The sequence below is a fragment of the Eptesicus fuscus genome, chromosome 11, assembly GCF_027574615.1.
Source record: "Eptesicus fuscus isolate TK198812 chromosome 11, DD_ASM_mEF_20220401, whole genome shotgun sequence".
Lineage (NCBI taxonomy): Eukaryota > Metazoa > Chordata > Mammalia > Chiroptera > Vespertilionidae > Eptesicus > Eptesicus fuscus.
In genome coordinates this window covers 48,953,101-49,074,741 of record NC_072483.1, presented here as the reverse complement: position 1 = coordinate 49,074,741, position 121,641 = coordinate 48,953,101, and the positions used below count along the sequence as shown (strand labels likewise).

The 121,641-nt window shown below is 44.7% G+C and overlaps 1 protein-coding gene and 1 long non-coding RNA gene across 5 annotated transcripts; both read right to left on the bottom strand.

Annotated features, from left to right (window-relative positions):
- Positions 1-15,708: 15,708 nt before the first annotated feature.
- Positions 15,709-83,389, bottom strand: ITGA6 (integrin subunit alpha 6). Of its 3 annotated transcripts, none has more exons than XM_028140961.2 (26): positions 83,005-83,389; positions 53,071-53,195; positions 51,348-51,427; positions 49,953-50,208; positions 48,311-48,442; positions 46,179-46,295; positions 44,864-45,074; positions 43,983-44,176; positions 43,757-43,845; positions 42,941-43,059; positions 40,041-40,139; positions 39,722-39,783; positions 34,082-34,242; positions 33,757-33,900; positions 32,024-32,139; positions 31,717-31,906; positions 31,547-31,630; positions 31,369-31,448; positions 31,137-31,214; positions 30,947-31,049; positions 27,722-27,895; positions 26,255-26,353; positions 26,048-26,158; positions 25,855-25,953; positions 22,151-22,276; positions 15,709-17,901 (listed from the first exon to the last, which is right to left on the bottom strand). In XM_028140961.2, the coding sequence occupies exons 1-26, from the start codon at positions 83,184-83,186 to the stop codon at positions 17,740-17,742; spliced, it is 3,393 nt and encodes a 1,130-aa protein (XP_027996762.2). In that variant the 5' UTR covers positions 83,187-83,389; the 3' UTR covers positions 15,709-17,739. The 3 variants fall into 3 exon arrangements, with proteins under 3 accessions (XP_027996762.2, XP_008136779.2, XP_008136780.1); XM_008138558.3 differs by lacking the exon at positions 46,179-46,295 and adding an exon at positions 20,016-20,145 and having other exon boundaries at positions 17,838-17,901; XM_008138557.3 differs by lacking the exon at positions 46,179-46,295.
- A 5,457-nt stretch (positions 83,390-88,846) lies between these two features.
- Positions 88,847-96,490, bottom strand: LOC129150736 (uncharacterized). 2 transcript variants are annotated; one of them, XR_008557486.1, is made up of 3 exons: positions 96,452-96,490; positions 89,414-89,503; positions 88,847-89,025 (listed from the first exon to the last, which is right to left on the bottom strand). It is a non-coding gene; the product is annotated as an uncharacterized LOC129150736 (long non-coding RNA). The 2 variants fall into 2 exon arrangements; XR_008557487.1 differs by lacking the exon at positions 96,452-96,490 and adding an exon at positions 96,276-96,350.
- Positions 96,491-121,641: the final 25,151 nt, after the last annotated feature.

The window sequence follows — 121,641 nt, the reverse complement described above, 5'->3', positions numbered from 1 at the left end:
GCGAGTGTGGCCCTAAATAGATCAGTGACGGCGGCCCCAAGAGAAGAGCATTGGCAGGCAACCTGAGGCGTTATCTGCAGGCGTTCCCGCAACAGTCAGCAGTGTGTTTCCAGGGTCCCTGCACTCAACTGCCCATCTCTGCACCTGTCATCTTAGGGTCACCGTGGGGCTGCTCCGCCTGTCCCAGATTTCTAAATAGTGAATATGAGACTGGACAGTTCCTCGTGTTGGTGTAATCGCATAGACCGAGCTGCAAAGGATGCAGTGAAAAACACCGCTGTCCCTTCTCTCCACTGCCGCTTCCCCCTTTATCCACCTCCAGTGCTTTATGGTGTGTCCTAGATGCAACAAAATTACTTTCCCATGGGTGTGAAATGTATCGATTTGTATACCTGTGAAAATAAAAATCCAAAGTAAGAGGCAAACAAGCGTTTGAGATCACACAAAAAATAAATATTCTGGAATCATTCTGATTCCGGCAGAAATCCAAACAGCGTTCCGATTATGGAGTGAAGGCAGAGGGTTTTAGGAGAAGAAGAAGAAGGGGTAATACATGAGTAAAAGGAATTTCTATTGGTACTACTAAAGCTAAGTCATTTTTCAGATATGCGTGGCTCTTTACTGATTATGAAGAATGGCTTTAATTATCAGTCCTTGTCGTCGGAAGCCTGTTTTCCTGTTAGCTTTACAAACAGTTGTTTGGAGAACAGAGCTACTCTGGCCCACTTTAAAGGGTCTTTTGCCGAGTTCAAACATTCCAAAGGTTCGAGGAGTAAGACAAAGCAGTTGTTATATTTATGGCATAGAATAGCAGCAGTGTGTATTTATGGCATAGAATAGCAATTCATTTCTCTATGGTGGTCATGGTGCCTCTAACCATTTTTTCTTTTTCAGATTTCTGTTAACATGGTAGTTGTTAAGACTTTGATAAAAATACCTCAGAGGAAGCAGGATGAACATTGAGACTATGATATGTAGAGAAAGTAATGAGGGAGGAGGAATTATCTCATTTATATGTTTGCTGCCTCACTAACCATATTCTGTACCTCCCCACTCTGGCCGGCTTTCATCCATTCTATGAATATTTGTTGAATGCCTACTAACGTGCTAAGTAATTACTAAGTAATGTTCTGTCTACATAGTTGGGAATAAAGCCGCATGCAATTCAGATAGGATCCCTTTCGGATATGCCTGCTCTTACAAACATATACGATAGGGACCAACCTGGTAGAATTTTATACCATATCTTCCAATATTTGAGAGCCTTCTCTGTGAAAGAATGATTTTGTTCTTAGTGGTTCAGACAGCAGATGGCGAACTTGTGGGTGGAAACTTAGATAGATAGATCTGACTCACATGAAAAAACGTTCAATGGTTACAATCAATGGACTGTGAAATGGGCAGCTTCAGAGAAAGAAGGGGTTCTTGTCAATGACCATTAGCCTCTAGACAACAGTTTTATAAGGACAGTGCAGAGAGGATTATGGGGAAGCAATACAGTACAATGAAAAGAACTTGGGCTCTGATTTTAGGTCCTGGCTCTGGCATGTAATGGCTGTGTGACCTTGGATGTGTCACTTAGCTTCTGTGAACCTTAGTCTCCTTACCTAAAAAGGCAGAATAGCCCTGGCCGGTGGTCTCAGTGGTTAGAGCATCAGCCTGCTCACCAAAGGGTCACAGGTTCTATCCCTGGCCCCAGATGGGATGCCTGCAGGAGTCAACCAATCTCTCTCTCTCTCTCTCTCTCTCTGTCTCTCTCTCTCTTTCTCCCATCTCCCTCCCCCTTCCACTCTCTCTAAAAATCAGTGGGGAAAAAAAATTCTTGGATGAGGGTTAACAAAATAAAGGGAGGACACTACCTGTCTCACTGGGTGACTGTGACCTAGATGGTAGAGCTATGTGTGTTAGCACAATGCCCAGGCCATTCTAGAGCTACTCGATAAAGGGCATCTATTTTTTATTATTGCTGTGTGTTTTTTAAAGTATGTTTTTATTGATTTTTAGAGAGAGGCAGGGAGATGGAGAGAGAGAAACATTGATTGGCTACCTCCTTTATGCCTCCTACTGGGGATCGAGCCCATAACCTCGTCATGTGCCCCGACTGGGAATCACACTAGCCACATGGGATGATGCTCAACCAACTGAGTCACACTAGCCAGGATGCTGTATGTTTTTAAAATTATTTCCTTGTTAGGATTTCCTTGTCAGAACCACTCACACATGTTTGGCCAGAAGCCAACTTTACCAAAGGTTTGGGAGAAAACAGTGTGAAATTGAATATTAGACATCCTTAAATTCGTCCCTCAGCCATTTCCACCACTCTATTCCAGCCTTCCTTCATGTTGCCTTCCTCTTTTCTTCTTTTCTTCCTTCCAGACCACTCCCTGAGCTCCACAGGCTTCTCACACCATGATGCATAGTATTATTCAACTCCCTCAACCTCTGTTTACAACTCTGAGCAACCCTATTTGCTTTCCACCCGAACATGTCCAGGTGCTCAGCTAAACATTAACTTGTGTGGAAGCACAAAAGCCCAACAGAAACCTTGAAATTTATTTTAGCAAGGTTATTCTCCTAGAAGCCAGTCCAACTGTTTTATAACATGTATTTCTTTTTCTCCAGAGTATATTCACAAACTCCCACCCAACATACAGAGAATGGGTATATGAGAACATATATAATATGGCATCAATTTTTTTTTTTTTTTATCAAAGCCTTAGGGCCCAGAAACTGGAGAGAACATTGGATTTTTTTCAGATATCTGTTAACATGGCGGCCGTTAAGACTTCTGTAAAAGTATCTTACAGGGAGCACTATGGGCATAACACCCTAAGAGACGTAGAGAAAGTAATCCAAGGGTGGTATCTCCTTTTTGGGGAGGGTATCTCTTTTATATTATCTTTACTAAAGATAAAGAGCTGTGTTACATCTGTATTTAATTATTTAATCTCTTATATTATCTTTACTAAAGATAAAGAGCTGTGTTACATCTGTATTTAATTATGTAGCTATAAAGTATATGTTAAGACAATAAAAAAATCTTTATATGTAACACTAGAGGCCCAGTGCAAGAAATTTGTGCACGGGTAGGGTCCCTAGCAGCTGCCGGCTGCCAGCCAGGGCCTCCAGAGCCTCCCTTCCCACCGTTGGCCAGCCGGCCCCGCCCCCTGGTCTAACTCCTGGTGGAACTCCCAGTTGAGGGGACAATTTGTATATTAGGCTTTTATTATATAGGATAATTCGGACAGATCCTCCTAATTCAGTGAGAATTTATCATCCTTGTTGGGCTGATTTGACTGAAGAGTGGAAAAAACAATGGAAAACAAGCTAGCTGTGTCACCCTGACTCCATTACCTTCTGGCTGCACAGAGCTAAGAGTGAAACCAAGGGTCCTTATAACTTTGATTAAATTTAGTTTTAAATCATAGCTCTAGAAATCCTCTCTCTCTCTCTCTCTCTCTCTCTCTCTCTCTCTCTCTCTCTCTCTCCTTTGATACCATTGTAATTAGCTAGTTATTAATAATAAGGAATGGGAGGCCAGACATTATAGGCATTGCCATTTGGGCAGCTTGACCAGAAAGCTGCAATTTCACACTCCCCGGGGAACCACGGGCTCATTTCCACAGATAACTGGGGGAGGAGACCCAACAAAGAGGAGACAGATGCACGTCCAGTAAAGTTGTAGGACAGGGAAGATGCCTGTCAATCTAGCCTGAGAACCGTGGATTGCCTAGCGGGGATGAGCCACCACAAGCCTGTGAAAACGTGGGGATACATAACCCACACACAGACAGAAACAATGCACCGTATTCCACTGAAGCAACATTTTCCCCTGCAAGCATTTGCCTTCTTTCTTTAAGGAGCCCTGCCATTTGAGGCCATCCTATTCACCAGGATTTGTTTTAGGGAAAACCGTATTTATGTGGAGTAAGTACTGCACTTCGATAGGCTGCTGGGGATGAGAGACCCAATCCCCTGGGAAAGCTCAAGGAGCAGCTCTGCAGGAAGCCGGGGAGGGACTCCCTTTTCAGAGCAAAGGGGAAGGGGAGGTGGCGGAAGAGTGCCAGGGCTGTTTCACAACGAGACACTCCCTGAAACCTTCAGTAAAGTTTACCAAAAAGAAGGAAAAGACTGTTGAAACTGGATCCTCTATGCCTTTGTGCAAGTTGGTGAAAAGAATGAATTTTGCATTCTTTTGGAGAATGGTAGCCCGTGGGGACAGCAGTTGCAGGAGAAGAGCCTAGGTCAGTGCTGAAGGTGCAAACCCCTCAGTATATAGACTGGGGCAGGAAGAACTCAGACTTAGACAGGAATTAGTGATTTGAGCCTAGGTCTCTGAGGATCCAGAAGTCTCCTGCTGATTCTGAATTGTACAGTCCAGCAGCAGAGTTCAAGTCCCCTTTTTAAAAGTTTGTTGGGTGGGGAGGTGCACATGCTTATTTCATCATCAATTTCCCTTTATTTCTTCCATGTCGTTTGTTCTGGAGTTCCTAGCTGCCACTTCTGGGGTTCACTCATTCGTTAAGTGTCTCTTCAGAAATGCTATGTGCTGGACATAGCGTTTGGAGATACAACAGTGAGCAAGATTTTCAGGTCCCCGCTCTCCTGGTGCTTCTAAGGGGAGAAACAAGTAATAAATAAATATATAGATTATGTCAGAGAGTGCTAGGCTATAAAGATGATAAGACAGAGCAATAGCTTGTGTGTGTGTGTGTGTGTGTGTGTGTGTGTGTGTGTGTGTGTGTGTGTGTGGTATGGAAGCTACTTTACTGAGGAGGTCAGCAAAGGCCCCTCAGATTAGCACCTTCAGAGGCCCTAAGAGAAAAAGTGTTAATGTGACCCTTCCCACCATGATCCTCAAAAAACCAACCATCTCTCTTCTAAAGAACAAAACAAAACAAAACAAAAATCCCTAAACTTGTTGGCCTTCATTCATTCATAATTCAGCATGTTAAAGAACAAAATTCAACTGAGTAAATGTGAAGATCTAATTAGCTTCGTTAAGTGATTCCAGAATCAGGCAACATCCTGCCTAGCACAAGAAAAAGTGCTCCAAAGTGTTATAAATGAAGTTTCCCATAGGAAGACTAATGTGTGGCAAGGGAGTTAGCAAAAGAAAGGATTACAGTCATGCACTGCAGAAGGATGTTTCAGTCAACAGCCAGCATATACAGCAATGGTCCCATAAGACTATAATAGAGCTGAAAAATTCCTATTGCCTAGTACCTAGTAACGTCATAGAACAATAAACTACTCACGTACCTGTGTGATGCTGGTATAAGCAAATCTACTGCACTTCCAGTCATATAAAAGTATAACACATACAATTATGGATAGTACCTAATACTCGATGATAATAAATGACTGTTACTGGTTTATATATTTATTATACTAAACTTCTTAAAAATATATATTTTTATTGATTTCAGAGAAGAAGGAAGAGGGATAGAGAGACAGAAACATCAATGATGAGGGAGAATCATTGATTGGCTATCTCCTGCACGCCCCATACTGGGGATTGAGCCCACAACCTGGGCATGTGCTCGACCGGGAATCGAACCGCGACCTCCTGATTCATAGGTCGCCACTCAACCACTGAGCCACACCGGCTGGGCTATACTAAACTTTTTATCATTAGAGTCCACTCTTCTACTTATGAAAAAAAGTTTGCTGTAAAACAGTATGCCATGTTATACCTACAGCAACCTCATACAGCTCGTGTTTACTAGTACTGCATGTCTTGATGGCATCATTTTATCTTGGGCTTGATGTAATCTCACGTTGTTTTGTACAGTAACATGCTATACAGCTTTTGTAGCCTAAAAGCAATAGGCTATACCATCTAGGTTTGTGTAAGTGCATCCTATGACATTTGCACAGAGATGAAATCACTTGATGACACATTTCTCAGAATTATCTCTTTAAGCTGACTACTTTTAGACCAGGACATCTTCTACTGGAGGAAGGGAATGGCAAGGGTTTTTTGGGTTTTTTTTGTGTGTGTTTTTATCATGCATATTGCCTCTTCTTTCTATGGGGAATAGAGACAGCCCACATGATAGATTATCTCGTTGGTGTTGACCAGAAAACTCCAGACTGGCTGATTAAGATTCCATTTCTGGTAAAGGTTGAAACTGCAGTTCAGTCAGGTATTAAATCTAGGTTTGGTATCATGGGCTCTAGCACCAGGGATGCCATTTGGGGCTTGTGGTTTTTCCTTTAACAAAAGTAGTCAATATGCCATTGTGGGATATTTTGGAGGGCCTGTCTTGGGGCCCAGCAATATGCACAAGGAATCATATCATTAAAATCAGTGTAAACATATCTGTGAGCTCTTAACAAAATAAAATTCTAAGGAATAAGAAAGCATTCTGTCATTGGAAATCTTTATTTCTTACTAGTTCATAAAAAATGCTGCATCTTAGAATTGATGTGTATTAGATGTCATGAATATGGTTTCACTGTTCCTATCTGGAGTATAGAGGCTCCATGCCCTTTTGTTGTTGTTAATCCCCACCCAAGGATATATTTTCCATTGTGTTGTGTGTGTGTTTTTATGAGAGTGGAGGTGGGGGGAGAGAGAGATTGATGTGAGAGACACACATGGTTCGGTTGCCTCCCACACGGGCCCTGAACCTACTACATGCCCTTGACTGGGAATTGAAACCGAGACCCTTGGGTGGGCGGCCTGATGCTCTAACCACTGAGGACCCCGGCCAGGGCTGGGCTCCATGGCTTTGTTTAACTCTATAAGATCCACGGTAGGTTGTTGGGTTGATTAAGATTTTTGGTAGCAAGTAGAAAACATCCCCCTTTTCAGAGCTCTGTTCCCTTCCATCTTTGCCTCCAAATGGATACCTCCTGCCTGAGCTCATCGCTCTCATGGGACTGTGCTAAAAGAAGCTGTCAACATACATAGTACTGAGTCCTTTTCTACCTTTTATCCTCGGCCGGATGATAGTCACCTTCCAAGATATCATAGATGATGGTGTTATCAGATGTTTTGCATAGCCTAACAAGGAACACAGCACTGCAGCCTGTGACATCTGCCTTCCCTTTGTCTGTTGCCAAACATTTCCATGGAACTAATGCCACATGGCTATGCCGAGGTGCAACAAAAGTAGAAAGAGGGTTTTTATACTGAGTGGTTTGTTTGTCCAGCTAACATTTGTATTATCATGGTAAAAAGAGAAAACGTTCAACAATAAAGAGTTTTAAAAGAGAGAGAGAGAAAGAGAAAATGGACATTGGGAGACAGCTCACTGTCTCTAATGCAAATGGCAATTGGAGTTGGGATCACCTGTGGAGGGTAAGAAGCCAGAGATAAGCCCCCACAGCAACAACATTTAAGGAATGACAATAGTAGAAGCCAATGAAGGAGGGCTTTCAAAAATGAGGGGCATTTGATACTGTTACATATTCTTCAGCAGTGACGTAAAATGAATCCGGAAAAGAAAGCTTTAGACTTAACAATCCAACGGTTGTTGGTGGCTTTGGAATAAGTGATTTCATGAGCACAGTGATGAGGAAGTAAAGATAATAACTGTAAATAGTCATCGGGAAGGGTTATAGAGCTGAATTTATGGATTTTACAATGGAAAAGTCTGAGTAGTCTAAATGTGGGAAGTGCAGGATCCACGAAGCCAACTGGATGTAATGAAGAGGGAGAGGTTAAATGCCCGAGGAAGGTCTTGAGGGACTGGAAGGGTTGCCTTAGATGGGAGGAGAGGCATATATCTGATTAGGAGGCTTTATCAGTGTGTTTAAGAAATGGGTGGAATTGGTGTGGGCAGAGTTGAGCTGGAATTAAGGCTCCTCCACTTTCTAACTATGTAATCTTCACTAAGTCGCTCAGTCTCTCCAATGATTAGGGCTATATCTCTTATTGAACACCTTCTGTGGGACAGGCACTAACCAGTGAAATTGTTTTTACAGAAGAGAATGCTGGGGCTGTGTAGCCTAGTGGAGAGAACATGTGTATTAAAGTAAATGAGACCAGGGCCCAAATCTAGGCAGGAAATTAGGAAAATCCTTACATAATTTGCAATATTTGTTTAGCAGGAGGCAGCATACAGCTGAAACTAAGAGGAAGGTGGGGAAACCCATAGGTAAACCATCTAACAAAAGGAAATTCAAAAAGCCAAATATGTATCTTCTTTTGACAATCCTTTCAGAGATGAGATGGGGTTGACAGATTTTACTTTATATTAGGCAGGACTCTTGCAGACTCAAGTAGAGAAAACCCATTTCAAACGTCCTTAAATAAAGAGAGACTATTTTGTCTCGTGTCCCTGAAAAATTCTTCAGGTACAGTGTGGATGCAAAGCATCAGAGTGCCTCTTGTCCTCCTCCTCCTCATCTCTCTTCCTCCCCATATATCAGTTCTGCTGTCCTTAGCGTTGGCTTCACAACGCTGACTCTTCCCTCAAATGACAGAGATAGCAGAGTAGAAGCCGACTTCAGTAGTCTAGGTGGGCAAAATCTTAGGAATGAGACCTCTCTCCCTTATCGTTCTAGAAAAGCACCAGGTTGACTTTGATTGGCCAGGTTTGAGCGATGTTTACATTCCTGGAAACATGTGAGGAGATGTGGTACACACACACACACACACACACACACACACACACACACTCATGGATTGAGTTAGGAAAGCTTCCCCAAAGTGTGCAGCAGATACTTTCACCCAAAGAAGGGATGCTGGGCAGGTAAAAACAACACACATTCATTGTCCATTTTCATGTTCTGCAGACTGTTAATATATTTTCTTATATTGTTGTACATTTACAAATTTCTAACAGATTTTTTTCATTTTTGCAAAGTCATTACTGGGATTTAATTAACACATTCAGTCTATGAAATATGATATTTTCCCAAACTTAATGACTTTTCACATTTCCCTCTATTTTTATTTCCTGACTGTTTCCTTTTTGAGTCAGGTAATGTACTTACATGTTTCCACACTCTCTTGGAGATTTAGAAAAAAGAAGAAACAAGATTCACCTTTATGTGTATTTATTGGACATGTATCTTGGAGAGTCAAGTTGATCTTAAAAGCAGTAAAAGTGTTCTGGATGCAGCATTAGCTGGAATAAGACAGCTACCTCCTCTCTACCTGTTTTCTCTTTTAATTCCCTAGATCTTTTAGCATTTTCTTTGAGTAAGTGGCTATATTGGTCAGGTTTCAATGCTCAAAATAGAAACCACTCTAGATATTATTGGCATCAAGGGATTTAATTCAGGGGACTACAAGTATACAAAATAGACTGAAGTGTGCTCTAACTTCTAGAATAATGACCCACCCAGGGAGCTCTGAGGCGGTCACTAGAAATTGAGGTGAAGGAAAATACTTGTTAGCTGCAATCCAAAGGAATCAAGAGGCCACCACCAGTTAACTCTTCTCTGATAATCAGAAGACACTCGCACTGTACACAAAAGAAGTGAAAAATAATGACAAAAACATAAATGTGGAGAGTGTAAGTTAAAAATAATAGTGATTTTAGAATATGTTCAAACTTAAAATAGACTGCAATAAACATAGCTTGGTATATATGAAGCACATGGTAACCACATACCAAAATCTATAAGAGACATATAAGAAATAAAGAGAAAGGAATACAAACATAACAGTATAGAAAGTCATCAACATACAAGAGAAGATAGCAGGAGAATAAGAAAGGAACAGAGAAGAACTACAAAAACAATAAAAATATCATATCAATAATTATCTTAAATGTAAATGGATTAAATGCTCTAATCAAAAGACGAATGGATAAAGTTGTGGTACATACATACAATGGAATATTGACCATAAAAAAGAAATTTTACCATTTGTGACAACATGGATGAACCTAGAGAGTATTATGCTAAGTGAAATAAGTCAGATAGAAAAAGACAAATACCATATGATTTCACTTATACATGGAATGTAAAAAATAAATAAATAAATGAACAAATTCAGATACAGAGAACAAACTGATGATTGCCAGATAGGAGGGGGGTTGGATGAAAAAGATGAAGGGATTAAAAAATATAAATTGGCAGTTACAAAATAGTCACAGAGATGTAAAGTACAGTTCAGAGAACTATGTATGGAGTCAGGTGGGTGCAAGATTTATTGGGCCAGGGAGGAGCCTGCAACTGATGTGCACATGCCCTTGACCGGAATTGAACCTAGAGCCCTTCAGTCTGCAGGCCAACACGCTATCCACTGAGCCACACCAGCTAGGGCTGGGAGGAGTATCTGGATTGTTTGTGGTGGGAACTGGCAAAGAAAAGCTGAATAGTTAATACCTGAGAAATGCCAGATTGCAAACACATCACTCTTAAAGTAAGCCTGAACCTTATTTCAATCTTTTTGTTTTGTTGCTGATTTAGAGACGTGACTATGACCAAACCAACATCTGTGAGTCAATTACCAGAACTGGCATATGGCTCCCCATTCCATTGTGATGGTGTTCACTGTAATGGGATGTTTGCTTTTAGCAGGGCAGGTATCTTGAAAGCATGGCCCACAACAGTAGTCTAAGACTATGCTGCCAAGACAGTGAAAGCTATATGCTCAGATATAACAAAGACTAAAATGTGCCCTGATTGCTCTTTATTACGTTTGAGGATGTTAGGGGATTGGAAGTTCTAGAGAAAGGAGAAGATGGTATCTTTTGGCTGGAAACCTAGGTTATAATCCTAGTTATCCCTATACCACTTTACAGATGAGGACGTTAAACAATGAAGGGTTAGTAAATTTGCCTAAGGTCACACAAGTTGAAAGCGACAGAGCGGTGACTTGAACAAAGACGGACTCCAAAGATCCTTGCTACCTAAAATGTAATCCCTGGACCAGCCTCCTCACAGCACCTGGAGCTTGTTGGAAATGTAGACTCTCGGGCTGTATCCCAGGCTTCCTGAATCAAAACCTGCATCTTAGCAAGATCCCAGGTGACTCATAGGCATGTTGAAGTGTGAGGAGGCCTGCTCTCAACCACTCTGTTGATTCTGACTTCCTGGCCAGCGGTGGCTTCCTCGGTTAGGTCAACGCTCTAGAACTGCAGCTCCATCAGCAATGTGAGGACACCTGGAATCAGACAGCTCACCAATCTTTGGGGGGAACGTTTTCTTTTTTTTGCCTTTAACAAAAAAGGGAGTTTTGTTAAAGAGAAATGGGAGGTTTTATACTCTGTTCTTCCAATGACAGCGTTGGTCTAATACACATGATGCAACGCAAGCACAAGATGGCTCTGTGAGCAGCATTCCCTCTTCTGCAGAGCAGTAAAGGTAGTGACAAAACTGCAGGCTGCCCTCCCACTGAAGGAAACTGAAGACTTTATTGTGTGTGAAGAACTGAGAAAGGGTTCAAAAAAAGAATCTGCTTTACTTACTTACATTTCTTTTCCTTTTTTAAAAAAAATATTTTTATTGATCTCAGAGAGGAAGGAGAGGGAGAGGGAGAGAGAGAAATATCAATGATAAGAGAGAATCACTGATCGGCTGCCTACCGCATGAGCCATACTGGAGATTGAGCCTGCAACCCAGGCATGTGCCCTTGACCGGAATCGAACCCTGGACCCTTCAGTCCTCAGGCCAATGCTCTATCCACTGAGCCAAACCTACTAGGGCTCTTTTCCTTTTTAATCAAGAATCAGTACATAGCAACCTCAAGGTGCCTATACACTGACTTTGTGTGTGCTCCGACCCCAACCCAAACCTGCAGATGGTCCCTGTAGTAAGTACTGAGATAGAGCTTAAACACAGAAAAAAGGTCAGTCTTGTACAAAATTACCTATATTGATAAGAAGTTTAAATTTAAGAGTTAGGATCTTTTCTTTTTTTTTCTTTCTTTTTTTTTTTTTTAGTTAGTTAAGGGTAGTTAGTCTTGCAGATTGTAGCTCTCACACCCTCTGGTAAGTCATGATAGACTTTGAAGAGTGAGGAGACAGAAGATTCCAGTGACAACTTAAACTGTGTTTTCCCCATCTGTGAAATTAGGAAGTAAAACTAGACTATAAAAATAGCTAACCTTTAGTCTGACTGGTGTGGCTTAGTGGTTGAGCATCAACCTGTGAACCAGGAGGTTATGGTTCAATTCCCGGTCAAGGCACATGCCTGGGATGAGAGCATGCAGGAGGCAGCCAATCAATGATTCTCTCATCATTCATGTTTCTTTCTCTCACTCCCTCTCCCTTCCTCTCTAAAATCAATAAAAACGTTATTTTTTAAAAATAGCTAACATTTAATGGACACTTCCAGATCTTCTCATTTACTCCTTAAAAGGACCTATGAGATGGGTACTATTATCAATCCTATTTTATAGAGGAAACTGGGGTACGATGTGTCAGTCACTCACCGGGATTATATTCTAAGAGGGGAAGCTAATTCATATCCATGTAGCATGACTTGAGCCTTATGGTAAATATACCTCAACCTTCTCAGCTCCTTACTAGTGTAGAGGCACTGCAAGTAGAAATGGGGCGCTCCCACACCGTGGGCGGAGCCCTTTCGATAAATATTCAGGCCATCTGACACCGCTGCAGCAGTTCTCAAACTTGGCGGTACTTTAACAGTCACTTGGGGAGCCTTAAACAGCACTGATACTGGAGTCACACCCTCAAGGGTTCTGATCGAGTCAGTCAGACATGTAGTCTGGGCACTGGCATTTTAAGAAATGTCCTTTAGGTATTCAAGTGTGCAGCCCAGGTTCAGAATGACGACGCCAATTTTTCTGGGATTGGTGTTGGTTCCAAAGACAAGTTCCACCCACGTAAGATCAGGTACTGACCTTATATGACAACAATAGACATCATGGTGCATGATTTTGAATTCTGCTACTTACAGAAATTGCATCCACCTGTTTGTCAGTATCATCTGTTGTTTTAAATATAAGCTTCCTCTACAAGGTCAGAGCCAGTGTCTTATTTGTATGTGTAGCCCCTGAGCCTAATAACATCCTTGGACATTGGAGGGAAAATGATTGAACCATGTCTACCTCCATCTCACAATGACAGGATCTTCACAGAAAACTCCAATCTACTGGTTATTGAGGAATTAAATATTTATCTGCTGGGCCATGAGAAAATGAGAGCAGCACTCCCTGTCCCTGGAATTTCAGATTTTCTGTGGATGTTCCAGAACAGCGTGCGAGAAGTTTTATCCGACCTCCAACAGGTCTGTCTCTGCCCATTTCAGTGACCCTGGCACAGGCAGCCTGACTGAGGAATGGCTCCAGGGCAAGGGCTAAGAGAAGACTGAGGCATTTAAACTTTGCTGACTGCTGCAAAAATTGCATTTGACTCCTTCACTCCAGTGTGATCAACCATTACCTGGTTAGCTTGCCCTTTGTGGGCACCTGCCCACCCTGCACTGTGCTGGACCAGCTTTCTTACTCAGATTTGTGTTTACAATTCACTTATCCTTCATCAGAGGATGTAATCTTGAATTCCCTTTATAACTTTCCTCCTAGATGGGTCTGTTGGCAACACCTCTGCAGACTGGCTCCAGCCACTAGTACACACCACCCCCACATATCCTAACAGCTGGATAGGATGCCTTTCTGAGTCAGCAAAACCTGTTTTTTTAGGAACAAGAAATACTCACTTGCCCTTTAACCATAATCAGTAACTCCCAGAACAGATGCCTACTAGCTTCTTTGCAATAGCCACTCCTTTGAAATCATTCTCAAGTTCACTTTCTTCATCTCACTGAACCTTGCCTTCCCCTCCGTTGGACCCTCTCCTTTGATTCAAGGAACTGCCTTTAATCATTTACTTTATGCTACAAGCCGATCAAATAACTCTCCCACATTCAGTTTTCTCAGCCCCGAGGACGTACATAAGTGGCACCCAGCCACCTACAGCATTTCCTCCTTTTCCTCCCTTCAAACAAAACAGCCTAACAACCCTAGTCTATCTTCCCACGTTGTCTTTTTGTGGGTTGTGCACTAGAGATCAGTTTCTCATTAAGGTGTTTTCATTTAGGATACAATTTTCAATCTTATGCTTATTTCCCAAGTCTGGACAATTAAAAGCATTCCCCATCGACTCTACCCTACATTCTAGACTATTCTCAACCACAAGGACACAACATACTAGTAAGCCATGGCCGTGCATGACTCATATATGAGATAATAGCAAGTGCTCTGCAACCAACAAAGTGCCGGTGTTGGTTAGCCCGATGCTAATAACACCGCTACCACGGCTAGGCATTCCTGTACGCTCCCATCCAATAGAGAGAAAGGGGTGGAGTCACAGGAGCCACATACAGCACTGCCATGACCTCCAGCCCAGGTCATTCATGCCAGAGCCCTAGCCAGACCACAGCTACGGACATCCTTAATGGTTATGGTGATTACACATTATTACAGAGATTTAATCTGGCTATATCCATGGGACTGTGGCTAAAAAAAGGTTCACAGCCTCTGGCCCTTCATTAAAAAGTACAAATCATGCCGAAACCGGTTTGGCTCAGTGGATAGAGCATCGGCCTGCAGACTCAAGGGTCCCAGGTTCAATTCCGGTCAAGGGCATGTACCTTGGTTGTGGGCACATCCCCAGTAGGGGGTGTGCAAGAGGCAGCTGATCGATGTTTCTAACTCTCTATCCCTCTCTCTTACTCTCTGTAAAAAATCAATAAAATATATTTTTTAAAAAAGTACAAATCACACATTTCTTTGGGTGGTAACACCTGTTTGATCTTCTACGAATTAAGAAGGCTAAAATTTAGTATGTAATACTAAGTCTAATAGGAAACTATTACCTAATATACTGGACAGATAACACATTTTAGATTGGAAATGTGTTCAGGATAGGTAGGGCATGCTGTATTGTCTGGGCACTATTACATGCTTTATTTTTTTTTAATGATTTCTTAATTGTGTAAATCAGCATTGTTTTCAGGCTCCTTTTAAAAAAAATTTAATTGATTTTAGAGAGAGGAAGGGAGAGGGAGAGAAACATGGATGTGAGAGCATCCCTGTACACCTCCTATCAGGGACCGAGCCCACAACCCATGCATGGATCAGACCCACCACCTGGGCATGTGCCCTGACTGGGAATCAAACTGGCAAACCTTTCAGTGCACAGGATGATGCCCAACCAACTGGGCCACACCAGCCACTGGCCAGGGCTATATGCTTTATTTTCATTTATTAAATTGTGATAACCCAGCTAGAGAAGTTTCATAAAACCACTTCAATCTAAATAAAATCCTTTGGTACGTTTTTTTTTATTTTTCCTGACCATTCAATTCTGCTATATCAGTCCTTGGTGGTCAATTTAATGATACATGTCACAGCTGGACTGCTCTCACATCCAAAATGTGTTCTAAGAAAGCCACTTAGCCATAAGAACGCTGATTTTTCATGCGCTGGCATCATTGCTAAATAATACCTTTTCCTTCACAGGCATAACCTTTGAAGCAGATGAATCAATGCAAACAGACATCTCCCAATGTGCGGATGTCTTGAATAAGCCATCTTTAGCATCATTTTCTTTTGAGTATCAACTGAACAGTGAAGCCAAGGCGGGGGGCAACCCTCATTCACATTTGTGGGGGCACACTATTACCTTTTGCTGATCTGAGACTATATGGGACACTCAGAATACACAACAACATCAAAAACTTCAGTTTGGCTTAACGAAACAAGAAAGGAAAGCCATTCAGGTTACTTATTATTTTAGAGTTTGTTTCACATATACAATGCTGTGTTACTAAGTAATGAACACTTTCATAAAAAACTTTATTTCACACTTTTATACAAACATCCACAGGTATTTTCTAATCATGAATAATTTTACAATGCTAGTTAGTATAAAAATGTATCAAATGCGAATAGACCAGTGACTTGACTTGAGATGACATTTTTCACAACTATAGACGTAAAGACCACTAACTACATTCTTGTTTCTCTGTTGTTGAGCTCACCCTTGCACCCACCTCCCCACCCCTTTCCAAGGACATTCGTCTTTATAACAAGGGCCTATAAACGCGTTCAAAACATCAGCTTCTTAGCAACCTATGAAGCCAGTACATTGGGTTCCAAGTTACCTAAGCAAGAAACTGAGATTTTAAACGCTGTTATGACCTGTTCTCAATCAATTTTTGTAAACAAAATATCATTTGGAAAAAAGTATTTGTGAATGAAATTTCTAAAGTACAACTAGAGTAATGTTCTTAGTATCTTAAGGGTATAAGATTTCCAAAAAAGAAAAGAAGATTAAAACTCCAAAGCAACAATGGTACATAGCTGTATTTTGTTTTTAAAAGAATGAGACACAGCTTACATTACACCCAAACAAATTAGCACCAGGTTTGCTGTTGCTCCCCATATAACTTAACATTTTGAAGCAGAGTCATTTTTTTAAAATCCGGCTTTCATATCTATTCAATCTCTATTGAATGTATAGAATAATGTCTTCCTCCCCTCCTCCACTTTTATAATTAAAAAACAAGTTAAAGTTCTTGTTAGAGTAGTCCTAAAGTAATTTGGGGAATATAGATAAGGGAGGAAACACAGCAAAAAAATAGAACACTGACTCACATGACGTGATTCCAACAATATTTAAAACATAAAAGCCATGATGTTCTAATCTGACTTTTGGTATCGGGTATTCAGTAGTCTTCCACTGGATCGGATTGGATCCACCATAGGCACTCACCATTTCTTTCAAGTCCTGTATATACAGCAGTGAAAGGTCAAGAAACAAACCCCTTATTTCCAAGAGTTCCTGAAAGTTATAGCATAAAATTCAGAATTGTCACACAGGGCTCCAAACTCAAAAATATCCATTGTCTGTTCAGAATTAAACTTCTAACGGTTAATCCTATTTCTTAAACAAACCTTTTGGGTTTGGAGGGAGGGGGTAAAGGTAAGGGTTGTCACGAAGGAAGATGTTTTAATAACTTATCTGTAAATTATAACAACTCTCTGGTACATTTATAAAGCATTATTTTCTTTTTGCAGTAAATACTTTAGATCAAACCAATGACCTCCCACGTTCTAATTCTGATTGCTTACTCCAACCTGAAGGACAAACTGGAGAATCTTTGGCCTGTTAGTCAATAACAAAATGATTTGTAAAAAAGAAAAAATAAATACCATATACAAATAAGGATAACTAGCATTCAAGTCAGTTGCACCTGTGTGTTTTAGTGAAAAGGGAGAAGGAAACCTGGATGTCTTTGGTGTGAACAGGTATTCACACATCTAGGAAATGGAAAAAGATGGCAGGATGGCAACATCACCTTCTATTGCACATTTAATTTAAGATAGCACTTTAAATGGAAACACAGCTACCCCTACGGCATCGTCTTGCGATGGGGGACCGTTAACTTGCAGGTTCTCCAGTCCTACTGGGAAGAATGCTTGTGGAGGCAGCACCGACGGTCACTCTGCTGACACGGTGACCACGGGTGCCTTCTTCCAGTTACACTAGCAGGAGGATGTCAGATGAGCGCAACTGGGCGGGGCCTTCCCCGGCACGTGTGAGTCGGCCACACCAAAAACAAAGGCAACCCGGAAAGTTAAATTAAGGCAGTTAAAGAAAAATCCACTCCAACAGTCTTACATTTGGGCTGTGCAAAACAGGAGCCGTAGGCTACGTAACAATGTCCACAGCAGTTAAAACTGTCGGTTCGTACTATGGTGTAGTCTGTCTGAACTCAATAGTCAGGTGTCAGGCTTTTAAACCGTTTGGATTTCTGAGTTGGGGAATAAAAAAGCAGTTGGGGACTGTGACGCTCCTCTGGCCCCTAGGAGTAGCTTTCATTTTCATTCCACCTTGTGATCCACTGCTTTTTCTCCAGGTGATCGTTGTATTTTTCATCTTTGATCTCTCGCTCTTCTTTCGGGATCTTTACAGCTTGGTATCGGGGAATGCTTTCATCGTACCTAGAGCGTTTGAAGAATCCACACTGGAGAAGAGGGAAAGATAAACAGAAGCACATTTAGAAATCCCGAGGAAAGCAAGTGCACTAGCTGGGAATATCTAAGCTTTCTGTTCAGATAGGCCTACCTCTGGAAAGGAAAAAAGACATGGTTTTCTTTTCAGAAATAACTAATAGGTTGAAGATGTTAACAGCCAGTGGGGATAAATGGAAGAGGAAAATAGCTGTAAAACTGCAAGACAAGACCCTTTTGCCATATTGTCTTTACATTTGGAAACAATGTAAGCTATCTCCTCACTGAAATTTAAGTTTATGAAACAGTGCTTCCATTTTTTATAATCCCAATACTACCTGTAAAAGAGCTAACTTTTAGATCATTTTGAAGAACAATTTCTTTAGAGGCCATAAACCAAAGGTTATTTCATGCCCCTCTTCCACTAACGAAATGAAACTCAGGTCACAGATATTTTACAAGTGACAGTTTGGACATGTCAGTGTTCAAATGGGTCAGTGTCAGAGTCTTCTCTCCTCCGAGGCTCCGGGACGCACCCCCAGCTAGAAGGAGAATCCCACAGCCTGGGCGTGGTGCTGTGCTTCCCAAGCAAAGCCGTTTCGTTAACAAATCGGGGAGTAACTATCCTGCAATAAAATCAACGAGGTACCAACAGAGAGCTTAAGGGAAGTATCACCAGATTGAAATTCAGAGCGCTGCCTAACTTTTCCTTTTTAATGAATGTATATTTTATTCAATTAAAAAAATATTCAATATGATTCCAAGTAGATTTTTATTGAGAACATATCTAGGTATTTAAAAATCAAATTGAATATTTTAAATGAGTAAAATATATATGCCTTTTTTTATTTAAAAAAAGGATGTTTTCAATTTAAAAAATGCAGATTAATAGGATGAGGAAGCTACTTGGAATGGTTGATTAATTTGTTTATTACATGAACCCAACAGGAACAGAATGTTAATATTGAATTAATTTATGTTCTAAGAATGTCATGGGGCAAAATAAAATTACAGGTATAGTTATCACTGAATAAACAGGAATAACGGGCCAAGAAGTTTTGTTCTAAAGCCATTTCAACATGGACTCCTTTATTATTCTGTTCAAAAAAGCCAAAAGATCTACCTATTACAAAATGTGCTCTTGCCCCATTTAAACAAAGAAGGAAATTGAGGGTGATATGCAACAATTAAATGGAGATGTTGGGATCCACTGTGACAGTGCCACGGGAAGGGGCTGTCGGAGTAATTCTATCCTCTCACGCCCACAGAAATGGAAAAAGGAATCACCACCAATTCCTGTTTCCGTGGGTTTATAAATAAGACATGAACTTAAAATCAATTGAGACCCAAGGTGGAATCGAATCTCAAGAATATGAAACAAGGTCAAAGTCCATTGAAATAAAAACTGTCCGGAGCATTTTATACTAAATTTTGAATATTGAAGGTAACACTTTGGTAAAGAACTACCTTCTGAAACTGGCCGTAATGTCTACCATGCCAATAGTCACAGTTTGTTGCAATGGTCTTTGACCTGAGGTAGGTATGCAGGAAAGGAAGGTGCATGCTTAGCTAGCACAGAACAATTTCCGAGCAACAATAAACGCATTCCAAACCTTCCCCCATCTTTATAGCAAGGAGATACGAAGATGACAGTGAGAAAGTCCTCTCACCCAGAGAAACACTATGTTTCCAACATGCAAAGGGTTAATTGGGCAGTCAACGCAAGCATCCATCTGTAGGAAATTCCGAAATGGACAAGAAACCGGGAATGATTTCTCATGCACCTTTGAAATTCCATGGGATGCTGCATACTGTTAACACTATGTGGCAAACTGGGCTACTGAGCCTCCTCTTGTGTGTGTATAGATTTCAGTTTCTTCATTGCTATGGGTGATGTTTAACCACAACACAAAGTAACTCACCTGCAACAAATGACTCTGTGCATTTAAAACAAAACAAAATAGCTCTCAAGTGAAATAAATAAAACAATTCCAAGCAGGGCCAGCCAGTGTGGACATTTGGAAACATCTGTTAATGGGACACACATAGCAAGCTGTCGCTCTTAAGGTTAGCCACCACAACCATAGCAGGTCCCACAGCTAGCAATTGAAAAACATTGATCAATTACCAATTACAGAAGTAGGTCACTACTAGGCATCAGAAGTAAGCCTTTCTTTATCAGACGGCTGAGCATGGATCTCAGCCTTGTGATAGGTGGCATCATAATGATCTTTCTTATTTCTCTTGAAGAAACCACACTACAAGGAAGCAAGGTATTTAGTCAGTTTCACAGGAGAACTAAACAAAAGAAAATCTCAGATTGTCACCTGATTTCTATTCACAGCTCGTTTACGAAGAGACCACTAATGGGTCAACCGAAAGCGAACAGCCACTGCACTGTGTTACTTTCGGGCAGCAATCAACCCAGCTCTACTACCATGGGTCTCTGGTCAAACATTTATACGGATGATATTAGTCAGCTAATCGACTTTTCTATTTGTAACAGAAATCACGAAGACAAAAATCATCCTAAAAGGGAAAATACATGCACATCTGATTATAGGTTTGGGTGGGTTTTTTCTCTTCCAGAAAAATATGGACCCTAAAATAGGTAGGTAGCACAAATCCAAATAAAACAGAGAGACACTGTATTTTTTCAGCTTTTCACAGTAAAAATGCCATCTATTTGAGGCCTTTGAATTTGTGGGGTGAATCAGAATATAAATTCAAATAAACCATCATGAAAGAATGATGACAGTCGGTTTCCCAAACTCTGGGCCACCGTGTAAGGTTAGGTACTCCAAATGAGCATTAAAATGTAATTCCACTTTCTACTATAATTTCCTCCATCCAACAATGAGAATTTTCTCTATTTACTTTAGTTCACAAGGCCATGGAACTGCCCTCCAAAATATAACTTGGTCGAATAAATCTCTGCCCTCCCGAAAAATTCTGCTTCCAAGTCTGGCAACTCATGAAGGTAAAACTCCAGATCTGCTTTGTACAATATGGTAGCTACCAACTGACTACATGTTGCTACTCAGATTTAAATTAAATTTAATTTAAAAGTCAATACCGCCATTGCACTAGCCGTATTTCAAGAGCTCAACAGCCACATGTGACTAGTGACTGCCATATTGGATAGTGCAGCCTCGGAATATGTCCACCATTACAGAAAGTTTTACTGGGCAGTGCTGATGTAGACTATGTATCCTGATGTTTATTTGTGACTCTCAATTTAATACACAGTGAACACTCCTTACAAACTTAGGGAACCAAGAGCTCCAGTCCTGTCTCCAACTTGGCAACCTACATAATATCCATGGACATGAGCATCTTAATTTGCAAAATGAAGGCGACTGGACCAGCCCGGAGGACTTTTCTCTCTTACCTCCAAAAAAAATCCTATGTAGAACCCCAATATTTAAAGCAGATACAATTCGGGGGGATGTTGGTCTTAGCCTCACCTACTTAGTCATGGCACCTATGTGGATGTGCAAAATCCAACTTAAAGGACACTGAACTCAAGTCCTTTCTGGCCCTAAAATTCTATGACTTTAACACATAAAAACAAACAGTTCAGTTTCAAAAAGAAGAGTATCTGCAAGGGTTGTAGATATTTCGAGTTCACTTGTAAGTTGGAATACTTTAGAACTTACAAAAAAAAAGAACCGATGAGATCATCTAATCTAACCCACTTATTAACAGCTAAGGCAACCCAGTATCCCAAGGAGGTGAAATGATTTGCCCAAGATTATACAGCTTGGATTTCTTAACTCTCAACCAATTGCTCAGTGGTTGAGTGTCGACTTATGAACCAGGAGGTTATGGTTTGATTCCCGGTCAGAGCACAGACCCGGGGATGCAGGTTCGATCCCCAGTGTGGAGCATGTAGGAGAAAGCTGATCAATGATTCTCTCTCATTGATGTTTCTATCTCTCTCTCCCTCTTCCTCTCTGAAATCAATAAAAAATATATTAAAATAAATATGCTAACTTATATGTGAAAAACACCAAAATTTATACCTCTAAGAAACTTTACTTTAAACACAAAGTATTAGATAGATGTGCAGGTATTTGTTGTAAAATTTCAAGTTTGCTGTTAAAGTTTCATAATAAAATGTTGGGAAGGGAAGAGGAATCAATGAAAAGAAATAATATATATATATACCTATATTCACACACACTATCAGTGTGAATTCACTTTTTAAAAACATGAAGTGAAGTTTATAATCACGAAATTCAAATGCCAGGTATCACTTACCTTCCATAATAAAAGAACTAATAGAGCAAGCATCAAAATCCCCGCAAGAATGGCCACGAGGATGATCCACCAAGGAACCCCCGAGTGCTGAGCTGCCGTCTTGGAGGGAAACACAGTCACACGGACCTAGGGCCACACAAGGGGACACACAATCACAAAACGGAAGACAGTCGACACCAGGAATGTGTCCGGACACACCTCGGACAATGCAGCCCGTGGAAGGATGAGACGCCTTTTTGGTGCAAGATCCTCTCCTTTAATAATGGACTATCGCTTCTTTTCCTAGAACCTGGAAGATGCTGGCTTATGTTTTGACAACATGTGTATTTCTTTGCCAACAAAAGTAGATAAATTGTATAATCATCATTCAACATCAAGCTACAGGTTATCAATACACAGCCAAGTCTGTTCCACCTTCATAACCTGCTATCTTTTTGAGAACGATCATGCTTTTTAAAAATTCGTTTTCAGCGATGAAAACAATAGGGCCAGTTTATGCACAATTAGCCTACATTTGTCACTCAGATTTTGAAGATGTTGTGAAATATAAACACGGGTGGAGCTGCATGACTGATCCTGTTACTGGAGAACTGGATGGGTGGAATTTCTCTGTTGGTAGTAGAAGAGAGGTTCTTACGAGATCTTGAGAAAAAAGAACTTTCTAAGACTCGCATGGAGACTTATTTGTGTGAAGTTATATCCCTTGGTTTCAAAAGTCCCATTTCCCTTAAACCAGTCCTGGTAAAGGTGTAGCTGGTCAGCAGGGCTGGAAGCAAAGCCAGTGTCCAGTTTCCTTTCCATGGTGGAGTTAAGTCTGGCATAGCATCAGGCTAATCACCGTCCATTAGTCCATTGTGTGCGGGGTCGACATGGCTGTGGGCCGTGTGGGTGAGTGCAGAGCGTGAGAGCACACCCCTACTACAAGAGTCCCAAGAGAGCCAGAGGGCCAAGAGCGGGAATCCCTTTGTGCAGGAGCTTATGTTGCTCAGATATCACATCCTCGCAGTGGCCACGCCTACTCTGGCCAGTGACCTACTCCCAGACCTTACTGGACATGGGTCTATTCTTCCTTTGCCCAGTCCCTTCCCCAGGATCTGCAGGGAGCAGACCTGGAGAGTGTAAAACTGCAGCTTTCTGGCACGAATGGCTTGCCTATATTATCTGGCCTTCCCTTTGCTCCTTTCCCGTTAATTAATTAAAAACTTGGTTAATTACAACAGTATCATTACCATTTTAACTTTTCCTTAGGATAGCAAACGCAGGACTCTAGAGAGCAATAAAATATCCTAAAATGGCTTGGTGCCATCTTCTACAACAATATGTATGGATAGTTTAGACCCTGGATTCATTGGTAGTTGGCAAATACCAATTAAAGAGAAATGGTGTTCATTTAGAAATCTAAGAAGTTGCTTATGGAAATTCACAACAACTTGGTTAATGTGAGTTTAGAATTCAAGTGAATTTTTGTGATGCCAGGAGAAGACCTGGTGATTGCTACACCTATGGTTTTGTAAACTATACTGATTGGAATTTGATCACTTTATAATTTCTGCTATTTTGGAGGTAAGAGAATAAAGAGTACACAAAACTTAGAGGGGCCATTTAACTTCTGAGAAGTATTTGAGTCAAATAGTCTACATGCGCATGGAACACTAAGTGTTGGCTAAAAATGTTTCTATACTGTGCTTCAATATTTCTAAGTTATCATTATTTTTTAATGTCTTCATTAATGTACTTCCCTTTCTACTTACACCTGAAAACACCTATCAGTCCCTTCTGACTCAGACAATACTTAAAAAAGCAAGAGAACTGCTTTTCTTTAAACATTCAGTGGGAAGGATCACATTCAGAGTTCCCAGCCAGCTATACCGACTGTAACGGGCAGGCGTAAACACCTTATCAGCGCCCCGGTTTCCTGTTTTGCTTTCAGTGAGGTTTCACTCTAGCTCCCAGCCCCAGAGGGGACCTCAGAGCTCACTTCCCCTCACCGCCCTTCCTCCCACTGGTGTCCCAGCTGTTAGGAAAAAAACAACCCTTCCTTAAGACTACTGGTTCTAACACAGATTAGCCATAAAGAAGGGGAGAAAGAATGAGGAGAGACCAGTGAAGGATAATATGGTTAATGTGACTTGTAAACTGACTAGTCTAAACAAGACAGAAAGAGCATTTCAGCTAGCCTGTGCTGAAGCCCATTGGCCTTCGATTCCCTTGTATCCAGCACAGCGAAGGCGCACCGTGTGTCCTTGGGGGCCAGGTGACAATCTGGAAGAGCCATTCTCATTTGAAGAGTAAGTTCTGATAAAACTGGAGGTGGAGAGTGGAGACTGGTCTATGCCCGGGAGAATCAACCTTATTACGACCACACTGTATATTTACCAAAGCCTCTTAAACAGCCGGTAATAGGGGGAAATCACTCCCACAAAAGGCAGCAACCCAACAGCATCCTGGCTGAACAAGGTAGCTTCTGACTTTGCAGCCTAGGGTGGCAGGATGGACAGGTGGGAATCCAGGTGAGAGTGCTAAGCCCCCCGAGTCTGGCTAACATGGTATCCAGAACTTGGAGCCTTATAGAAACTGCAAAACAACTCACTGGACAAAGACTGCGTGCGAGGACCAGGACCGAAGGCAGGGGCTGGGCTCCCCATTTCAAGGGCAAACTAGCTCTACAAACCCCGTCTGTGCAAGGCCTCGCTGGGGACCAGGGAGGTGAGAGGCCAGTGAGCAAGACTTTGTTTGTTTGCTTCCATTGTCAATGGAAGGGTTTTTGGTTTCTGTATGAGGACAGGCACCCGCCAGCTGGGATTAGGAGGAAGGAAGAGCTGGCCTTAGAATCAGGTAAGGGGAGACCATCCCGGGGCTGCCATTCCCGGGGCTCCGGGGAGCCTTTCTCATCTCGCCACAGCAGCTTGTACTGATGGACAGCAACAGGTTCAGGTGAGCAGAAATTATTCCAACTCCAAAACCAGTATTCTTTTCGGTTTCATTAAAACCGAGGCATTTCCCTGGGGATGATGACCTCATCCCCATGTGCCTGTAAAAGGAAAGGGCTTAAGCTCCGCTGACACGTTGAATTCCCCCACCAGCGAGCAGTGCTTCGACCCCAGCAGCCTGCCCACTGCGAAATGCCTCCCTCCATCACGCTGCAAGCGAATGCCCTCCAGTCCTGCTGAGCATCAGTATGAATCACCTGAGGAAGGAATTTTCGTACCTTTTATAAAACTCTCTATTAAAGACACATCCCCCTTAGAGAATGTTGCTCCGATCAGAAATCCACCTTACAAAAGGATCCACCTCAAGTTCTTCTCTGAATTCAGAGCCCAAAAATAGAAAATCACATTCCCCTGAAACATGATGTGTCCGCCTTTTTACCTATCGTATTTCCTTCTCTCCTTGGCAGCTCCGATCCTCTCTTCCTACTTCCTTAGGAATGAAGTGCGGAATGTAAGTAAACCAATAAACAACTCCCCCGCTCCTGTGGCTTACTTCATCAGCTTCCCCTTCTCCCAGACCACAGATCCTGAGCAGCGGTGATTCTATTAAAATACAGCGTGCGGGGCAGCACCTTAAGGCACTATCGGATTTCTCCTTAACAGGGTAGCAGTGCTGTGAAATGAGCGCCAAGGCCCCGTCCTGGGCCCGGGGCCCGGGGCAGCGGGGAGAGGCCAGGGGGTTTTGCCCCGAGTGCCGACGGGGGCCCGTCTCACCTGAGTGCCTGCGTGCGGCAGCTTGATGTTCTCGGTGGCAGCAGTGACGTCAATGGAGGCCCGCACGAGAATGTCCAGGTAGTTCATCTTAGAGTACTCCTGTGTGGAGACAGTTAGCGAATGCGTTAGGGAAGTGAGGGATGTCCTAGGAGGTGGCAGAGGGCGTCCGGAGGCAGCCTCCCAGCGGCCACACCTCTAGAAACGTGCTGTTCCACAACCTGGAGCGCAGGAGCACCGAGGCCTTGCTGTCCAGCCCCCGCAGCGGGCACCTGATGTTCACGCAGTTCACGTTGACGCTGCAGTTCTGGGAGGGGAGGGAGGCAGGGGTTAGAACCCAAGGGCTCGGGGGGAGACCTCCCCCCCATCCTCCGTCAGATCGCAGCTCTTGAGAAATACTTACAAGGGTCTGGTATTTCCTTTCAGCAAACAATGAAAATTTCCTGCTATCGTCAATCTGTTTTTCGGCAATTTCCCGTTTCCTTCTGGAGTTGTGCGACTCCTGAAAGGAATTACATCCCAAATCATTCCACTTAACATACTTCTCTGTCATGAGTTGCAACCTCCTGAGTACTCCCTCCCAAATGACGACAAATTCGCGGAGTCCACAGTATTTGCCCTTCTCCTGTCACCAAAGGTGCAGAGTTCATTTAAGTGTAAAAATCTGCAGGTGTTATTACCTCACTTCAAGTTTACTGATTTGGGTCATTAATTCCCACTCTGACCTTAAAACCCAGGGAGAGAAAGAGGCTTTCTTGGTTCCGTCTCCCCACCGAACTGTGAGCATCCTAAGACAGGGGTCAAATCTCATTCCTGTATCCCTACCACCAGGTGGGTACCTAACACAGGGTGAAAAGTCAGCAGGTCTTGAATGAGAATAAACAGAGAAAGAAGCAAAAAGAACTAGCATGTGACTTAGTCAACGTAGAGTACTGAAAACTAAGCCTTGTAGGAAGTTTTAAAATTGCCCTTTCCTTACAATAAGGATTAGGAATCCTGGATCATCTTATTTCTCAAAATCAATGAATAAAGGATCATTCTTTTTATATATATATATATATATTTTTTTTTTTATTGATTTTTTACAAAGAGGAAGAGAGAGGGATAGAGAGTTAGAAACATCGATGAGAGAGAAACATCAATCAGCTGCCTCATGCACACCCCCTACTGGGGATGTGCCCGCAACCAAGGTACATGCCCTTGACCGGAATCGAACCTGGGACCCTTGAGTCCGCAGGCCGACGCTCTATCCACTGAGCCAAACCGGTTTCAGCAAGGATCATTCTATAAACCAGCAGCCATGAACACCGATCACACCCAGTCACCTTAGAACTTAAGGTAGAAGAAACAGACATTCACGAACACGAACACAGTAAATCTTCACCACCCTGGAGTGTAAGTGATAAACCGGGGACGTGAGTGTGGGGCAGGAGAGGAAAGAGCTACATGCGACGGCTCTGAAAGCAAGCAGAGCTGAATGCTGAATCTGCCTCTTAAAGGCGGAGAGACTGAGGAAGTTATTGTTCTCTCTGAGTCTCCATCTCCTCAGCCATGAACTGAAGGGAAGAAGGCTGTTCTCGCGGGACTAGCAGGAGATGAAATGAGAAAGTGCAAACAAAATGCCCAGCACAGTGCCCAAGACTCAACAAGCACTCAACACACATTTACTGTTTTAAGAAACAAGAATGAAAGGCTTTTGCGGTCACTTGCTAAGGTGCCAGTACCTTTAGGAATGAGTTTTATTCTGCCGGGAGGTAACCCTGTCGACACGCCAGCACATGGGTTTCCTCAGGAAAGTAGTGGGTTTCCCCTCAGAAGTCAGCGTCTCCCTTCTTATCTACGGAGACGTGAGGTAAACCCACCAACATACCTTTAGGTTCAGAAGGTTTATTTCACTCCGAGGCTCACAAGCTATCTTTTCCAATCCTTTGGATTCTACTTTCACCAAATAGAGCAACCATTTGCCGTTGCTGATTTCTTTCGGCCACTGGATGTTCAAGGTTGCTGTGCCCAGGTTTTTAAGAGGCTTGCCCAAGTTAATAACCTGTTAGGAAACAATGCGTGTTATCTCCATGCAACTGTTGTGACAGAATTAAGTAGCAGCTATTTTCAAAAGAAAACAAACAGAATACGTGGCATAATCACACAACAAAAGCAAAAGCTCCAAAATTAGACTATAGATAGGGTATTCAAAATAGAGATTTGTGCTTAAAAGATTCTAGTCACTAAAAATTGGAGAGAGAAAAAAAAAAAAGTCAAAGAGAAATGATGGTTCATTCAATCCAGGAACAGCTGCAGTGTGCGACAGGTTATTGGGTACAAATACACCCTGCTCTCCACGTGTCCGGGGACAGTCACGTGTGACTGGCTCTGTAACCACCCTGTTTGGCAGGTGACAAGGTCCGTGCCGTGGCAGTGCACCAACCACCTGCTTCTGGGAAACCCCACCTACTGAAAAAATGAAGCTGCCTCTGTCCTGGACCACCCTCGGGAGGTGTGGGATAGCACATGGGAGACTGAGTAAAACCCTGATGGCAGCCACAAATCTATGAGGCCACGCTGCAGGCGGAGCAACTTCCTGCAGCAGAAGCTAGAAGAGGGACGAGCCCTCTCCTCTGCCTGTGTGGGGGATGAGCCCTCTCCTCTGCCTGTGTGGGGGACGAGCCCTCTCCTCTGCCTGTGTGGGGACGAGCCCTCTCCTCTGCCTGTGTGGGGGACGAGCCCTCTGCCTGTTTGGAGGACGAGCCCTCTGCCTGTGTGGGGACGAGCCTTCTGCCTGTGTGGGGGACGAGCCCTCTGCCTGTTTGGAGGACGAGCCCTCTGCCTGTGTGGGGACGAGCCCTCTCCTCTGCCTGTGTGGAGGATGAGCCCTCTCCTCTGCCTGTGTGGGGGATGAGCCCTCTCCTCTGCCTGTGTGGGGGACCAGCCTTCTCCTCTGCCTGTGTGGGGGACGAGCCCTCTCCTCTGCCTGTGTGGAGGATGAGCCCTCTCCTCTGCCTGTGTGGAGGATGAGCCCTCTCCTCTGCCTGTGTGGAGGATGAGCCCTCTCCTCTGCCTGTGTGGAGGATGAGCCCTCTCCTCTGCCTGTGTGGAGGATGAGCTCTCTCCTCTGCCTGTGTGGGGACCAGCCTTCTCCTCTGCCTGTGTGGGGGATGAGCCCTCTCCTCTGCCTGTGTGGGGACGAGCCCTCTCCTCTGCCTGTGTGGGGGACGAGCCCTCTCCTCTGCCTGTGTGGGGGACGAGCCCTCTCCTCTGCCTGTGTGGGGGACGAGCCCTCTCCTCTGCCTGTGTGGGGGATGAGCCCTCTCCTCTGCCTGTGTGGGGGACGAGCCCTCTCCTCTGCCTGTGTGGGGGACGAGCCCTCCCCTCTGCCTGTGTGGGGAACGAGCCCTCTCCTCTGCCTGTGTGGGGGACGAGCCCTCTCCTCTGCCTGTGTGGGGGACGAGCCCTCTCCTCTGCCTGTGTGGGGGACGAGCCCTCTCCTCTGCCTGTGTGGGGGACGAGCCCTCTCCTCTGCCTGTGTGGGGGACAGCCCTCTGCCTGTGTGGGGGATGAGCCCTCTCCTCTGCCTGTGTGGGGGATGAGCCCTCTCCTCTGCCTGTGTGGAGGATGAGCCCTCTCCTCTGCCTGTGTGGGGGACGAGCCCTCTCCTCTGCCTGTGTGGAGGATGAGCCTCTGCCTGTGTGGGGGACGAGCCCTCTGCCTGTGTGGAGGACGAGCCCTCTGCCTGTGTGGGGGACGAGCCCTCTCCTCTGCCTGTGTGGAGGATGAGCCCTCTCCTCTGCCTGTGTGGAGGATGAGCCCTCTCCTCTGCCTGTGTGGAGGATGAGCCCTCTCCTCTGCCTGTTTGGAGGACGAGCCCTCTGCCTGTGTGGGGACGAGCCCTCTCCTCTGCCTGTGTGGGGGACGAGCCCTCTGCCTGTGTGGGGGATGAGCCCTCTCCTCTGCCTGTGTGGGGGACGAGCCCTCTCCTCTGCCTGTGTGGGGGACAGCCCTCTGCCTGTGTGGGGGATGAGCCCTCTCCTCTGCCTGTGTGGGGGATGAGCCCTCTCCTCTGCCTGTGTGGGGGACGAGCCCTCTCCTCTGCCTGTGTGGGGGACGAGCCCTCTCCTCTGCCTGTGTGGGGGACGAGCCCTCTCCTCTGCCTGTGTGGGGGACGAGCCCTCTCCTCTGCCTGTGTGGGGGAAGAGCCCTCTCCTCTGCCTGTGTGGGGGACGAGCCCTCTCCTCTGCCTGTGTGGGGGATGAGCCCTCTCCTCTGCCTGTGTGGGGGACAGCCCTCTGCCTGTGTGGGGGATGAGCCCTCTCCTCTGCCTGTGTGGGGGACGAGCCCTCTCCTCTGCCTGTGTGGGGGACTGCTCCGGAACCCAGACCTCTCTCAGCCACACCTGCAGAAGCCTCTCAGCCACCACCGCCTGTCACAGCCATGTCTGTCGGGCTGAGAGCCGCACAGAGAATTCAGCCTGGACCTGCTGGAGCAGGGGTGAGCTCATTCCTGCCATTTCTGTCATTCACCTCAACAGTGGTCACTATACTTTCAGGAACATGATTTCAGCCACAAAGATCCGAAACCCGCATGTCTTATGAGCCAGCTCTGTACCGTGCGCTCATGTGCATCCACCTGGGCTGCGAGCCGCTGTGCGTGCTGACCTGGGCTTGGGAAAGGGGAGTGGGCATGAACCACAGCAGTAAGAGAGATGGCCTTAAACAGAGGAGGGATCACAGCACATTCTAAAGCCAAATAAAAGTCACTTGGCGATTTTCCTGTGTTTTACAGGCAGACTGGGGCAGGGGGGTGGGGGGGCGGCGGGACGGGAGGATCAAGTGTCCCTCTGTCTCACCACACAGACATTCAAACTCTCTGATAAGAAACGCAAAGGGAACTGGATGCTGAACAAAGTCCTGTGCTGAATGACAGCTGTTGTTCTCCGTTCTGAAGGACAGGACTTTCCCTGTAAGCCAGTGTGTTATTTAATAGCTGAGCATTTATCAGGCTTATTTATTAATATGACTTATTAAAATTACATATTGGAGACCCTATTCAGCACGTGTTAGCTTCCGGTATCTGTAATAAAAGGACAGATGCTAGGACTCACCCTGAACTCATACTCTATCAAACTTCCCACTTCATCTTCAGATTTCATAGCTTGCTCACCAAGGACGGCCCCTCCAAAATACACCTGGGAAGGTTTGGCAACTCTGTTAAATTAAAAAACACCCGTTTTGGTGAGGATTGTAAGTGGTTCTTTCAAACACTGATTTGTTATGCTAAACACAAACACTTACCCAGAGACCGATAAAAGCAGTTCAATAACCACTTTTGCAGAAGCTGTAATTGGAGCCAAATTATCTTGATTGCTTGTTCTGAAAATGAAAAGGAAACAATAGGGTTTTATTTTAAACAGTCAGTTTTCTCATTACAATTACACTTCCTTTATGAGGTAGATCAGGGCCAATCCACTGACTGGCTGTGTTTTCACGAAATAATTCTGAATGGAAAGGCTGAAGTGACTCTTACGTTTCCAACTTCAGATTAATATCCAGATCTGTGGTGTCAAAGGTGACCTCAGTTGTACTTAAAATCAAATAAAAAGTAACCTAAAAAAATAAAAATAGCCATGAGCACGGGTCAAACATATCAACATTGTAATGGCATTTAAAATTAGTAAAATTCAACATGGGAAGGCATCACCTACACTGGAATTTCTTTTAAAAGGATTTCCGAGCTCACAGTCCGCCTGTGAGCCGTTCTGGTTGGCAACACAACTCAGCTGTTTCTCCTACAACAGAAGAGCACACCAGATCACAACGGGCTCACTAGCCACAGCGTGGCGCCCCCTCCCCGCTGGTCTCGAACCGCACGTACCGGGAAGGCCTTCAGCTCTCTGTACGCGGAGTACGTCAGCGTGTCCGGGAAAGTCGCAATGAGTTTAGCTTCGTGCGCGTCATCGCCATCTCGGGTGGGGTTCCTTGGGTCGGAAGGGCTGTTTGTCACTGTTATTTCTAAAGCAATGTCCTTCTGGTCTTTTAGAACTAGTTCTGGAACACCCTTTTGACTATAAGAGAAGAGAAACATGACAACGTCCTCAGTATGTGTTCAGTAAGGCCCCCTTTTAACCAAAGTCCCTGCAAAGCCAGAGTCAGACTGGCTGGGGCCACAGAGCAATTCTTACATCGGCAGGTAAGAAAACTTGTCCTGGTTTCCTTCCCGGGTACAAAATTTGTATTCTAGTTTAAGGTTGCTGTTGCACACATTGTCGTCTCCACATCCCTCTTTTAGGAAGTGCACCTGGAGGAAAACAAAACCGTGGTCAGAAATGTCTGCCCTTTTGGGCTCACAGAGGCGGGTGACTGGCTTCCTCCTCACGGTTCATTTCCGCGTGTGACCGTTACCAGAGCAGAAGTCAAGCTTCAGACATACTTAGGCATGCAGGCGATGCCCCCTGGGTCTAACAGAACTGTGTTTGAAGGCACTTTGAGCCCAGCCAATGTGGCTCGGTGGCTGAGCATCAGGTGCAGTGCTAATAGTGCTCGATAATCGCCCTGATAAATAATTAGGAAACTGTCTCCTTGTCTGTTATGTTGAACATGACTTCAGAGCTGGGGATATACACAAGAAATATTAATGTGATCATCAACATGAAAAATACATGAAAATATACAAAAGTATAAGGAACTGTGTTTGGTGACAATAAAAACTAACAATGCGGCCCTGGCCAGTTTTTCTCAGTGGTTAGAGTGTTGGCCTGCAGACCAAAGGGTCTTGGGTTCGATTCCCAGTCAAGGGAATGTACCTCGGTTGCAGGTTAGACCCACAGCCCTGGTTGGGCGCATGCAGGAGACATGCAATCGATGTGTCTCTCTCACGTCAATGTTTCTCTCTCTCTCTCTCTCCCCCTTCCACTCTCTCTAGGAATTATCCTCAGGTGAGGATAAAAAAGAAAAGACAGACAATGTCTAGATTTAGGCATCCACTCCTACCCTAACACAGTGAGTCCTCACTTCTAAAAAGCTTCAGCGTGGACCACCAGACCCAGGTGCCTCAGAGCGGGCACTGTGGTACGGACGGGATTCTGACAGCAAGTGCATAATGCGCAATTAGGATGTCACAGCTCCCAGCCTAATCTTGCATCTCAACCAGCTTAAGACCTAACATACCCACCTCATAGGCATGCAGCAAGCCATGTAATATAAATTGTTCTCCTAAGATTGTAGGGTACACTCAGCACTAAATGACTATTTCACAGCTGCTACTTTTTTGGCTTGCTGAATTTTTATATTCCTTGATTTTAATGTTCATACTAACAACAGTTGTTTTTCTACATGTTAATGTTCTTACTGGAAAAAATGCAATGTATTTTTCTTTCTTCATACAGCTGTAGGAGAAACTTGATGTGAGAATAAGAAGTTCTGCCAATTACGGTCTCAATAAGTTGAAGTAGCCAAAAAAAAAATTTTTCTTTTTAAATATATTTTATTGATATTTTACAGAGAGGAAGGGAGAGGGAGAGAGAGTCAGAAACATTGATGAGAGAGAAACATCGATCAGCTGCCTCCTGCACACCCCCCACTGGGGATGTGCCCACAACCAAGGCACATGCCCTTGACTGGAATTGAACCTGAGACCCTTCAGTCCACAGGCTGACGCTCCATCCACTGAGCCAAACCAGCCAGGGCAAAAAAAAAAAAAAATCTTTTAAGAAAAATACTTTCTGGCTCCAAATTCTATTCTGTATGCCTCTACATTCATGGCTAATCAGAGAAACAGATCTTCAAACTTTGCAAATATTTTTAAAAGCTTATTTAATACAAAGAAATGACCTTTAAAGCACATCACTAATTCTTGTGCCTTTAAAGACATTTGACTTAACATAATAATATGGCAAAACGAGTCAGAAAGACTTACATCTGTATGGACTGTCTTGGGCTCGTTGGAATTCAGAATTGGAAAAACCTCTGGAAGTGAATTCACTCGCCGCCGAGTGTTCGGGTCTTGGATCTCCACTGAAGCAGTTATGGGGATGGGACGCAGCTTATCTCTGATATTTTCCTGAAAAGGATGCAGAGATACAGGTAAACATGTGATAAATGCTACTGGGAAACCAAAACAATGCTTTATTTCATACTGAATAATGGGTTTCTAGTATAAATTTCAAAATCTATATATGCCACCATAAAAAGCAACCCTTGTCCCCGTTAAGAAAACTGTTTTGACTGCCCGCCGGCCTCACCTGCAGCCAGAGCGTTTCCTCCATGCACGCCTTCTGCTTCTGCCTGTTCAGCGTTATCGCTTTCGTGTACTTGGGCTCAGAACCTTGGTTTCGAAACTGAACTCTCGATGAGAGCCCGGATTTTCTTCTCTCCTTTTCAGCCTCAAGTGTGCCCACAATGGCTAGATAAAAGGGACAGAAATCATATGATCTTAAAGTGCATTCATGCACATTCAGCTATAAGCATGCTGAGCTCCTTTTAAAAATATTTGAATTCCTTTTAGAAGGACACTTTTCCCACTGCCATTGTTTCTCTTCATATTTCTTGATAATGGACATTTTGATTGACTTACGGTGTTCAAGTCAAGCTGTCCTTTCCTGCCCATTGCTGTTGACAGTCTTAAAGTTAATTTTTCATGGAGCCACCAGGGGGAGCTCAATAATAAGTCAAAAGCTCTGAGCAGTGTCTAAGAATCAGTTTCTGGCTGAATCTCAGCAGCTCAGGGCACTCAAGATAACAGGAGAGGATCCAACACTCCCTAAGGGGCTAAACTGACTCTCCCTTCAACAGGCCAGTGCTTAAATGTCCTAGCACTTTGATACTCAAAAAGGGATTAAGAAGTACAAATTGCCAGTTATAAAAACAGTCATGGGGATGTAAAGTACCACGTAGAAAACATCCTCCTATATAATAAAAGCCTAATATGCTAAGTGTCCGGTCATCCGATAGTCTGGTTCAACCAATCAAAGCGTAATATGCTAATGATATGCTAAGGCTGTTCAACCGCTCACTATGATGTGCACTGACCACCAAGGAGCAGATGCTCCCACTGGTAGGTTAGCTTGCTACTGGGATCCAGCTGATCGGGACTGAGTGAGATGGGCCAGACATGCCCTGGAGCCCTCCTGTGGTCCCTCCTCAGCTGGCCAACTTCCTGCATCCTTTCCTGACCCCGATTGTGCACCGGTGGGGTCCCTCGGCCTGGCCTGCGCCCTCTTGCAATCCAGGACCCCTTGGGGGATATCGGAGAGCCGGTTTCAGCCCGATCCCGCAGGCCAGGCCAAGGGACCCCACTGGTGCACAAAATTCATGCACTGGGCCTCTAGTAGTAAATGATACAGTAATAACTCTGTATAGTGTCAGATGGGTACTGGACTTACTAGGGTGACCACTTCATATCCCATCTAATAAAGAGGGAATATGCTAATTGACCATCACACCCTCACAAAGATGGTGGCACCCACAGCCAATAAGGAGGGAATATGCTAATTGGCTATCACGCCCTCAAAGATGGCAGCGCCCACAGCCACAAGATGGTGGCGCCCAGTCCCCTCAGCCCCACCAGGGCAGAAAGCGTGCGGCATGGCTGGGCCTGACCCCAGGCGGATCCAGCGGCTCCGTGCACCTGCCTCCAGAGTCCCTCAGTTCCCTCAGCCCCCCAGGGCCGTCCTGAGGCACAGGCAAGCCTCAGATGGCGGCTGCCCAGCCACCCAGGGCTGCTGGAGGCTCAGGTAACCAGGGCCGGCCAAGGCTTGCGCTGCCATCAGTGGCAGCAGCAGAGGTGTGATGGAGGCATCGCCTTCCCCTGATCGCCGGGTCACCTCCCGCCCCTGAGGGCTCCTGGACTGTGAGAGGGGGCAGGCCGGGCTGAGGGACCCCACTCCAGTGCATGAATTTTCATGCACCGGGCCTCTAGTGGTATATAAATGTCTAATAACTATGTTGTGTGCCTGAAACGAGTATATTCTATGTCAACTGTGATTGGAAAAGAAATTAATTTTTTTAAAAATTAAAAAGAAAAGGAAAACAATCCCTTTCAAAAGGGTCTCTAGACCAGTAGTGCAGCATCTCCTGAGGTCTGCTAGGGATGCAGACACAGGCCCCGGCCAGACCCACTGAGCCAGCTCTGCATCATAACAGGACCACCAAGTGGTTCTTTACAAGCTAAAGTTTAATAAGCACTGATAAAGGACAGCTGTCTAAAGAGGAATAATATATATATATATTAGGGACATAAAAGTCTTTTGACAATAGGATGAGACTTTTCAAGTTAAAACAAAAAAGAATTAAAAGATAAAACATGTTCCTTTTAGTGGCTAGAGGGCCTGTGTGTCAGCTAATCTAGCTTCCACAAGCCACGCTTCCAGCCTGCAGAGCTCTAGAAGGCAGAGCTGCTCTTGACTACCTAGACCAGCGGTCACCAACCGGTGGCCTGTGAGGTCCGAAAGGTTGGCCACCACTGACCTAGACCAGTGGTCGGCAAACTCATTAGTCAACAGAGCCAAATATCAACAGGACAACGATGGAAATTTCTTTTGAGAGCCAAATTTTTTAAACTTAAACTTCTTCTAACGCCACTTCTTCAAAATAGACTCACCCAGGCTGTGGTATTTTGTGGAAGAGCCACACTCAAGGGGCCAAAGAGCCGCATGTGGCTCGCGAGCCGCGGTTTGCCGACCACTGACCTAGACTAATGGAGCTGAGGCCAGCCAGGACCTGGATAATCAAAGTCTCCATCCTTGACTTCAGAATGCATTCTTTGCCAGTTCTCTGGATACAGCTGCTCTTTCGTTATGGGAGAACCCTGAAGTTACTTACATTCATTAATCACTAACCATCAGAAGGGAAGAAACCCAAGGGTGTACAGTGCCAGAGAAGGCAGCCCCAAGGGAAAAAAATCTGCTCCAAAAAATGCAGAAAGTTCAATCAACGACCCTTGGTCTATCATTCAAGGCAGAGTTTGCCCTTTTGAGAGCATCTATGGTAATACCCTCTTCCTGCAGATGAAGAAATGGAGGCCCACAGAGGTGGGGCTGGCTGAGAGCCACACAGTGAGCGACGGAGGCAGAGCCAGCTTCTAAGCCTGTGTCACAAACACAAAAGACAATGGCTTGATTTTGAAGTTTCTTAAATACCCAGGTTCCCACTTGCCTCTAGACCTCTGCGTGAGTCTCTCTCTCTCTCTCTGCCAGCCGGACCCCCTGTTTCCTCCCCTCCCCGTGACTGCCCACGAACCCTCCTCCTTCAGGTCTCAGCATGGACATCACTTCCTCTGGGAGGCCTTCTCTGCCCGCGCCCCCCCCCCCCCGGGGGGAGCTGACAGTATTCTACCCTTAGCCCATTGCACTGTAACCACCTGACCACCTTCCCCGGCAGAGCTATGGACAGGGACCACCTCAGTCTGCTCACCACTGTACTGCCCGGCAAAGCACAATAACTGATACAAATACCACTTGTACAATAGATGAATGGAAGCGGGAGTGCCTAGCCCCACATCCACATCCACACCGGTACATCTGCCCACACAAGCACACAATGGGACGCTATTCTCGTGCTGAAATGACAGCGCTTCAGATGTGTTGGACCGAAATTCAGAAACACTGACAGTTTCAAAAGTAATTTCTGTGTCCATGTAAAGAATTTTTAAATGTCATGGCTGCCAAATGGAATGCGTCTCCATTGTAGGCCCTCGGTAGCCTTGACATCATCCATTTATCAGTGACCTGCTAACTTCACAGTGAACCAGCCGAGGGCTCCTGTGCTGAGTGCCCCCCCCCCCCCCCCCGGCAGCAAGAGGAGGGGAGGGTGTGGGTGCATTAAAACCGCTTATCTGCCCAAACCACTCCAACCTCCCCTAACCCTCCAGACAGTTCACATCATCTTAAAATCCTTGCAGGCCACCTTGGCCGACCTTTTGAGGGGCAAGCCACGGAGAACACTCATTAAGGCTCAATTATAAATACTGTCCGTACGGAGCGCCACATGCGAGGGCTGCCGAGTTAAAACGGCCTGGCCCGACAATAAGCCCGCGTTCTCAGACCGCAGATGTATTCCCTTACCCGGCTCGGTGGAAGTTCTGTTTGGTTTGATTTAGAATTCCCCAATACTGTGGCAATACAGGCAGCGAGAGCAGGTTTTCTCTAAATGTCCTCAGAGAGACGAGTTCTATCCGTAAGAGGCCCTCAATAAGCACTTGGTTAATGGAGTCGTTACACAATATGAAATTAATATTGACTTGGGGGGTGACAAGGAATGCCCTGATGAGATTTCACTTCTATCGTCAAACGGAGCGTGACCTGAGAAAATGACAGGCTGAGAGAATAGAAATGTTCCCCGTTCCTCTCCTGGCCTACTCAGAGTCCCCATTTCTCCCGGACTCTCTCGTCCACTTCCCAACACAACGTCAAGGGCCCGTGAGCCGAGCAGGCAGGTGTGAGGTGCTGCATTTGGGTAGAAATGACACAAGTGATCCTGGAAAGACGACAGATAGTGCGAAGTCATCGAAGACGTTTTCCTGTCATTCAAAGCTGCACAAAGAATTGTTTCTCTGCTCAATGAAATGCCAGCGGCATCAAAAGCAAAAGTGAGAAGCCACGCTCTGCCAGCACACAAAGCCATAATCCGGCGGCACTCCGTGCCTCGGCCCCGGTCACAGGTCCCAGGTCCCAGGGAGATGATCCAGCGGACGCCGCCCGGCACGTCGGGCAGACGCAGAAACCACCTGAGAGCTTAGCCTCTCGGAAGAGGAAGGCTAAGCGGCTTATGACAGCGTGGCCAGGTGGAAGCAGACTGATCTGCCAAACACTGGGAGGGGAAAGGGGGCATCTTTTAAACAGAGAAAACGGGAATACTTGAGATAACAAGGAGAAATCTTACGCAAACTCATGGAGGAAAAACAGAAAAACACGGAAAGAACAGGAACTACCTGTCCTGCTAGAAGCTTCCCTTGGTGGCATGGATCCCACAAAGCACAGCAGCCGAGACGCAGGCCCGACCCCGGAAGGAAAGCGCCCTCACTCTTTGCACTTCCTTTTGGGGAAAGATTTCCTGTAAATTTCCACACCCCCGTCGGGAGCTGGAGCAGGTGGCTTACACCTGAAGAGGCATGGCTGCTCTAAGACATACCAGAGAAGCTCATGATGGACCGTCACTCCGGCTGGCGGATGGTGAGCCCTGTCAGAATGTGGATTACAAAGGCAGGAGCAGGATGAGACCTTAGAAATGACTAACTGCTTTCATCACATCATCTCATCTGATCTCCACACAATGTTACATAGTAATTCCTATTCGAGGCATTTTTTTTTTTTTAACGAGTGGGAAAATAAAAACTCAAATGTGAAGAGACGTGCTCTGAGTTGCAGGGTCTGTCAGCATCAGAGCTGGAACCAGGAGCAGAGCCCAAGTCTCTGAATGGCTTTGGGGACACAGCTGAAGTGTTCCAGCCCCGGTGGGAGGAGGCCGGGAGCAAAGAGCACACACTGGCAATTACTCTGCAGCACTGGGCTCCTGCAGTCACTCTTCCCCACCCACCACCCACCACCCACCACCCACCACCTCGCAACCGCAAAACCAACTTTCCACACTGCCGTTCAAAGACAGAGACGGAGGAAACGGTTGTGGTGGCAAATGAATCCTTTTCCAAGACATTCTGCCCCAAACCATCTGCTCTGGAAAATTCAAATGGGGACCAAATGGCGAGTGTTTCCCTCGTGTGCGGCGCCCTCCTGAGTAAAGGGAAGACAGCAGATAAGACTTGATTCCGTAAACAAGAACGCACGGGCCCATGTTGGCCATCGCAGTTTTATTTTTCTGTTCTTTATGCAGAACTTCCAACCTGGCAGACGGAAAACACGTCATTTTTAAGGGTACTAGGTACTTACATATTGAAGGATTGTAACCAGCGGGCTTGGCAGTATATTCGAAGCAGGCCTTAACCTTGAGGCTGTATAAAATTGAACACATATTTCTTAAAAGATGCATTATTGCAGCAGAAAAAAAACCAACATGTTCCCCAGCTCTCAAATCCGCACACACACACCCCCGCCCCCGCCATGGCTCACTGATGAGTAAATTGGTACACATTCGCCTGGCAGATTCCTCTTCCCTCTGCCCATTTCTCAGACTCCCCTGCAGCTCTTCAGGCCTATAGGGTCAGCACAAAGCGGCCGTGTGATTCCAAGGGGTCTGTGGGAAACTCACCAGATCCCACTGGGCGCCCCGCAGGCGGTTTTCTGGCGGAGATCGATCCTGTTGGGTGTCACTGTGACGGTTTTCTGAATGTTAATCACAGGCCGGGACCTGAAGACAAAGGAGGAGGAAGCAAGCTCAGCCTTTGCTCCCTTGAAATGTAAGATGAATTCATCCTAGACGCTGGCACTCGGCTGCCCGATACGCCTTAACACCACAGGGGGGAATGTTCCCCCGTGTAATTTATCTCCTCTATGACTGAAGAAAGTAACTGTTAGAGTTTAAAACCCGACTCTATAATATTTACTTAAAATTTTTAAATAACATTGAAAATTCTAAAAAGTTCTAGTTTTAATAGGGTGTTTTTGTTTTTTTTTTTTTTTTTTCATTGAAAGAGTAATAGGTACAACATGTAAAAGTCCCAGGGTTTTCAAGCAAATAGCGTCTGTCCCCACCCAAGCTCCCAAGTAGCCTTGTGTATTCTCCCAAACACGTCATAGTCTACGTGTTGGTTTAAAATAAAAAGATACACGATTATTTAAATGGGAAATTCCATGCTTTCTGTCGCTTTTCCCCTTTATTAACATTTCGGGTCTCCTCGGGTCTGTTCACGTGAGTCTAGCCCCGGTTCCCACAGCTGGCGGGGCCGCACCGTGCCGAGGTGACAGCCGGGGTGTAACCAGTTCCTAGTCGGGGCCCATGTGTATTGTTTCCGGCTTTCAGCCCCGACAAACACCCTTGGCACATGCATCGCAGCACACATTTGAATTTATCTATGCGATTCAGCACAATGTGTCAAAGAATATGTATATTTTAATTATGAGTAATCCTGCCAAAATAGCCTTCACAAAGGTAACACCAACATACACCCCTATGAGCTGGGATGCTCACTATTAGGGGTTCTGCATGCACCCGAGTTTTAGTGACACAGGCGATCCTAAACCACGGGTCTCCATCTTACAAACATTCGCCCTACCTTGTCCTCCCCGGAACCACGATCCCCAACCCCGAGTCCTTGTCCTCCTGCTGCTGCAATGGACTAGGCTTTTCTGCCCCACAATATCTCTGTAGGCAAACACTCAAGTCCCTTAACCTCTACCCTCTACCTCACCCCAACCTCACAAACACTCAAGACGCTGGCATCCCGCACCAGGTCTCCTCACCGCATAAAAGCATCTTCTCTTCCCCTTCTATATTCTCCTCTTCTCCCACAGCCAAGGGGTCAGTGCTGGCCTGTGACCTGACCCCTGCCACAGGCACAGTCCTGCAAGTGTGCAGTGGCTGGGGGTGCGAGTGGGATGGGGAGATACCTCTCGCCTCTGTCTCTCTCCAGCCAGAACTCAGAGCGGGTTCCAGGGTTTCATTACCACACAGATTCCGCTAGGCTGACTGTAGTGGGCTTGTGGTGAACCCGGCCATCTGGAGAAGTATTCTGATAGGAAAACGCATTCCAATTCCAAAAAACTAGGTCGAGCTTCTGGAATGAATCTATCAGTAGCCCAGAGAGGGCACAAGTACACTCTCGGGGAAGGTGGGAGCCAATGAACGGCCAATGCTGCCCACAGTCTGTGTCTTCCTTTCTCCCTATTGTTAGTTTACATCGCGGCAGCTGCTAGTTCCTAAGATACTGACTAAGACACTCCAAGTTTTGAGAGCATATTTAAAAGGCAAAAATTCACACATCTTTTAAAACCAGTTGCTAGAGATGTTGAAGTGTTTTGAATATCATAGCATTAAGGCTTCCGTGTAGCATAAATTTCAAAAGAAAATATTTTAACACATTTTGGCCAAACTCTATTTTTACATGTTTTTTTAAACACACAACATCCACATGCAATTCTGAGTATACATTATATATGAATCATGAAAATTTTGCCTTTTAACACATAAAGCAAATCTTTTTGACCCAGCTGTCTTGTATTTAACTGGCATCTATTTATTAACTACCCTGAAGTTCTAGAATGATTTAATGGGGAAAATGCCCAGAGAAAGAGTTGGGAGGATCTAGGTGCTGTGCCCTGTTCCCGCAGGATCCAGCCTTAAAAGCTCAGGCAAGTCCTGGGCCTCCATTGCTTTGTGTGTAAAATAAGGGAGTTGGTTTTCCTTTCATTATCAAATGATTTTGAAATTTACTTTCCTACTATCTATGAGGAAAAAGGAACAAGTTTACAGGATTCACAACCAGTTTATGAGTAAGGGTGTTAAAACATCAGTTTATGAGTAAGGAAAAGTAAGGGTGTTAAAACATCAATGACAGACAGAAGCAAGTATTTAACTAAAGAAGGTTATCTGCTGGGAAAGACTTGGTAACCAAATTTTGGTACAGGAAGTCAAGTCTTCTTGATACCTGAGGGCTAGACCTCAAACTAGAACTAGAAGTTCGAACTGCTTTTTGATGGAAACTTTGCTGAAATAGTTGAATGTTATAGACTCTTCTACCTTTTAAAAATGTTGACTATTGCATGGTTAGTATCCATATGAACAGAGAGAAAAGGGTATAAAAGCAGAGTTAGAGAACCACCAGGTAAAACACGGGGTGGATGCTTTAACCTAAGAGGACACAAAGTACCTCCCACTCCCCACTGTGACAGCTGGGAAGGTCAAGTGTCCCGGACTGATGTATATTACCATGAACAAACCACAACTGAGAACTTTTCCCCCGAATTCTTTCTCTTCCCAATCACATACACATGTTCATTTAGTCACCAATTCTAACCTATTTTTTCTCAGTGAGTTCAAAATTAGCAAGATTTTACAAAATAGGTTTTTATCACATTGTTACACGACTTGCAAAAGGAAAACCTTCAAAATTCATACCAGCTTTTGTCTTTTGAAGTATAGGCATTACAAATTTCAATTCAAAAGGTCAAAATTTTAATGTAACCCAAATATTGAACATGCTTTTAACACACCTGAAAATAGTTACTGAATCTGACAGGGAGCCAACAGCAACATCAGGGTAGGAATTCCTATCAAGGTCCATATTTCCAGCAATTGAATATCCAAAAAAACGTGAATTACCCTCGAGAACCTAAAAAGAACAGGTCGTCAGAATGGACACGGGGCCACCAAAATGAGCTTCTTACCATCCATGCTTTGAAAAAGACACACAAGTTTAAGAGAAAGAACTGAAGTTTAAGAGTTCACTTATAAATAAATTATATTCAATTATAAATAAATCAGAAATAAACATACACACAATGCATAAAAGTCACCTGATTTACACTGTATCTCAAAGAATAAAAGAGCCAATTTTTTATGAACTTGTTTACTGTATTAAATCAATCAGGGTATTTCAAACCAAACCTTTCTAACTGCCCTTCCAAATGTCTTATTTTTCTCAAAAGCAATTTTTAAAATTTGGTGTCTGAATAATCCATTCAATAACAATCATCTCTTTCATTTGCCCAGTTTCATCTCTACTTAGTATGCTACTAAAGGAAATACATCACATTTCCACCTACTTATGCTGTCAGTGTAGAATAGTCCCTTCCTTGGATTACTTTGATTTCTCACTTATCAGAGACATTTTACAATTAAAACAAGCAAGTCATTGCAGTTACCTGTATATCTATTTCCAAGCTATCTTCAAATAATACATTTTTTAAAACATAAAATTCATACTATTGTAGATTTGTAAGCTAAAATGTGATTAGTGGAAAATTCACTTAAACTTAAATATTCTATCATCAGGCAAAAAGCTCAAACCCCCATTGTTATCTGGTTACCTGTGTTGGTTTGGTATTTATTCCGCTCGCCGAGCCATGATAGATAAAAACCTTGCCGTTATCATCATAGGGAGCTCCAACTGCAATATCTGTTGACAACATCACATTTTAACAAACATTACTTTTTTAAAACGTTTCAGTACAATGTTTTAAGTAAGACGCCATAAACTCATCAATCAAATAATCTATCTACAAATCATAATCATTTCATAATCTATTATTTTACCTGGGTAGCCATCTTGGTTAATATCGCCAATATTTTTGACGGCGATGCCGAACATAGAGTCTTTGGTTCCATTAAGACGAATTGGCTTGACATTTTTCCACCGGCCTTGCTGGTTCATGTAGACATACACTGCACCTCCAACTTCTCCATCTCTATCAAAATACTGTGGGGCTCCAATAACAATATCCTGCCACCTAAAAGCATAAGGAGGGGAAGAACTGTGAACTTATCAGCTCAACAGCGAGCTTGGGGAGAATACCAGCAGCCCAGGTACTAAGGACACAAAGAGGTATGATATGATAGAAAGGGCCCCAACTCTGGAACTTATATCTCATCAATTAAAATGTTTTTTTTAAACCAAAGAAAAATTATGGAGGGTAAGAACTTGAAGCCAGTTCCCCCAGTTAGATCTAAGCGCAGAGACTTCCAGTAAAGATTCCACTCCCCTCCTCCTTCCACTTCAGACCCAAACTGGCACCACCAGCCACAGACCTATGTACTGAGTTTGTTTCCAATCCCTACTTTCAATAGGACATTCTAGATGCTCCAACAGCCCCTTAAGAAACCAGAGAAAAGAACCATGTAGGTGTCCTTTTCCGAGTTAATTTTTCGCCCCAAATTTTAATGCTCACAGACCCATTCCCAAGACATGAGTAAAAACTAAAAACTGGAAAAGATGTAATAATCCTACATCCCGGGAAGGGTAACGATTGTCTACTGCCAAAATACAAGTGATAAAGGCATGAAAGGAGGCTAAAAATTTGGCAGCAAAAATATTCTTTGAATCAACTACCCTGAAAGGATGGCTCTTCTCAAGACCTACAGAAGCCGAAGAAGCCACGATTTCTTTACAAACGCGAAATGACCTAACATGCTCTCACCCATCTTTGTTGAGGTCCACCACTGCCACGTCGTAGCCAAAGGAAGAAGCCAGACCTTCTCCTTCAAATATGTGCTCGGGGAGAAGGTGTGCAGACTTCATGTCCCTTTTGAGCAAAACCACAGCCCCACTGTGATTGGCTCTCGGAGCACCAGATACAAAAGTGATGTCATCTTTAGAAACGATCCCTTTCCCCGAGTCCAAAGAAAAGCCTAGAAAAGCAAATTACAGCTCACATCAACTCTGTGTTTTAGAGGCATCGAACATAGGTAACTACATCACCACGTGCTCCTTTTGCTTCCCACCCCTCTCCTTCTGACCCTCCCCACCAGCTATCACACTTAGGATGTGAAAGAGTCGCAGAGATATGACACAAGTACAAAGCAGCAGGCTATTTCACTGCTTTCTATGGAATATATTAAGACTTAAAGTAAAGAACCTACGCTATTTAGCATCTGTCCAACTTGAATCATGAAGGATTCATTCATTGTAAGAATCAGTTTGAACCTTATTTTAATACTAGACCTGCGGTAAAAGGAGATCAAACCAGATACTAAATTATCATAGCAAACTGACATCAGATACACAGAGATACAACCTGATAGTATAACTGAGTGCATGTTGTGGGGTTCTGCCATAATAAATGATTAGTAATGTCCATACGCATCAATCCCCTTGGTAATCACAAATGCCAACTCCATCAATACACCACAAGCAGCATTTCATTATTTTGAACCCACTTAGTTCTCAGACACAAACATGCAAACAAAACCATGATTGATGAGCCATAGCATTTGAGAACACATGTAAACAATAGAGGTGAGCAACTTATCATCTATATCAATTTGTCAGGAGGGGGGGGGAAGCATTAGAACATCTCATCGTAAAGCGTCAGGTAGGACGTCAGATTACAAATACAAGATTTAATCGGGAGGCAAATATAAATGCCCATATCAAGACCATTCAAATTAAGCAAGTATTTCTATAGAGGCGAGGCGGGGGCAGAGTAGTGTAAGGCCACCCTTTTTCACTGGGTTTTATTTATGCAAAGTTTCACCACTACTGTTGCAGTTCTCAAACTGTGTGCAGTGAGTCGAGAAATAGGATGAGCCACCAGTTTAGAGCAGGGCGATCTAATCGAACCCAGCTCTGAAAACCATCTGGTGGCAGAGCCGCCACCGCAGCATGCTTCTCGGGCGGGCTTCACTTGAAATGAAATAGAAAATAAAAAGATTTATGCTCTGTATGGATAAAAAAAAAATGTTTTAAATGAGCATGACCAAGACAATTGATTTGTCATCTGGGAGATCACAAACCTAGGTAGCTATTCATCATCACGTCAGGGGACGTGTCGGGCTGCTCCCTGGGAGGCTGTGTTTTATAAACAAACTGATCGGGATCTGTGTAGGAAACGCTGGTCAAAAACAGCAGGCCTGCGCACGTGCGAGAAGTGGAAGAGATGGAAGGAAAAGCAATTATGCCGGGTAGGAGGCACCACGGCGACCACCGTTCTTGCTGGATGATGAGGCCACCGCAGCATCTGGCAAGCCACGCTGTCTGCCGGCTTCCCAAGCCTCAAGCAGACCGTTTCATTCCTAAAACCCACTGATTTCTTTAAATGACAGATGCACAGACAGCACGGGCAACTAAAATGTAACCGCACAAACTTGACTTTTTTCCCAGGCGTCCACTTTTGAGGAAACCCATTCTGAAAGCAGCAAATGTGTCAGACCCAAATGTCCTAACAGCAGCTAAGCTTGTAACATCCATGGGCCTCTACCCTAAAGACCAAAGAGCTGGTTTCTTGCCTAGAGCCATGAAAATTCAATGTTTCTCGCTATAAACTTATCCTTGAATAAGGCATTTGAAGAGCGGTAGTCTGTTAAAATATAATCAAATAAAGCATTGGTTTGTTGATAATATTGGCCTTGAAAAAACACATTTAGTAACTGAGGCTGAAAATTGCTTATTGCCCTATGTCCCCTTCATGTCCTGCAAAGCCATTCACACACCCAGCAAGAGGGGCAATAATGCTTATTTTACAATACTAGAGGCCCAATGCACAAAGATTCCTGCAAGAATGGGCTTTCCTTCCCCTGGCTGCCGGCACCGCCTTTGCTCTGGCCGGAGCCGCCTTTCCACCTTCCCATGCTGCCCAGAAGCCCTGAGCAGCTGGGATGGTGTGGAACATCCGGCCGCTAGGTGCCTGTGTATGCAAATTAACCTGCCATCTTTGTTGTGTTAATTTGCAAACTCACTCCTGATTGGCTGGTGGGCATTGCAAAGGTATGGTCAATTAGCATGTTACTCTTTTATTAGTATAGGTTGTTGAGATCAAATGAGACCTGTAAAACATTATGTAGGTGCTTGACAAGTAGTTAAGCATAACTTTTCTCTTCCCTCTTCTATGCCTTCATACCAAGTTTTTAATTTTTTATTTTGGGGGGGGAGGGGGTGTCTGAAAAATTTTCATGAACAGTTCTGTTCGGACATACCTATATAATTAGAACAACTTATTTTTTAATGTTATTTTTCAATTAAGTTGACATTTAGAACAATTTTTTTAAGAATATGTTTAATACATTATTTAGAATTAATCTTATATTTATTCCTATTTTTTCCTTTTCATTGTTCCAGTAATATCTTTAGCATATGGGTTCTTTTCTTTAAAAAAAAAAAAAATAGGTTACTCTTTGGGTTTAGGAGATTTTTTACATTTTTTTCCAAGAAATGCACAATAATTATTCTTTATGTCACCTCATACTAAGAATTAAAGCTTTTAAAAGCCTTTGTGTAATTACCATAATGCACATGAATAATTTAGGACCCCATTAGTAATGCAAACACGCCTTAGGAGTTAAGGAACGGGCACTTAGCCATAATCCGGGTGTCCCCACGCTCCTTCAGCAAGTCCTGCTCAGCCTCGGCTGGGAGGCCCCGTGCCAACCCGCCAGGGCCCGGTGACACGAGGCCCCAATCCAGAAGCAGGGCCAACCCCGGAGAAAGGCAATCACAGCGGACGGACCTGGGGTCTTGACCTGCCACTTAAGAGTAACTTCATAAATGCGGCTCTTAGGAGCAGCCTGGAGAGAGGCCCTGAAGGGAGAGGGGAGGCAGCTCAGCTGACATCCACGCGTTTATTCTCAGCTGCACGAACAGCCCTTTTCAGGTTACAGAGGCCAACGCTGGCTCAGGAAACAGACGACCGTGCAGAGGACAGGCGATTTTAGGAGGAAGTAGGGTTCGTCTCCACGTGAGGGAGCCTAGGCCCGAAGGGAAGAATCCCAAGCCTCAGAACCACCAAGGCCTAAACCAAATCCCAGTCAGTGCAGCCGCAGGCCCCTGGCTCCACCTGATCTGTTCTCAGCCCAAAGGCCAAGGTCCCGGGAGGGCAGTGTCCCCCAGAGGCCTCTGCAAAGGTAGGCGTGCCGTCTCCTCTCATTCCTACCTAAGTAACTGTTAGCAGGAACAGGAACTAGACTTTCATCATGGTCAGTCTCTCCACCAACTTCATAAGGCCCATCTTCAAAGATGTTCATGTCAAAAAAAGTGTTATTCTTTTGTTCTACGCGAACAATCCCTAAAGGAATGAGATGGTAAAAAACAACAACAAAAAAGTGAAGATGAAAGAAAATAAAACAGGTGGGTCCTAATAAAACATTCCTCATGTTATCACACTAAGTACAGCAAGAAAAGTGAGGAGGAAGAAAAGGCAGAAAAAAGAAATGACTTTTGAGGTTTTGAAGTTAAAAAGTCATGTTCATGTAAATTTTTATGTCAAAGAAAGTTGTTCTAGTAATAAAAAAAAATGCCCCATGCAGTCTCATGAATTATCTTTAAAATGCCATGAAAGTAGATGAAAATGAAAAGTTAACTAAATCTACAGAAAACAATATTTTAAAAATGATATGAACCTGATGATACTTTACATTTTCTATAATCCAAAATTGTTACCTTCTTTACTGTAGTGTAAAATGAAATTAATATTTTGATCTGTTCTTCACTTTAACCAATATTTAACCAATATTCCATTTTTTAAAATCCTTCATTAAAAAGATTTCCTATAAAAAAACCCACTATGTGACTTTTTAAAAAGAGTAACCTTCTAAGTCAGGGTTAATAAAACAACAAGACATGTTTCCCGTAAATTAAAGCATACATAATTCCTGGGTGTTTTTATTGTTTTGTCTTATTATGTACGGCATCTGTTCTTCCTAAAATAAAACTACTTCTAAATTAAATGTGTTGTTTTGATTAGGTCGAAATAACCTGACAAATACCGTTATGTGAAACAGTTGATTGGGGGTGGGGTGGGGGCAAAGGATACTGCTGCCCAAGGTCACATACAGAGTAAGTGTTCTCAAGGATTGTATCTAACAGGAATTTAAAAACGTGGAAGTGTTTTAATGGAAAGGAAAAGTTTTCCTAAGTTTTTCCTGACTAGTGAAAATGTTATAACATAGAATTTACCTTAATAACTTTCTTAAAATGTGGGCCATTCTTCTCCCTCCCCCTTCCCATGTCTCCTTTTACTACATCACAATGATGATTAAACAATACTATTAAACAACTTTTCTGCAAGTTATCTGAAATTATCATCCCAAAATTCCCTAATCTGCCATCTAGCCTTCTAAGTCTATTAGCAAAAGACAGCCTTTTAAGATAGCATATAATGAAAGGAATGTCTATATTAAGACACTGTTATTTGTACATGACAGACTCAATTCTTATCAGTTTTCAGATCACTACCTTAAAATTAAGACTTTCAGCTTCATGAGAGGCAAATATAAAACAGCAATACTACTAACGTTAAACTACTAGTGTTAATTATCATATGCTTACAGAAAAAGTTAGCTACTTGTATTAATGTAAATTGCTAGTGGAGAAAAAAAAATCTCTTAAAACATACACTTGCACCATTGTTTGTTTTTAAAAGTCATATGATTTAGAGATTTTAATATCCTCCCCTACTTCTATAACTTACAAGTACACTATAACACATTTTGTTTTAATTTAAAGTTTACCAAACCTTGGTGCATATAATAGAAATAATATAGTCTAATCTCTATTTCTATAAACACACGTCATACCTTTCCAGTTATAAGTTCCTGGGGCTCCAAATACAATGTAGTGAAAGTCTTTAGTAAAAGTGGCTGCTACACCTTGCTGGCAAGAACCAAACTTTTCATGGCCTCTCAGTCGGCCATCACAGAAACTCCAGTCTCCTCCATCCATCTCATCTTCAATCCTGAGGTTCTGACTCAGGACGTAACACCTTCCAAAGATGTCTCGGGATTCCTGCTTTGTATTAACATGTTGTCTTTTCTCATATCGATGAGCACATGTCTGCAAACAGATGGGATAAAGTAGCCCACACATGTCTACAAACCTTATGGTTTTCATTACAAATGGATACAATTGTCAATACTAAAAAGGATGTTAAACGTGCCCTCATCCTGGGATTGGATCCGAAACCAGTAAATCTTCCCCCAAAGTGTCACTAAGAAGACCTTTATCCAGCCTGTAGAAACCATAGGACTTCTGTCTTATTTTCACCCAAAGGATAATGTCCGATCTGAATACTGAATGCTAATCTGTAACGCGCAGGTAATTTATTTATAAATGTAGCTGTCACATAAACAATGGAAACACCTTATTTCATTTTCTTAATTTAATTGGCTTAATGGCTGTATAAACCTTCACATCAGTATGTTTGTGAAAATAGCCTGTTGCAGAGGAGAGAAACCATGGGCACATTTTCACAGGAATCAGGCAAACATGGCCAAACCAGACATTTTCCTTTTGCCCATACTACTCCCTTATAATCCTACATCCTAATTTATAACCTAAGCTCTGAGATAGCTTATCCTATAAGGCAGAGAGAACTACACTGCTGGGAGAGATGAAATCATCTCTATAGTTTTACAGGGTATTCAAAGCTGCACCCACGCAATACAGGCTGAAGATACTTGACAACATCCAAGTCTATTTCCCATAATACAGCCCTTCAATAGCAAAATTCAACGTCCCGTAAAATGCTCATTTTTTTTCCTCCAAATTCTATATACATTTGTTATAGCAATCGTATTTTGAAGGAGACACAGAAAGATCATCATACTCCAGCCCTGGGGGTCACTTCCAAGGTCACCCAGCATAACCCATCTAACAGACCCTCTCATTTTCGCTACCACTTCTACTTGAAGAAGCTCAGAATAAATCATGGGAGTTTAAAAAATTTGACCTTACTTTCCATGACCATTCCCATATTTTTTTATACCTCATCTATAAAAGCTACATGGTTCCTGGGACCATGTCCAGCTTCTTTTGCTTTTTTTATTCTAAGACCATCTAGAGTTTGAGATATTCAATAGAATTTTGTTAATAAGTTCTTTGAATTTGCATGTTCTAAAGAAAAGCACTGCTGGGCCCCGCTGCGGTCAGCCGGGCACTCAGGCCCGGCGGAAGGAACACGCTCCTCTACTCACCACCACTTTGCCGCCGGGACCCTGGCTCTGGACAGTGACCCCCATCCACTGGTCTTCCTTGCTTTCCGAGGAAGGGTCGGCTGTGGAAAGCAGCACAGGTTACACAGTTAGGACTTCAAAGTGACTCAAACAGGCAATGAACCAATAGATGAACAAACACACAAGAAACGGTTTCTAAATAGCATTGACTCCAAGTGTAACTACTGAGTAAATTCAGCTACTCGGTCCAGAAAAATTACTTCTCATCTTAAGAAAACAGATGGGTGATTGTCGGTAAGACTCTTGCATAAAATTCTTTACACAAAATACATAGGCTTACCAGGTGGCCCTTCACCCTCTGACACCCAGGGTCCCCAGTACAGAGAGGTATTTGAAAATTTAAGACTTCCAGCTTCCAAAATCCAACTACCATCCAAACTAACAGGAAGTGTACGCTTCTCTACACACTCCCAAATCTGCTGCATACAGCATGAGCTGTTCCTTTCTTTACTGGAGACGGGAAGATAAGACCTCAGGTTCCTATTGTATTTTTCTATCGATGCCAAGAAAGAAAGGGGTGTATTTCTTTTCACTCCTTCTGCCCCCCCCCAAAAAAGAAAGAAACCACAAATATCACCATGTGCTCATTTCAGTATCAATTTGAACCTACTTTATGACCTTCTATCCAAATTTTTGCCCTTCCTCAATGCGGAGCATGGCAGGCAACAATTTTCAATCTGGAATCGTTACAAAACTATGGAAACTAAACAACTTCAAGTAGACAGAAGGGAAATGCCAAAATGTTAAATAAAAAGCGATTCTGTCTACATTACCAGTGGGTTTTCTTTTTTAAAAATATATTTTATTGATTTTTTTACAGAGAGGAAGGGAGAGGGATAGAGAGTTAGAAACATCGATGAGAGAGAAACATCGATCAGCTGCCTCCTGCACACCCCCTACTGGGGATGTGCCCGCAACCAAGGTACATGCCCTTGACCGGAATCAAACCTGGGACCCTTCAGTCCGCAGGCCGACGCTCTATCCACTGAGCCAAACCGGTTAGGGCGCCAGTGGGGTTTCTTTATAGGTCGCTGCCATTTACAAGTTTCCCATAATAAACATGTATTATTTTCTAATAAGAAAAAAGGTCATCTCTAAAAGATGAAAAAGCATGAGAAGAACATAAAAATAACACATGAATCTGCAAATCTACTCAGACCACGTATGTCACATTAGGTTTGGTTGGAGCTTCTCAGTCGCTAATAATTGCTCTGCCCAACATACAGTCCTCACAAACAAGCCCCGACCTGAGACAGGAGGGCAAAATTTACCCATGTTGGTCAGCTCTCATTTCAGAGATCTGAAATTTAAATCGGCTTTCTCCCAAGTACTTAACAGCAAGTGAGAACTTTTGGCTGCTACGTACAAGACATGCACATTCAATTCTCTTCCCTGCTCTGAATTCAGCTTTTCAACAGCCTCCTGTAGAACTCGAACACGTCACTAGGTGGCAGCATCAATACACCGTATCAGGGCTAGGAGGAGCAGCCATACTGAGCGCCTCCATGGGACTTAGAAAATAGTAAATGTTTTCAGGGCAAACAAGAAACAGTTAAGGCTGATGCAATTAAAAGTGGCCCTCTCTCCAAGAATGCATGCTGGTCCCCCTTTCCTTCCTCATGGAAAGGGCAAGTGGGGTACCGAGGAGCTGGCCCAGGGAACACTGAGCGAGCACAGAACGCACCATCGTTGTCAAATTCAATCCGTGTGCACGGGTCCCGAGAGGTGATGTCGCAGCTGTACAAGCCTCCTGTCCGGTTGGCCCTCTGCAGCGGAAGGGCCACTGCCCGAGGGGCCCCCACCAGCAACCTGTGGACAAAACAGAGAATTGGAGCTGTGAGTTTAATACATCTCAAGGAGCCCTAGCCGGTTTGGCTCAGTGGAGAGAGTGGCGGCCTGCAGACTGAAGGGTTCCAGGTTCGATTCCGGCCAAGGGCACATGCCTGGGTTACGGGCTTGATCCCCAGTAGGGGGTGAGCCAGAGGCAGCTGATCAATGATTCTCATCATTGATGTTTCTATCTCTCTATCCCTATCCCTTCCTCTCTAAAATCAATAAAAATATTTTTTAAAAAAATACATCTCAATGAGTCAGTACCGAGATATTGGGCTTATCCTTTGTCAAGGAGCCCACTAAGTCTCTGCAGCTTAGGCAGGGAGGGGGAGCAAAGGCAGAGTCCTGTGACCACAACACATACACATGCAACTCCTACGCAAGTCAAGCCCAAGGAGAGGGGCTGTGGAGACCAAACAAACAATCCGTCCATCTCTAGGAGCAGCAGCCCGCTCCCGAGTACGATCCGTTTGTTCTAAAAGACACTTGTCGTAGAACAGGACCCCTTCACCTACGCCAAGGACATCCTATGGAACTCAACAGACAACACCAACAGTCTCACAATGGAAGGGGGGAAACGGTCACATTCAACACAACAAGTGACAGAAAATGTCAGTTTCTAATACGTACTGTGCCTTCCTGCGGTATTTTTCAAAGGTAATTTTTACTATGCCCTAGATTTCAGCTTCTATATTGTTAAGTGAGTTAAACCAGAAAGCTATTAGATTGGCGGGGTTCTAATGTCACGGTGGCCTACGTGAGGGAAAAAAAAATGTAAGCTTGTAAATGTCAAGGTTACCAAATCAAACCCTAAGGACAACCAATCACAAACAGCCAACGAGGCTTTAATCTATATTTGATCAAGTACTTCCCTTTCTTTGCTTCCTTGCTTTGTCTGTATCAATCTTTCCCCCACTCCTATTGGTGGAGCACTCCTAACCTCTTCCATTTTGGCGATGTGAACCCATTTTTGCTCAAATAAACTTGTAAAAATTTTAATATGCACCAGTTTATTTTTTAACAATACTGATTTAGCACCTAACCCTTTGCCCAAGATAAAACTCAATGAATTCCTCTCTTTTGCATTTGTTGGCCTCTTTCCCCATCAATTCTTACTAATCTTGGCAATCTTACCATCTCCGACAAAATCCTCCACTATCGCCCCATCAGTCTTGCACAAAGGATTCAGGGAGGGTCTGGGTGGTTCTGTGTATGCACTAGACATCGTAATATTGCTTCTTTCTTCCCACCGTGTTCTTGCTATCTCCTCTAAGAGGGGCCCCTCACCCAGACACACAATCCTCAAAATCTCACTGTTTCACAGCCAGGAGGGATCCTTGGAGACCCACCGCCTTTCTGCCGGGTTCCTTTTGCTAATGCTCTTTACTCACCAGCAGTTTTACCATCTTTGGGATCTGGCTGACTGGTGGGGACAAATGCTTCAAGAAAGAACACACACCTGACTGGACCGAGAGAAATGAGGCTGGGACTGAGGAAAAAGAGCCGAAAAAAACGAATACGAACAAACCACAAATTCCCCCAAACAGAAAACAAGCCACCCCCGGCCTTCAAGAAATCCACAAACCTTGGACACAGAAGCAAAAGAAATCAACCCACAAACCAAACATCCCCTACCACCACCTCTGCCTCTGCTGTGAACCCACTGAAGGATTTAATGAATTTGTTTTTTAAATCAATGCAATGCAGTGGGTGCAACAGGTAGAAAATGCACTCGGAAAAGAGGGGAACCAGGCTGTGCCCAGGCAGAGCCAGTGAAGCAGGGTCTTACAGAGCGAGTGAGGCTCGACTCATGTGGGAACACGCATCCCTAACACCATCGTCCCTCCCAGGTCCCTGCGTGGTGGCCCAGTCAGCCGCCACCTCCAATCCTCCCTACCCTTTGAAGGGATAAAACCAATCACACCAAAGTCCAGAACTGGAACTGAGTCTGAGCAGGACCGAGGCAGAGTCCTTGGTGCCTGGAACGTCTTAGCAAAGGCAAGGCCAAGAGCCACAGGGGTCTCCATGGAGCCGCCCCACACCTATGCCATTCATGTCCATGATCCCAGGAGCTCTGTCAAATAGCTGAGAGGTGAACTGGCCTGGACTGTGAGCAAACAAGCTCAACTACCTGGCAGCTGTGGGGATGGAACCCTGTCCCAGGTCCTGGCAGGGATATGCACGGTGTGGGGGTCAGAATCACAGAGCCATGAGGGGTGAGCACTGGAAGCACAGAGAGCACACCCAGCCTCTGGCTATCCGGATGGAGAACGGGGAGACCTGTGGAAGGAGGGCGAGTGCTCTGCCTTAAGATCTCACTAGTTGGGAGCCAAGACAAAAATGACTTTGGAGCAATCGCTTCCTCGGAAATAGAACGCAGGACGTTGAGGCATTTACCACCCGCTGAAAGGGCAAACCCTACCCAGATGAAACACTGAAATGAGACCTGCACTGTATGCAAGACTCAATGCGGGAAGGCAGCGCCACAGCACGACTGCAGTGGGTGGGGTGAAGATCGGGGAAGAGATTTCCTGTAAAGGCAACCAACTCCGACCGGAAGGCTAGCAGGAGCAGCCCAGAGTTCCAAGATTATTACTGTGTCTCCTCTGACCACCTCCTCTCCTCCTCGTCCACGCCCAAAGGAGGCCGGCAACCTACCTGGGGCAGGTACGGGGCCTGTTGTTTCCTGTGTACTGTACTTGCTCATTCCTTCGCTTATTCATTCCACAAACACTCAACAGCCTCCTAGGACGCATGAGGACTCATCCCCTCCCCTTCCTGCCAAGATGTCCCTGGTGGAGCCTGAGCCATAAGCTGGTCACTCAACCACAGGAAGGTAGAGGAAAGGCGAGGGCGGAGCAGAGTGCTGTGTGCAGCCAGAGGAGGGCGCCGAAGCCTGCCTGGGAGGAAGGTACCGCCCAGAGGTGACAGTGGCACTGGAGGGGCCAGGTGAGGAGCATGGAGCCAGAGGGAAAGCCGGGAGGGAAGGAGCCAGAGGAACAGGGGTGATGAGATGGAGCCCGCGGAGCCCCACACTTCCGCTGCCTGCTGTGCCCTGCAGGAGACAGGTGCTTCCTTGCATCGTGTTGTTTAAAAAGCTGCAGAGATTGTTCCGTTTACAGAGCAGCACTTCCTCCAGCCCCTTTTCTCTTGGCTGTGTCCTAGGGTTTCTCCCTACTTGGTACACCTCCATCTTCCACGGAGTCCCTTACCCTTGTGGCTAAGGCGCCAGTTGGGATGGAAGAAGGCAGGGGTGCTCTGTGACCTCAGGCCCAGGCAGCCAAAGGAGGAAAAGGAGACACTCATGGGGGAAGGGGGTGGGGGAGGGCTTAAGTCAGATAAAATCAGAGTCATGGAAAAGGTAAGGAAGCACCTTAACGGGAGAACACAGTCACCCCAACCAAACTCAGCAATTGGCAGGTGCCTTCATCCTCGAGGTGAAGCTAAAGCTGCCCTCTCTGGTTCAGGAAAAAGGCAAACTCTTCCTTCTGCTTAGAACCAGCCTGCACCACAGGAGGACACAGCCATTAGCTGAGGCTGCGTCTGGCAAGAACAAATCGAAAACAGAGCTGTGTCCAGTCAATGGCACGGTCCCCGGTGCAACCCATCTACTTCCTCCCCCCAGTCCTCCAGGACCCTGGTCTACGCCGTTCGGAACAAAACCAGCTCCTGAGCCAGCAGGGAGGGCGTGGCTCCCGGAGGGACAGTCTGCATCCAGGGGACCCCCGGGCCACACCAAAACCCCGTTTCTGCTCAAACCCCAGCTTTCTCCCCTTTGCCCCCAAAGCCCTTTGATGCTGGATCCCGAGTGAGCAGCAGGCATCTCTGGGCACCCGCGGAAGATACCCACAGCAGCTCCTGGCACCCGGGCAGCAGCTGCCGGCGGTTCAGCTCACTTCTCTAAGGAATCACAGCAATAGCAGCTGCGCTTAGCACTGACCCACCCAGCACGTATGGAGGAATCCAGAACTCCAGTAACAACCCACGTTCAGAGCGACAGGGGCTAAGCCATATAAATTATGGCCTCCAATGGGAAGTAGTGGAAATGAACAGAGCAGCGTCTAAGAAGCCTATTTCCATGTCAGGTCCAAAGGAAAACTGCATCAAGGAAGGATAAGAATCTGGGTTTGAACGAAGGTAGTTTTAGATACCAAAGGAACAGGAAAAATTATTTCTGAAATTGCTTTCCACAGGGCAGTGGACAATGACCTCCACTATTTTAAAGCCGTGCTGACATCAAAGCTGCCTGGGGATTCCAACATATTGAAAACCCACATTTAGAAGACAGAACAAGCCCTCGCTGGTTCGGCTCCGTGGACAGAGCGTCGGCCAGCAGACTGAAGGGCCCTGGGTTCACCTCCAGTCAAGGGCATGTACCTGGGTTGCAGGCTCCATCTCTGGCCCTGGTCAGGGCACATGCAGGAGGTAACCAGTCAATGTGTCTCACATCGGTGTTTCTCTCTCTGTGTCTGCCCCTTCCTTCCACTCTCTCTAAAAATCAGTGGAAAAAATATCCTCGAGTGAGGATTAACAAAAGTAAAAATAAAAAATAGAATACAGGACAAAACTGATGAGGAATAAAATTTGAAATAGTAAAATGCAATGTAGAAGGCTAACTACACAAGTGAGACTGTAACTGAGAATATGATATAAAGTCAAGTCTTTGAGTCTAGATCAGAATTCTCGGTACAAAGATTCAGGATTCCCTATCATGCGATTAGCCACAAGGTTATTTCAACAAACTTCTTCAAATAAGCCACACTCCTGTTTCCTATAGTCAAGTTCTTACCCAATGAGCAGACTTTTATATAACTACTTCAACCAAAAGTCTTAAATACTGGGGCACTTTCCGAACGCTGGGGACAATAGCAGCTTTGCTTCATTGTTTTTGGCAATAATTCATTTCCTCAAGGATTAAAGATCCTGCCTCGAGCCATGCAACTTTGTCTCAGGAAACATGAAATATTGCTTCATTAGAACAAGGACACTATTATTGCTTAATTTAAAACACAGCCTTCTTAGTTTGTCCAAATTAAGCCTTGAAAGATTAGAAGATGGCATTAACCATTTCATCAACTGTTACTTCGTCATTTAAACCCATCTCCAAAGTTAGTTATTTTTAATTTTTGTTAAAGTAAAAAAATACAAATAAAAAAGAAAACTTGCAATGGAAAGCAACTGATTCCAAACGCATCCCAAGCCCCACTCTCTGGGCAAAGTTTTTTGGTGTTTTGTTTAAATTTCTGAATTTGTTTTTAACTCTAGATATTTATACATTTATTTCTTGATATATCAGCTTTAAGCAATACTTGTTGGCCCCACAATATGAAAAGAATTTAAACTACTTGCTATTTTGTCTATGTTTAATAACTAAATTACTTTAGTTCTTCTACTTGCTACCCTTTAAGTTTTAAATAATTTATGTTAACCTCTACTTTTCCCTTCATCAACTTCTAACACAACCTCTCCATTCCCCAGGCGGTGACATGACGCTATCAGCAATCTAACCCTTTCTCCCAAACTTTCCTCTTGGTTTCTCCTATACTTTTACATTATTATCAGAGCCATTACCACTTACATTTTGTCATGTAACCACCATTCGGTCATCTGCTCTTTGAACGCCCACAGGTAAATATAATTCGGTGCTGAACCAAACTGCACTGAAATGATCCTCTATCTGAAACCAGTATCAGAAGCCCTTGACCTCAAAGGAAGCCGTTCCTAGCATCAAGGTCAGACTTATCTTACATTCTATCAACTGGCGTACTTCGCATTTGGACCATGACTTTTGCTTTTCTTGGCTTCCCCTTCTCATTGCCTTTCCTTCTCCTTGCATTGTTTATTCTAGCCTCGGTCTTTCCTACGCTCCCAGCCATACCTGCATGGAATTGGGACCTCCCTTGCCCCAGTTTCCTTCTCAGAGCCCTTGCACTCCTGCTACCACCCAGACTGCTCCTCTAGCCTGCTGCACGGGGTCCTCCTGGGACTTCCCTCCCTGCCCTCCTGGGTTCCCACATTTTCCTCTTATTTGAATTACTTTCTTAAATAGCATCCTAAGGAACACTATATGAGAGGTAAACTGAGTCCCTGCATAGCCAAAAATGTCATTATCCCACTCTCCCCAGTGAGATAGTCTGGGTGTAGGACACTAGGGAAAAACATTTTCTTTGATGTTAACACTCTATTCTAGTATCCAGCGATGCCAATAAAAATTCTGATGTAAGTCCAATTTTCATTTCTTTGAGGGTGACTTTGAGGCTCTCCACTTTGCCCTAGGTGTTCTGAACAGCAGGGCAGTGTCTGCGTGGGAGCCTTTATTCGCTCACTGGGCACTGTGTGGCCTCTCTCAGTCTATAGACTCAGTACATCACTTCCCAGGAAACACCCACCCTGCATTGATCATTTCCCTCATCCCATTATCTTTGGATGAATCTACCTTCTCTCTCTTTTTCTTGCCCTCTCTGTGGTTCTGAGATTTTTCAACTTTATTTCCCAGTACTTCTATTTTAAATTTCAATTAAATTTAAATCCAATAAAAATGTAAATGTCAGCACTTACAATCTCCAAAAGCTTTTTATTCTGATTGTGCCATTCACATAATGCATTCTATTCTTATTTTGTGAATTTAGTATGTTCTCAAAGTTCTGAGTATTTTAGTATGTTACCTAGAGGTCTCTCCTCCCCAGTTCTCTTCCTGTCCCTGGGTCATCTGTTTCTTCCCCTTTTCTGCTTGCTGCCAGCTCTAGTCCTTGTTCTCCTGTTGGCTGTTGTACGGAAAGGCCCCTTTCTGGCTGGGTCTCAGCAGGGCAGGAGTTCTGAAAGGGCACTCTGGGAGGCGCCTGCTGCCGAGGGTTTTCACTTCGGGCTCAGTGGGTAGGGAGCTGTTGTCAGACTGCCCGCCACTCCTCTAACGCTGAGGGAGGAAGGCTTCGTCCTTGGGGTGCCAGCACTCACACTAGGAGCCCTACCCTTTTTGAGAACAATGTCACGGCCTCCCTCGCCTCTTCTACAGGAATCCATTCTTTTTTACTTTTAATTGAGTTATAACTGACTTAAGCTTTGTAAAACATGCACATGTCAACATTTCCATCCCTCTCCCTGCCAGAGAAGTGCTATGGTTTTTGTTTTGTCTCTGGCTAGAATTGTAAATGCCAGCAGCCTGCACTCTGCAGAGTTCGTGGGGGAGGGTGTCACGTGGGGCCTGTGGACCGCCACAGAGACCTTCCGTCCCAGAGCCACGCCTCCTTCCCAGTCCCCGCCTCCCTGAGGACCCCCCTCCTTTCTCAGTCCCCTCCTGATTGGGACTCCTTCATTTAGTAAGGTCAAAGCAGAGCCGGCCCATCTCCCAGCCACTACGGAGCCCTGAGGAGCCTGGAGGCAAGTACACCCAGAGTACCATCTGGAACCCCAAGTCAAAATCCAATTTCTTGAAGGGACCAGATTTTCCTCGCAGCCTCGTTCCCCCACAGCTGAAGGTGAATGTCCTTCCCAGCTGTTACCACATCTCTTCAGCATTGCTACCACCCCTCATACGCCAGGTGCAGGCCTACACACGTAAGACTCCTTCCACAGGAAAAAATCCAAAGAAGCTGTGCTGTTTTGCCACTGTGTGTATTTAGACTTTTAGGATGTAGATGAAATAGCTGACTGACAACATCTGATCATTTACATAAAAGTGTAAAATAACATTATATTAAACGTTCACTTGAAATAGCTTTATTTATATTTCATGGAGTGATTTTATTCAAACTTCCTGTGTTTCTTTGACATTACTTCCTAAAAGCAATGTCTGAGCCAGTTTTCCAGAGCACTTCCAGGACATGTTCAAGTTTATAACAATATCCAAGACGTGCAATCAGGATGTCAAGTCCTGAAGAATCGTTACTAAACGGAGGCAAAGAAATTTAGGCTCACTTCTTTAAATCAATTTATTTCATTTAAAATATTTTAAAACCAAATTTAACCTCTTTCCGCATTACAACTGATTATGGTCCTTTTAGGCTAATGTGTTTATAACAAACAGAACTTTGTGGTTCACAATAAAGTAATCAAGAGGGCAGCTGTCACAGGAGAATGGTTTTATAAGGCTTAGATATAAGGCAGAATCGTTTTGGGGTGAAAAGAAACCTTGCCTTATATTCAAGGGTGTACAGAAAACAGCTCTTCAATGAAGACCCCCAGATCGGAGAACATGGCGCTTTGGACAGACATCGTGAGACAGGCCCTGGGCCACGCCTTCTCTCCTGGAAGCTCTGGGCTCAAGGCTCCAGCCAGGCTGACCATACATACAAACTCCCCAGGTCAGTCCTGGCTCACACCTTTGTCCTGGGGGCCCCCCTTCATTCTCAAAAAACGCTCGTGTATGGAAGACACATTACACCGTCACCCCAGCCTCAGATATAAAGCTGGCAAAGGAACTGACTCATGCAGCCGCTTGAGTGTCATGATGCCCTGCTTGGCATTCCAATGGAGTGGCCGGAGTTGGCCGTGGTTTCACAGGCACTGTGAGTGCTTCGGCCTGGGAGGCCCTGTGCTCAACCTCCACATGAGCAGCTTGCCTGGTCACCAAGCTCCACCGGCTTTATGAGAGCCCGCCTCCCCAACCAGGTGGCTCTCCAGTTGTCCACGGACAGCAGCCCGGTCCCTCCTCCGGCTGGAGAGCGAAGTGCCTGCTTTCCCAGGGACAGTGGCCAAGAGGGAACGCCACGCCCTTCCACCATCCCCTGGCCACCAGCAGCACACCTGGCAGCCTGGCTGGATGGCGGAGGGGTTCTGCCCTTTCCTCCCCTCCCTGCTCCACCTGGTGAAGAGAGGGAGAGGAGGCATTAAAGCTTGTTTGCGCTCTCACCCAAACTGTGCACCTCTGCCTGTGCCAAGCTCCTCTCAGGGGAGAGAGGGCCTGGCCTGATTCTCTCTTCTCTCGCCTCTGCAACCAGAAACTCAGTTAAAATAATAATAATAATTGTGTGTGTGTGTGTGTGTGTGTGTGTGTGTGTGTGTGTATATAGTATCAGTTTACAGTTATGAAGTGACTATTTTCCTTATTTTGGTGACTGGTTATTTGGAGATGGAAGAAATACACCTGAGACCTCTGCATTCACCAATATTGATACCCAGCGGTCCTGAGCATTAGTAAATATTACTGCGCCCTGGCATCTGTTTGGGCAGATCTGCTGCCCACCGCCCCCCACCCACTACCTGGTGTCCTGAAGGAGCGCAAGGAGTCCACTTTGATCTCATCTGAGCCCCCAATTTTAGAGAAACAAGGATGATGGTTTATAAAGGACCTGCCCAGGTCACAGTGAATTACGTGGCCTGCATTATCGCCTTAATAATCAAAACAATTAACCACCTGCAAAGAACTAGTAGGAGGAGAAAGATGGACAAGAAAACTGACTATATTCCACCTCTTTCTGAATCAAACGAAAATGATATTTCATTGTATCGTTTGAGAGGACTCCCCAGAATGTCAAATTCCTCCACAGTCTCAGCACCAGGACTCTTCACTGCACCCCCAGGTGGCTGCTCCTCAGGCAGCCCAATGTTCTTTTTCACAAGAAGGGCAGCAAGTGAGCCAACTATGACACTCTGTAATTACAAGTCCTTCACATGCACTTTTATTCAGGTATGTCTCAGCAATTTAGAGACGAATAAACCAAGGCTCAGACATTACCTGACACGGGTAGGACTTCAAGCCCAATACCCTTCCCAATACAACTGGTAGCCATCCCTCCTCCGCCATCTAGCCACACCCCAGCCATCTACCATCAGTGGCCCCAACTCTCCTCACTTCCGGGCACACAAAGGCCTGGCTTGGTGCCTTTGTTCACTGTGCTTCCTGCCATCCTGCCCCCACCTCACGGGAGCTCTTCTCACCAACAATTTCCAAACTCCAGCTCCAGGCTTTCCATACGAATTTGCCTTCAAGACCCTGAGCTCAACTTTCACTTTTTCCAAAGTAAACTTGCCTGGACAAGGCTTTCTCCCAGCTCCACTTTAGTGGGCTATAAACTCCTTGAGGGCAGAAAAGTAGTCCTATTTTTTTTTTTTTTTTTTTGTAACCTCAAGGGTGTTTGGCCAAGAAAATGCAAAACCTATCTAACTCTACAAACTGGCTGATCCAGTTGGGCAAGTACGAGTTACAATTCACAGGGAACAAATCTGCTTCCCTCCTAGCCTTGAGCTTTCACATCCAGAACTCTGATTTTTCTCTATGAATTATAAATCTCACTTTCCAAAGACTAGATTTCTAATAACCTTCCGAGAAATCACACAATAAAAAACAGATCCCCTACCTGCAAGTGAAGGCAAACCACCTGTCATTGCTAGCAATACCCTGGCAGCTCTCCTCTCCCTGCTCTTAGATCAGGCACTCTGCTCTAAGCCTATTGGGAAGTAGACACTATTCCCACCACCCACTTCACAAATGTGGACGCAGGTTCAGAGGACAAGCCACGTGCCCAAGGTCACACAGATGGTAAGTGACGAAACAGAAGCTGTGCCCTGCACTCCCTGATCTTACTCTAAACCACAAAACCCACACTCTCCTTTCTGCTTGTTTGGACAAAAACATGACTAAAGCACTTTGATCTACCCACCTTTTAGAAAGAGTATCTTTGGCCCTGGTGGGTGTGGCTCAGTTGGTTGGAGCTTCGTCCCTGATGCACCAAAGGGTCGCCAGTTCGATTCCCAGTCAGGGCACACGCTCAAATTATGCATTTGATCCCAGGTCGAGCACATATGAGAGGCAACCGATTGATGTTTCTCTCTCTCATGGATGCTTCTCTCTTTCTCTCTACCTCTCCGTTTCTCTCTCTGAAATTAGGGAAAACATCCTCAGGCAATGATTTATTTTTTTAAGTATATTACAAGAACGTGGTTGGTTCTAATTAAGGTCTATGGGTTTGAGATACATGCCACAGGGGCCCAAAAAATCCTTGTTGCCTTTAGCTGTATCAAAAATCAGCAAGTTTTGTTCTGGCCTTTCCAGAATTTCACACACACACACACACACACACACACACACACACACACACACACAAAAAAAAACACACATTTTTTCCTGACTCTTTGGAGAAACATGCCAGAACTGAATCCAGTTTCCAGTGACTATGAGACTCCTGTTGGAGCCTGAGGGTTCCAGTTCTTACCTGACTTGGTACATTTTACTACAGGTGTGTCTCTGACCAAGAACAAGGGAACTCATGCAATAAAGGAACACCCAAAGCAGATCATGTTTTATTATCCACAACATTCAACTCCTCCTCCAGTTCAGAAATCTCTACCATCAACCAGAAAAGAAAAATAAAGATGTGAAATCATGGCATCCATCTCAACCATTTAAATGGAATACCAACACGGGTGGTCAGATCAGCAAAGTGGAGAAGGCAGTGAGGAAGGAATTCTGGTTCTATTCCTGGCATGACTTTTGGGTATGACCTTGGTTCAAAACTTGCTTCTAACTTCTTAAAAATAAAGACTTAAATAATCTCAATGAATGAATGCCATTAGCACCCAACACGGTAAAATTACAATATATCCTGGCCTACATTTTAAATGGCCAAGAATTGTACCTCAATTCCACACAAATTTATAACATATAGGTATAAATATAGAACCAGCTCATTTTCAGAATAAAATTATTGGCTGAAATAGCTGACCACGCAACTCATACCGGTAAGACATCACTCAGCTGCAATAAAAATGCTGCTATCTACTGCCGTAAAGAAAGGAAAAATGAAAGTCTCTAAGCAACCCTGTTCTTTCAGTTTCACAAAGCAGCTGCCAAGATCTTGTTAAAATGTGGCCTTTAGTCACTTCCCATGCTTCTGAATGATCAGGTACCTGACTTTCGAGGTGCAAATTACAAGTGTCTGTCCAGTGAGCTGTCCTTTCAAGGAATAAGTCTAAGAACCTATATGAACTGGGCCATGAGACCACACTCCCATCCTTGACCTTCACTCGGTGCTTGACACAGAGCAGATGCTTAGTAAATTTCTGTTAAATGATCAAAGTGTATTTTATAATCTATCACCATCTACCACCACATTTAACAATTTTAAAATTCAAGTATGTTGTTCTCAAGCAGGCTTTTATATGGCAGTGTACCAAGTATAAATATTATCAATGCCAACTTTTTAAAATTTATTAAAAGCTGTTATTAAATAGCTCATTTATAAAAGAATCCATCATTTTTCAGTAAAATATTTTAACAAAAACCAGGAAGAAAAATGGAATAGTTAAAAAGTCCCCACACCCTGGCTGGCATTGCACAGTGGTTAGAGCAGTGGCCTGCACACTAGCGGGTCACCAATTTGATTCCCAGTCAAGGGCACATGCTTGGGTTGCAGTTTTGTGCAATACCTGGTTGGAGTGCATGCGGGAGGCAACCAATCAATCTCCCTGATCCATGTTTCTATCTCTCTTACATTGATGTTTCTCTCTCTCCCTTTCTCCCCTCCTCCTCCCACTCTCTCTAAAATCCATGGGAAAAAAATCTTTACTCCTCGGGTGAGGATTTAAAAAAAAAAAAAAAAAACACCACAAAATAAAGTCAACCATATCCATTTTATTATTCCAATAACTTAAGAAATGCAAATTTTTCAATATTTTCTATAGGAAATTAGTAAGATCACATCGTTTATTTTCTAAACAAGATAACTGAAACAACAGGCTTAGTAGCTGTGCCAGAGGCTGCTGGCTGTTGCCTGATATTCGCTCTCCCCTTTTGCCATAAGGAAAGCGTTTCTGCTTGGGCGTAACGCCCCGTGAATAAAGACCCCAGCCTCCCCCACTTCCAGCTGGTCCTGCCACAGAACTCGATCCTGATGAAGGGACACAGGGCAAAGTGTCACTCCGCTGCAAACAGGGGTCTCCTGTAGAAGATGGTGCCCATGAGCCTTTGGCTCTGTTCCTCTTTGTCCCTCTCGTCATCCTGCCTAGAATGTAGATGCTGCCACCGCGGGTTCCAAGGCAGAGGCTGCACTTGGTACAGCAACAAGGAGGGCAAGTTCTGGCTCCTGACAGCTCAGACCAGCCACCCGGACACTCACATCACAGGAAGACAAAAAACGAGATCTTTCATGTTAAAAAAGAAAAAAAAAAAGATGTAGAAATAGGATACTGTGAACAAACCAAGAATGCAATTTAAAAAGTGCACCTATATCAATATTCACAGAAGTTGCATTGCTAAACATTTACATTGCTTACTACTCCACTCCTACATTTAAAGATGATATTTAAAAATCTTTAGCAATCAGTACTGCCTAGGAATTAACCGACACAGATGGCGATGTGGCATTGGAGCTGTGCCCCAGAGGCCCCTGTTGTATTAGGACATGTCCCCTTTAATTGCTGGATTGTGGGGGGAAATATAGGGAGACAGGAATGTCCTATGAGAACAGTGGCCAGGACAGTGTTGAGGGACCCTCAGGGAGGTTGGGAAAAAGCAATTTACCAACCAGAAGTATTTCAACAGTTTAACTAGAGCTACGGCAGTGGTATACACCTGCTGAACATCAGTCCTACGTGGGCCTGTCATTATCAGGATAATATGGTGCGTGCTTTAGCACGTACTGTCTCCAGATAGTGCATGCCTTCTCACCTGCCCTGTAACAGACTGGCAAGCCAAAACCATAATCAAATACTGAGGGAGTTACAAGAAGACTCGGGTTCAAGTGCTAGCTGTACGGCTTATTAGCTGGGTATCATGTGTGTGGGTTATCTGTGGAACGGTTCTATCTAAAGTTTCTATTTGTGTTACAAGGATCGAATGAATCTCTACCAGATTACCCACCAGTGTGGCTCAGTGGTTGAGCATCGATCTATGAACCAGGAGGCCACGGTTCTATTCCTGCACATGCCCCGGTTGCAGGCTCGATCCCCGGTAGGGGTTGTGCAGGAGGCAGCCAATCAATGATTCTCTCTCATCACTGTTTCTATCATTCTCTCCCTTCTCCCTTCCTCTCTGAAATCAATAAAAACGTATTTAAAAAAAAAAAGAAAAAGAAACACTGTCAGATAACCTTGAAACACGAACGCGGTGATGAGCACTACCGGTGCCGTTATTAGCATTCGATTGGCACATATTCCAACAAGCCATTCTAATTTTAACAAGTACTTTTTAACAAGTGCAGGTACAGGTGGGGTGCAAACGCTGAGGCCATCTGAGGAATGCAACAGCTCGAGTGTAAAACTGTCAACTCCAATTGTTGAAAATATCCCAGCGACCCCACCCCACTGGTAGAGTAGCCTGTGACATCCGAGGGTAGGACGGAGCTTGTGAGAGCAAGTCATGAAGAGCACCCAGCCCCTCCTCCAAATCTGCCATGAGCATTCAAACAGCGCTGGGCAAGCCCCTGCACTGGGGCTCAGTCGGCCCTCTACTTAAAGGGAGAGGAGGAGGTCTTCGGCACTGCTTTCTATGCGGAGGATCAGAAGTTACCTGGACATCCACACTCATTAAGTAAATCGTGATTCATCCTTAAAACTGAACGCTCTGCAGACATTAAAAGTGAAGGAAGCTCTTATTTACAACAACAGGCACTAAAACATGGCAAGAGAGGTAAAGACCTGGTGTGGTTGGTAGGGGCTGGGAGGAGGTGGCGGGGGGATTATAGATATCTGTAATACTACCAACAATAAAATATATTTAAAACGGCACGGCAAGAGAAAACGATCAAGGTGTGGAAGAATACATATGGCATGCTACCATACATGTGAAAAGTGTGGGTGCATGCATTTGCTCTTAAATGTATAGATGCCCGTGAGAAGGCACAACAAGCGGGTCAAACAGTGGTTGCCTCCAGGAAGAACCGGGTGACCGGAGACCAGGAGGTGGGAGGGGGCTTTTCGTTCCACATGTTTTTGTATTTATAGTGGTACCGTGTGACTATTACTAAATCGAAAAGGTATAATTTCTAAAATGATGTCAGTCAGTGGACAATGGGTCCTTGAAAGTCTTGCAGAGAAAATGACAGACGTCATCGTGGAGGTTAAAATCAGTGCCCAGAAGTCATGAAGAAAGCAAACCTCGTAACTGCATAAGGCAAGCTCACACACGCTATCTTCATGCAGGCGGTTGCAGGCAAGCAAAAGTCAAAGACTGGTTTTTACAGCCCATTCAAGAGGCATGACAACACGTCAATAAAGACGTTGATAAACCTATCCCTCTGTGCGCCAGGCCCTGGGCTGGCCATCTGGGAATTGCAATAAAGTGCATGCAAATGGAGGGCAGAGGTTGAAAAATACTGAGGAAAGGAAATCCAAGCTGTACAGGTAGACAGCTTTCCACCGTGGTCCAGTGAGGCACAGAATAACATGGAATGACATCAGAGAGAACTCTCACTTGCCCTGTGGAAGTCCATGGCATTCGGGGGCACGACTGGGCTAGGGACAGCCAGGATATAAAATGCTCACCCTTGTTTTAGAGAACATTTTTTGTTTTACTTTGAGGAAAGCATGCACATTAGGCTGCATATTCAAGCTCTGGGCATAACAGACTAACCAGTAGGGAGTGAATCTGTCCAGTTCAGAGGCACCTCCGCGTGCAGAGCTCAAGCAGGTAAGTACCGTTTACAAATAGCTGCGGAGTTCAAACGCCTTCATCTCGGATGCTGTGGACAATGCCACTTGCTAAGGGAGGAGCTGCCGTGAGTCAGGCCTGAGTCAGACTCCTGACCTCACCTGTCATCTAATCTAAAACATGAATGAGTGGCGTGGAGGGGACCGGGAACAGAGCTGGGCGGGGATCCATGTGGGAACACACAACTGCTTCTGGATGTGTGGTCAAAGGCAAACCCAGGCCCGTTCCTCACTGACAAATGCTTATCTCAGGAACTCGGGATGGCCAACTCCATGATGAGAAAAGGTTTTCAGACAAGTCTGGTGGGCCTTACATGGATCCGCTTAGGTTTCTGGTGACATTTATAAAAACAGACACACTGGCTAGCTAGCCCCCTGCTTCGGGGTGGGCAGTAGAGGTGGAGGCCAGGGGCTCAGTGGGAAACCAGAAAGACCTCGGGGCATGAGGGGAGGGGGGATGAAGGTGCAGCTGCCAGAAGTCGGCCACCAATTCATGACATGAAGTGAGGGAGACAGGGTCTACCTTTCCAGATCATTCCTTCCTAACTTCTGCAGGTGGTTTACAAGAAATGCACAAATGCATGGTTGGGTAATACTACTAGACTGCTCCCACTCCTGTACAGATGAAAACACCTATGGCCAAGCATGGGGCTTAGATTTCTTTTACAGTACATTTTTGTTTTACTTGGAGGAAAGCATGTACATTAAGCTCCACGTTAAAGCTCTGGACAGAATAAGCAGACCCAACTCCTCCTGCAGAAGGCCCACAATTCAGACCTGTCAGGAAGCTTTTATTCGGACAGCTCCCACACCGCTTATTAGAAATGTCATAATGAACGCATCAGTAATAATAAAGAGAGTATAAAACTCAACTCAACAGGACCTAAACAATACAGTCATTAGAAAAATCAAAGAGGTAAGGAAAAGAAGAAAATAAAACTGCCCAGAGGTAATAGGTTAACATGGTTGTAAAGGAAGCTGGGGAGCAGGATAAGGGGGTGTAGTGTGAACAGGGGAAGTATTTGTGAGACGAGCTAAAGATGGCCTGACTACCAGGGACAGCTGTTCGTCTAATCTGGTGCTGCCTGAACAAACACACTTCCTTTCGAACTTCGACCTGTAAATATCATATCAAACTGCAGCCTCAACCTGAACACACTGTGCCACGGAAACCACTCTGTTTCATTGTAAAGCGACTAAGAGAGTTAGATAGGAGGAGCAGCAGGACATCAGAAGTAAGTGAATGTGGCCAGGCCTTTTACCAGTTGCAATTTTCTCTTTAACTCAGTTAAAAGCTTAGGACAAAATTACAGCAGGTCCTCAAATAACATCATTTTGTTGTAACGCCATGGGAACTTAACTCTTGTTGATATCAATCAACCTATTTGGTAAAGATGGTTTCATTACATAGGTTGTTTCACCATAGTTCCCAGAACCTACCGACAACATTGAGGACCTACAGGATTCTGGTTTCTCAAAATGATATGCTCGAGGAACCTTGGAGGTGCCCAGAGGAAGCCAGGCACACAGGAACAGTCCTTGACCAAAGTGGAAGACCCATACTAAGCTATGCCATGGAATTTTAAATTTCTACCATCAAATGTGTTAAACTTTTAATTACACTGCTGTTAATTAAACTTTTAATCCACTAATCTCCTTTAGAATATCGGTAATTCAGTCATTTATGGCGCCATATACGTGCCTATATCTGCGCACTTTAGAACAAGTTGAAGAAGTTGCCGGAGTATTCATGACCATGTGACCACACTTAACACTGCTGAGCTGTGCACTCAGAAACGGATAAGACAGTGCACGTTATGTGATGTGCATTTTACCGCAATGGGAGGAGGAGGAGGCTGAGAACCGCCACCACCCAGGTATAAAGGCTCATTCTGAAGAGAGTGTCATCCTGTTCTCCAGCAGTCCGTACTGCCTTTGGAAATCAAATCAACTCACAGAGCTTAGCAAACACGCGTTAGGGACCCATTTCTGTCTATTAGATTTGAACCAAAAGTGGACAGGCTGTCAGCCTTGCTCTTAAGAAGCCCACAAACCAGCAGGGATAACGTCTATCAGGCTAACATTTCTAGAGCACCCTCTATATGCAGGGGCTGGCCAGCCCAAGAGGGCCAACAGGTGTGGTCTTATAGGCAAACAGCCACACATCAGCAGGAGCTAACTAATGCAGGAGCATCCCGAGACTCAGCTGAAGAACGTGCTATGGTCATCCATCGGAAGTACCCCCAATGAGCAGGCGGCAGGGGCAACCATGGCTGTGTATCTGCTATCACGAGTCCAGGCCATTATGTGGTAAGATATTTTAAAATGTAAGATTCTGTTCTATTAAGGGCAAGATTATGCAGCACAGGTTTCGTTCCCAGAATAGGCTACTTCACCAAAAGGCAGATGTGTATGGCACAGTATTAGGTGGACTGGGCAATCAATAGCTGGGTCTCAGGGCCCTCAATGCCACGACCGAGCTGTCACTTGACTTTCCCAGGTCCAGTTATCCCTCTCTGCGGAGAAAAGGTTGTGCTGGTCAGTGCTTCTCAACTATTTTCACAAAAGCACGGAGAAAAGTGGATGAGAATGGGGGCACAGCCCAAACAAAGCAACCTCCAAAAGCTTGAAATGTCTCTAAAGCCTCTTGTTTTGTGTGTGTGTGTGTGTGTGTGTGTGTGTGTGTGTGTGTGTGTGTGTGTTTTAAAGCGTCTTGTTTTATATTATAAGCTTACACATTCCATTCTGCACTATAGTGATAGAACTAAAAAAAAAAAAAAAGACACCTCACCATCATGCCACCTAATTCGCGGCACACCCCAGGGAAATAGATGCTAAAGTCCTGATTATTCAAACTCTTGCATAATTTCAGAGATATTGTCAGATTCTGATTTACCGCAGGCTACCTCTTCAGCCTGTACTATTTATTGTGAAAGAAGAGATTAAAAGCTGGCAGTGTTTTAGAACCCACAGTGCTCTTACCCATAGTACATTCCTGACCATTCAACAAGGCCGTGAGTCATTTCTTTTCAATGCCTGAAGGCAGACATTGGACATGTTGACCAGGATCACAAAGACGATGATGGACCAGGCCAGCAGGAGCAGGAGGCCACGTCCTGGGGCCCCTACCCTGTTCCCGGCTCACTTCCACCCTGCACAGCACACACCCACCTGCTGACGCCCTGGTGTCTACCTGGCCTGGAGGACACACAGACACCATGCCATCAAAGGTAATACCAGAACTTGCAGATACTCCCACGTGGGAAATGCACACACAACACCTGAAATGAGCCTTGGCTCAAGAATTGAACAAAATAAAAAGTGGGGGTGGGGCGTCTCTGTAGCGGGAATATAGCATAAGGAGCTGGAGATTCTTGGAGGGTCTTGATGTGTTGCCATTTTCTCTTCCTTCTTCCAAGCCCCACATTTCCCCTTCCTCTCTTCAAGACAACGTTACAGTTCCCATCGCTCTGACTCTGGCTGTAGCCCCACCCATGGGGCAACCTCACCTTTGACCTGACTCCCAAAGGGCTGTCGTCTCCCAGACTGTAAAGATAAGAGAGCTACAAAACTCCCCCGTGTGAGGGAGTTCCTATTTTACATTAAGGCAGCCACCACAGTACAGGCTGCTGTTCACTGGACATGCGGGGCACTACGCTAAGTGCTTTATGTTCCCACATTTAACCTGCACAAGCCTAAGGGGTTGGTACTGTCCGTGCCTCCATTTTACTGATAAGGACAAGTAACTTGCCCAAGGTCAAATCCATAGAATGTGAAGAAGCTGAGATTCAATCCCCACATCCCTCCAATTCTAGAATGGAGTGCTTACTCCTAACAGGCTACACAAGTTTTGAGTAGCTTAGAACTTATGATCTGCTGTTATTCACTGAGAAATTAGAAGCAAAAAACCCCCCAAAAACTCACAATCTTCCACCTACCTGCATCGGTGCCCCGCTGTGATGTGGTAACTAGGCCCACCCCACCACTGGTGTATCCCTCTCACCTCCTCGCAGACATCACACACCCGCTCCTCCCTCTCCTGCGTTCACTTTCCCTTTTCTACTGAGTCAGCATCAACTAACCAGCTCACTATAATTTTATCCCAACTTAAAAAAAAAAAAAATGATGAGCCCTGGTCAGTGTGGCTCAGTTGGTTAGAATGTGTCGTCTTGTGCACCAAAAAGTTGCCAGTTCCATTCTGATCAGGGCACATACCCAGGCTGTGGGGTCGATCCCCGGTCAGGGTGTGAGGGTGCGTATGGGAAACCAGTTCATATTTCTCATATCAATGTTTCTCTCTCTCTCTCTCTCTCTCTCTCTCTCTCTCTCTAGCATATCCTCAGGTGAGGATTAAAAAAAAATTTAAATTCCCTCTCAACCCCATTTTCCCCTTAGTGCTTGTTCTCCTTTCTTCAGCAAAACTCAGAGTTCCTATTCTTTGTCTCCCTCTTCTATTCTCTCCAACCTACTCCAACCAGGCATTGCCCCCGATCCTCCTCCCCCAGTGCTCTGGTAAGGCCCGATGGCCTCCACATTGCTATAGCAGGGATCAGTTCTCAGGGTCATAGGACAATGAAGGCTCAGTCCTAAAACAATTCCAGGATAGCACTCCTAGTTCTCCTACCATTCAGGCCATTCCTCTCAGTCTCCGAGGCTGGTTCCCTTCATCTCCCTCACCTCTGTATCTTCAATCCAAACCTTTCCACCTGAACTTCAGACTCTAATACAACAGCGCACTCAACAACTCCACCTGGATGTCTAGACATCTCAAATACAACATGTCTAAAATCAAACTCCTAGCCCTCGCCGGTTTGGCTCAGTGGATAGAGCACCAGCCTAGCCTGCAGGCTGAAGGGTCCCAGATTTGATTCCGGTCAAGGGCACATGCCCAGGTTGCGGGCTCAATCCCCAGTAGGGGGCATACAGGAAGCAGCCAATCAATGAGTCTCTCTCATCATTGATGTTTCTATCTCTCTCTCCTTCTCTCTTCCTCTCTGAAATCAATAAAAATGTATTTAAAAAAAAATAAAAATAAAATCAAACTCCTGACCTTCCCTCAGTATCTATGCCTTTTATGGTCTTCCCTAAACCCTTACCTCACAACCTCACATCCTTCCAGCTACTCAGGTAAAAAACTTGCAGACATTCTTTTTTCTCTCACTTAGTATTGAGTCCACAGGAAATCCTGTTGGCTCTACCTTCAAAAATATGTCCAGAATCCCACCACTTCTCACTATCTTCACTGCTATCATGTTGGTCCAAACCACCATGGCCTCGTATCTGTCATTACAGGAGCCTCCTAATTAATACCACTATATCTACCCTTGTCCTCGTACAGTCTATTCTCAACAACGTAGCAGCTAGAAAAATCCATTTAAAATCCAAGTGGGATCATACTCTTTTCAGCATACTCCAATAGCTTCCCATGTCATTCATGAGTAAAAGCCAGTTTTTCAATTACCATAAGGCTCTACACGATCTGCCTCCAGGAGACCATCGGCCTCCTTGCTGTTACTGAACAGGCCACACATGCTTCTGCCTCGGGGCCTTGGCACTTGCTGCTTTCTTTGCCGGGAATGCTCTTCCCTCCAATACTGACATGACTCCCACCTTCACCTCCTCACTGAAGTCTTCCCTGACTGACTGATAGCCAATCACTTCCCACCCCAGTCCCACTCCCTATTCCATTTCTCCGCTTTGTTTTCCTCTGTATCACCTAGTACCACCTAATGTAATACCCTCCTTATTTGGTCTGTCTCCCTCACAGAACCTAAGCAGGAATTTTATCTATTTTGTTTGCTGCTATAGCTCCAGCACTAGATCAGTGCCTAATACACAGACAATGACAAACAAGTATCTGTTGAACTAACAACTTCTATAGGAAAACCCCAAAAAGCTGGTTATGAGTTCTCTAGCAGGTCCAGTGCACAGGCCCCTCCAAGTTTTTACTTGTTCCTCGTGTTCAAGTAAGGATGAAAAGCCCTATTTCTTTTAGGTTGAAATAGAACATACATGTACACATACACACATACACAGAAATAAGTGCACTTACCAAAGACCAATTTCCTATCCTCTGACAGTGAAAAACCGCAGCTGGCTTCTGGCTGGTGTGCTGGAAGCCGGGGAATGGCTGCCTCTCAGCACTCACCTCCCGGGATCATCCTGAGTGAGGGCCCAGAAGGCCTCCCCACACTCTCTCGGTTAATCTCTGCAGCAGACTTGGTTGGGTGCTTTCTAAATATAACACAAGGCTTAGGAAGCACTTTTCTTTCTAACTGGCTGATCGGATATGGTATCTGAAACACGTCTCCAGCCGGCCCCCACGTCCTCCCTTGGGCTTCGGACCCTCTAGTTCCCGAGGCCTCGCCCTCTGTCTTCCCCAGGCCCTCTGTCCTTGAGCCTCTAGCAGGCCCATCAGTGTCCAGATCCACCTCCTTTTGCACTTGTGAATTCATAGGAGACCTTTTTATCACCCAGATCTTAAAGCCAGCTCAATTTTTCCTGTGCACTATCCTAAAGATAGCACATATGCCCAGTCTCGCCAGCAGCCATGAGGCCAACGTGGCAGATGCCATTGTCCCAGAATCGTGTTTCTGCACATCCCCCGGGTCACATCAGAGCCTCTTCAAGCTTTTCCTTATTCGAGAACGCTTGGAATTTTTTTTAAGCATGGGTTTATTTGTGTCACAGCAAAGGTTGGATTCCTTAAGCCATAGTCAATACATTCATCCCAGCTCTTTTAAATGTCTTTTTCTATATCGCTCCAACCTCTCCAGAGTCTTCTAGATGTCTAAACACTTCCATTTCACAACTTTCAAAACACCTTTTGTTCTCAAAGGACAAAGAGAACGACCCTGCCATTGGAAAGGGCGGGGGGGGGGGGGGGGGGTTGGGGGATGCCAGGCCATCACCTGATCCGGGCAGGACTTCTCCCTCTCCTCAGCAAGAAGAGCAAACCTCATACTCACCACGACCACCACCACCACCACCACGACCACCACCACCACCACCACCACCACCACCCTCGTGCTGCCAAATGGGCCGTCCGCGCTAGGGAACGACCACTCCACACCGCTGGCTGTGACACGCTTTGGTGAGGATCCTCTAGTTACCGTCACGTCACGGTGCTTTGTGGGGTCCACAGAGACTGCCCACTTGAGCCATGGCCCTCTGTCCTGAAGAGCAGGACTCCGATTCTGCCAGGAGAAAAGGGTCCACTGGCTCCGAAGGCTTATGCTTCAGTGACGTCCTCCCCTCTGGGCCCGAAATGTTTATTATCGCTTGTATCACACACACAATTGAAATAACCTCAGTACAAATGAATGTCCTTGGCAAAGTGAGGGAACTGTAGTGACACTGATCCCGCCACCCAGAGCCCAGCACACCCTGGGTAAACAGGCAGGACGACCTGTGCTTCGTCTATTCTTCCTGTCACTAACCAACGTGCCCCCTTCAAATGATCCCGGCGTTTATTTTCATTTCTACACCCCCGGGCTTAAAAGGCCTATTTCTCTAAAAGGCTTTTCTGATACTCCATCTGAAATGGTGTTCCAAAAAAAGTAATCTTTGGATTGTATGACATGCAAAAGACATCTCGCCAGTTGGCAAATAAACATGCGAGCAGGCGTCCATGGCTCCAGGTCACTTGTCTTTACCTCCTACAGTTGCTTCAGTGGCACCTTCCCTGTTCCCCCTAATTCAGAACAGTCTTCTTTACCACGTAATCGGTTTTAGAGATTTAAAAGTGTTCTAAAGTCTTTTTGCCAACTTGGGAATAGATGAAGGGATAGCAGTATCCAACACTGCGATCCAGGATGTGTGTGTGTGTGTGTGTGTGTGTGTGTGTGTGTGTGTGTGTGTGTGTGTGTGAAGTCGCTGCTATAAGGTCCGTGGCCTGTGAAAAGTGTCATTCTGCAAAAATGTTAACCTTGGAATAGCTAAACTGAGTTAGAATTGTCTGGCTTTGTTTATCTAAAGTTTAGATTCTAAACAGAAAAAAACTGAGCAGATCAGATGACCATCGGGCTAGCAGGGAAGAGCCAGGTGAAGAGCCAGGTCCCAGTTCAAGCCTAATTAACGACTAGCCTCTTGCTTTAGTTCCTAGAGATCATGGTTTGCTAGTCTAAGTGCCAGTTTAACAAACCAAAATCAGCTAAAGGTTCAAAATCTGCACACTGCCCAGGCCAGGAAGCATGGACTATGATATGAGGATTTACAACTGCTTCACCTCTTACAACCTTGCCTTCCACGTTTATTTAACAAACACAAAGTGCCTCCTCTGGGCCCGGACTAGTCTAAGGTTCAATGATCCTCACTTTATAGCTGAGGAAAGGGAAGCCTAGAGAGGTTAGGTATTGACTTATAAAACTATACAGGTGTTATGATCGACAATAAATATATACTTGGTCTTTATCCCCGTTTCTGTCACAGGGCTCCTAAAATCCTTGGAGTTTCCTAAGAGATCACAGTGACAAAAATTGTCTTTTGTTATGTCAATGAGATGTCTTTAGGAAAGCACCTAAGAATGGGTGCTGGTTGCCAGGAGAACCAAACACTTCATTAGAGGGTTGAAACTTTCAGTCCTGACCTCCTGGGAGGGGAGAGGGGCTAGAGGTTGAGTTCAAACACCAACAGCCAAAGATTTAATCAATTATAATACCTATACAGAGAAGCCTCCATTAACCATCCCAAAGGATGGCGTCTGGAAAACTTCCAGGTTGGTAAGCACATGGAGATCCCCCGAGAGCAGTATGCTCAGAGAGAACCTGGAAGCTCGAGGTCGCGCTCTCTCTCTCTCTCTCACACTCACACACACACACACACACACACCACGCCCCCCACGCCCCCCCCCCCCCCCCGTTTCATACCCTGCCCTATGCATCTCCTCCATCTGGCCATTCATTCCTGAGTTCATATCTTTTAATCTTTTAATACTAAACTGGTAATCTAGTAAGTAAAATGCTTTTCTGAGTTCTGTGAGCCACTCTAGCAAATTAATTGAACCCAAGCAGAAGGTCGTGGTAACCTCCAATCTGTAGCTGGTCTAGCAGACACAGACAACCTGGACTTACAATTGGTAGCTGAAGTGGGCGAAAGGCAGTCTTGTAGGACTGAGGCCTTAACCTGTGGGATCTGATGCTACCTTCAGGTAGACAGTGTCAGAATTGAGTTAACTTGTAGGATACCCAGCTGGTGTCTGAGAATTGTTTGGTGGTATGTGAGGAAAACCCCCCCAGTGGAACTGGGTGCAGAACTGTAGGAATCCTGCACCATGTCACAGCTAGTAAATGCAGAGCAGGCTTTGATCCCAGCTAGCTTTAGACCACAGCTGGGACCTAGGCTCTAGCTCTAGAGTCCACTCTTACCCACTACGTTATGCTGCCTTCTGCACATAAAAAGGAAAGGTCATTTAGCTCAAACCTGGAAAACTCTAAGAACAGATTCTTGGATCACATCTACCGAAACTGACCACCTCTAGCGCCACAGAGCTGGGCTGAGCCTAGAATTACATTTTTTGCAAAGAGATTTCCCAAGTTGCCCTGATGAGCAGTCAGCGAGTATGGGAGGCAACCAATTGATGCCTCTCTCTCACATCAATATTTCTCTCTCTGTGTGTCTCCCCCTCCCTTCCACTCTCTCTGGAAAAAAAAAAAAGTCAATGGAAAAAATATCCTCAGATGAGGATTTAAAAAAAAAAAGACCCCTGCCCTCACCTAACCTATAACCCAGTTGGGAGAGTTTGGATCATCCTCTGAAAAGGCAGGTAACAGTTAAACAGAAAACCATCAGAACTGTCAGATACATGATAGTAAGTGCTGCAGACATTCAAAGGAAGAAGAAATTGCTGGAGTGTAGGTTGGGCGAAAAAGACTTCCAATGAGAAATTTAAACTGGTTCTTGAGATATGATTCCATTCTTTAAGATGGGCGGACTTGGAACCAATCAGAGTTCCAGGTAAAACTGACCCTGTCATCTACATACAATAGTATTTTCTATTGTGTCTCCATTGTCCCTCTTGCAAGTGCCAAGTAATAGGCTGGCCAACTCTGCCCACTGTAGTCTGATGAGCCAAGGTCCTAAGGGTGTCATATGCCATAATTCCAGTACTATTTGGTTACAAAAGCTTAAATTAAATCAATATAATTGTTATGCTAAATTAAGAGACTTATGCAGCTAAAAACAGAGTAATGGCTTCTTTACAATAGTGGAGAATACTATATGAGCATGTAACCTGACTTTCCCAACAAATTATTCAGACCAAATGAATTCTCTGGTCCTCATCTCAACCCTGTCATCAGGTGGATACAGGTAAACTACTTGGGTAAAAATCAAACTTGTTTATTTCTGCGTTCTTGCAGAGCCCTATGATCTCTAAGTGTCCCTGTCCATATTGACTCTCAGGATTCAAGGTGACTGAGCACAGTCACGGTGCCTGGATGATGGCCTTGGGCCATACGGCACTCTGAATGAATTCAAGGAAGCAAGGGCTTAGGTACACATCCTGAAGAAACTCTGATCCCTGGCTAGCTAGTCACTACTCACTGGGCTTTTTCAGAAGGAGGGGAGGACAGGCAAAGAAGGAGGCACCCAGAAGCTGATCCAAGGCCAGCTGGAGTAAGGGCCAAGAGGAAGCAAGTCCAAGCACAGATATTTAAATAGGCAGCCGTGACCCATGTGGGAAGCAGTTTAATAAATCAACCTAACATCGTGCATTTCCAAAACTCAGATGCTAGCCAATTTATTTCGGTCTGAAGGGCATTTCTGAATTTTCCTTTTAAAGATGGCATTCGCACGAGTCAGAAATATCAGGTTCAAATCCAGATCCCGTTAAGATTCTGCTTATGCAGAATTTGGACATTTTTTTAGCTTCCGGCTTCAGTTTCTTCATCTACAAAGAGAGCCAGTCAGACTAGATAATCCCTAGTCCCATAAACATGCTTTTTTTAAGTGGGGGCATCACAACTCAGAAAAATCAAGAACTAGCACCACAGAGTCCAAACAGAGTGACTGGCCTGGCGAGCCTCTGGAAGATTATAGTGGTGATCAGAAAGTTCCCAAAAAGAAAACTGGGGTAAATCCAGATTTATTCCATGGGAATATTTCTTATAGCTCTCCCTCTTCTGGGTTTCTGCCCTACAGTCATACATAGATCTGTATAATCTTCCCAGAAGAGCTAAGAGTGATGATTCATAGGATGGGCATACCCACAGCTATCTTCCCATACTTGCTACCTGGGAGGGTGGGAGATGGGAGTGGTGGTGTGTGACTCAGCCTTAACTACCTAGAGAAATGAAAGATTCCAAGACTTTCAGACCCTGGCCTCAGTAACTCAGCCAACCCTCTAAATATTTTGAAGTCTGAAACTTCTTTAATATACAGCCTAAAAACCTGAGTGGTGTTTTATAGTCTCTCGTTCAGTTTTATAGCGCTGAACGTTTGAGGAATACACAATATGTTTTAAGGCTCTCAGATACAGTATTATTCTATTATAAAATCTTAACTAGGGTTTAAGTTGTTACTCAATAGTCCAATGGCATTGTAGAACATTTAACCCAGAAAAATCTATCGTGGTTTCTAGAGCAGTGCATTCATCTGATATTCCCACCAATCTTTGATATTTTACTTCTCCTAACTCAAAGTCCCTTGTGCACTAAATTTTCTTTTGTTATAAATCTAATTAAAACCAGATTAAAGTTAAACTGTTTTTGAAAAATGGGTTTCATAAATGTGACTCAGAGTTTAAAACATCAATTACCCAAACTGCAATAACCTTTGGCTTTACTCTTTGGCAGTCTTAGAATCTCAGAATGTTTAACCTCTGTACAGTAGCTGGCACATAGTAGGAATTCAATTACTGTTTCTAAGTTTATCACCATTAACAGCGACCATTGAATCAGCAAGTAAACAGGTTATCTCTTAATCCTCACAACAACCCTAATTAAGCAGTAATATCTCCGTTTTACAGATAAAGACACTAAGGCTCCAAGTAATACAACAGCTACTCAATGGCTGAGAACGAATTTGACCTCATGTCTCTCACCAGAAATACTCCCACTGAGCTTGTCCAGAGAGTGCCAAGTTTAGGAAGCTGGACCGGTGGGGTCTAGACCTCCCTGGCTGTTATTTACACCCACATCCTTTTCCTGACAAAGATGACAACCGATGTGGGTACGGCCTGTGTGTGCTGGTTACCCTGCGAGGGCAATGCTACTCCTGGAGCTGAAACACTTGACCAAAAGGGAGTGGCATTTGACATACACCACGGCCCCCTAGACTAGAGTGTGGTCCCTGCCACACTCCAGGCTCTAGGGAAACATCCAGTCTCCTTCCAGTGGGCTTGTCCCCATCTGAGGGTCTGATCCGTCCCTCCGTTAACCCCTAAGAAGAGCATTTCTAGAAGGCATCACCCCCACCCCACCCCCCCATAGGCTTCTTCTTACCCTGGGGAGGACTTGCAGCAGCTCTAACAGCCAAGAAGTCCAGCAGCAGGAACAAGTTGTAGCCAGCATGCTGCTAACCTTGGTGACAACAGAGATTCCCGGCTACAATCACATTTTCTGCACATCTCCCATCCCAAGGACAGGTTCCTGCCCCAGTACTTCCCCTTCAAAACGTCTGCCTGAACAAGTACTTCAGGGAAGCCGCCAGCTCCAGGAGGCATCTGACTGCAGAGAGAAAATGCCAAGGAGAGTGGATTCCCTCTGCTGGCCCCGTCGTTTCTGCACTAACAAGTTCAAATTCTCAGTACGCGTAGGTGCACATCTAGGCACTCCTCAGTATTCAGCCACACTAACCGTCCTCCATTAACTGACTTAACAGACACCACCTTTCACTTCAGATTTACAGCTTAACAATTCTTTCCAAAGCAGATAGAAGCAGCTGGCCAAGCCGGCAGACCACTGGCCAGCGGCCTCCCCACCCCCAACTATTTCCTTTAACTTAACTAGCAGGTGTTAAAAAAAAAAAAAAATCGAAGATTCAGGGGCCCACAATATTCACCCATTCCCAAGTTCTTAAATTGCTGAAATCAACATCTAAAATCCCATTCGCCTCTCAGAAACACGAAGTCAGTCCTCCCTTGGCTGGGCTGCACTTTGCTTTCTCCGCTCGGTTGGTCCTGGAAGAACCTCAATTCAACCAAAGGCACGGGGTGGGGGGGGGGGCGGGGGCGCTTTGGTGAGTTTACTTTTCGGTAGCACAGATCAAGAATGCAGCCCCACTGCGATTAAGTCGACTAAGCTCCCAAACACCCCTCTCTCCAACCTAAACAGTTGGGTCATGTGGGAACCAAACACTAAGAAAGAAAGAAAAAAAAGGAGAGGCTGAGAGTGCCGGCCTCCACTTTCTCCTGGGAGGCGCCGGCTGATGCCCTGGTGGAGGGGGCTGTCACTTCCAAACCTGGCGTGCAAAGCGCCAGCCCGGATCGGACATGTTTGCTTTCACCCCTCGGCTGGGCCTGCCCAATGCAGGCGCCCAAAGGGTCGCGGGTGCCGCCGGGCGCTTTGGGGCCTGGGCTGGGGGCCTGGGTGGGGGCTGGCGAGCACACCCTTCGGAGGGGCTTGTTTTCTCTGCAGATGAGGTCCCTCGAGCAGGTGCTGGGTTAGTCCCATCATTTTTTATTTTTTTTTTTAGGGAGGGGGGTGTTAAAGTATCCTCGTGCAGGAGCACCCGCCCCGCGGGGAAAGCCACACGGGACACGATGCAAAGTGACTTTCCAACTTCTGCGGGGCTCGCGAGTCTGCAGGGGGCCGGGGCGCTCCGTGGGTTTGGAAAAGGCCTGGATCTTCCCGGAGCAACACTCCCAGTAACCCCACTGCAGCAGTACAGCGACCCTACAGCCCGTCACCCCCGCCCCGACACACACGTGAAGCTCAGCGAAGCGTGCCACCTGCCGGGTTCCCAGCAAACATGCCCGGAGGGAAGGACCACCGGAAAGTACGCGTTTAAGGGGAAAAAAAAAAAAAAAAAGGAAAACTCTCGGGGCAGAGAGCAGACCCTCCCGGCACCGGGCCGCAGTCCGCAGGGGTCGGCCCTCGGTCCTCCTCCCGCCCGGGCTGCATGTGGGGAGGCTCCGCTCCAGGCGGAGCCGGGGCCGAGCGCGCGGGCCGGCGGAGTCCCGGGCGGGGCAGCCCGAGGGGTAGGGCGGCCGGCGGGACCGGGGGGGCCGGCGCCCGGGTGGGGGCGGGAAGATCAGTGAACTCACAGCCGCTTGTCCTCGGGCTGCAGCTGCCAGTGCATGGCCAGCGAGAAGCCGAAGAGGCTCCCGGGGTCCCCCGTTTTCCGGATCACATTGTCCTCGCGGGTGTCCAAGTTGAAGGCGGCGCCGAGCCGGGGCAGCAGCCCCGCCGACAGGTAGAGCAGCCACAGCCGCCCCGCGGCCGCCATGGGAAGGCCGGCGCCCCGGGAAGGGAGCGGGAGCTGCGAGGTGCGCGGGCGCCCGGCGCTCGGGTCCGGGTTCGAGGCTGCGGCGCTGCAGCTACCGCGGCGACCTCCGCCTGCTCTGGCCTCCCGTCCGGCCCCACCCCCGGGACGAGTCGCGCTCTCCGCCAGGCCGCTCCCCCTCGCGGGCAGCTCCCACCGCTGAATGAGCCCGTTGTTCTCTGGAGACTCGCAGGCGTTTTATCAAGTGACGAGGACGCCGGCCCCGCCCCGCCCCTCCCCACCCCTCTGGCCCCTCCTCGCGCGCCAGCCTCGGCCTGCCGCCCGCACCTTCCCCGCGGGCCCGGCCGCGGTGCCCTCCCCGGCCCACCCCCCGCCGCTCGGCCGCCCCGGACCTGGCCCGGAAGCAGCGGCGCGAGGGGCGAGCAGCCCCATCCGGGGGGTCCTCCTGGAAATAAGCACGTGCATTGTGGTTGCCACTCGGGCGCAGAGCCAGAAAGGCGTTCACTACCTGTTTGGAAAGGAGAGTGTTGGTGAGGCGCCGGCCCGAGGCGCCCGAAGCAGCGTGTGTTTGCAGACCGAGGCCCACGTGCAAATGCAGACTTCCTTCATTCATTCATTCCACAAGTGTTTATGGAGCGCAGAACGCCTGCCGCCAGATCCTTGGGGGATCGAGCTGCGTAGGTGGTTCTCGGCTCTCAAAAATGGTAATGGCACAAACTTTTGATAATGCCGTACAACTTACAGCCCGCAGCTATCACCGCAGGTACTGCTCCTCACACTCCTGTGAGACGGGTGTTTTCTTTTTTGCAGACGAGAAAACTGAAGCTCAGCCTTGGCCAGAGCTTGTGGGAGAAGCCACACTGGTGTCAGCAACTTCAAACTTGGTCCCCAGGTGTGCTGAGGCTGAGAAGCCCCTTGCACAGTGAAGGATGGTTTGTTTCAAGTGCACCCAGGAAGCTCAGGAACGCTTCCTCCCTGCCCCCCAATTCCCAGGACTAGTTGTAAGAACGTCCCTCCAAGAGGCAGTTCTGAGCTCTGTGTGGGTGGCCTAAAGGTCCCTGCCTCCAGGACTCCAGGCTGCGGCCTCCATTGAGATGTTGACCCCTGGATGTTGACCCCTGGCGTGACTTTATCCTGTAGTGGTTCTTAACCTGGGGAGAGAAAATTCAAGTGAATTTGGGTAACAACAAAAAAAATTTACATTATTTTTAACCTCTGACATTGAGCATTTCCTTTCATTATGAATGAAGGATATCCCACAGTGACAGTAGGATAAGTATCTATGACTCCAGTAGTCTCCAGTGGAACCCACAGGTTCTTTACCTCACATCACATCACAGTTGTTGCAAATAGCTTAAATTACAGTAGTTAGGCCCTCAGCTAGATCCGTGGTCGGCAAACTGCGGCTCGCGAGCCACATGCGGCTCTTTGGCCCCTTGAGTGTGACTCTTCCACAAAATACCACGGCCTGGGGGAGTCTATTTTGAAGAAGTGGCATCAGAAGAAGTTTAAGTTTAAAAAATTTGGCTCTCAAAAGAAATTTCAATAGTTGTACTGTTGATATTTGGCTCTGTTGACTAATGAGTTTGCCGACCACTGTGCTAGATCTTATGTCAGATGTCAATTAAAAAGTATGTGTACTGCCGGGCTGGCAAGGCTGAGTGTGATCTATGAACCAGGAGGTCATGGTTCAATTCCCAGTCAGGGCACATGCCCAGGTTTCGGGCTCAATCCCCAGTGTGGGGCCTGCAGGAAGCAGCCGATCAAGATTCTCTCTCATCATTGATGTTTCTATCTCTCTTCCCCTCTCCTTTCCTCTCTGAAATAAATAAATAAATAAATAAATAACTAAATAAATAAATAAATAAAATATATGTGTGTATATATATTAAAGTATGTGTATTGCTATAGTACAAATTTTTAAACATGGTGTTAAATGTATTTCAATATAATTGGTTTTCATGTCTTTTAAAAGCCTTGTTCTGGAAAGGGGTCCGTGGTCTTCAGCAGCCTGTCGAAGGAGTCGCCTGGGATAATAATGGTTAAGACTTAGTGCTAGGCCGGAGGCCCCTGGGGTTCCTGCACTGGAAACAGGAGCAGAGAGCCGTCCCAGGGAAGAGCTGGAGCTCTGTGTGTGCACGTGGGGGTGGGGGTGAGAGGCCTCACTGGTATTTGTACCAAGGGAAAAGCCACCTGAACATCATCAATGGTTCACAGGTGGTGACAGCAGCCAAAGTGAGTCCCTCAGCATAGTTGGGGATCTGCCAATCAAAAACTCTAGTCATATGCAACCAAAAGTGGGATGCAGCGGGTTCGAGTTTAATAGACAGTCTTGGAGGTCACACTGTTTTAACAAATGTGTGATAACCTTGATAAGGCTGAGAAACTGTTGAAGACTATAAACCAGTAAACTAGGAAATACCTGCAATATGGCTTTTCATGCAAGTTGGTTGCAAGTTCGCCTTTCCTCTTCATGTTAAACACATACTATTCCAGAGAGACGGGTCCAAGCTATTATGAACCTCACTGCAGGATGGTACTCAGCGGGGCCACTGATAGAACTGTCATAGCTGAAGTACTTCTGAGCTGGTTAATAAAAGCCTTGCCCTGAGCTCCCTAAGTTCAACTACATCCTACCCCTCTGGCCACTTCCCTAGGGACACACCAGCTTCCCCACAATGCAGCAACTAAGGTGCTAAGCCCTTAGGCCCTGGCCCTGCGAAGGCTCCTTCTGATTGAGTGTCCTTGTGTCGCACCAGCTGTAAACTATACTGAATATCACCCCTTGCTTCCAAAAGTCACTTTCTTCCCAGGATATTTCGTAGATGATGTTTGAATAGCCCAGGGTTAGCTACTTGATCCCAAATACTGATGGTGCTCAAGTTGAAATCTTAAACAATGTTAAATTTAAGTAGAGCAGTAAAATGTGGAGTGCTCCTGAATTGAATGATGCTGTGTAGGAGAAGGAAGGAATAAAGAAAAGCAAGGGTGAGAGACTTGTTCTGGAGTGAGCCGAGGGCCCACCACAGATGAAAAACAACCACACGGCCACCTTCCAGCCAGCTCCTGCCTAGGGAGCCGAACATACTTGAAGTTGAGTGTAACTCAAGGACTCAACAATAATCTCATTGACAAGGACTCAACAATAATCTCAGCTCTTCCTGACTGATTAACTGTAACAATAAAGTTTTTGTGAATCAGTTGTCACTTCCAGCGTGGCACACACATAAGAGAGAAGTCTGGCTAAAGGGAGACGCTTCGGGATCTGCTAGGAAATGTCAGTCTCTGGGGCCAAAGGAACGAAAGAATCGAGAAACCTAAAAAGTATGAATTAAAGGCCCGGAGAGGGAGGTACATAGTTTAAATGAGAAAAAAAAAAAAATTTGAGACAAGAAGACACTTGCCTGGAACCAAAGGAAGAGAGAGAGCTTGATAATAAAGGCGTGCTGACTATGTGGGGCATGGTGTGTGTGTGTGTGTGTGTGTGTGTGTGTGTGTGTGTCTGTGTGTGTGTGTGTGTTGTGCATGCACATACGCGCGCACGGGCACATGCACACATATGTATAAAAAAACAACCACGGCATGTTCCCAAGAAGGCGGAGGATTAGAACACAAACAAAAAGGGGTACTTACAAGCACGATGATCACATCAAAGACCTACAAACTGGAAATTTTAAATAAAAAGGCAGTGAAAGCTATGAATAGAGTTATTTGCTCAGATGAGAGCTTTTGAATTTTTATATTTTACCAATGCACTTTTCAAAAGAAAAATATTTCTATATCTCACCTTTGGTAGGGGAGCTTTCAAGTAATTTTAAACTAATGGTCACCTGTGGAGAAGTCTGAGGAACTCCTGTCATGCCTGATGTCCTTTCCCTTTCCTTGGACCTACTTTAATCATTTCGCCATCAGTTTCACTGTTATGTTGACTTCATCATCACCAACAGCAGAGAATATCATATTTGCTGCTTTTCGTCAACACAGAAACTATCTATTGGAATATCTCCATTCTCCTGCGGTTGTGCTTACCAATCAATTTCCATGTTCCCTGGAGCCCATCAAAGAAAGGTCACGTATCAGAATGGTCAGCACGAGGTCAGAAACTTAATGTGATCTGAAGCACTTTGGATGTTGTGTTAAAACCAGAACTTCCACCTATCTGGAGGCTTTCAAAATTTGGCTTTTACATGTGATGCATTGACCCTGATATATACCTATACGTATATCCTGTGAACTGGATATATAAACTTTCTCAAATAGGGGTTCTACTATTCAATGGCAGATTGATTTATTTACTTTTTGTCTCTTTAAGTATCCAGGCGTTTTCCTTCCACATTGAACCTTAATGCCTTTGTTTTGACATTTTGTTTGTTCTAAGTCACAGCACATCTTTTGGGGCAAATTTGCCTTTGGTTGGGATCAGGAGAACCCAAATTGCCAGCTATACCTTATTCTCACACCCAGAACTATCTTATTTATTTAATTTCCAGTTTTATTGAAATGTAATGGATATATAGCATTGTAGAAGTGTAAGGTATACAATATAACAATTTGATACTTGTGTATATAGCAAAATAATCGCCATAGTAAGTTTAATTAGCATCCATCACCTCAAATAGTGTAATTTTTTTCTTGTGATGAGAATTTTTAAGATTTACTCTCCTGGCAATTTTCAAATATACAATATAGTATTGTTAACTACAGTCCCAGGTTGTGCATTACCTCTCCAGGACTAACTTATCTTATTAATTGCACGTTTGAACCTTTTTAAAGGTTCCCACCTTTTCCCACCCTCACCCCCTGCCCTCAGGTAACCACTAATGTGTTTTCTGTTCCTATTAGCAATTTTTTCTAGATTTCACATATAAGTGAGATCATATAGTATTTGTCTTTCTCTGTGTGACTTATTTCACTTAGCTTAATACCCTCAAGGTTTATCCATGGTGTCACAAATGACAGGATTTCCTTCTTTTTTATGACTAATAATTTTCCATTGTATGTACACCACATTATCTTTTTTTTTTTTTTAAGGGAGGCAAGAGGGAGAGAGAAACATCAATGCAAGAGAGACAGATCAATTGGTTGCCTCCCGCACTCGCCCTGACCCAGGCTGAGGATCAAACTTGCATACCTACATGCCCTTAACTGGTACTTGAACCTTCGACTCTTTGGTCCATGGGCTGCCACTCTAACCACTGAGCAAAACCAGCCAGGTCTATGCTACATTATCTTTATCCATTCATCCACCAAGACTTTTAGGTGGTTCACCCATATATATTTTAAAGTAAATTCACTTGAGTGTTTCTAATTCACTTACAGTGAACTCATTAAAATGTAGAGTATTTCACATTGTCATCTTAGGTGGGATTCTTTTTTTCAAGTTTGTTTTGAGGGAATTTTTCTATGCCAGGAAGTTGCATTTTGCCAGCAAGCCAGAAATAAACTCAAACTGTAAGTGAATCGAGTTAAATTTAAAATTGAGCTCCCAAGGTTGAGGTGGAACCCTCACTTGGGAAATTTGGCTTTCCGTCCCCAACATCATCAGAAACAAACATGAAGCTATGTATATCTCACGCCACACACCATCCAGTCTCGGAAGGCCAAACTTAGAGATGTTTTAAAAATTAATTTTATTAATTTAAAGGAAATTTTTATTTGCTTTCTATAAAAATGTCTTCCGTAGGAAAAGATGCAAGCTGATTCTGAGTTAGAAGTTAAAGTCGTGATCTCTGGAGTCTCTCAGTTCAAGGCAAACACTCGAGGAAGACAGCTTGCCTCACCCACTTCCCATCTGAGTGACTGGAGCAAGTTCCTTTACTTCTCTAGGACTCAATTTTCTCATCTGTAAAATGGCCAGAATTCTTAACTCACACGATTGTTATAAGGATTAAATGAGATTATATATTAAATGTGATATATGTGGCACAAGGTCTACTATTAAATATGTGCTGAATACAATGATAGCTGAGAAAACGAAGTAGAAGAAAATATACTAGAAAATGAAATAAGACAGGACTTTCAATAACAGGCATTAAACACAGGGAGACAGAATATGCAGATGAAGTCATTTGCACTCCACATTCGATTCATGTAAATAGTCAGGGTAAACCATTCCTTCCCATTATAGCTTGGCAGAAAGTCCCTGTTATATTGTAATTTCTCAGTGCCTGAGGTTTGGGTGGAAGCAAGTTTATGCTTCACACTGGCTCTGGACCATTTCCATCTCTTACCAGTGTTCAGAGAAGCAACAATGGGTCCCACACTCGGCATCACAAGTTCAGAAGGGAGAACCAGTTCAGAGGACTAGGCGGCTAGGAGGCCTGGTGGAAGAAAGAGATGAAAGGTGAAAGACATTCCCAAACACATCCTTTTCTCCCTCATTTCACAGTCTGTTCAGCCACCGGGGGAGTTAGTGCTAAGGATTATCCAAAATCACAGCCAACTTAAACATCATTGTTACTTTGTTGGAAGCTTTCTTATTGAATAGATCTTACAGCGAATTTTTTTATTTTTTAAAATATATTTTTATTAATTTCAGAGAGGAAGGAAGAGGGAGAGAGAGAAACATCAATGATGAGAGAGAATCATTGATTGGCTGCCTCCTGCACACCCCACACTGGGGATCAAGCCCACAATGCAGGCATGTGCCCCCGGCTGGAATTGAACCTGGGACCCTTTATTCCACAGGTCAATGCTCTATCCACTGAGCCAAATGGGGTAGGGCATTTTACAGCTAATTCTGAATAGCTTATACTACTTTAAATAAGTTGGCATAGTAGTTAGGAGGACATAGGGTAATCAGATCTTCAACTTCAAAATCTCTTCAAAGTTTTTGAATCTGGAAAGCAAAGCATTGGCACAAGAATAAATACTGTATTTAACAAGTCGCTTCTACTGTCACATTAACAAGACATTTGAAGGCAATGTAATAAATTTTGCCCTGTGCAGATACCACTATATAGAACAAACAACAAAGAAAGGGGAAGAAGAATGCAGAAATCTGGACCACCTAAGAGCTGAGAACGTTCCTGTAACCATGGCTTTGTGGTCCCAGATCACATGATCAAAAAAGTGAGGGGCCAAATGGCTCTGCATTGTGTAATGTATTTCAGGACATTCCCTGGTGGAAAAGGAGAAAAATGGGCTCACTGATACTTAGACGACATTTCCTTTCCAAAAACCTGTAGAAAGTCAGTGCAACTCCACAAGACAAAAGCCATTGTCCTAATTTTATATCTGGACACATCGAAGCAGGAACTCTTCGTAAGAGAGGATGTCAGTGTATCGGTGACCAAATTAAGACTCAGGATTTCTCCGCTTCTGATTTCATCCACGAGGCCACACCTTCATACCTTACTTCAGCCTTGGCCGACAGAGTCCACTGAGACCAAATTTCCTGCCTCCCAAACAAGGAAATGTAGCAAGCAGTTCACAAAGTGTGATCCTGATGGACAAGTGTTCTCAGGCAGGAAAGAACACAGTCACGTTCTATCGCTTAGGATGAGCTGTTCATACATCAGCACAGGCTGCTGGTCCCTCCGCTGATGGAGGGTGGAAAGCACAGAAGGCCACCCAGGGGATCCACGCCCTACCTAGCTCATCAAGCCAGGACGAATTTTTCAGCCTTGGCCCCCCTCCCCCGGGAAAGCGTCTCCGCCCCACTGCTCCAGAAGAAGTTTACTTTCCCCAAACAGCCAGCCCGCCCCGGGTTGCTGTTGGTTACAAGAAACCGTTGGGTAAACGCCACATTGGTTGAAAAGGAGGTAAGAGAGTAGGAGAGACAGTCAGCTCTTTGATTTTGAAGGGCTATTAGAATTTCCTCATTTACACTCTGCAAATAACCAAAATACATCTGTTTCTCTGAGACGTTCTTTATGTGCTGACTAGTCAGCAGGCGATGTCTTTAGTGGTTATACACAGTTTCAATTTGTATTTTTAAAAATAATTCAAATTCAGGAAAAATAACTGTGTATTTTTAAACTATATTCCAAAGTTTAAATATTTTCAAATGTTACTTAAAAGGATGTGTGCATGTGTGTGTGTAGTGTATATATATAACATTCATATCATAGCCATCAGCCACTTAGGATAAGTATCCAGAGGAGAGGAGCATTAAGTAGACATTCTATCCTCTGCCCAGCACTCCCCTCCCAGACTCTAACACTCTGCATACACCTCCCTCCACTTCCTATTGAGCGGTACTGTGATTTGTCTGCTTACATGACTGTCTGCTACTACACTGTTAGTTCCTTCAAAGTAGGGACCATGCTTAATTCATCTCTGTATCCCTCATACCGATAACTAGACTGGGAACATGGAAGCTACTACAACTTGACTGACTACGGTACCTAACGGTTTTCACTAATCATCACTTTTAAGCCAGTAGACTTCTTTGAAGTTGGGGTTTTTTAAAGAAAATGCGTCACCCTTGTATTACATGCTTAAAATGGAGCGTACCCAAACCCCCTGCATCAAGTCAGCCAATTAAAAGGAACCATTTTGAACTCAAGGTCTTTGATGCTATAATCCTGCCAGCAATTCAAAGACAGCTAGGAAAAAGTGAAAGTAAACTGTATAATCTGGAGCAGAAATTCTTAGCACAGGTTTTGGGGAAGCTGGATGGAGAGTGGAGAGGAGGAGGATGGGTTGGAGAGGGGGGCCATGATGGCTGCAAACCCAGAAGTCCTTCGAGCAAAGCAAGCAGCGGCCTCCTAGGAGGGCTAAGTTCCCTATGTTGGAAAATATATTTGTTTCGCTCTGGTCTAATGTCCCAACATGCTCACAACATGCGACCACCTTCAGGGTGTCTCACCCTTTAGTCACCAAACAAAGAGAAGACACGGCGAAGTGGAGTAGGAAGATTCCGGGGATAGATTTCCCTTGTATTCCACCCCCTCCTCTAACCAATCCTCCCAACAGCATATCACTGAGTCAGTCTGCCCTCTCCCCATTTCAGCTGCACATGCTTACATGGGAGGGAGCTCAGTGCCAGCTAGGGCTTCTCGGGAAAAGATTGCTGGGAGGAAGTATGCATTGAGTACCACCCAAGACATGGCTGAGGCTTCTGAGCTTAAAGCTATACTACAGATATGACTTTTTATTGCAATACAAATTAAAAGACTGAGGAAATAGGTTTCTGTTTGCATTTGCAGGTGGTTCAAAGCCACAACTTTAGTTTACAGAAAATTCTGGAGACATGGGTAATACGTGAAGGAGAATGGTTCTAGCAATGAGATGATAGACCATGAGGTAAACGATGGGAAAAGGCATCCGATATGTGAGCCTCGGACTTTAATGCTTATAGACAATATTGTTTTATATACACATCAATTTCCTCTGTGATTTATTCAAAGTTAATAGTAAAATTGTCATCTAAGAGTTACACATTTGAAACCTGTGCAATTACTCTCAATCACGTATTCCATTTAATGGATCTCCCAATTGTTACTATTATTAAGCACTCAGTGCCCACATAAAGGTTTCTCGGGAGTTTTCTTCTCCCATTTTTCCCCATTATTGGGTAAGGGGTTTGAGAAATATCTGGACATAATACTGATCTTTCTCCAAGGTCATAAGAAAGGGTCTGCGGTGAACTCAAGATGGCCCCAGATTATTTTGACATTCCACTCATTGAAAGGTGGGGTCTTTCCCTTCCCCTTGAATCTCAACTGGACTTAGTCGCTTTTTGGTCAATAAAAATGAGCAGATGTGACATTCGGGGCTTTCCCGGCTAAAGCATAAGGAGCCTTACAGCTTGTTCCTGGGCCTCTCAGAACACTCATTCCTGGACCCTGTGCCTCCAGGTAAGAAGTCCACCTCCCATGGAGGAGCAGCCATGAGACCCCATGGAGAGGGAGAGGTCTGCTGACCCCAGCCTTCCAGCCATCCACACCAAAGTGTTAGGGATGGGACTGAAGCCATCTCGGACCCGACAAACCTACCCAGCCACCAGCTGGATGCCACCAAGCAATCCCTGCGGACACTATGAGGAGCAAAAGAATCAGCCAGCCAAGCCCTGCCTCAAGTTCAGACCCACGGAATTGTGGGATATTAATAGAGTGGTTGTTGTTTCAGCTACTAAGGGGTAGTGATGAAGCAACAGGTAACCAAAGCAGTTGTAATACCAAGTTCCCACGTGGGACAACTCTGATGGTGGCATCAGCTTCTACTCAGCTGGCCCACCCTCTGCATCTTTCCCAGTGGGACCAAGTCCATAGTGCCAGGCCGTGGTTGGCAAAGCTACTGAGTCATGCTCTTGCAGAAGTGCCACCAGTTACAGTTGCTTAAAGGTGACTAGAAAGAGTTTGATGGATGATGATTTCGTGGCTCCATGACAAATCACCAATCACTCAATAGTAGGTCTAAAACACGTGCGAATAGGGTAGGTTTTATACACTTTTTCCCAGCGTCTAGCATGGCGGGTAGGGGAAGAGCAAAAAGCAGCCTGCCTGGCATTATGTGGTTGGTGATAGTGTCCACTGATCCACAGGGCGCTCGCTCCCTGACCCGCTTCGTCTTGAGTCTTTTATGGTCCCTAGTTACCATCAGTGTCACACACACCCAACATCACAACAAAGTTTTTAAATGGCACCGCAGAGTGGTAAGCAGGAGGGCAAGTCGCAGAGTGTCACCCCAACACCGAGCATCAGAATCCCAGCCCGAGGGAGGCTTTCTAAACACTTAACGACTCCCCCACCCAAGTCTCTCAGCCGCCCTCTTCATTAAAGGCTTCGGCTTTTTTTTCTCCCCCTCTCCGGCTCTAGTTTCATTCTGTGAAAAGGTTCACTGCCTTGTGTGCCATGAGCAGACAAGCTTATCGAATGAACTGTAAATCTCATCAGTTTGGCACAGGGGTTTCATGGGAGCCACGGAAACAATAGCTGGAGTTGTGTTCAGCTTCAGCGACTCCAACTGATTCTCAGTTTGGCTCATTTGTGCAGAACAGTTGGAGGTACAAAGCCAAGCCCATTAGTTGCCAGAGCGCGGTTCTAAGGGAGGACCGAGCCGTCGATCCCCAGGAGGTTTTCTATCCAAGCTCTCATGACAGAATGTTATTTATGACATAAGGTGTGTTATGTAACTCTCAAAGGCGTTACTCCATCTCCTTCCATTTCCTCAATATTCTGGATTTCTAAGGAGATCCTGGCAGTGCTTGCTGACATTGGAATCCGCTGGGGAAATGAGCAGAGAGCGTCTCCAAGTTCCTCTGGCCCCTAATAGTGATCAAAGTGTGGTGCTGAACCCCACCGCGAGGTGTTAGGGTGTTTTGTGTGTGTGTGTTTGTGTGTGTGTGTGTGTGTTTTATGTAGCTGTGCCCCAGATTACCTCTGAAAAAAAAATGGACTTAATTAGTTTCAGCAACTAATTCAGTTCTATTTCTCATTTATACACTTTTACAGCAACACATCCATTTTCAATGTGAATTACACTTGAAAGATTGTGAAGTTCATGCATTGACAGTGCTGAAGTCACACCAGTGTTCAGTCTCCTAAGCTGCACACGCCTAGTTTCCAGATGGAAAAATGAATATTCACCACAGCTCCACCAGGAATGCCAGTTTCCCCTCACTCCCTAGCATTGGCCGGTGCAGTTAGAATACTGTGTTCATTTAAGGCATTTTCTGGGCCTCCCAGTCTTGTATTTACATACCAGCTGAAACTGCCAGTGGAAATGAATGGAGATGATGATATTTGCCTTATTCCAATTTTTTTTTTCTGTAAGAAGGAGAAAGGCTGGAAATAAGCAGATGCGAAAACACTTGTCACGAATCAAAATGTTTACCGCTAGGTGCGGAGAGGCTGCTGGTGTAGAGGCAGTGAATCTGATATGTGTACTTAGCAAGATAAGTGTGTTTAGTGTGACAGAACCTTGGACAGAACTTTTGCAGATAACCACTAGCAACTCCATATTTCTTTGTCTATTAGGCTTTTCGCAGCTCATAAACTTGGCTTCCAGAGCGCCCCTTGTGTCTACTTTAGCATAGACTCTCACAGTAATACACTCCCAGCTTCAAGTCACTACACCCACAGGTGATACAGGGCGAAAGGCCAAGAACAATGTCACTATAGGATTGAAAGATTTAGCTTTGTCAAATAGTTCATGTCAAATTAAGGAAACTTTGATTGGAATAAATTAAATATCTAATGTTCTGGAAGACAAAAGAAATCATGCAATTGCTCTCAATTTGATCCCAGGCATTTATAAATATTTATAATAGGAAATTCATGAAATAATAATATACACGAAGATGACAGAAAATTACCGATGTGATTTTGTAAATGGAATGCCCATCCGTGAGTGCCATGAAAGCCATGAGTCAGATGAGAAGGAAGAAATAGAAAGAGTACAGATGAAAACGAGAAGAAACAAGAAAATATGGAAGTATGTTAGAGGAAGTGGTCAAGTTAGCATTCAACTTTCAGATGATATCCAAAAGTTGCTCTCTCTGAGCTCTCTTATTCTGTACTATATCATATAGCATGTAACAGGATGGTCAACATCCAATCACGTCCAGGTTTAGAAGAGATCCAAATTGAGCATGACAAATAGCGGCCAGGAGTTTAGGCACTTCATGCAGTCTCCCTTCGCCACTCTCCACAAAGCCTCCTTGGGGACAGCTCAAACACTCGATGAGGTCAGGCCATCTTCTTTTCAGGAACTCACCCAAAAGTGGCCCCCACCGGAGTGGGAATACCTCGGCCAGAAGAATACCAGTTACAGTGCCACTGTGCACTGCCCATGCTATGCACAGCTCTCCCCTGGGCTAATGTATAATTGAAGGAAAATGGGTGAAACGGTCCTTATTTCTAAGGTATTGTGCTGAAGAAGAGAGACTTGTCTCCATGTTTGAGCATGGAGGGCTAAATCCTAATCCCAAGTCCAAATTTATTTCATGAGAAACCTTGAGCATAGAGCATACCACTTTCTCAGTTCTCCTACTTCAATCCCTATAAAGCAGGTTAGGCTGACTTTGCTCTGACCGATATATCCAATTACATATGACATACAACAGACATATCTGACCGAGTTGCTGTGTTTAATTAAAGTTGGGCTTTTAAAAAAGGAATGAGAGAGGAACTGTATGGTACTCACTATGCAGAATTCTTAGTTTATTGACCACTTTACAGGTCATAAAGTTTTTGTCCTAAAAGAGACCTTAGAGAGCACACAGAACTCAATCTCTTCATGTGTGTAGAGGTGAGGAAACAGAGGCCCATAAAGGAATAGGCGCAGAATCAGGATCAGATCTTGAGTCTCCTTAATCTCACCAAGTATTTCCCCAGCAGACCAGGTCAGCACAGAAGTAGCATGTTCTTTTCTCAACCACCAACACACTAGAATTCTCAGGGTTCTGTAATAGAACGCAACCATGGAAGTTATATTGGCCCAAAAGTTCTAAGATTGTAGAGCAAACACTGGACAGAGGCTGAGAACATGACCGTGTCCTGGCATCACACTCCACCGAGTCTAGATCCCGTCTGCTTTAACATAAAGTTACTGTTATGTTAATGCTCACCAGTCACTGCCACCCAGGCTCTACCCGAGGGCTCAAAACCTTCCTGGTTTCATGCTGCTTCTAATCTGAGGGTTTGGATGAGAAGAAACTGAGAGAAAGTAGACCTCCTGCTTGTAGGAAGAAGCTCTACCCTAGATTTTGTCTGACATCTCCATGAGCTCCCTGCTCAGTCAATCAATTCACATCAACTTATTCTAATGACTTGCATCACACCTGCTCCTGGCATGAGTGCGAATCCAGTTTCGTTTTTCATAAGTAAAGTAAATGATTCTAAATAAAAACAATGTTTTTAAATAGTTAAAATATGAGTCACATGATCATGATTGAACAAAGAAACTTAGACAATAGAAGTCTACAAAACAGAAAGTGACATTTTCCACCCGTCCAATACCACTCCCCTGAGATAATCATTGTTAACAGTTTGGTTTACATCCTCCCTTTTACGCATGTAGGAACACGTTTATAAATATTTAGCTTTTGAACCTTGGCTAATATTAAGAAGCTCCCCATTGAAGATCATAGTTCAAAATCCCCCTGAATAATCTACTTAGCGCTACTTTGGGGATCCTAAAACCAACCAAACAAAATAATGTAAGTATGGAAGAGGCCAACCTGGCTTGCTGTGACTAGTTTTGGCAGGGGGCCCAAATAGGCAAATAAGTCAAATCTGGTCACTTTAAAACAGGACTCCAGCTCTTACTAGAGTTAATACTAAGAACTATGGAACTGAAATCATTTTCCAATGCTATTCTGCTGGGTTGCAGGAAGGGTTCAAGCATAGAAAAGCTCTATTTAACACTAAATGGCATCTAATTAGGAATCTGCTGGCACAATCTCTTTGGTGTTCTGCATTCTCTGGTGATTTTTTTTTTCAGTTACAAGAGTAACTATGGCTAGGGTGATGTTCCCCTGGTATTCGGGGAAGTGGCTCAAACTTGGTCTGATTTGAAGACATTCTCTCCGGTTTCATTATGACTAAGGCAAGTGCACGCCCAAATACCTGAGGGTTGTGCCTACACTTGCCACCGTTGAGGCAATGCAATCTCAGTGCTTATTTATTCGAAGGGCTCCCAAGCTGCTGGGCACCTGGCAGCTGCTCAAGAAGAAGGGACACCTGTGCTTGGGGAAGAACAGCAGCTCCCATGGACCTTTCATGGGTCTATAATTAGAAGCAGATAACACCTTGCAAGCTGACTGCTGGCTCTCCTGGTCTCAGAGAAGCTATTTCTTTCATCTCTTCCCTTGTAGCTAAATAGGACCCCTGGGGGAGGTACAGGAGTGTGTGTTTTGTACAAGTGCTCAGTGAGGCTCTGTGCATTGTGGTCTGAGATACCAGTGAGTCCTGTGTAACTAGGAGAACAAAAAAGGTAAAGCCTAAATGATTATCAGGGCAAACCAAAGGCTGGGCAATTTGTATGATTACCCCTCACTTTTCCTCTCAGTTTGGCACAACTTTGACCTCTAACCTAAACTTCACCACAACTTTCTCCGTGCCCCTGGAGTGCTGTTTGCTGCCTTAATTTCATCATCTGCAGAATAGCGTTAGTAGTGGCCTATCCCCAAAGGAGGATAAGTTGGTTCATGCCTGAGATGGGTGTTGAAAATATGGATTAATGCCCCCCCCCAACATCTCATTTACAACAATCGCAAAAGATTGCCCAATTTCTTCTGTTATCCTGGAATTAAAAAAAACAAAAACCCAAAACCACAGTTACTACTTGAAATAAGCTAGAGCTATGTTTTTCAAACTGAGATTGACAAGTTCTGAAAGAATTTTTTAAATTGTGGTTTTCATTTGGATTCTGAGCTAAGAAAAGTAATATCAGAGTGTTCTGGGCCATTGGATGACGACCTTGCAACCAAACACTGTCTTGAGTTCAGCATCTGTCTGCATTTGTGTTTCCAGGAGACTAGTGTTAAACCTTCAGTGCTGTATACAACACACTACGCACATTGTATACAAGGCAATGTATTAACCTGATTGGACAACCAATATAATGAGTCGGTGGATAAAAACCAACGTAAACACTAGCAATAATAGCAATGACAACAAACAATGTTCCATCATATTCAAGATCAAAAGAATCAAGTCTACTAATGAAATATAAACAACTAATCACATCTCCCTAGCCCAGCCGGTGTGGCTCAGTGGTTGAGCAATGACCCATGAACCAAGAGGTCACCAGTTCGATTCCGGTCAGGGCACATGCCTGGGTTTTAGACTCAGTCCCCAGTAAGGGGAGTATAAGAGGCAGCCAATCGATGTTTCTATCCCTCTCCCTTCCTCTCTCTCTAACAGTCAATAGAAACATATTTAAAAAAATAAATACACCTTCCTATTAGTAAACCCAACATCAGCAATTTCGTTTACATAAATATCTGTTGCTCATTTGAATTTTACTGATTTTATAATTATGGGTGGTTAATTGGTAAATATGTGTTGGTGTTATGCTTTTTAAGGGTCTTAAACCTAAGAAGTATATACCTAGTTTTGTGTGTGTATATATTTAAGTAATGTTACTTACTTAAATATATTTAAGTAAGAATTTGAATCATCACTTGGGCTAACGAGAATTTTTTCCATGAAAATCAGTCTATAAATTAATATAATTTGAAAAACACTCAAGGATCAGCTGGGGTTTGGTTTATTAAGTAGAAAATCTCATTCTAATGTTAGCTATTATAAAGGAATTTTGTCAGTAACTTTCAATCAGAGATTTAAAGTTGGTGGATCTTCCTAATTTTATTCAAAGTTTTCTTTTTCAATGCACATTTGTTCATATATTCACTTACTCACTCATGAACCACTGAATACCTATTATTTCCAGGAACTGTGCAGGAGTTAAAACAAAGACTATAATAGTATTTTCACCCTCAGGGTTTATAGCACAGTTGATAAACTGAAGAAATGGCCAGTAGACATATATTTTACTGAGAGGTAAGAAGCCTCCTTGGGAAGAAAAACTCGAGCTGTATGTGTTCACTTCTGAGCATGTCTGCCCAATTAATGTTATTTATTCTTTCCTATTTATCTATTCTTGTGATAGTTCCATACTGTATGTTTTTTTCAATCCTCACCAGGGGATATGTTTATTTATTTTTTAGAGAGAGAGAGGAAGGGAGAGAAAGAGAGAGAGAGGGAGAGAAACATCGATGTGAGAGACATTGATGGTTGCCTCCCATACTCACCCTGACAGGGAATTGAACCCCCGACCTTTTGGTGTACAGGGACAATGCTACAACCAACTGAACCACCCAGCCAGGGCAGTGCCATACTGTTTTAATAAAATAAAATAAAAACTTTACAGTACATTTTTAAACCTGGACAAGTCCTAGATCATAATTCTACTTTTTCAGGATTTTCCTGGATACTCTCACATGGATTTTTTTTTCCAAATGAACATGACAACATTTCTGTCAGGTTCCCCTTAAAATCTCATTAGCATTTTCATTATGAATGTGTCAAAAATATTACAGCTTAATTTGAGGTGATTGGCTTACTACTAATATTGTGTCTTTACTAGTAGTCATATAGAGCATGTTCTCCATGTATTCAAAACCTCTACATGTGTCCAAAAGAAAGTTGGATGTAGCATATTTCTATTCCTCTGAATTTTATGTTTTGTGTGTGTATGTCTTATTGTGAATGGAATCTGTATTTTTAGTATATTTTCCACTTATTGCTTGCATATAGGCGCTGTATTCATCTGCATATTTATTTTGTAAGTGAGATCCCTAAATGAGCACTTCTGATGACTGAGTACTTACAAGTCTTTTCACCTGAATGCCCTGAATGGCAGATGCCATTTTAACTGATGTTAACTCAAAATTTCTTTAAATCTCTTATTTTTCCAATATTTGTATTTGATTCCTAAATATGGAATTTGTTATAATGTAAATAAATTTGGAGATCCAGTTTGGTTAAGAAAATTGATTCTCTAGGATGATGTCTAATACATATTTCATTCACAGTATGTTCATTCCAACCTGACAAACAGTTTTTCAGATGCTTCCCTTGGTGTAGACAGCCTTCTAACAGTTTTGTAATTTTAAAAGGAGGATTATTTTATCTCCTTTTAAATACGTATCTCATATAATATCTTGTTATAAAACAGCAATGTAACAGCTTTTTAACCTTTATGCTACACTTTCTTCAGTCAGATGCCTTACAGTAACTTTTAGCTTAGTGATAACATTGAATAATAACACACTGTTTCACATTTCCAAACAGCGACAGGTCAGAAGCAAAAATCTGGTTGCTAATCTGCTGTGCTCGTGCCCTGTCAGACTCGAGCCCGTGAGCAGAAGTTTGGCATTTTTGTTCTGCTTGCTCACTGCTTTGGCCCAAGGAAATGAGTTGGATGAGTGCCCTTCTTTTTTTATTCAGAGATGCCATAGATTAATTTTAAAGACTTCCTTTCATCTACATAACAGAATGGGTTCAGATAGCCTTTTAAGCTATTATCTGCAGTTTGGAACTTTGCGCTGGAAAGTCACAGCGCTTACACAAAAGGGGTCTGTTAGGAACACTGAACAATGAGAGTTTGACATTTTTCTCCTCCTGCCTCCAGAAGAGAACCAAAGCAACTATTTTATTGCATTTATGTACTTCATAAAAGAATGTGGGTTATATTTATAATGCCAGCAGGCTTCATGGAAATGACAAAACTGTGCCGCTTGCTTAAGGGGACGCTCACGAGCGCCTCATTCCCATGGGGGTGGTTGGAGGAAAGCGGCAGCAAACTATTCTGTGTCCTCCAAGGCACGCAAACTGTGCGCTTGTTTAAATGTTAAGAAAACAGGACGCAACGCCTCATCTAGGGCGAGATTCAGCCTTGTTTTGTAAGGGGAGGGCCGTGAGGGAGGGGGAGAAGAGTCAAGAGTGTGCGACATTCAGAATTTTGGCTGACGTGAGGCCATGTATACAAATATTTTTTACAGAAATTCAACACAAAAATTTTCATTCTGCCCTTCCACGTAAGTGTGTCCTGGTTGCATTCATGGTTTTTGCTGTTGTTGTTTTCCCCCGTTTCCTCTCTTGGCTTCATTGATTCTGTGTGAGCCCGTATGCGAGCACATTCTTTGAATACAAATTGCTTTAAATTAAGAGCCACCTGAGCCCGACTCAGGAATTCAGGGCTCGGCCTAACAAGGTGAAGGTCTGGCACAAAGGGGTTCGTGTCCGGCTGCCCCTCCAAAGGAGCTCGGATTTTCCAGGACAATCTCTTCTTTGAACCCAACATGAAAACACATTAGCGCTCTTTTGGGAACAAAGAAACATACATAGGAAATAAAGACATTGTTCCATCAAATCCTCGCCGTCGACTCTGACGTAAGCTGGCTAGGAAAGAAAGAGTCTCCTTCCGAGAGGAAAGTGAGTCCGGTCTGTTTTCTCCATTCCTAACCCTGCTGAACTTGGTCGGTATTATTTTTTTTAATACGTGGGAGCAAGCTTCCCCACTTTCTCTTCCTGGGAGTTTGGTCCCCATTTCTCCCGATTCCACCTGCACGGGTTGTGAGCGCCTGCCGTTCAGCAGGTGGGAATCCCTGCGTGGGTCACCGGGCCGGGCCACCTCCTTACGTGGGCTGCGCTGACACTTTATTTTAATCACATTTATTTCAGCCGAGCCTGCCTTATTCTGGGATGAGGAGGAGCCGCTGCTGTCGGAACCCGGGCTGCTCGGAGCACAGAGGAGGGCAACACCCCGTCTTGCAGCCTGTCCTTCCGTAAGTGACTTCCACCACCCCAGGCCCCGAGGTGGCCCGGCCGAGACAGTTCAGACACCCGCCTCCACCATGGCCTCCGACACACATGGTGCCTGTGGTGACCCTCGAGCTCGCCACTGCCCACAGCCAGGAGGCCGACTTCTTCCTTGCCCTCTCAGCGCTCACCCGACGGCCCCAAACCCCTCTCTGCCCACCGCCCCGCTCCCAGGCCTGCAGTGAGGAGGCCCGCATGCAGCCGCTGCCTCTGGAAGCCTTTCCGGACCTCCTTTCCGTGTTCCTCTCGCTGCTTCTCCTTCTGGATCCTCCTCGAAATCTAGTTCTTGCTCTCCACCTACCAGGGCCGACTGGATGCCAGCCCTCCACCTACCCCCGTTTCTGGACAAAAACTCCAGCCCCCTTCCCTTCCGTGACTAGTCTGAGGTGCTAGAATCCCAGCCCAGTCAAAGGCTTTATCGGACGCCTCCGCAAGGTGCCCGATAAAGACACACCCCAGGACACAGGGAGATCGCGGGGTACACAAAATGCCCAGATTGTGCTCACTGGCTCAATCACAGACTTCTGCCACTTCCCAATATCAAAAGTAACAAAAGTCTGCTCATGCTACAGTCTTGTACCTGAGGACACTTAAGAACGCCCAAACCTAGTGTTGACAAAAGTCGCATGGTGTCGTTCATACGAAACCTGCCAACCACTCCGGCAGATACAAACAAAAGGGTATAGAATCATTTGCCATGCTGAAACTATTTCATTAAAGAGAGAGAAACATTTAAAATATTTCTTCGACACTTATTTAGCACCTACCATAAATGGCAGGCAGTGGGCCAGGCACCAGATAAGAGAAATGCATTAAGACATAGTTGGTTACCACAGGGACTTTGCAGTGTAACAGGGGGAAGTGAGAAGCACAAGCAGCAATGAGGCTGGAATAGATAGGAGCACCGGGACCAGCAGGGACCTGCCGCACAGTGTAAGAGACCCTGAGCGGAGGGGGTGGGTCATTCTCCACACAGCGGCCCAAGGCCTACTGTGTTCCCGACACCGGGAAGCGTTAAAAGACAGTCCCTGTTTTCAAGGAGCTCACCATCTACTAGGAGGCGACTTTGAAACGATGTGACACAGGGCACACCAGGGACACGTATGGGATGCGGTGGAACTCAGGGGAGAGGCTCTAACCACAGGTTCTCAAGACACGTGACGGACCAATCACAAGTGACTCCAGTCGTAAACAACTGGCTCCACGAGGGGCTGTACCAGCTGATTATGAAAGAGCCCCGTGCCCAGCCCAGTCTGGATGGCCAGGGAGCTTCCTGGAGGAAGTGATGCCTGATTAGACACTTGGAGGACAAGTCAAAATGGGCCGGGCAAGGGCGTTTCAGACAGAGATAACGGCGCACGCACATGCTTGGCAGAGTGAGCGCACAGTGCGTGTCCCGGAGAATTGGAGTGCCTTCCCCCGACACCCCCAGGGAGCACCCAGGACACAGGCCCCCGTGGGCGTATCGGCAGCAGGCCCTTGAAACGAGGCAGCCTGCTTGTCGAAACCACCTAGACACCATCAGAAGTGACACGTGAAGATAGTCAGGACTGGAAACAACACACACATGCACACGCCACTGCTGTTAGTAACCAGAAGCCCAAGGTACAACCTAGGTGACGAAGACCGACGCCTGGGCCCAGGACCCAAAGAGAGAGAGACGGTAAGGAAAAGAAAGCGGACCGACGACGGGAAGTGGGAAGTGGGCAGGCTGCCTCAGGAAAGCCTGAAAAAGAAAAAAAAAAGGTGAAGATGAAACCATAAAACTGCCCCAATAATCATCTAATGTGTGACTTAAGGTAAGACTGAATGCAAAAATGAAAACTGAATGGAAAAGGAGTTAATCTACTGTAACAAGTGTAGCGGGCATCCATTGTTTCTGCCTGCTCAGATTCACCCCATTCCTCTGTACTGAAGCCCCCCTTTCCTGTGAGGGCCCCAGGCCCTGCGGTTCAGGTGGACCGGACCCTCCTGGCCCCTCCTCCACCACAGGTCCTATCCTCCTGGGAATAGGACCTGGCCTGGCCCAGGTAGCTCATTCCCTCTGGCCCAGTGATGGGTTCTCAGGTGAGCAGGTGGTATAGGCCCAGCCAGGCAGCCTTTGCCAGGACTTCCCTGGTGGAGTTCGGGGAGGGAGCTTTCCTCACTGGGACTGGGAAGCAGCCGCATGTGAGCCTTCGCATCCTGGACACCTTCCGCACCAGTGGTGAGAGATGAGGCCTTGATTACATCCCTTCTGTCCCCGGAGCCGACACCCATCCCTGGACTTCCCTGTTGTTTGAACTGATTCCCATTTTCGTCTGAGCTCATTTAAGTCAGAGTCTGTCGCTTATAACCCAAAAGGTCCCGGAAGAAAGGAACCTGTATGTGTTGGGTCCCCGCCTTGTGCAGGCACAGTGGTTACTTGGTCTGTGTTAACTCAGAAGAGATGCTGCACTGTGACATTCTGGCCCTGCCAGGGCCTTGGGTGTGATCTGAGATCACCAAGAACACCATTCAGTACTGGCGATTAAAAACCTGCCGACTCAGTTAAAATGTAAGGGTGCTAAAGTCAGTAATTAAGATAATTAACATTCTAGTGCAAAAAAAAAAAAAATCCAGAATAAACAGAATATCAAAATGTAAAATAAAGGCAGGATCAGACCCTGCACTGGCGTGACTCATCTTCACTTGCCCACCCCGATTCCGGCCTTGCGCCTCAGTGGCTCTGGGCACCTTGTAAGATTTGTCACTTCCTGTCTGTGCTCCCGTCCTAAATGGCAAAACAATTAAAATGGGTGTGACTCCCGTGTTCATCTTTGGGGACACTGTGATAAAGTAAAGCCAGAAACTACCTAAAAACGGGGCCTCCTCCCTGTAGAGGGGGGAGGAAGGGAGATGCACCCTGTACCCAATCCAGGATGGGAGGGAGGAGGACAGCTAGCGTGGATGGTGGAACTCTCGTCCCTGCAGAGACAGCCAGAGGGACCGGGTAGAGAGGGTGAGGGGACTGTCTGCTCTATAGGAGGCCTCGCTCACCAGTGTTGTTAAAACATCCCACCCTCTCTCACAACCCTCTCTAGTTCCCTGATGGAACTAACCAAACCCCCTGAGCTTTGAAGAAACCAGTGAGTAATGGAACACACACCATTGTCCCTACTTCTTCTCACTTCTCGGCCCTTCAATTTAGCCCTTTCCTAGGAGCCTGTGGGGTTGTGTCCCAGTTACAGAAGTGTCCACATCGAGCTTCATGCAAAGCACAGGGAGCGAGGCAGAAAAAAAAAAAGAACAAATGGGCTACCAACTAAGAATGAGATCACCAAGAAGCGAGTTGGGGCCTGAGATCTACTCAAATTCTGCTACTAAACCGTTCAGTTTTTTCATCTGTAAATTGAAGATAATATTTCTTGCCTTGGTATATCAAGGTGCTCCTAAAAAATAAAGACAAAACAAAATGGGGCTCAGATACAAGAAATTAATCTGTATATTTAGCTAGAGAATTTTTCAAAACTTACTTTATTGGCTTTTAATTTAACAAAAGCGTGGGGGAGTTCTCAGCATTATCTGTGATTTGTACTGAATGAGAAAGCATGCCAACTTTATTATATCCGTAAAAATAATAAAAACAAGTAACATTTTATGTGCCACATACCATATTAGGTTTGTTTATATATATTATCTCATTTAAAGGTAGAGTTTTCATTTTTTAAAATAATGGAATTCAAATAAAGTTAAAGGAAATTTATATATCTTCTGTTTATTAAGAGATTCATTTTTTTCATTCATTTATTTATTTGACAAATACTTTATGTATGAATAAATACATACTTTTTACTTCTACATATTTAAGGCCTTATAGGGTTATTTCATGTTATCTTAGAAGACTTTGGAATTTATTTATAAAAAAGAAAAATGATTTAACCAATAACTTGATTATACTTACACCAAAAGTTAACTCAGGCTCTGAACTCACAGTCAAATGTATTCTCCCAATGATACCTTAAAACCATGCAATTCTCTATATTTTGACTTATGATGGCCTCATTTTTCCTGGAAAACCACCAAAATGCCCTGATGTAGTTCATGCAACGCAGTCATTCAAATAACATTTAGTTAACACCTACTATGTGCTAAGAACTATGCTGCCAGTGGCTGATGCTACAGAAATAAATAAGGGACAGCTCTCTCCCTTCAGATCATTGTTAAGTGACAAAGAAGTGCACAAATAATTACAATACAACATGGTAAGTGGCAACAGAAATGCAGAAAGTGCTGTGGGTGCATGAAGGATAAAAACCGTGGGTTCTGGATCCTTCGTGTTTTCTAAAAACAAAAGAGTTCAAGACCTACTTCCAAAACTGAGGGGTATTATCAAGAGAAAGATCTGCAACCAAGTGAGAAAAACAAACAACCAAAAAAAGACAACTGGGAAGAGTGGTGCTTGGAGACCTTATCCAGAAGAGTGGATTATCACACTCTCGAGAGATGTCCCTTTTACCCCAGCGCGCAAGTCTTTCGGAGTCAGATACTGAAATCAATCATTGAGACATCAGATTCCAGTTTTCCAGGCCAGCTGGGAAGAATTACTGGATTCCGTCTCTAGGGAATGGCCCGGGAGGGGCAATTCTCTGGATAGGAACCTTCTAGCATGAGCTGTAAGCTGACTGGACTAGGACACCCTCCACTCCCATGCCTTCCCCAGATGTTCTGGTGAAAACTGCTCCGGCAAGTCACTGAGTCTGGGGGAAGGAGAAGGTAGAGAGAACAACAGACATTGTCAAATGAGTTCGAAAAATGAATTCTCTTTCCCATAAGCCAAAGAGGGTCCATTTACTGTACGAAGAGACCTATAATTTCTCCACATTTAGTCTTTTATTTTGGCCACATCTCCACAAAATAGAAGAATTGACACCGCGTGGATTCGAGTCACTTGGAAACAGCCCCCTACCATTCTTGCCAACAACTGTAATTCTTTTCGCATGTGTTATTTGAAGGCTATTGATGGTTGACACCTTTTCTAATGAATAATTTGCCCAACTGTAAAAATGTTTTTGCCAGAACAGGTAGCTAGCCAGCCATGAGAAATCTGGGGCCCAGACAGATGAACTGAAGCCAGGGGTACAATTGGGTCCGGAAGACCACAGCTGAGCTCTTGACCGCCGAGGGCTTTGGTCAGAAGTTGTCTTGTATGCATCATGGCTCTCACCCACACAGTGATACCGAAGAAGAGAGAATGATGGCGTCTACATTTGTGAGAGACGTTTTATGTATGAACAAGCTAGCTCTCATGCCCATTTTCTTTTTCTTGGCAAGGCTGGTATCTCTTCCTAGCTATCAGCCCAGTCCCTTATCGTGCTTCAGATTCTTTGATTCCGGGAGAACAGCCCTAAGGCTCAGCTGAGAGCGGTGCACACCCTCCCCGGCCTCCTCGCACTCACTGTAGAAGGTCCACCTGGAAGCCTCCCAGGGCAAGTCCTCCCGAGGGGCCTGGGGCAGGGGGGGAGGGGGGGAGATACCACCCAGAGAGCTCAGTGAGCCTGCCTCCTCCATGCGCATGTGCTCCCAGCCCTGGCAGAGGCCGCCCCTGGAATTTAGCAAGAAGCCTGCAGAATAATTACTATTGCTGTGGGGCTGACAGCTGTTCAGGACTCATTAGGGAGTGTCAGTTTTCCACAGGCAACTGCATTTCTGAGAAAAGGAACTGACCTTGGAGGAACCCCCCACCCACCCCAAACTAGCGGCTATTTCTATTTCAAGAGAACAAGTTCTTGAACCTGAAGTGGCGAGAGAGTTCACAAACTCCTTGATCTCCCACTTCTGGCCCGTTCCATCCACTCTGGACTATGATGTGGGTCTGGACTATAAAATAAGCACTCGGTGAGTCCTCCCCTTCCCTCCTCCCAAACACATGCTGAGAATATAGTGAAGAGCCTCGGGGTTTGAAAGATGAGGCCAACCAGTTATAGCACATACTGGGATAGTCATTAATCACCTCGCATTTGGGGATGCCAGTAAGTTCATGTTCAGTGGCTGGGGCTTCAGAAGAAATGAACGAGAGATAGATACTCCTACCCTGAAGGAGCGTACGACCTGAAATGAGAGCTAACCCCTTGGAACAATTAAAGACCAAAACATGACGGAGCAAAATTCAGACTCGTGTAGGGGGCAGAGAGGTCACTGAAGGCAGGAGTGGGGTAGATGCTGTCCTCTCAGGAGTCTGTCCCAGCCTTCCTGTTCCATCTGATTCTTCCAGCTCGGTGGTTCCCAGGAACCCACATTGAGAATCTCATTTGTCGCTGATGTGTACCCAACTTGAATGAGTGGTACTCATGGGGTCTCCGTTCTGCAGCACATTAGAATCACCTGGGAAGCTTTAAACACCACTTCTGCCCAAGTCCTGTCTCAGACTGTTGGAATCCGAGTCTCCAGATGCGGGGCCCCAGCACCAGACTGTAATGGGCAGCTAGAACCACTGGTTTGAGCAATAGAAGGTAGTTTGCAGACTCAGAGAGGAAAACCACAGGGAGGGAGGTGGAGCTGCCCTTAGGGACAACCGGAACCAGGACACTGAACACAGCCACGATCCTCTTGGCCCCCTGGTCACTTCTCCCATGTCTCTGCTGCGTCTTCTCAGACCAATTCCTTGTGCCATGGCAACCACTGCTAGTGGCAGCTCTGGTGCACTCTTAGCAACTAGAGAGGAGAGGGTTTCCTTCTCTCGGTTCCACATTGAATCCCTCAAATCCCCACTTTTAAGAAGGGCAGAAACTCTGATTGGCCACACAGGGGTCCTGGGCCACCCCTTGCACGGTAGTCAGATATTATTGTTGGTCCAGCGCGATCTGTGTTCATGTTCCTGCCCCTCAGGAGGATGCTGGGGAGACTGAAACAAAGCCCAGAGCGTAGGCATTATTTAGGAGCTTGTGAGAAATGGAATTCTCAGGCCCCCATGGCAGACCTGCTGGTTCAGAACCTGCATACTAACAAGGTCCCCGGGTGATTCGTACGCACCTGAAAGCTTGAGAAGAACTATTCTGCTCCAGTATCATTTTCTCAGGTTGGCAAGAGTATAGGTATCCCTTGCTCTTGGTTTCACGCCAAAGCCTCGGAAAAATGATGCCGCCACCACCTACCCTCCCCCACCCTCACCCCCACTCCCCGCTGCTTCTGACAGCAGCAGTACCAACACCAGGTCTTGCCTGGTTGGCAAGAAACCCAGTCAAGCTCCCTGCGCTATTTTTTTTTTTTTTTTCTCTTTCCTCAGAGCTGGCTCTGACCAGGCTCGTGGGACAGGGTCTGTGGTTTTGCTGCAGGAGCTGATATGGAAGAGGATGTGGTGCTCTGGGCCAAGTCGGGTCCAGCAGCTGGTGCTTATCGGCTGCACCCTGGGATCCACGCAGATGGGTTCACGCTGACCTTCCTGGCTGAGGACATGTGGGAACTCGAAGCTTCCCATGGGAATGGATGGCAGGGCAAGGGATGGAGGAGGCTGATGGAGGTGTGATGGCATCCGGCCAACTGCCCAGCACAGCCCCCGTATCTCTGCTAGTTGGCGAGGAGGATTTGCCTGTGAAACCTGGAAGCCTAAACATATAGTCTAGGCGTCTGTCACTCTGTTTGCTTAGTGACACTCCAGGTCCTCCCTGGAGGATCCTATTTGAATGTTCAGTGAACTCCCTAGGCCTTAAGCCCACCTTCTGTGTCCAGACCAGCCAACCAGTTTTTTCCTTTACCTTTTCCTTCCTGTGTCCATTTCCTTTCCCACTCCAAGAGGAAAGGGTGAAAATTAGTGGACACTCAATAAATATTAGCTGAAGAAATAAATAGATGTATAAACAAACACATGAAATTTCTCATATTTTTGGAAGGAAGAGAGTGGAACTTGGCTTTCATCTGCTCTGGTGGATAAATACCTTCACTTCTGGGAAATTAAGTTGAAAGACCACATAAAAGTCATCACTTCATTTTTGTGTGTATCTTTCCTGCCTCCCACCCTCCACAAACAACAAGTCCTCTATATATTTGTATTCCAGGGCCTCGATTGTTTATTCTCCCTAATATGAGCTACAGGAAAAGCCTGCCTTTGGTCTCAGTGACTTCTTACCAGCAGTGCCCCTAAAACATGAAAACAATTCCCCTCCCCCCAATTATTAGAGTACTTTCATCCCCCAAAGAGATGTAATTCTATCCCCTTATTCCAGAGCATAATTAGAACTGAGAGCTAGCCTAGCTGCTTCATTTTGTAGAGGAGGGAACGGTACTCCAGGGAGGGGACTAGATCTGTCAACTTACAACTAGAAAGGGGCAGGTGATGAGTTTTCTGAGTTCTGATCCAGTCCTTTCTCCTTTCTCGTTTACACAGCATAGCCCATTGACTGCCCTGCTATTAGGCCTCCAGCACTACCACCTTCCGATGACTGGAAGGCAACCTATGAAAGGCCCCTATGTGTTCAGGCCAGCGGCCCCACCTCTAACAGAGGGCTGCGGAGAATGGACCACGTAGGATTCCAGTGGCCAGTTCCACACCAGCCCCAAAGCTACAGACCTGATTTTCCAAAAGCCCATTTTCTTCTGTCTCCCTTGCTCAGCCCAAGCAGCAATGGAGAGGATTTTGCTCAAACTTTCCAAAATAACTTCCCTTTGGGCTGAGATCAAGCATGCGTAGCTTCAGGCCAAAGGAATATTAAGAAGTTTATGAGTCACTAAAAATAGATAATTACAAGAGAAACTCCCTCCTATTTCTGCCATCCCACCCACCCACCCCCACCCCACCCCCGGTTCGCTACACAAATATGAAGGAGACTCCAACCAAGAAGGGTGGAAAAAAGGCAGCACATGCTCCAAGCTACGGTGTAATTATACGGGAAATAAGTTGAAGAAAGAACAGTCCTGTTTCAGGAATAGGTCTGACCCAAATATCATACCTGGAAAATAGAGGATCCATCGGCACAGCCTCCGACCTTGAATTCTTCTTCCCAGAGCCAAAGAAGGGCGGAGGCAGGAGTGCTGGCTGGACTCACCCACAGCCAGAGTGGCCAACCCACCCTAGGCCTCTGCTCGTTCACAGGTTCCCATCTCTTTTTGGAAATGGAAGCCAGATTTAACATGGTGTAGGTTCAAGAACATTCCAGAACAATTCCAACAGCGCAAAGGGCTTCTCTGAAGTATGTTTGGGCTGGTTACGCAGACTGTCCCTTATTCACTTTATAGAGCCTGGAAGATAAGCAAGTAAAGTATGGTCTTTAGGTCCCAATGTACGTGGTTTCTTGCCAGCCACATAGCAGGAATCCCTGGAATACATTTCACCAGGGTGTAACTTAGAGGCTTGAGTTAGTCCAGCATCCACTGGATCTGTAGGACACTCTACCTGGCACTGGGATGAAATGACAGAATCCCACCAAGAATGAAGATCAATCCAAGAGCTTAAGAGAGAGCAGTTGTATGTTTGGTGAGTCCTGAAGCAAATGACTGTTATGGCTCTCAGGCTATTGTAGGAATGTCATGAAATATATGAAGTTACACAAAGTAAGAAAAAGAACAATAGGTCTACAGAAGAGAAGACATATCTTTCCTATCCACTTTGCCCAGAAGGTGGGTGGGGCCCGGAGGTAATACTCCAGATTCTGGTTCTCCCCCACACCCCCAAGGGATAATTTAAAGTTGTGTGAGCTCCAAGCATCACCTGGGCACTTCTTGTACTTGAACTCTGTTTATAACCCTGCACTGAACAGTGACCCATGGTTGTTAAGATGGTTCTATTCTATGTTCAAATAATCCCCAAAGAGGAGAACCAGCACCTTCCTAAACTGCCATTTTAGTGTTTTAACAGCTCTTTGGAGAAAGTAAAATCATCCTTATTGCTAATCCAAGCGCCTCATGCTGGGATTTAAATTCATTTCTTCTGTTTAGCTCTTATAAAGAAAGGACACCCTGGAGCCCTACCTGTGCTTAGTGCATACGTTATCTCAGGTTTCCCATTTTACTCCTTTTTACCTTCTTATCCATCACTGAGTCCTCCTCAAGTCTTCATCTCCCTTTCTCATTATGAAGTCCAGAAGTAGTAACAATACCTGAAACTGGACACCTCATTTTTTCGCCCCATTCTCCCACCTCCTGCGCTCCCCATTTCTGGCAGCCACCAATCCGTTTTCTGTGTTTTTAAGCTAGGTTTTATTTTGTTTTAGATTCCACACATAAGAGAGATTGTACAGTATTTGTTTTTCTCTAACTTCACTTAGCATAATGATCTCCATGTTGTCTCAAATGGAAGGATTTCATTCCTTCTTAGAGCTGAATAATGTGTGTGTGTGTGTGTGTGTGTGTGTGTGTGTGTGTGTGTAATAATTTCTTTATCCATTTATTTACCAATGGACATGTAGCTTGTTTCCATATCTTGGCTACTGTAAATAATGCTGCAATGAACACAGAGGTGCATATCCCTTTTCAATTACAGAAGTGGAATTGCTTGATTCTATGGTAGTTCCATTTTTAAGTTTTTTGAAGAACCCATACTGTTATCCACAGTAGCTGCACCAATTTACATTCCCACCAACAGCACACAAGGGTTCCCTTTCTCCACATCCTCACCAACAATTTCTATTTCTTGTTTTGTTAATAGACATTCTAACGGGTACGAGGTGATACTCATTGTGGTTTTAGTTTACTTTTCCCTGATAATTAATGATAATGATTAAATTTTCATGTACCTGTTGGCCATATGTCAGTCTTCTTTGGAAAAACATCTATTCACGTCTTCTGCCCATTTTTTGAATAGGACTGTTTGATCTTTTGCTGTTGATTTGTATGAGTTATATATATATATTTTAGATATTATCCCCTTGTCAGACATATGACTTGCAAATATTTTCTTCCATTCAGTAGGTTAACTTTTTCGTTTTGTCAACGATTTCCTTTGTTTGCTATGCAAAAAAAAAATTTAATTTGATATAGTCTCACTTATTTTGTTGTTGTTGTTGTTGTTGCTTTTGGTATCAGATTAAAAAAATACTTGCCACAACTTATGTCAAGGCACTTACTGCCTATGTTTTGTTCTAGGAGTTTTATGGTTTCAAGTATTACATTCAAGTCTTTCATCTTTTGAGATAAATATTGTGTATGGCATAAGATAGCAGATGAGTTTCATTCTTTTGCATGTGGTTGTCCAATTTTCCCAACACCATTTATTGAAAAGACTGTCCTATTCCCAGTGTATATTCTTGGCTCCTTTTTCGTATATTAATTGACCATATATGTGTGGGTTTATTTGTGGGCTCTCTATTTTGTCCCATTGATCTATGTTTGTTTTAGTGGCAATGCCATACTGTTTTAATTATTATAGTTTTGTAATAAAATTTTAAATCAGGGAGTATGATATCTCCAGCTTTGTGTTTCCTTTTCAAGATTGCTTTGGCTATTTGGGATCTTTTGTGGTTCCATACAAATTTTAGAATTATCTGTTTTATTTCTGTGAAAAAAATGCCCTTGGAATTTTTATAGGTTTAGGGATTGCATTGAATCTGTAAATTTTTTTAAGCAGTAAGGACATTTTAACAATATCGATTCTTCCAATCCATGAGCACAGAATATCTTTCTATTTACTTGTGTCTTCTTTAATTTCTTTTATTAATGTTTGTAGTTTTAAATATACAATTCTTTCACCTCCTTGGTTAAATTTATTCCTAGGTATTTTATAATTTTAATGCAACTGTAAATGGGATTGTTTTCTTAATTTCTCTGATAGTTTGTTACTAGTATATAGAAATGCAAGAGATTTTTGTGTATTGATTTTATATCCTGCAACTTTACTAAATGTGTTTATTAGTTCTAAGAGTTTACAAAATCTTTTAAAAAGATTTTTATTTGCACTAGCTCGTTTGAGCCTTAAAATCACCATTCTGTGAGAAGAGTGAGCAGCTGGCATTATTTCTGTTTTGAGGAGGAGGAAACTCAGGGGGTTGAAGCTAATTGCCCAGTGTCACAAACCTAGTAAGTAGCTGGATATGGAGCCAAACCTTCACCTTCTAATTTCCAACTCAGGGCCCTTTCAGGACACCTTCTTTTGTGGATAAATCCTGTATGTAGAAAGACTGTGTAGACCAGGCTCCTGTCTATCTAAACCTGGCCCCTCCCTCCTCTGTTCCTCTGAACTCTTTTCACACTTTTTAAAATTTATTTCAGAGAGAAAGGGAGATGAAGAGAGAGAGATAAACATCAATGATGAGAGAGAATCATTGATCAGCTGCCTCCTGCATGTCCCCTACTAGGGATCGAGACTGCAACCCAGGCATGTGCCCTGACGGGGAATCAAACTGTGACCTCCTGGTTCATAGGTCAATGCTCAACCACTGAACCACACCAGCCGGGCTCTTTTCACACTGTTGTGAGAGCATGTCAAACACTCTCTTCACTTGTTTTTTTACTCTTGGAGGGTAAAGACTTGATCTTCAAATCCCACCTTTCGGAGTGGGCTGGCCCCTGTAAGCAGAATGAATGAATAATGGATGACTTAAATTCAGTGAATGAGTGAGTGGGTAAAAGCACACAGGGAGACAGGAGCAGGGTGCTTATGCAATCAGTTCTACTACTATGACGCAAATAGGATTAATAGAATAAAAGATACAATTACACAACTAGAGCATTAAACGAAGCTTTCACCCTGGTAATTTTCATGAAGCTTTACTAATCACAGTGTATTATCCAGCATTATAACATTCAAATTATAAACAGGGCCCGGCCAGAGTGGCTCAATGGTTGAGTGTCAACCTATGAATCAGGAGGTCACGGTTCGATTCCCCGACAGGGTACATGCCCAGGTTTCAGGCTCAATGCCCAGTAGGGGGGCGTGCAGGAGGCAGCTGATCCACGATTCTCTCTCATCATTGATGTTTCTCTCTCTCCCTCTCCCTTCCTCTCTGAAATCAATAAAAATATTTTTTTTAAATATTTAAAAAACCAAATTATAAGCAGGTATTCCTGTGGTTATAATATATTTAAAATGTATATAAATCGCCGAAACCGGTTTGGCTCAGTGGATAGAGCGTCAGCCTGCGGACTGGAAGGTCCCAGGTTCGATTCCGGTCAAGGGCATGTACCTTGGTTGCGGGCACATCCCCAGTGGGGGTTGTGCAAGAGGCAGCTGATCGATGTTTCTCTATCATCGATGTTTCTAACTCTCTATCCCTCTCTCTTCCTCTCTGTGAAAAATCAATAAAATATATTTTTAAAAAAAATGTATATAATGTTAAATATCAAATCAACTATTTCGAGTCACTTCAAATCTAGGAAATTATTTTCCCATGTTAGTATTCTCCATGGTATGGACCCAAGCCATTATGTTCAATTAATATTTGACAAAGGAGGCAAGAGCATACAATGGAGTCAAGAAAGTCTCTTCAATAAATGGTGCTGGGAAATTTGGTCAGATACATGCAAAAAAAATGAAACTAGATCACCAACTTACACCATACACAAAAACAAACTCAAAATGGCTAAAGGTCTGAAATGTAAGATGGGAAACTATAAAAATCCTATAAGACTCCATAGGCAGCAATATAGCAGACATATGTCTTAGCAATATTTTTACCCACACAGCTCCTAGGGCAATGGAGACTAAGGAGAAAATAAACAAGTGGGACTACATCAAAATAAAAAGCTTCTGCACAGCAAAAGAAACCATCAACAAAACAACAAGAAAGCCCACTGCATGGGAGAACATATTTGCCAATGCTATTTCAGATAAGGGTTTAATCTCCAAAATTTATAGGGAACTCATACAATTTAACAAAAGGAAGATAAACGATGCAATCAAAAAATGGGCAAAGGACCTAAGTAGACACTTTTCGAAAGAGAACATACAGAAGGCCGAGAGACATATGAAAACATGCTCAAAGTCACTAATCATCCAAGAGATGCAAATTAAAACAACAATGAGCCGAAACCGGTTTGGCTCAGTGGATAGAGCGTCGGCCTGCGGACTCAAGGGTCCCAGGTTCGATTCTGGTTAGGGGCATGTACCTTGGTTGCGGGCACATCCCCTGTAGGGGGTGTGCAGGAGGCAGCTCATCGATGTTTCTCTCTCATCGATGTTTCTAACTCTCTGTCCCTCTCTCTTCCTCTCTGTAAAAAATCAATAAAATATATTTTTTTAAAAAAGAGTTAAAACTTCTGGAAAAAAACAACAACAATAATGAGGTACCATGTCACACCTGTCAGAATGGCTATCATCAACAAATCAACAAATGACAAGTGCTGACAAGAATGTGGAGAAAAAGGAACCCTCGGGCAGACTGGTGCAGCCACTGTGGAAGAGAGTATGGAGTTTCCTCAAAAAGTTAAAAATGGAACTCCCATTTGACCCAGTGATCCCACTTCTAGGACTATATCCCAAAAAACCAGAAACACCAATCAGAAAGGATACATGCACCCCTATGTTCATAGCAGCACAATTTACAATAGCTAAGATTTGGAAACAACCTAAGTGCCCATCAGCAGATGAGTGGATTAAAAACCAGTGGTACATCTACACAATGGAATACTATGCTGCTATAAAAAAGAAGGAACTTTTACCATTTGCAACAGCATGGATGGAACTGGAGAGCATCATGCTAAGAGAAATAAGCCAGTCGAAGAAAGATAAATATCACATGATCTCACTCATGTGGGATATAATGATCAACATAATTTGATGAACAAAAATAGACCCAGAGACAAATGGCAGTGGAGGTCGGGGAAGGGGCTGCATTTAGAGAGCAACCAAAGGACTTGTATGCATGCATATTAGCATAACCAATGGACACAGACACTGGGGGTAGGGGGGTGGGGGCTTGCCTGGGGTGGGAATGGCTAGAGGTGGGGGTGGGGGATCAATCGGGAAAAAGAAGACATATGTAAAACTTTAGCCAATAAAAAATAATAATAATTAAAAAATATATTCTCCATGGTAAAATGGTTCCTGATATTTTTTCCAGAACATTTTCAAACAATAAATGTCTAATCCATCACTAAGTACACGGCAAACATTTATTGCTCACATTGATGGGTCACATTTTTTATTTCCAACTTCCCATAGAAAGCTAAATAGGATAAACCAGCTTAACATTTATGGAGCATTGCCATTGCTTTTTGTCCCATAAAGGTAACAATATGTTAGAAAGCCCAACCTCTGTTTAAAGAGTGACCTAGCTTTTAACTTCTTTATGGCTTGGGAGAAGCTATAGTTTAGATAGTTGAAACTAAATATTGGAGCTACGGTTCACACGTAAAAGCACAGTTTTCATCTAAGCACCGCGTGTAGCTGGGAAATGTATGTCCTCGGTGACAGACTGTGGAAATGGTCTTCTCTGCCTGGGGAAAAGAAAAACTTGCATTTGGTTGCCTAGTCATGTGTGGTTAGCAAATTAGGAGCCAGCAATGCATCTTCTCACAACTAATGCAAGTCTTAAAAACAAGTACTTAATAATTTTACATTTTCTTCCTATTTTTATTCACCATGAAAAGTGAAGAAAAAAAATAGTAGTGTTTGATGTTATTGCTAGAGTACCATCATAGGATTAAAAGAAAAAAGGAAAGGCTGAGTAATTGTTTATGTAATTATTTATGGCTTCTTATCTAAGATCTTTTTTTTTTTAAGGTCCTCCGAAGGGAGAAGGGAAGTGGTTATTTCCTATACACAAACTTGTTCTGTCACAATCAACAATTTGGAGACCATAATAAGCAGTGTAGAACTTGACGGTTTCTCCACCAGAGAGGACCGCTCCCTAAAGACTTTGAACGGAGCTCTTTGATTTCGAGGAGCCCGAAGTCTGGCAGACATCACGTGGCGCTCAGCAGTGCACAAGGGGAGGAAATTTATGGCATTTTCAATTCTCACAGCTTGGAGATCTCCTTTGACAGAGGGAAGTCCAAAGTAAAGAAGAGAGCATGGAACATTTCCCACAAATGAAAAACTAAATTGTAAGCTAAAATGTCAAATGAAAAACTAAATTGTAAGCTAAAATGTCATAGCCAGACTGCGATGTGGTACGCAAGCGACCTTAGCAAGCTAGAAGAAGGGCACAGTAACTGCGGAGGGGTAGCCACGTGGGAATTGTAAGTAACCAAAGGCTGGTTTCCTAAAAGGGCTACACTTGCTTGCTGTAGGGTGTTGGGCATTTGGGAAGTCACTTTATCATTCCATTGCAAGATTCTTATGCTAAGAAACCAAATGAGCCCTGGTCGGTGTGGCTCAGTTGGTTGGGTGCTGTCCCATGCACCCAGGGGTTGTTGGTTCGACTCCCGGTCAGGGCACACCCGGGTTGCAGGCTCAATTCCCCGGGGGGGGGGGGGGGGGGGGGGGGGGGGCGCGACGGCGGGGAGCATGCAGGACGTAGCTGATGGATGTTCCATGTTCACATCAATGTTCTCATTCTCTCTCTCTCTCTCTCTCTCTCTCTCTTTCTCTTCCTTACTCTCTCTAAAAATCAATTTAAAAATCGTAAAAAAAAAAAAGAAAAGGGGGGGTGCAAATGAGAACCAGAAGGCTAAGTCATGGCCAGTGGAAGTTCAGCACTTGGTTAAACTTTAGACAAATCAGATCTCAGGCTTGACAGGGCCTAGGAAGCTGGAAAGTTGATAGGCACATGTAGATGGCGAAAAAGCCAACGTACGGGTGAGATGATTGGAGTCAATGTCTAAGTGTCTCAAGCTGAGTCATGTGGGAAGCATGTTCTGAGAATGTGGCTGGGGTCAAAGTTCAGCAGTACCAAAAGAACAAGGAGGAACAGACAGTATCCTCACTAGGTCTCAAGTTCAAGAGTCTGGGAGGCACCACCCAGACACAGCGCATTAGGATGTGAAACTGACCAAGTGGATTAGCCAGGCTGGTAGGTTTAACCTTAGCTCACATCTTCAGCCTCATCTGAAACCAAACACTCAAGTCGTATTGAATACTTTGAAACTTTCCGAAGAAGCTCAACTTTCTTTTCTTTGCTCCTGGGATTTTTCACATGCTGCTGCCTCCACATGGAAGGCACAGAATTGTGCCACCCACCTACATACCCAGGAATCACTTTATGTGGAAAACCTTCCCTGATCCAGGCCTCTCACCCAACACTAGATCAGGTGTTCTTTTCCATGTTTATTTATTAATTTTTTTTTTCATTTAAAAAATGGATAACTTTTATTTATTTTTTTTTCTTTTCCATGTTTACTCATAGCCCCCACAGAAATACCACCAGTACTGGAATTGTATACCTATAGGATTTCAAACTTATTTCTAATTTCTTTCATCAAAAGAAATCTTACTCAGAGCCTGACGTAAAAGAGCAGGTGCTCGGAGGAAGTAGAGGCAGGAGAAGGAGGGAGGCCCAAGGCCTTGCCTGCTTGGCCCCATTGCTTACCCAGGGAGATCCCCCTGAGAAATTTCCAAAGAAAGGTTAAAGGGGGTCAGAAAATGCCTTTAAAACCCCAGGCCTAATACATATGACCAGAGGCCCAGAGCATGAAATCTGTGCATGGGTAGGGTCCCTAGTGGCTGCCAGCCACCGGCTGGGGCCTCCCTTCCCGCAGTTGGCCAGTCGGCCCCACCCCCTAGTCCAGTGGTCGGCAAACTCATTAGTCAACAGAGCCAAATATCAACAGTACAACGATTGAAATTTCTTTTGAGAGCCAAATTGTTTAAACTTAAACTTCTACTAACGCCACTTCTTCAAAATAGACTCGCCCAGGCCGTAGTATTTTGTGGAAGAGCCACACCCAAGGGGCCAAAGAGCCGCAAGTGGCTCATGAGCCGCAGTTTGCCGACCACTGCCCTAGTCAAACTCCTGGTCAAACTCCCAGTGGAGGGGACAATTTGCATATTAGGCTTTTATTATATAGGATTGATTATACATAAAATATAGGCATTCTTCACTTAAAACCGTCCCCATGAAGTACTTGTTTATATTAATACTATTAATCACTGAAATAGTTCCAATCTGTATGGCATGACACCAGATAATCAGCTACCGATAACCAGTGTGGCTGCCCTGGTGCACCCGAAATGAAGGAAGCACGGCGCACACCGTCGGTTATCCACCGGAAACCCTCCCCTGGTGTGCGTGCTCTCCGTGCCCTGAGCCGCCATCACTCAGCTCACACTCCCCTCAGGTGAACAACCACATTTTTAACCTGATGTGCACTTCCTTTCTGCCCAGCACTTGACATTATGCTGAACAACTCATCACGGCCCGATAAAGTGTGGAATGTTGGAGCTGAGCCTCCCGAGAAGCAATGGGAGTGACTCATGTAGGTTTGAGAATGCAAGTTTAGGGCACCTCGTATCACCTCCAAAGAAGTGGCTGAGGAAATAGTTAAACATCAAGATCAGGAGGCAATTAGGGATGAGTATCCATCGTAGATATGACAGTACGCTGGGAGGATTGACCTACCGGTGTACCAATGAGAGTTGAAAAGAAATGAAAGTGTGCTTGCCAGTGCACCAGGGATGGGACATAGCTCAACGGGGACCCTGCTACAGTGACTCTACACACCAAGGGCCTGGAAGAAAGATCTCCACAGAACCAAACAAACGGGACCGGGACTCTAACTGCAGAGCGACTGGGCAGCAGGTATAGAAGGGTTGGTGGCAAGGCTGACCCCTGCTAAAGAAGGTCTCCCTGCCCAGAGCTAGAGCCAGGCACAGCCCACGGCCCAGGCTCCCAGATGCTTGGACTAAATGCAGTTCCGTCTTGCACAGTAAGAGTGCCAGGAAAGTCAATAGAGGGACATTTGAAGCCTGATGCTCAGAGCTTGTAAGATACTATCTGTCTCTGACTTGAGTGGCTTTCTCGGTCCCAGAAAGAAAATGAGCATTATGAAAGGGCCCTAATTGGCCTGGACAGTGCCAATGGTAGCATAAGTTACCATGGTAGCTAATGCACACACTTCCTTCTCAATAAGTAATACCCCCTTATCTGCTCTCTAAACAGAATGCATGAAAGAAGAAGAAAAGAAAGCAAAGCTATACCACCTGCAAAAGATGCCATTTCCTTCTGCTTTTACTTTTCTGGGTTCTAGCTGTTGCCAGAGGAGCTGCCCTGTGATTATCTGGATCTCAAAGAGCAAACAACCCTTACTTCATCACAGATGCGTAAAGCAGGCAAGGGAACATTTGACTATTTGACTGCCATAAGGACAAGGGCACTTTGAGGCACCAGAGGGAATTGGGAGAATTCTTCAGAGTCCAC

Excerpts from the sequence above, each read along its gene's own strand:
- ITGA6 (XM_028140961.2), bottom strand. The coding sequence starts at position 83,186 with ATGGCGGCCGCGGGGCGGCTGTGGCTGCTCTACCTGTCGGCGGGGCTG. Across the intron at positions 40,140-42,940 it reads GATTCAGTAACTATTTTCAG|GTCCCGGCCTGTGATTAACA; the intron begins GTGTGTTAAAAG and ends CTTTGTCTTCAG. Across the intron at positions 33,901-34,081 it reads AGGAAACGCTCTGGCTGCAG|GAAAATATCAGAGATAAGCT; the intron begins GTGAGGCCGGCG and ends CATCCTTTTCAG.